Source organism: Saimiri boliviensis, chromosome 13, assembly GCF_048565385.1.
Source record: "Saimiri boliviensis isolate mSaiBol1 chromosome 13, mSaiBol1.pri, whole genome shotgun sequence".
Classification (NCBI taxonomy): domain Eukaryota; kingdom Metazoa; phylum Chordata; class Mammalia; order Primates; family Cebidae; genus Saimiri; species Saimiri boliviensis.
The window spans coordinates 27602522-27735327 of NC_133461.1; the positions used below are offsets into that span (position 1 = coordinate 27602522).

Below are 132806 nucleotides of genomic sequence, written 5' to 3' on the forward strand. Positions count from 1 at the left end.
CTCCTGTCATCATTTTGCTTAAAGTCTGGTTGAATGATTTAATATGTACAACCTTATAAATAGCTGAGATCTTCATTCGATGTCAGTTAGAATTATTGGTTACTAGAACAGAAGTTAATTTTGGCTAATTTAAGCAGACTGAAAGGAAACTGGGCAATCCACAGAATTCATAGAAAACATGAGCTAATGGAGGAAGCAGGAACCACAGTCGAGGTCTTGCCTCAGAGCCTTCCTAGGGCACTGCCATGGACACAACACTGGTAGATACTTGCCTCTGTTCTTGGTTGCCGTGAGGTAAGGAGCAGAAGGATCCCTCCCACACCAGCTTTGGCTTCCATAGCGGAGGGCAGCACAAAAATCATAGAGTTGGATGCCGAGTGTCACCCAAAACATGTCTAATGCACACCTGAAACTTAACTGACCCACACAGAACTTTTGTTTTCTTCATCTAAGCCTGCTTCTTCCTCAATTCATCCTACACTGTATGTGTGTGTGATGGTGGCACTTGGATTTCACTCAAATTAACTATTTGCATACCCTCCTTGACAGCATATTTCAACACTATCCTTCCAAATCTGTAGTGACTATTTTCTAAGTAAAAGTGGGACAGGTGATCTGTTATAATGGCTATAATTTGCTTTTATTTATTATTTTATTATTATTATTTTGAGACGGAGTTTTGCTCTTGCCACAGGCTGGAGTGCAATGACATGATCTCGGCTCACTGCAACCTCTGCCTCCCAGGTTCAAGCGATGCTCCTGCTTCAACCTCCCAGTGGTGCCTGCCACCACACCCAGCTATTTTTTGTATTTTTAGTAGAGATGGGGTTTCACCTTGTTGGCCAGGTTGGTCTTTAACTCCTGACCTCAGGTGATCTGCCTGCTTTGGCCCCTCCAAGTGCTGGGATTACAGGTGTGAGCCACTGTGCCAGGCCTATTTATTTATTTTTTGAGTCAGAATCTCACTCTGTCGCCCAGGCTGGAGTGCAGTGGTATAATTTCTGCTCATTGTAACCTTCGCCTCCTGGGTTCAAGCAATTCTCCTGCCTTAGCCTCCCAAGTAGCTGAGATTTCAGGTGCCTGCCACCACACCTGGCTAATTTTTGAATTTTTTGGTAGACATGAAGTTTTACCATATTGGCCAGGGTGGTCTTGAATTCCTGACCTCAAGTGAGCCTCCTGCTTTGGCCTCCCAAAGTGCTGGGATTTCAGGCATGAGCCACTGTGCCCCACCTGTAGTTTCCTTTTAAATATTTCAGTCTACTGATATAGTATTAAGTTTTTGTGAATTAATTTAAGCTTTAATTTTAGGAGTGATCAGCCAATATGTTGTTAAGAGTACTGAAGTGGTTGCCTGAAGTCAGGGAGAGCTGCACTGCAAAAGTAGATACCACGAGACTTTCTGCTATTATTTTGATACAAAACCAATGATTTGCAAATTAGCATACGGAATGTCAAAAATTTGATTTTATTGATTTGTTATTTAGCATGATGAATGTTAGAAATAAGCTCTCAATGGTAAAATGCAGGGTATTCAATGTAGGTAAGATTGACTAAAATAAATCAGATTCTCTCCACCCTTGGATTAATAAACCAAAGAATCTATTGAGATTATAACATATACCCTTGGAATGGCACCTGAGACTGGATTCCCTGTCTTTCTCAGGGAAAGCCTTTTCTGATTTCATGATGCCAAGGCGAGGGCATAAAAATCCTGCCTTTGGGATGTTGCTCTCCTTGAGTGAACCTTTCCTATAAGGTATAGTTAGAGGCCCTAAAAGGACAGAGAGCTAGAATGTCATCAAATGTATAGTTCATGCTATGTACTAAATTGTGTCTCTCCCCAAATTTCAAATGTTGAGTCCCTAAACCTCAATGTGACTGTATTTGGAGATGAGGCCTTTATGGAAGGAATGAAGAGTAAATCAAGTCATAAGGGTAGGGCCCTGACGGAGGATCTGTGTCCTGATAAGAAGAGGAAGAGAGACCAGAGCGTGCACTTTCTCTCTCCCCTGCCCTCTCCCTCCCTCCACATGCACACATTGAGAAAAGGCCCTGTGAGCTCACGGTGAGAAGGTGGCCATCTACAAGCCAGGAAGACAGCCCTCGCCAGAAGCTGACTGTGCTGGAGGTACAACCTCCAGAACTGTGAAGAAATAATTTTTGTTGTTTAAGCCACTCAGTTTCTGGTATTGTGTTGTGATAGCCTGAGTAGACTAAGAAGTAGGAATTGTTTTGTGTCTGCTTATTTTTAAAATTATATATTTATTATTATTCTTATTCCTTTTTGAGTCAGGGTCTCACTCTGCCACCCAGGCTGGAGTGCAGTGGCAGTCTTGGCTGGTTGCAGCCTTGACATCCCTGGTGCCAGCAATCCTCCCAACTCAGCCCCCCTAGTTGCCAAGTCCACAAGTGTGTACCAACGTGCCTGGCTAATTTAATTTTCGTAGAGACAAGGTTGCACTATGTTGCCCAGCCTGATCTCTAACTCCCAGGCTCAAGGGATCCCCGTTTCAGCCTCCCAAAGTGCTGGGATTGTAGGTGTGAGTCATCAAGCCTGGCCTGTGCCTGCTTATTAATAAATATGTGCTTAATGAATGCTTGCATACATGGCAGAATTTGGTCTGAGGCTTGTTTATATTAAAACAAGTAGTAGAGGGTAGTGAGGTTGTAGAGGGTAGTACCCACCTCAAACCTCTTTGGTATTGTTACCGACCTGAAAGTACCTGTTTTGGGAGCATGTGTCCAGATTGGTTTAGGTTAGCTCACAACATGGTTTGGAGTGGAGACAGTGTATCTGGAAGAAAAATCATATCAGAAAATCTAGAAAGTCTAATTACCTTACCAATAGCTCTAATAGTGTTAATGTTTCTAATCTACGAACCTATATTCTGAATCACCTGCTGTGTTAGTCTGGGTCATCCAAGCAGGAACATCTCATCCAAGATGAGAATAGACATGCAAGTAATTTTTTTCTTTTTTGAGATAGTGCAGTGGCACGATCACGACTCACTGCAACCTTGACCTGCTGGCCTCAAGCAATCTTTCCTCCTTAGCCTACCAAGTAGCTGGGACTACAGGGGCATACTACCCTGCCAGCTAAATTTTTTTGTATTTTTTGTAGACACAAGGTCTCACTGTGTTGCCCAGGCTGGCCTCAAACTGCTGAGCTTAAGAAATCCTCCCATGTCAGCTTCACAGGGTGCTAGGATTACAGGCATGAGCCACCTCACCTGGCTGATATGCAGGTAATTTATATGAGAAGAAATGCCTGTAAAGGTGGGGAGGGAGCCAGGAAGAGCCTACAAGAGCTTTCAGAGTATCATACAGATCTGATTCCAAGTGAAAGAGAGAGGAAAGGAAGAGAGGTTGGGTGAAGAAGTGACTTAGGTTGAAGTATAGTTCTGAGCTTGGCAAGGCCAAGGGGGAGGGCTTGAGCTAAAGCTACCCATCAGAGGAGTCTCCTGTCTTCCAGGAATAGGGCCGTCATACCATCCCTGCTGTGCGAAGTCTCTGGCTAAGAGCAGCCCACAGGCGGCATGGCTTCCACATGAAAGCCATGATGAATTTCGGAGTACAGCAATTGGGGATGGTAGGTAGTTACATTCCCAGCAGCTGGAGATCTGCAAGGTTGTAAGTGTAATTTTTAGACCAGCATGAGCAAGAAAATCATTTGTTTTTAAAGTTGCATTCTGTTCAATTTGGACATAGACCAGGTGGTATTTGAGGTCCACACTGTTGAGGATTCAAGAACACAGCAGTTACATTTGGGGAAGGATATATGTTGCCGACCCACTGCTCTTGCTGAGGTATCTGGGAATTATTTGCTATAAAGGCAACAACAAGCCTTTATTGGTCTGGCTACCTATTTCAGCCTCGATGAAAGTTGGGGCCTGTATTTCACCATGCCAGCCCTCCCAAAAAAGAAGCACGATGAACTTGTTAAAAAATGGTGTTGGCCAGCCGGGCACGATGGCTCACGCCTGTGATCCCAGCACTTTGGGAGGCTGAGGTGGGAGAATCGCCTGAACTCAGGAGGCAGGGGTTGCAATGAGCCAAGATAGCCCCACTGCACTGCAGCCTGTGTGACAGAATGAGAACCTGTATTTTAAAAAAAAAAAAAGGTGTTGGCTAGTTTTTCTCAAACTATCATGGGAAAAGAAAGGGCCCTTTGATGACGGTGATGGACTCTCTCCCTCCAAGAGACACAAGCATCGGATCATGTATTATTTCAGGGGCTTCATGGACTCTCAGAAGCTATTCATGAATCCTGAGGTAAGAAAAGAACTTTTATCTAAGTGTCTCAGTAGATATTCATTATTATATAATTCCCCCCTTCATCACAAAATCAACATACAGTCTCTTCTGATTTAGTATTTTAACATTAGGGTCTTGGTGTTTGTGTGTGAGAAAGTGGGGAGGAGAAAAGGTGTTAGATAATCCCTTTAGTATTGTAATTAAATGAAATAAGGAGAGGAATAGAGTAGGAAGCCGAGCAAAAGAATATGAAAAGATGAGGAGCAAAACTAGTACTCTACATGTGAATTTAAGCCCAACCATACATTCCCAAGGGATCAAGTACTCTGGAGAGAGAGGGGGAGAGAGAGAGAGAGAGAAAGAGAGAGAGAGAGAGAGAGGAGAGAGAGAGAGAGAGAGTGTGTGTGTGTGTGTGTAAGATTTATAACATTACCAAGTTTAAAAGTGTCCTACACACAGTGCCTTTAAAAAACAAGATGGTAAAGCATTCTTTATGCTTAAGAAAATTTTACTAAGAAAATATAAGAACACATATCTCATTACAACATATCACAAAAGAGAAAAAATAATTCACATAATTATAAACTTTTTAGACTGATTCTTGGAACCATTTGTAACAAGTCAATCTGGTATCATATGTTCTAAATAAGGCATTCCTCTTAAACTAGCATTCCCATAAGCAATTACTGCAAGACTACCCATTCCATTATCTTATCAACACAAAGACTTGAAAGGCTAAGCAATGGCTTGCAATATGTGGCTTCCTTGAAGTCAGTCATCAGTGCTTGGAATGTTATCAAAGGTGGCTCACACCTGTAATCCCAGCACTTTGGGAGGCTGAGGTGGGAGGATCACAAGGTCAGAAGGTCAAGACCAACCTGGCCAACATGGTGAAACCCTGTCTCTACTAAAAAAATACAAAAATTAGCTGGGCGTGGTGGCACATGCCTGTGGTCCCAGCTACTCAGGAGGCTGAGGCAGAAGAATCGCTTGAACCCAGGGGGCAGAGATTGCAGTGAGCCGAGATTGCACCACTGCACTCCAGCCTGGCGACAGAGTAAGACTCCGTCTCAAAAAAAAAAAAAAAAAAAAAAAAAAAAAAAAAAAAAAAAAATCAATTACAAAAGTACAATTTTAATTTCAATTAAATTTAAAGGTCATTAGGCAAAGTATAATAAAACACTGGGAAGAAATTTTATATTGTCATATTTAGCTAAACTAGGTCTTTTTAGAAAGTTCTTATTTTATACACATTTTTATTTTACCACTTTCTAATTCTCACCTTTTGATGGAATATAGGGATACAATACATAGATATCACTTAAAATATACCTTATAATTGAAATACAAATTGACAGGTGGATTCATGAAGTGAGTATTATAATATATAAACACAATTGAAACTAGAAGGGATAGCAGTCATGGATTCTGTGAAAATTACTAAATCAAAAGCTGTTAGTGAATAGACTTTTCGGTGTCATTTATTCAATTCAAAGCCAAATCTTTAATGTTTGTATCCAGTACTTAAAATGCTGAAGACTAAATGAATAAAAGGTTTATATTGTATTTGAATTATAAATGGGAACAAAGTAAACATCAGATAAACTGGTAAAATGTATTAAAAAGGGCCTAAGACTAATCTCATAAGAATAGGTAAGAATTCTCATCCGAAGTAACAATTCCTGAAGGTATTAGATAAAATCGCCACACAGATTTCTTCACTCTGAGAGGGGTCTGAGCTAAAAATCCAGGCTCTGCCACTCACCATAAGACCTATGACAAGTCATTTAATCTCTTTGTGCCTCTGTCCCTGTCTGTAAATCAGGCACAGAAACAGGGTAACAGTGAGGATGAAGTATGTCAGATCCTTAGAACAATGTCTGGTTTAGAGTAGGTATTATTCGTAACATTTACTTTGTCATTAGCCCACTGTCTGTATCAAATGTGTTGGTGATAATTCAATGGCTGTACAGGACTCAGTGATTTGCTAGAATATACACTTAAAATTAAGAAAGGAAAAATAACTTTTCTAGAACTTAAAATCCTGAAAACTGATGACTATATAGACACAAGTTTCCCCTAGTTAAAAAGTGTGCTGAGTGGAGGAATAACTTTCCCAACTGCAAAGTTTTTATTTGGAAAAAACAAGATTCTATAGCCAAATGAAAAGTTTGTTGACAAAATGCTGTTTACCAAAAGATACTAAGCATTCAACTCACTTGACTTAATGTGTCTATTTTATGCAACTGAACATATTTCCATATTTACTTTTCTCTTCGAGACGCACAATTTTCTTTATTCAAGAAAGGAAAGGAATGTTTTAAAATCTAATCACTAGTCTATCTAAGTAACTTTTGGCAAGGAGTAAGAGGATTTGTAATAATAGTCATGTTTTAATTAGGCCTACCTGAATTTCTGAAATTTGAAATAAAACATTGAATTTTTTCTCTGCTTACATTAAGAAAAAAATCTTATCCTGATTTCAGATGAGAAAGTTTGCCGTGGTCAAATTGCTATGGATATTTTAAATATGAAGTATGTTACTTCAGCTCACCTGTAGTTTCATTTTAATAATTAGATGCCGGGCGCGGTGGCTCAAGCCTGTAATCCCAGCACTTTGGGAGGCCGAGGTGGGTGGATCACTAGGTCAAAAGATCGAAACCATCCTGGTCAACATGGTGAAACCCTGTCTCTACTAAAAATACAAAAATTAGCTGGGCATGGTTGCGCGTGCCTGTAATCACAGCTACTCAAGAGGCTAAGGCAGGAGAATTGCCTGAACTCAGAAGGTGGAAGTTGCGGTGAGCCAAGATCGTGCCATTGCACTCCAGCCTGGGTAACAAGAGCGAAACTCCGTCTCAAAAATAATAATAATAATAATAATTAGATGCACAAAGTGCAAATCATGAATCAGTTGAGAGCTGTATGAATACATGGCTGCACCTGAACATGTGAGGTCTTGTCTTAGATGGAAACAAGATGTTGGTGCCATTTAGTTCTTTAGGACCTCCTTTTAAATGGAAGCCCAGAAAAGAGCTATGGCTTTATATTAATGTTCTTGAGTATTACATAGGCTCACCAGAGCTGACTCCATTTTGGTGAATTCAACAGAGCCCTGGAGCTTTGTAAGAGTGTGAAGAAGTTAAAAAAAAAAAAAAAAAAAAAGGCAGCATAACATGTTAAAGAAGAAGAGAGGAGAAAAGAATATTATAACCTCTGTCATAAAACTAGCAGAAGCAAACAAGCCAAAAAAAAGTATGAAAAAGTTATCCTTGAAGATACTGAATGGGCTTGAGAAAAAAGCTACCAGAGCATTTGGTGAAATACTTTTCCCAAGGCAAGGCTTTCTTCACTCCCCCACCCACCTTTTTGGTTTTCTGTTCTCTGACAGCCAATAAATAATGCTTCATACTCCTTAATAATGATGTTTTGGTCATTATTATATTCCCATTAATATATTGGGAACTCATTTGCAAAAATGTAAAATCCTATTTCTCCAAAGGTTGATAATTTACAGAAAAAGGACAAAGGATAAGGTAAGTCATAAGAAAACTAACAGAGGAGAAATAAATGTCCATTTGATAGCTAATCTTTGCAAATAAAAATTGGTTGCTAGCTTTACAAAGTATGCTACAAATCTACAATTTAGAATTCAGGAGTATTCTAGTTTTTATGTTTTCAGAAAAATATGTTAAAAAATTCTGTATTATTTTTTGTTCTTGTAAACAGCCTGTAAAAACATAATAAAACTAGATGAAAACGATTTTGTGTAAGAACACAATTTCAGTTGATCTTTTTCATGTAAATTGAAGTACAGGATACATAAACACTAAAGAACTGCCCACTACATGCAGTACCCTGGGGCAATGCTACTCAGCATGTTGTTCTCAGTACCAGCAGCAAAGGCATCACCTGGGAGCTTGTCAGAAACGGCATTCTCGGCCGGGTGTGGTGGCTCATGCCTGTAATCCTAGCATTTTGGGAGGCCAAGGCAAGTGGATGACTTGAGGTCAGGAGTTCGAGACAAGCCCAGGCAACGTGGGGAAACCCCATCTCTTCTAAAAATACAAAAATTAGCCAGGTGTGGTGACTTACACCTGTAGTCCCAGCTACTCGGGAGACTGAAGTGGGAGGATCACTTGAGCCTAGGAGGCACAGGTTGCAGTGAGCTGAGATCGTGCCACTGCACTCCAGCCTGGGTGACAGAGGGAGAGACCCTGTCTCAAAAAAAAAAAAAGAAAAGAGTCTCAGGCCCCACCACAGGCCCGCTCCATCAGCATCAGAATCCTGTTAGTTTGCCAAAAGATTCTGCTGCCTGCTCTAAGGCAGTGATTGTCAGGGCAGAATCAGTGTTAGGGGACCTCCTGAAAAGACACCAGCCAGGGCTCTGCCCCTGGGGGCCTGGAGGGAGGAGGAACAAAGGCACTTACATTTTAAAGCTTCACAGTGATCCGAGGCACCTTCTTGGTTAATAATTCATCCTTTAAAAGAACAGAAAACCAAACACGGCATGTTATCACTCATAGGCAGGTGTTGAACAATTAGAATACGTGGACCCAGGGAGGGGAGCATCAGACATGGTGGTCAGTTGCGGGGGTGGGGAGGGATAATGAGGGGAGAAATACCAGATAGCGGAGATGGGGGATGAAGGCAGCAAACCACCTTGCCATGTATGTACCTATGCAACAATCCTGCATGATTCGCACATGTACCCCAGAACCTAAATTTTAAAAAATATATTTTAACTAAAATCTTGGACTAAAATTTCTCATTATTGCCAATAAACCTTACTCTTGCTAGTAATCCAGTTTGTTCCACACAACAGGTGGTGGTGGGAGATTAGAAACACATGTATTCTCACCTTTTCCTATGACTCACTGACACAATAATCATCAGAATTTATTTTCAATTCAAAATAAGATTCTCTATTGCTGTTCTTCAAAATAACTACCTTCTTGCTACGTAAAGTTTCACCGAAGGGAACATTTTTTTTCCAGCTTGACGCCATTCTGGTCCCCCCCCCCCCATTTCCTCAATGCCAATAGTCCTTCCTGTAGTCTTAAATATTAAGCAATTTTACTTTAATTTACATCCAATAATTGATACTTGTTAAAATACTGATTGGTAAGTAACAAGGAAAATAGGGAGCTTTTTTAAAAAAAAATTGAATTGCTTCATTTAAGCAGGCTATATGCCATTTAGCCTATTTTTTCCTTAAAATACTTAATAACTTCCATGAAGACTGTACTAGATGTGCTTAATAAGCAAGCTTCTTAGTAAAATTACTTTAATTCAGCACACGTTCCTGCCTTCAGTAAGTACCAAGCAAGAAACACGTTTACACTTATTGTACTTCTTATGTTGAACTAAAGTAACAATTTCACGGAGTATTTTTAGGGGTGATTTTGTTTTGATAAAGGGAACACGAAAAACAGAAGCCTCTCAGCCAGGTGCAATGGTGCACACCTTTGGTCCAAGCCGCTCAGGTGGCTGAGGTGGGAGGAGAGCTTGAACCAGGAGTTCCAGGCTACAGTGCTCTATGACTGTGCCTGTGAATAGCCACTGCCCTCTAGCAAGGGCAACATAGCAAAATTCTGTATCTAAAACAAACCAAAACTCAAAAACCTTTCATCTTTAATTAGAAGAAAGAAACTGTGACCATATGTTATGAAAAAACTTCTGACTTTACTCATCTGTTCAATGTATTAGCCAACTGCATTTTCCCATACTCCCAAATGGCAATGCCCTTGCAATAAATTATATTCAAAATTATTATGAATTGGGCCAGGTGTGGTGGCTCACGCCTGTAATCCCAGCATTTTGGGAGCCCAAGGTTGGTGGATCATCTGAAGTCAGGAGCTTGCGACCAGCCTGGCCAACATGGTGAAATCCTCTCTCTACTAAAAATACAAAAATTAGCTACGTGTGGTGGTGGGTGCCTATAATCCCAGCTACTTGGGAGGCTGAGGTAGGAGAATGGCTTGAACCCAGGAGGCAGAGGTTGCAGTGAGTTGAGATTGTGCTATTGCACTCCAACCTGGGCGACAAGGTGAGACTCTGTCTCCAAAAAAAAAAAAAAAAAATTATTATTAATCAATTTCTATAGGCAGAAGATGAAAAAACTGAAGCCTTTTTCCTACAAAGCGATATAAAATACTGTGCATACTCATACTATCGATGACTATCTGTTGTTACTATCCTAGAATGAGCATTTAAAAGTTTTCTTCCCTCAAAGGAACCATGGTAGGCAGATACATTTTCCTTTAGAATTCTCCAATATGCAAGCCACATAAGAAAATTGTTCTCATTAGCCATTATTATTTTACTGGGATTGAAAAGGGCATTTCCTGGATGAATACCACCAACCTTATTCATCCCCACTTAGCTCTAAATTAATTTTGGTGGTTTAAAAAAATTAAATCTGCCTTCAATGGTGAGAGTTGTCACTACTAATGATATTCAAAGAAATAGTATCATAGTAACATTTGTAACATTCTAAAATTACCTCAAGTAATAAAGAACATCAGTGCTGGAATAAGGGCATAGTTTCTCCAGTTAAATATGACTCATTTTGATGTGAAGTATGACTTAGATTTTAAAAGTCATGTGATGTCTCCCATATGTGTTATGTATCCTATACTCCCTCCTAGAATCTTCTAGAAGTAATGAAAATATGTGTTTTTCATAATAAGCAAATCTAAATTTCTAGTTGGGCAGTAAGACAGCATAACTGAAGCAATTAAATTGAAGAAATTTATTAAATAAAAAGGTTACACTATGATTTTTATACACTGTTGAAACAATGACTTTTATTTATTTAAACCCAGCAGTAGTACCCATTACTCTCATAATGTTATAGTTAAGCCTTGATGTAGTTCCAGAAAATAAATAGGGTAAAATTTTAATATTTCCCTAGCTTAGTCTGCTATAAGGGAATTTCAGAGTATGAAGGTAAGATGAAGCAGATATAGAAGAACATTTTTAGATACTGACAATTTTTCCTTGGAATTTAGTTAAAATTTAGTTTCTTCTCGAAATTCTGTCCTTCTATCCATAGATTTCTATTTTAGTAGCTCTAAAAGAACTAGGTGAGAGAAGATTATTACCCATAATAGTAAATAGCAAATACTTTGGCAAGTCTGAATTAGAGTATAAATGAAGACATTCACAAACACCCTTTTTACATCTCCTGGATGTGGCATGAGCTGTATGTTAGAATTAGAAAGCATCACAATTATCTGATTGTAGGGTGCTGGAGGGCAATGCAATCCATCAACACGTCTACTCCAACAGATGTGAAGATGCATGGAAAAAATACATCAACCAAAGTGGTCAGGGAGAACAAAACACGGAAAACATCATAAAACTGAGGGCATTATCTCTTCTCATCTGAAAAAAGGGGTTCCCTGGCGCACAGAAAGTATTTATCAGGGGAGTGCTTCTATTCTGTTATCACAGGAGGGCTTGATGCAGATTCTGGCCATTCATACACATCTGGCAGCAGGGAATCATATTCACTCCGCCATATTCTTTCTTTAACATATTTGGCCTTGTCTTCAGGTTCTGGATATCGGAAAGCCATTTTATTAGCATACAGGTATTCTGTGACCTGAAAAATAAATAAGATTATTGCGTAGGCTCTGAGTATTAACCTATTAGAGAGACAACATACTATTATAACACAGGAAAATAAGTTTAGAAGAATGGTATTTTTCTTTTTTCAAAACAAAGAATAACATTACTTTGATTCATTTCAAAACATTTGGAAACTATGGAAAGTTGAAGAGATAAAATCAAACACTTTTAAGTTCTACTGTGTGTCACTCCAGTAAATACATATAAGTAACCTGCCAAGAGAGAGAGACCACGATGAAAATCTAACCCAAGCTCTGCCTCTTCTATTCACCCCTTTCTTCTTTGCTTCTAGAAAGAAAAGCCTATGCCACTGCAGCACACTCTCTACGCCTGCCTCCGGGGAAGCGCAGAGACGTGAACCTGGGCCCGTGCACCTGTACTAATCCCAAGCAGAGGTCTCCTTCTACGACCTTATGTGCTACCTCTCATTTGGACATACCAATTATCTCTCTTTTTCTTCCTTAGAGACAAGGTCTTGCTCTGTCACCCAGACTGGAACACACTGGTATGAACATAGCTCACTGCAGCCTTGGCCTCCTGGGCTTAAGCAATCCTCCCACCCCAGCCTCCTGAGTAGCTGGGACTACAGGCACATATCACTGTGCCTGGCTAATTTTTTTTTTTTTTTTTTTTTGGTAGAGGTGAGATCTTGCTTTGTTGTCTAGGACTGGTGTCAAACTTACAGCCTCAAGCCATCCTCCTGCCTTGGCTTTTGAAAGTGCTGTGATTACAGGAGTGAGTCACTGTGCCTGGCCCAGTAATCTCTTAACTGACCAATATCTTCCAAAATCTGCCCCACCTGAAATATTATTCTATAAATTCTAAAATTGAACTCTATCATCCTAGTTCTGGGCTCTAAAATCTTCAATTGTTTTACAGTAGAAGGTAATCACACTCTGTAGCCTGGCATTTGTAAATTGGTATAGCTGGCTTTAATATAACTTTCAAATTTTTTTAATGCCATTTTCCTACCTGTTCCTTAGACTCCAGGCTCAACTATTATTCTGAAAACATACCACTTCCCAATCTTTGCTTAGGTTATAGGCACCAAAATAATGCAATAATAAAATTAATAGTCAAGGCTGGGCATGGTGGCTCACCCCTAAAATCCCAGTATTTTGGGAGGCCAAGGCGGGCAGATCTCCTGAGCTCAAGAGTTTGAGATCAGTCTGGGCAACACTGCAAAACTCTGTCCCTACCACAAATGCAAAAAAAATTATCTGGACATGGTGGCACATGCCTATGGTCCCAGCTACTCGGGAGGCTGAGGTGGGAGGATTGCTTTAGCCTAGGAGGCAGAGGTAGCAGGGAGCTGAGGCCACACTGCTGCACTACAACGTGGGTGACAGTGTAAAATCCTGTCTCAAAAAAATAAAAATAAAAAAAAATTAATGGTCAAAATGATAAAATTTTATCATCATCTATATAGAAGTTGAAATTGTGGTTGATAAATTCCACAGTCAATCCTGATGTTTAAGAAAAATCTTAGTAATACAAATAGAAGCCTACTTCTTTTAAAAAGTAGAAAATACTTATTTCAATCAAAAGCTAGCATCATATTTAATATTACCATACAAAGATGTTAGTCAGGTGTGGTGGCATGTACTCTAGCTACTCAGGAGGTTGCGGTAGAAGGATCACTTGAGCCTAGGAGTTTGAAATCAGCTTGGCAATACAGACTGTCTATAAATTGAAAAAAAAAAATACAAGAATGCCTTTACCCATCTAATTGCTTAAAACTATTCTGCAGTTTCAGCTAATTTATAGTTACAGAAAAAAAGGACTATGCATATTAAAAAAGAAAAAATTACTTGCAGACAATTAAAAACTCAACAATCCCAAATGAAATGAAAAACTATTGACTGTTCAAAAAACTGGTTATCAAGTAAATTCATAAAAATGAATATGTTTTCAAATTAGAGTTATTATGCCTACCTTTTCCTACATATTAGAAATGATCAGTAAGAAAATACTTGGAAAGAAAAAAATGTCTATTAGAATAACAGAAATTTTAAAATATTTTTGAAAAAAAGTAAAAATGCCATATTCAAATGAAGAAAACAAAATTATATTGAAAGATTTTTTTGAAAAGACCTTAATAAGTAAAGAGAGATACTGACTGGAGAATACTCAATACTGAAAGACCCAATTTCACCAATCTAATTTATAAATGTAATAATTTCATACCAAAGTTGCAGAGTTTTTTAAATTAAAAAAACGGATACAAAAATTTATCTTAAAAAAAAAAAAATTGAGAACAGACAAGAAAATACTGAAAAAGCATAATGATGGGAAAGATAAAGAACCAAATGTTCCCACATTATACACATTATAAAAATTAAAACACAGGAGGCTGAGGCAGGACAGTCACTTGAACCAGGCAGTTGGAGGCTGCAGTAAGCTGAGAATGCACCACTGCACTCCAGCCTGGATGACAGAGCGAGATGCTGTCTCAAAAAAAAAAAAAAAAAAAAAAAAAAAAAATTAAAACAGTGTCAGATACTAAATAAAAATGGTCAGGAATAGAAATCCCAAGAACAGATTCAACTTCCAATTAACTGGAAACAACAGATGCGTTAATCAATAAATAATGCTGGGGCGACTGATTAACTACTCAGGAAAAAAACGTTTCCCTTTCTCATATCATGCATTAAAATAAAACCCAGAGAGATTAAAAAATTTTATTTTAGAAAATGCAAGTAAATATTTATGATTTGGACAGAAGGCATTAATATTCACAAAAGGTGAGGACAAAATCCAAAAAATAAACAAATAATTCCATAAAAAACTTTAAAAAGACACATCAAACAATTCTATAAAGTTAAAACAAATGACAAATGTAAAAACATCTGCACCACAGCAAACAGGAGGATCACTACACTTAATATATAAAAAGCCCTCAGAAATCAATACCAGAAAGTAGAAAGGCAAATATCTAATACAAGAAAGAGCAAAAGTCATGAAAAAGTAGTTCATTGAAGAAGCAGGCGGATCACGAGGTCAGAGGATCGAGACCATCCTGGCCAACATGGTGAAACCTGTCTCTACTAAAAATACACAAATTAGCTGGTGTGGTGATTTGTGCCTGTAATCCCAGCTACTCGGGAGGCTGAAGCAGGAGAATCGCTTGAACCAGGGAGTTGAAGTTGCAGTGAGCAGAGATTGATTGTGCCACTGCAACCTGGCGATCCAGCGAGACTCTGTCTCAAAGAAAATACGATTGTTGAATAAATAAAAAAATTCTTCAATCTCACTAATAAATGCCTTAAATAAAAACAAGAAACAAAACAATTTTCACCTATTAAATATGCAAGATTAAAAAAATAATTCTAACTATTGGCAAAAGTGTGGAAAAAGATACACACATATCTAATTGCTGCAATGTAAATCAGTACTTACTTTCTGAAGAGATTATTTGACAATAGGCATCAGAAGCCTTAAACACCTTAAAAACCTTGGTTTAAGCTTAGAACTTATCACAAAGAAAAACCATCACAAATGCACACATAGACTTATCTGTAAGGATGGCTGTTCACTACACTGTTATAATTATTATTATTATTATTATTATTATTATTTTTGAGAGAGAGCTTTGCTCTTGTTGCCAGGCTGAAGTACAGTGGTGCTATCTCAGTTCACTGCAACCTCCATCTCCCAGGTTCAAGCAATTATCCTGCCTCAGCCTCCTAAGTAGCTGGGATTATAGGCATGTGTCACCACCACCTGAGATCTGGAGTTCGAGACCAGCCTAACCAACACGGAGAAACCCCATCTCTACTAATAATTTTGTATTTTTAATAGAGATGGGGTTTCTCCGTGTTGGTTAGGCTGGTCTCAAACTCCCGGCCTCAGGTGATCCGCCTTCCTTGACTTCCCAAAGTGTTGGGATTATAGGTGTGAGCCACTGCGCCCAGCCTCTGCAGCCTTCTAAATATTTCAGATTTAGCTCTAATAAATTTGTATTTCTTGTATAAGAAAATGTCATTAAAATTAATATGAAGTTTAAGTTATTACTTACTTTAATAGCAATGTTAATAGAAACTTCCTGAATATTAGAAAGTGGTGGGTAAAGTCTCCCTTGGGCTAGCTCTTCATCTGTCAATTGGCTTGTTAGTGCCTGAAGAGAAAAACAACATTTGCTTTTTTTTTTTTTTTTTTAAATAACAGAATAAAGACCCTGTAAAATGGAAAAAGCACTGGGGAAACAGAGTAATACAGGTAATATAATTTCCCTTATTTCTTTTTTTTCTTTCTTTTTTTTTTTTTTTAAATAAATTTTACATTTTATTCTTTTTTAAGACGGGGTTTCACCATGTTGGTCAGGCTGGTCTTGACCTCCCGACCGCAGGTGATCCGCCTGCCTTGGCCTCCAGAGTGCTTGGATTACAGGCATGAGCCACCACGCCCAGCCCAATTTCCCTTACTTCTTGAAGGAATATACTTAAACCACTTCAGAAATTATAACCATTCACCACTAACCAATAAATAACCAGATTTAAAGACTTATTGATATATTTTACTTTACATTATACACATAGAGCTTGGCTTAATTGCAATGGCTACTTTGAAAACAGACATTAATTGTATTAATGTGAGTTATTCAGAAATAATTCAAAGTTTGGAGCTCCCATAGGCTAGCACTCCAAATAAGAACCAATACTTGTCCATTAAAAACATGCAAGGAATTATCTATGCTGTCACAGTATATCCAGATAAGTACAGTCTAAAAGTGTTATTAAGAGGATTCAGTTTACAAACATATGAAAAGTCATGATTAAAAACACAATTTTATGCATAAATAGGCAATTCATAAAATTTATGAGTAACTTCATTAATAAGGCAGATTTAACCCATTCTCTCCCTGCTTTTAATTTTCAGATCTGTTCATCTTTATAATTTTTATTTTCAGATCTGTTCATCCTTTAAAAAATAAACAACATTTAAAATATTTACCTTTGCAGCTTCTAGGAAAACACTGTCACTAATATGCCGAGTGTTACAGAGAATAACAGCTAAAGCCACACCTAGAATACATTTTAAAGTTTACTTAGTAAGATCACTTTTCAAATTATGAAAGAAGTCAATTCCTATGTTCAGGCAAATAGATGGTAACCCAACCACATCCCAAACAGCTCCCAAAAAAACAGAAATCTGAGTTAAAATCAAACAATCTTTCGTTTAATGATTCTTATTTGCTAAATAATTTTAGAAATATCAAATGGCTTTTCTCAGTTCAGTACATTTATGAAAATTACAAATACATACAATTAATCAACACTTGTTTTAATACCCAGTTCCCAGCACACCTCTAACCCTCTATTTCTTGCTTTACAGAGGCAATGACTTTCAATTTTTTTTTTTGCTGATTAATGTTTCTCTCACTCTTAAATAACTTATGTTTCTTGTGATTTTTTTTCTCTTTTTTTTTGCCCTCTCTTATTGTGCTGATCCTGTGATTTCTGAGTTTTGGAGATCACTGACTCCTTCCTGTGAAAGTTAAATATTTAGTGCTCTTATATTTTCAGCTTTCTCTCTTCTTCCCAGTATAGTTAGAGCAAATTTTGGTTCAATCACCACTATTCAATGTTCATATTATTATGACTTCATAAATGCTATTCACAGTTGAGCCATGCATTAATACTATATCATGATTACTTTTCCTTTTCTGCTTAACTGTGTCTTTCCTGAAGTTAATAATTGTCCTTTTTTACTTTGATTTTTTAGTACTTAACGTTGTTATTTCACCCTGAAATCTCACTCAATCGTCTAAATCCTTCTTCTATTTTAGCTACTTTAAATATTCTCTCATTTCTTTCTTTTTTGAGATGAATCTCGCCCTGTTGCCCAGGCTCGAGTGCAATGGCGCAATCTCAGCTGACTGCAACCTCCGCCAGATTCGAGCGATTCTCCTGCCTCAGCCTCCCAAGTAGCTGGGACTACAGGTGTACACCACCACGCCTGGCTAATTTTCTGTATCTTTAGTAGAAACGGGGTTTCACCATGTGGGCCAGGCTGGTCTCAATCTCCTGACCTCATGATCTGCCCGCCTCGGCCTCCCAAATGTGCTGGGATTACAGGTGTGAGTGAACCACTGCACCCGACCTATTTTCTCTAATTTCATGCTCTAGAATAAATCTCTGCTAAAGCTCCATTCCGGTCTGGCTATCCCCCATTCCAGCTATGGGGCTGTCAACTTAGAAAACCACTTTATCATCATGGGCCTCTTTGCTTCTAAGTTGACTCCATTTCCTAAATCCAACTTTTCCTGACTTTTTTGTTACTCCCTCTTTTGGTAGGGTACATTCTCCCATGGCTTTCTGAAGAATAGTGCAGGGGAGATACATATTTTTTGAAATCTTGCATTTCTGAAAATGTGTTTGTTTACTCCTTTCTACTTATACTTGATAGTTTGTCTAGGTTTAGAATTCTGGCTTGGAAATATTTTTCCTTCAGAACTGTGAGGTATTATTCCAATACCATCTAGCTTCTCTACTGCTGGTGAGAAGCATCAATTTATCCTTTTGAGGTGATTGTTTTTGTTTAATTTCTGGATGCATGTAGAATCCCTTTTTAATTTTTTTTTTTTGCAACAGGTCTCACTCTGTCACCCAGAGTGGAGTACAGTGGCACAATCATAGATCACTGCAGCTTCAAACTCCATGGGCTCAAGCGATCCTCCTACCTCAGCTTGCTGAGTAGCTGGGATTACAGGCATGTACCATTACATCTGGCTAATCTTTTTAAATTTTTTTGTAGAGACAGGGTCTTACTATGTTTCTTAGGCTGGTTTCAAACAATCCTCTTGCCTCAGCCTCCCAAAGTGCTGGGATTACAGGCATGAGCCATCAAGCCCAGCCAGATCCTTATTTTTAAACCTAATGGTCTGCAATTTCATAACACTGTGCCTTGATGTGCATTATCTTAACTCATCATGTTTAGCATTCAGTCAGTAGGTGCTTCCTATCTGAAAGCTTAAGTCTTTCACTTTTGGGAAATGTTTGTGAAGTCTTGCAGATTCATTTCCCTCCGTTTTTCTGTTCTTGCTCCCTGAAATCTGTATTTTCTGATATCATACCTCTTGGATTGGCTAATTTTCTGCTTTATTTTCCTTATTTTGTCCTTTGCTCTATTTTGAGGTAACTCAATCATCTTTCTTCTATCTTTCTGCTACAAACTTCACTTTTAGGAGCTTGTTTTGCTAATTTTTTAAAAAATAAAATTCTGTCTTCTTTATGGGATATAATATTTTGTCCCCCTGAGGATACTGATAATTTTTAAAACTTTCCTTTTCTTCCCATTATCCTTGTTTTTTCCTCCCAAGATGTCTTTTCCTGTCTGTCTGCTTTGGTCTCTTTTATGAAACTCTTTCATAAAGAGACTTTCCTCAGATGACTAGTAATCTTTGAGCATTTCTCATTTAAAGGTTAAGAACTAAAGAAAATGATTGGAAGCTATGAGGGTGGGATTTTTACTGCCTCTGAGCATACAGGCTTTTAAACTTCCTGTTTTCTAGCACCTCTGTCCTCAACTATGTCTGGTGTCTCCCAGTCTAGAAACAATGTTTACTCTATTCAAAGACTATCCCAGCCAGCTTTCAGAAAGGTTAGTTGTCAGATTACCCAGGGCTGAGAAGGTCACACAGTTAACAGCATTTTTAAGTAGAGAATTTGGCCTATCTACATTTAATGTAGTTTTTTTTTTTTTTTAAGTAGCTGGGGCAGATTTCACCCCACTTAGTCCCATCACTCTCATCTCATCTTGCCTTGCTTATTCTATGTTCCTTTTCCTCTTCATTCTTGCTTTTCAAATTTTTGTTAAGCTGGGCACGGTGGCTCAAGCCTGTAATCCCAGCACTTTGGGAGGCCGAGGCGGGTGGATCATGAGGTCAAGAGATCGAGACCATCCTGGTCAACATGGTGAAACCCCGTCTCTACTAAAAATACAAAAAGTTAGCTGGGCATGGTGGTGCGTGCCTGTAATCCCAGCTACTCAGGAGGCTGAGACAGGAGAATTGCTTGAACCCAGGAGGCGGAGGTTGCAGTGAGCCGAGATCGCGCCATTGCACTCCAGCCTGGGTAACAAGAGCAAAACTCTGTCTCAAAAAAAAAAAAAAAAAAAATTTTGTTGTCTCATTTCATCCCAACATTGCCTTACCATAAACAGGAAGTCTCTGTAGTATTCTAATGGTTATCCTAAATTTTTTTATCATGCAACTTAAACTACCAAAATTCCACATTAATTTTTTTCTTTTTTTTGAGACAGGCTCTTGCTCTATCACCCAGGCTAGAGTGCAGTGACACGACAAAAGCTTGCTGTAACCTCAAACTCCTGGGCTCAAGCAATCCTCCAGCCTCAGTGCCCTGAGTAGCTCAGACTACAGGCATATGTCACCACACCTGGCTAATTAAAAAAAAATTTTTTTTGGTAGAGACACAGTCTCCCTATGTTGCCAGGGCTCGTCTCTCAAACTCTTGGCCTCAAGTGATCCTCCCGCCTTGATATGCTAAAGTGCTGGGATTATGGGTATGAGCCAACATCTTCAGCTCCACATTAATTTTTAATTTACCTTCCTACCAATCAATGTAAGTCCCTCATAACAGTTTAACTCTATTTAACTGAGCTATTATTGTTGTGCATTTTAATTATCTCTCTGTATTTTTCAAAATGCCTATCATTTTTGTTTCACTCTATAAAAACAACATTAATTTTGTCATACCTACGCTCTTATAACTTCGTTGCTCTTCATTCCTTCCTACATCTCAGAGTTTCTATGTAGGATTATTTTCTTTTTCCCTAAGTAACAAAATTTCCTTTCCTTTAATATAAAAATGATCTGCCAGGTGGTGAATCCTCGGTTTTCTGTTTTTCTGAAAATGTCTTCATTTTGCCTAATTCTTGAAGAATATTTTCACTGTGTCATGAATTCTAGGTTGGCAAGTATTTCCCATAAGCAACTTTAATAGGTCATTCCACTGTCTCAGTATCTTATTGTCACTGGGCAATCTGCTGTCAGTCTAATGGTCATTTCTTTGAAGGAAATCTTTGTGTTCTGGCTGCTTTCATATTCTTCTCTTTGTGGTGACTATAAAGCCTCACAATAATGATTCTAGATGTAGATTTCTTTTCATGCATCTCACATGGGTTTCTATGAGCTTTTTGAATATTGATTGTCAATCATCAGTTCTAAAAAAAACCTCAGCCATGAGGCCTGCAAATGTTGCATCTGCTTCAATTCTCATTTCTTCTAGGACTTTAATTAAAGATATATCAATGAAATGTCTCTTACCTACTTTTCCAGGTTTTCCTTTTTTTTTTTTTTGGTCTATTTTCCGGTTGATTAATTCTCTATAGTCTAATCTGCCATAAGCCTCATTCACTCAGTTTTTTGTTTTTGTTTTGTTGTTTTTGTTTGTTTGTTTTTTTTGAGACAGCATCTTGCTCTGTCACCCAGGCTAGAGAACAGTGGCTCAATCACGACTCACTCCAGCCTTGACCTCCCAAGCTCAAGTGATGCTCCTATCTCAGCCTCCTGGGTAGGTAGGACTACAGACATATGCCACCAAGCCTAATATATATATTTTTAATTTTGTAAAGATGGGGATCTTACTATGTTTCCAGGGCTGGTCTCAAAATCCTGGGCTCCAGCGATTCTTCTGCCTTGACCTCCGAAAGTGCTAGAACTGTAGGCATGAACCATCACACCCGGCCCACTCAGTTCTTATAGATTACTACATTTTTCAATTCTAGAATTTAGTGGCACTTGTCTAAATTTTCAAGATTGGCTTTTATCTCTATAAACATAAGCGTATGTTTCATGGCGTTTGTCTTATATCTAGGGTTTTAGTATGTCTGTTCTTCGTGGTTTTGCTGGTTTTGGCTGTTGTCATGTCTCTTTACGTGCCTCATTATCTTTTTTTCTACTTAGGTTGTACTTGAAGATTTACTTATAAAAATAATTTGAGAACTAGGATAGTGAGGACTAGGATAGTGTTATCTCATTTCAGAGAAATTTTTGTTTGCTTCTGTTGGGCACTTGTGGGCATTGGCAGTCCTGAGAGAGGCTTGAGGTTTTCTAAATCACCCATTGCTGCTACAAACTATAACCCCATTCGAAGGTACAAGCACTTTAGGGTTTCAGTCCAGAGTGGGAGGTGTTGCCAGACTTGGACACGGTGCTGATCTTGTCCACCTTCCATGACAAACACAGCTGTACCTCTTAGCCACTTTCTTTCTGGTCTGTGCCTTCACTGTAAAACTGGCTTCAAAAGCTGGCTCACCTCTATGTGCATTAATTCCCTCCCTAACCTTGGTCCAGAATTCCCCAATATTTTATTAGAGTGAATATCTTATCCTTTTGAACCTTTTAAGGTTTTCAAAAAAATTTCACCCTGTTAAGAGTTGCTCACCTAGGTCACTCAAACATTATCAGAGCTTTTTTAAAGTTGCTTTATAAACAGACTTTCAGCCAATCCTCTTGTTTTTAGGCTCATTTCTACCTCAAATGCCAGGTCATTTTATTTTATTTTTTTTTGAGACAGTCTCACTTTGTTGCCCAGGCTGGAGTGCAGTGGTATGATGATGGCTCACTGCAGCCTGGACCTCCCGGGCTCAAGCAATCCTTCCACCTCAGCCTCCTGGCTAGCTGGGACTCCAGGCATGTACCACCACACCTGGCTAATATTTTTCACTTGTGGAAGAGACAAAGAAGTCTTACTAGGTTGCCCAGGCTGGTCTCAAACTCCTAGCCTGGGGCAATCCTCCTGCCTTGGCCTCCCAAAATGCTGGAATTACAGGCATGAGCCACCATGCCTGGCCAGGTTATTTTTAATTATATATTTATGTATTCATAACTGTTACTAAAGTTAGGACTTCAAAGTGTTACATAAAAATAATCAACTGCTAAATTCCTTAAATATGACATAAAAAATGGTTTTGCTGAACTCAGAACAACCATTCAACCCAGCAATTCTATTATTGGGTATATACTCAAAGGAATATAAATTGTTCTACCATAAAGACACATGCATGTGTATGTTCACAGCAGCACTATTCACAACAGCAAAGACATGGAATTAACCTAAATGCCCATCAATGGTAGACTGGATAAAGAAAATGTGGTACACATACACCATAAAATACAATACTATGCGGCCATAAAAATGAATGAGATCACGTCCTTTGCGGTAACATGGATGGAGCTAGAGGCTATTATCCTAAGCAAACTACCACAGGAACAGAAAACCAAATACTACATGTTCTTACTTGTAAGTGCAGCTAAGTGATAAGAACTCATGGACACAAAGAAGGGAACAACAGACACTGGGGACTATTAAAGCGTGGAAGGTGAGAGGAGGATAAGTATAAAAAAAAACTATCGGTTGCCATGCTTATTACCCAGGTGACAAAATATACATGAAACCCCCTGCGACACACAATTTATCTATATAACAAACCTTCCTATGTACCCCTGAAACTAAAAAAAGGCTCAAAAAAATAGCTTTGTTAAAATCGGCAGAAAAGTATTTCCTTCCCTGCTCTCATGCCTTTTAGGCCACAGAAATATGACTAAATAGAAAACATTGATTTTTGAACATTATCAAGTTCTAGAAAGAGATTACAGATGATGGGACAGTTTCTATTATACAAGTTAAGTCTCAAGAGACATACAGAAAAACATGGGGGGGGGAAGAGAAAAAAATTAATAATAGAAAAGCACCAGGATATTCATAGACTAAATACCTTCTTTACTTTCACAACAGTTATACATGCTCTCCTGATGCCAGCTTATGTAAACTGTAAGTCTACTTGTCATATCTTAATTAGAGCCTGCTGTCAGCTAGTCAGGGAAAGGACTATCAGAAGAAAAAGACACAAGTGCAAAAGAAAATCATAACAAATTACTCAACACACTCTCTGCTTAAAAGAAAGAGACATCTGAGGATCACCAGAAATTTATGGAAAATACAGCACAAAGGAAGAAATATTGAAAGGAATCCTAATAATTCTCCAGAAAAAGCTGAAAGAGGCTGAGCATGGTGGCTCATGCCTGTAATCCCAGCACACTGGGAGGCCGAGGCGGGCGGTTCACAAGGTCAGGAGTTCAAGACCAGCCTGACCAACATGGTGAAACCCCATCTCTACTAAAAATACAAAAATTAGCTGAGCATGGTAGCAGGCGCCTGTAACCCCAGCTACCCAGGAGGCTGAGGCAGGAGAATTCTTTAACCCAGGAGGCGGAGGTTGCAATGAGCTAAGATTGTGCAATTGTATGCCAGCCTGGGTGACAAGAACAAGACTACATCTCAAAAAACAAAAAAAAACAAAACACAAAACCTGAAAGAACAATGCAACCGTTTTTATTTTTAAAAGTAGCTATTTAGAAAGAGCAATTCTAGAATTAAAGAAAGGTATCAGAATAAAATGTAAGTTGTTGAACTGAGTTAATGATAAATGGTATTAAGCAATTATTGTTAACTTCCTTCAGTGTGATACCAGTATTGTGGTTGTATTTAAAAAGTAAGAACACTTGGCCAGGACCGATGACTCACGCCGGTAATCCCAGCACTTTGGGAGGCCGAGGCAGGCAGATCACATGAGATCAGGAGTTGAAGACTGATCTCATGGCAGCGTGGCCAACATGGTGAAACCCCATTTCTACTAAAAATACAAAAATTAGCCTGGCGTGGTGGTGTACACCTGTAGCCCAGCTACTCAGGAGGCTGAGGCAGGGGAACTGCTTGAACCTGGGAGGTGGAGGTTGCAGTGAGCTGAAATCGTGCCACTGCATTCCAGTCTGGATGACAGAGAAAGACTCCATCTGAAAAAAAAAAAAAAAAAAAAAGGAACACCTAATTTTTTAGAGAAATATACTGCAGTAGTTATGAATGAAATTACATGATCTCTCTGATTTGCTTTAAAAAAACTCATTGAAGGTGGGGTGGGTGGGAAGTAGTATAGACTAAATAAAACTGGCTGCATGCTGATAACTGCTGAAAGGTGGGAGACTGGAACATAAGACTTCAATTATTGCCTCTACCCTACATGTTGGAAATTTCCAGTATTTAAAAAAAAAAAAAAAAAAAAAAAAAGACTTGAAACATCTAAAACATTCCAGTGACCTTTTAGAAATCTAAAGAGAAAATTGGGCCGGGCGCGGTGGCTCAAGCCTGTAATCCCAGCACTTTGGGAGGCCGAGGCAGGTGGATCACGAGGTCAAGAGATCGAGACCATCCTGGTCAACATGGTGAAACCCCGTATCTACTAAAAATACGAAAAATTAGCTGGGCATGGTGGCACGTGCCTGTAATCTCAGCTACTCAGGAGGCTGAGGCAGGAGAATTGCCTGAACCCAGGAGACAGAGGTTGCAGTGAGAGATTGTGCCATTGCACTCCAGCCTGGGTAACAAGAGCGAAACTCCATCTCAAAAAAAAAGAAAAAAAAAAAAAAAGGAATCTGAAGAGAAAATTTTAAAGATTCTGAGAGAGGATAAAACTAGTGTGTGTAAAAGAATGAGAATCTCACTGGCCACTAAAAGGAAATGAAAGAATGTCTTCAAAGGTCTGAGGAAAATGACTGACTCCACAGATTTCTGCCTAGCCAAACTATTAAGTGAGAGGACAAAATAAAAACACATTTGATATGTCTAAAGACATAGCTAATATATACATATTTTCAGATGGGTAAAATCAAGTTTTATCCATACTTTAGAAAAAAACTTAGTCAAAGATGTATTCTAGAAACATGAGACAGAGCTAAGAATAGAACAGTAGCACACATGGGTAGTAAAGAGAACAACATGGGATACAATAAATAGTTTGCTGCCAAGTAAGAAGAAATGAAGAAAGCTGGTGAGAAATTACAGGAGGATTCATTACACTTGATACTTGATTTTGAGTGTCAAAAAGTTAGTGATATAGAACTGCATATTCTATTTATTAAATTACACTCCTGTTTAGATGGTGAAGAGTATTTATATAATCATGGTTTTGAACATTCAGAATTAGCCTGTAGACAAAGCACAATAGACAACAGAACGAAATGCAAATGTCCAAAAACCCTGTACAAAGGAGAAATATTAACAACCCAAACTGAGAGATGGAATAAGAAGAGAGAAGATGCAAAACATTAGATGTTTTTCATATTTCATTGTGGCAAGCTAATGAAAACTTTTAACTTGCTAAGAAAAGCTCTTTAAGTATGTTATATAAAGATTAAAGGTAACTACTTAGGAAAACTAATTAAATGTAGTAAGACAAATTAAGCAGTAGAGAGAGGAAGCAAGGTATTAGAAGGTATGTGTGCACTATTACTTAAATTTCATAGTGTGACATTCATACATACAGTTGAGTTGCAAGAATCAATGAAAGGATAAATCTATCAGTCATGATGAAAACCAGCAGAAAAACTCCCAGCACATTACTGACAGTGGTTCTGAGAAGTATAAGGAGGTACACCAAGGGGAGACAGAGAGGGTTACATAATTTCGTGCCATTTTGTTCCTTTGCATTTTTACAAACCATGCAATATATTATTTCTATAATAAAAACAAATTTAATTAGCAATATGAATAAATTTTCAGAGAAAATGAAGCATGTTGAATTTGATGAATTCCTTGAGTTTTCTTGTACATTTATAACAAAATTTTGTAAATACTGTTGCTCATTTCAATCTTTCATTCTAAAGAATTTCATTAAGTATTTTTACATAATTAACTATTGCGGCCGGGCTCAGTGGCTCAAGCCTATAATCCCAGCACTTTGGGAGGCTGAGGCGGGTGGATCACGAGGTCAAGAGATCGAGACCATCCTGGTCAACATGGTGAAACCCCGTCTCTACTAAAAATACAAAAAAATTAGCTGGGCATGGTGGCGTGTGCCTGTAATCCCAGCTACTCGGGAGGCTGAGGCAGGAGAATTGCCTGAACCCAGGAGGCGGAGGTTGCGGTGAGTCGAGACCGCGCCATTGCACTCCAGCCTGGGTAACAAGAGCGAAACTCCGTCTCAAAAAAAAAAAAAAAAAAAACTATTGCTCTATAACATTAATAATGGTAATTTACCTGGAAAAATGTATACATTGTTTCCTTGACCTGGTGTAAAGACTCGTCCATCTGTGAGTTTCACTGGCCCAAATGGACTGCCACTGGCAAACAAACACCTGCCCTGTTAATAAAATGAAATAACTTCAATTTTGCTGTTTTCTGTAGATGAGAAAACTGAGATGAATTCATACAAAATCAAGTCCTGGAGTAAAGCAGACCACTATATTACTTGGAAACAAGGCAAATGTACTATATAACAATCTTTTCATTACAATCCTTTTGTTAAGATGAGGTTTGTTTTATGTATGTATACATTCAATAAATAAAGTTAAAAATCATTTATTACTAAAAATTTTAAAAACAGACACTTATTTTTGAGAAATTTAAGGCCAGGCACAGTGGCTCATGTCAGCAGTCCTAGCAACTTGGGAGGGGAAGGTCAGCAGATCACTGGAGGCCAGGAGTTTGAGACCACCCTGACCAACAAGGTGAAATCTCATCTCTATTAAAAACACAAAAAATTAGCTGGGTGTGTTGGCCCATGCATATAATCTCACCTACTCAGGAGTCTGAGGCAAGAGAATCACTTGAACCTGGGAGGCAGAGGTTGCAGTGAGCCAATATCACGCCACTGCTCTCCAGCCTGGGCAACAGAGTGAGACTCCGTCTCAGAAAAAAAAGAAAGAAATTTAAAATGTAGATGGCCAATAAATATCACCCCAAATTATAAAGACCAATATAAACACCTGTGAATGAAGGGGAAGTACCAAAACAAATGGCTGTCATTTACTGTACATCTACTGAAACTAATTGCCAAGTACTTTATATATGTTAACTCAGTTAATTTTGCCCTCATGAAAACTTGATCATCATCTCCATTTCACTAATTAAAAAAAAGAATCAGAAAACTTTGGCTTTAATATTTTCAAATACTTTGTGAAAAGTCACACATCAAAACTGTAGCAGTTAAATCTTAATGTAGATTTTTTTGTAACCCAATAGTCACAGTTTTTCAGTGATGCTGTAATACCCAGCAGTAGGCAGTTTGTAACACAAACATGTGGTATGACCACAGTATCACTCCAGGAAAAAAAAATGGCCTAATGCCTTGTTAAAGAAGAATACTTCTCCAAATTTGTCATATCTATCCAATTTTAATACAATGCTCTATAATGGCATATAAAAGTGTTACTGGCATATTCAGGATTTCTAAGAGAATTAATTGCTCATGTAACTGAAAAGTACCAGAAAGTTATTATTTATAAAACAAAATCCTTTACATATCACTTTCCCCCACATATTTCCCCCTATTTACCACTCTCCCTCAAATGATAAAAAAGAAGAAAGCAACAGTATGCAGGATAACTTATTGTGGAATATTCAAGGAACAACTAAAATAAGTCACGTTTAAACAGCCACTTAGGTTAGGTTAAAAGATAATTTACAGAAAACGGAACTATCTCCACACAGTAGGATGGACAAACTGCCATGATATCTGAACATTTGACAGAGTTATTGTAAATGTTCAGACACTGCTTTGTCTTCTTTTCCTCAAATCGAATAGTGTATATCATACCAAGGGTGATTATTCTTTATAGTATTGTAGACCCTTGGCTTTAGTGGATTTAACATTCAAGAATTTGACTCCAGGAAATCTGAAGGTCAACAATGCAGAGTAACCATTACTTTTATAAGATATACTTTCCATTTCAAAAAAATACAAAGGTTTAAGAGTAGAAGCAAGTTAACTATGGTAATAGGGAACAGCTGATTATCTTAGACCTGCAATTCCATATTATATCATTTTCTACCTATTCTATGGATAGCTATTACAATTCTCTATCTGTTCTAAACATTACTTATGACTAAAAATTTTGTTTATTTGATGATTAAGGTTATTTCATGGTTAATGTCATACATGTTATCACAAGTACATTATTTTTCTGGCACCATTAATTTTAATAGTCTTATAAGGTAGATCATACAATATAGCACTTCATGGAAAAATGTGCTCATGATATCAGTAAGTTTGGAAATCTAGAAAGATCTTGGAAATCTCTTCAATACTGACAAAATTCTACAGCAGTTCACATTCTCCAGGTCATCGCCCCTGCTTCCCCTGCCTTTTTTACTCAATAATTAATCTATGGCTTAAACATGGCCAAGTTTTAATGATAATAGTATATATTCTTATTCTGAAGTCCAAGTTGGTCCATGTAAGCAGCTGGCAATTCAACTCTGAAGATTTTTTTAAAGTATTTTTCTCACTGAGCAGCAAAGGGTGTTGGAGTAGCATCTCCATGGTGAAACAAAAGGGGACTAAAAATTTACCAGGTGATGACTACTCAAAATTCTATGCCATTATTTTACGTAACACTAAGAATTTATGTAAAAGTAAACTATGACACAATGCTCTGTTTTTTTTTAAAGACAGGGTCTCACTCTGTTGCCCAAACTGGAGTGCAGTAGCATGATCACAGGTCACTGCAGCCTCAACCTCCTGGGCTCAAGCAATCCTCCTACCTCAGTCTCCCAAGTAGCTGAAACCATAGGTATGCACCACCATGCCCAGCTAATTTTTAAATTTTTTATAAAGACAGGGTTTCACTATGTTGCCCAGGCTGGTCTCAAACTCATGGGCTCACATGATCCTTGATCTTAAGAATTATGAAATACAGTATATTAAACTAGTCTCCTTGGGGAAATTTTAGTTATTCCAATAATGTATATTTATTACAATTAATATTTACTCAAAAAATAAAATTCTTAAATGAGCAGTTTTCTGGTGACATACTACTACTGCTTAAAATATTTAAATTTTTATATTTCAGAAATGCCAACAATCCATGATGCATCAAATGTATTTACCAAATATATTTAATAGTTACTGTAGAAGACTAAGATTTAATTTGGAGAGTAAACTTTTAAGTAGTAAAGCCTGGTGAAGACGACAGACAATCAAGCTAAAAGTAACAAAATAAAAATATAAGATGTTATACTAAAAAGACTAATTTTTAAATATATATATGTTGATATTGTGATGGATTTAGAAGAACAGATTTCAGTAATTATTTTATCAACTGGAAACCAACAATCATGAGAATTTATAATTTATTTTGACTAACAGAATGGCCACATGGAAGCAAAAGGAATTTTGAGAGAATGTATGTGTCAAAGTTTTTTTTGTTTTTTGTTTTTTTTCCAAGACTGTCTCACTCTGTCACCTAGGCTGGAATGCAGTGCCACGATCTCATCTCACATAGCCTCTGCTTCCCAGGTTCAAGCTATTCTCTTGCCTCAGCCTCCTGAGTAGCTGGGACTACAGGCATATGCCACCATGCCTGGCTAATTTTTTTGTATTTTTAGTACAGACAGGGTTTCATTATGTTAGCCAGGCTGATCTTGAACTCCAGGCCTCAAGTGATCAGCCTGCCTGAGCCTCCCAAAGTGCTGGGATTACAAGCATGAACCACTGTGCCTGGTCTACACAGTGTTTAACGATGGGGGGAGAAAAAAAGAATGCTAAATATATCAAGAATATGAAAATTAAGTTCAGCAAGTTCTGAGAGTTCTGCTTTGGCAGTGATTTTCTGGGTTGTTTCATACCAAATTTTCCTCTGGTTACAATTTTGAAAACCAGGTAAGGCCAGGCGCTGTGGCTCACGCCTGTAATCCTAGTACTTTGGGAGGCCAAGGTGGGTGGATCACCTGAGGTCAAGAGTTCAAGACCAGCCTGGCCATCATGGTGAAACCCCACCTTAAAAAAAAAAGAAAAGAAAACCAGATAAAATACATTTTAAATAATTTTTTTAAGGAAGTAGAGAGCTAACAAGATAGTGAGAGTCTGGTATTGGGGAAGAAAGGTTTCCAAGATCCAAAAGAAGAGGGAAGCAAGATACATGAGCCTAGTGTTTGAAGCTCTTCCCCTCAAGATGACTGCTGCTTTCCAAATTAAAAGCTGTGGCTGAGACCCTGAACAGCAAAGCTATCAAAAGTCTCATGATGACAGAGAGGAAACGGATGTTCAGGGACCATTAAGGATGAGAGGTGCTGATAAATACTTCAAGACTTCTGATTCATACCCAAAGGGGTGGATATCAGCAGAAAGGGCAAACTGGAAATACCCCAGGCCTCATGTGGACCACATCCTGACTGGATTATGGCGACCTACTCAAAAAAGTAAAGTCCCTTTTCCAAAGATGACTTTATCCACAGCCTTAAATTATTGCCATACATTTTTTTTTTTGAGACAGAGTTTTTGCTTTTGTCGCCCAGGCTGGAGCTGGAGTGCAGTGGCGTGATCTCGGTTCACGGCAACCTCCGCCTCTCAGGTTGAGGAGATTCTCTGGTCTCAGCCTCCCAAGTAGCTGGAACTACAGGCACGCACCACCACGCCCAGCTAATTTTTTTTGTATTTTTAGTAGAGATGGGTTTCACCATGTTGGCTAGGATGGTCTCGATCTCTTGACCTTGTGATCCACCCACCTCAGCTTCCCAAAGTGCTGGGATTACAGGCATGAGCCACTGCACCCAGCCTATTGCTATAATTCTTTATATCCATCACTCAATTAAAAAAAAAACAAAAATATAAAACAAAGTACAAATTAGGCTTACAAAAAAACCTGATTACCAAAAGATAGATAATAAAAATGAACTCATATAGAGTGAGATATTTATTACCATCAGAAAATTTTAATTGTAATTCATATATTTATGAAATTAGGTGGCGTACAGTGGCTCATGTCTGTAATCTCAGCATTTGGGAGGCTGAGGCAGGGGGATCAATTGAGGCCAGCAGTTTGAGACCAGCCTGGCCAACAAAGCAAGACCTTGTCTCTACAAAAATAAAAATTTAAAAATTAGCTGGGTGTGGTGGTGTCTGCCGGTAGTCCCAGCTACTCAGGAGGCTGAGGCAAGAGGATTACTTGAGTCAGGAGTTGGAATCTGCAGTGAGCTATGATTGTGCCACTACACTCCAGCCTAGGTGACCAAGGGAGACCCTATCTCAAAATAAAATAAAATAAAATGGTAAGATATAATTATTGTTAAAATTATGATGTATAATAGTAGTGTGGTTATATTTTTAAAAGAATACTTAGCTTTTTAGAGATATACAATAATATTTATTTTTCTATTACAAAAACTTTTTTTTGAAGGAGTGAAGATAAAAAATCTATCACAGATTTATTACTTATTCTCAAGGATGTAATCTAGCAATAATAGCTGCTAGACATCATAATAAAGAAGCCTTTAAAAATCACTTCCTAGAGCCACTTTGATTACTTAGGAGACGGTAGGGAAAAAAAAACAAATGTTGAGTGATATATAGGCAGATATTTATAATTGGGCTATAATCCTATGGTAATGTCACAGATCTAAAAGCACTGAATCTTAAACAGTTTGGATATAAATAAAAATTCGTTCTCCACAGCTGTCAGATAACTCAAAAAGACAGCCCTAGAAAAGACAAACACCAATGGTGAAGACACATTTGAAAACAGTAAAAAGAAATGTTTCATGAAATGTGAGTGCAAGAAAGCAGTATTTAGAAATTGATTGTTTCTATAGTACAAGATTTTAAGTCTGTTACTAAATTAATAAATTACACAAAGCAAACAAATTCTATAAATGAAAAATATTCAATAACTAAAATTAAGAACTGACAACACATTAGCACAGCTGAACAGAGAATCTACAAACTGGAAGATAGGGCCAAAGAAAATCATCAGATCAAAACAGAGAGCAAGAAGGATAGTATATACAGAAAATAGTGTAAAAGATATATGACGATATGCGGTGAAAAAGTCCGACCATATAGAGTCCCATAAGAGAGGAGAGAGAGAATGTGGCCAAAATAGAGATACTGGCTGATATTTTTTCAAAATAGAAAAGTCAAAAACCAAAAACAGACATCAAGCCACAGATTGAGGAGCAGTATAATAACCATGTGAAATAAATACAAAGAAAACCTTGTATAGGTCTGCCATAGTCAAACTGCTAAAAACCTAAGACAATGATATATCATCAAAAAGAAAACAAAAGTCAGAAAACAATAAAATGATACCTTTAAAATGCTTCAGTATTACTAACTTTTACTTCTATGTAGAGTGAAAATATCCTTCAACATGAAGGCAAAATAAATTATTGAGAGAATTCATTAGACCTACACTTAAAAAAAGAAATTCTTCTGGTAGAAAGAAAATGATCCTATGTAGTAGCATAGACATGCAGGAAGGAATAGTGATAAAAAAATTAAAATGTAGGTAAACCTGAAAATTTTTTGTGAAATATAATAATAATGTATTTTGGGTTTAAAATACGTAGAAAATTAAAATTCACAACAATAGTGCAAATATTGTGAGGGCATTACAATGGAGTTATAAAGTAATTGTTTCCCATAATTGATAGAAACAATAATTTATATCAGACTTTGATGACCCACAGATGCATGCTGTAATCTCTAGGGAAACCACTAGAACAACTGTGTAAGAATGTATAACTAATAAGCTACTGAAAGGAAAATAATACACATATTAATTCATGTGACTATTATTAATACCTCTGTAAGTGTATATGCTTCTTCAGCCGTGCACTCTGCCTGTGCTGTAGGATTACTTAATGCAAATATTACAGGCCTTTCATTGATAGAGGCCATAGCTCTGATTACATCAGGAGTAAAAAGACGGCCAGCTCCTGCAACTCCTGTAATAAGGGAGAAAAACAGCAACTTCATTATAGGTATAAAAGCAATGCTTATCAAGAGCATTTCTACAATAGGGCTATAATAACAAAAACACAAGTAATACCTCATTATAAAGATAGCACTATCTCAGCAATGCAAAATCTATGAGAACACAATCTCAAATCTGAAAAGAAAAAACAGTAAGATGCTGAAAGTTCTCACTTAAATATTTATTGTTTACTACACACACAATAAATTATGGGAAATTTTATTATTTTAACTTTTTGTTTTTTGAGAGTCTCACTCTGTTGCCTAGGCTGGAGTGTAGTGGCACAATCTTAGCTCACTGCAACTTCCCTGCTCCTGGGTTCAAGTGACTCTCGTGCCTCAGCTTCCCGAGTAGCTGGAATTAAAGGTGTGTGCTACCACACCTGGCTAATTTTTGTATTTTCAGTAGAGATGAGCTTTCGCCATGCTGGCTAGGCTACTCTCAAACTCCTGACCTCAGGTGATCTGACAGCTTTGGCCTCCCAAAGTGCTAGAATTACAGGCATGAGCCACCACGCCCAGCCAGTTTTTAAAAAGAGTGTAAGACTATCTTCATCATTCTAATTAGGAAGATAAAACTTGCTACCACATGGATGAACACTGACATTATGCCAAATAAAGTAAGCCAGTCACAAAGAGAAAAATACCATGTCATTCTACTTAGGTAGTTAAATTCATAGAGACAAAAAGTAGAATGGTGATTGTTAGGGGTCGGGAGGGTGGGGAAAATGGGGAGTTATTGTTTATTATTTATTTATTTTTTGAGACGGAGCCTCACTCTGTCACTGAAGCTAGATGCAGTGGTGTGATCTTTGCTCACTGCAACCTCTGCCTCCCAGGTTCAAGTAATTCTTCTGCCTCAGCCTTTCGAGTAACTGGGACTATAGGTGCATGCCACCGCATCTGGTTAATTTTTGTATTTTTAGTAGAGACACGGTTTCACCATGTTGGCCAGGTTGGTCTCAAACTCCTGACCTCAAATGATCCGCCACCCATCTCAGCCTCCTAAAGTGCTGGGATTAGGTGTACCCAGTTGGGAGTTATTAGTGGTTATAGAGTTTCAGTTTTTCAAGATGAAAGAGTTGTGAAGACTGGTTGCACAACAATGTGAATGTACTTAATGCTACTGAAGTACACACTTAAAAATGCTTAACATGACAAATTTTATGTTATATGATATGTCTTTTACCACAATTAAAAAATTTTTAAAAACCCTTGTGTGTCAAATGCTAAACTGTTAAACTCTGTGTAACTCATTATAAAAATAGAAATTTGGAAGGAATAAAAGGTCACCTTCACTAAAGCAATCCACTTTCCTGATACAGTTCAGTTTAACAAGCTTTTATTAAACCCCTACAATGTCCCAGACACTGTATTAAACCATTAGGATATAAAAATGAATATAATGCAGGCAGCTCATGGTTGAAAGAAAAACAACGAATAAAAAGATAATCAGAAAACCTGTAATAGGGCTGGGCGCAGTAGCTCACGCCTGTAATCCCAGCACTTTGGGAGGCCGAGGCAGGTGGATCACCTGAGGTCAGGAGTTTCAGACCAGCCTGGTCAACATGGTGAAACCCCGTTTCTACTAAAATTCCAAAAATTATTTGGGCATGGTGGCAGGCACCTGTAATCTCAGCTATTTGGGAGGCTGCGGCAGGAGAATCACTTGAACCTGGGAGGCAGAGGTTACAGTGAGTCAATATCGCGCCACTGCACTCCAGCCTAAGCAATAGAGACTCCGTCTCAAAAATAAAAAAATAAAAAAAATTAAAAAAAACCCCAGCTATATAGAAAATTAAATAGCTCCTCTTTTAAACACTTTTATATTTTCTGCTGAGAACATAATGCCATAATGGCATAGTCTGATGTCAGTTATGCAACCTGAATTAAAACACTGAAGTTTTCAGCTTTGTTGCCCACAAAAATTTTGAGTCTGCATAGAATTCTCCTGGTAAAACCTGCAAATGGCTTTGGTCTTTTTCATGTTTTGAGTCCAACAGTCATAACAACTCTAAAAGCAAAGTATCACTGACTGCATAGTGTTTAGGACTTAAGTATAAGCAACATCTGGTAACTGAATTTCATGCATGGTAACCAAACAGTTATCACAGAAAACACTGTATATGCTGAAATCTAGGTAAAACTGTCAATTCATTTTTAGTAATCGTACATGGTAATTATGACTAGCAACATACAGTTAAGGAGTAAAATTATTTATCAGAATAACTTTACCTACCGATTATAGTTGAAGGCTTCAGTATATTAACTGCATCTTCAAAAGTCTCAGGTATGTTCTCTGGGCTTGGGTGAGTAAATGGCTCCTGATAAGTATCTATTTTTGCTTTCCGTCCCTAAATTTTGAGATAAAATACAGTATTTTTTTAGTCAATGCATATTAAGGATAAAATAAAAAGAAATCATTATGAGTTACACATTGTTTCTACAATAGAAATGTATTCTCATTTTCATTTACTTTCTTCTTCAACCCTTATCTTCCAATTCTGTCTTCATCATGTCCATATACGCAAATATGAAGCAAAAATAAAATCTCCCATTATTCCCAGAAACTTTGCAGTCTCTCTCAAAAATGCATTTACTCTATGAGGTCTTCCTAAATCCAATACGGCACACAAAAGCCAACAATCCTTTATCTGGGCTAGATGAGTTTGGAATTAAGAATTTTTCATATTTAATTTAATTTGATTGATTGATTTTGAGATGGGGTATCACTCTGTCACCCAGACTTGAGTGCAGTGGTAGCCTCTACCTCCCCAGGCTCAGATGATCCTCTCACCTCAGCCTCCAGAATAGCTGGAACTATAGGCACATAACCACCAGGCCTGGCTAATTTTTTTTTTTTTTTTTTTTTGTAGAAATAGGGTTTTGCCATGTTTCCCAGGCTGGTCTCAAATTCCTAGGCTCAATCAATCTGTCCACCTTGGCTTCCCAAAGTGCTGCGATTACAGGCAGGAGCCACCACTCCTGGCTGAGAATTTTTCATGTTTTAGAAATACAATATGGCATTGGGCACAGTGGCTCACACCTGTAATCCCAGCACTTTGGGAGGCCGAGGTGGGTGGATGACAAGATCAGGAGTTTGAGAACAGTCCGGCCAACATAGTGAAACCCTGTCTCTACTAAAAATACAAAAAATTAGCTTGGCGTGGTGGCATGTGCCTATAATCCCAGCTACTCAGGAGGCTGAGGCAGGAGAATTACTTGAACCCAGGAAGCAGAAGGTGCGGTGAGTGAGATCACACCACTGCACTCCAGCTCGGGCAACAGTGCAAGACTTTGTCCTAAAAAAAAAAAAAAGAAAAAGAAATACAATATGGCATATATCAAATATTACATACTCTCCCTCCTAACAGATATACTCCACAACTGAACAAACATATGAATAGTCATACCAAGTACAAAAGATTAAGACTACAAAGAGCTTCTTACTAGTTTGAGTCAGGTTTTGCTACTAGATGAGTTCAGGGCAATCAGATTTGCCACCAAAATACATTTCGGAAAAAATTTTGGAATTTCAAAGCCTTTAGAATTTCAGGATTGCAGACAGACACCATGGACTTATACTATCAGGAGTTTAGAAACAAGAGGAACAGGGAATTCTGATTAAAAATGGCGGAATGAATAAATGTGCTTTCCTTTCCAAATCCCAGGTCAAAAACCATAAAAAGTTAAATTCTTAGTAGTGCCACAAAGTCAGAAGAGGTACAAACTGACAAACTAGAGCAATGAAGAATTTCTCCATGATTTAAGGCAGACAAAAACATACTGAATGCAAAAACCAACTGAGAAGATTATATTCTTATTTTGGTAAAAAAGATGACTTCTGAAAAAGTGATTTCCATCAGAACTCCAAGATAACTTCAGATAAGAATCGGTTGGGCACGGTGGCTCATGCCTGTAATCCCAGCACTTTGGGAGGCTGAGGCGGGTGGATCACGAGGTCGAGAGATCGAGACCATCCTGGTCAACTCGGTGAAACCTCGTCTCTACTAAAAATACAAAAAATTAGCTGGGCATGGTGGCGCGTGCCTGTAATCCCAGCTACTCAGGAGGCTGAGGCAGGAGAATTGCCTGAACCCAGGAGGCGGAGGTTGCGGTGAGCCAAGATCGCGCCATTGCACTCCAGCCTGGGTAACAAGAGCGAAACTCTGTCTCAAAAAAAAAAAAGAAAAGAAAAGAAAGAAAATGTAGTACATAGACACCATGGAATACTACACAGTCATAAAAGAGACTGAAATAATGTTCTTTGTAGCAACATGGATGCAGCTGGAGGCATTATCCTAGGTGAATTAACGCAGAAACAGAAAACCAAATACTGAATGTTCTCACTTGTAAGTGAGAGCCAAATGTTGGGTATACATGAACATAAAGATGGGAACAAGAGATACTGGGGACTCCTAAAGAGGGGAGGAAAGGAGGGGTAAAGGGATGAAAAACTACTTATTGGGTACTATGTTCACTACTTGGGCGAAAGGATCATCAGAAGCCCAAACCTCAGCATCACACAATATACCTATGTAACAAACCTGCACATGTATTTAAAAAAAGGCTGGTTGTGGTGGCTCATGCCTGTAATCCCAGCACTCTGGGAGGCTGAGGCGGGCAGATAACCTTAAGTCAGGAGTTCAAGACCAGCCTGGCCATCATGGCAAAACCCTATCTCTACTAAAAATACAAAAATTAGCCAGATGTGGTAGCAGGTGCCTGAGCTTCAGGAGGCTCAGGCAGGAGAATTGCTTGAACCTAGAAGGCAGAGGTTGCAATGAGGTGAGATTGCGCCACTGCACTCCAGCCTAGGTGACAGAGAGAGAGAGAGGCTTCAACACAAAAATAAAAAAATAAATAAATTAATAAAATTTTAAAAAAGAATTTCTGCTCAAATATCAAAAGTACTGCTAATACTGTAATTTAATCAGGGAGTTCTGCTGAAAAGAGAGTGGAAGGTCCCAATCGGTATAATGTGAATCAATGAGAAACAAGATTTTAAGGAATAACATTTTAAAAATTCAACTAAAAATATAACACACTCTTTTGCTTCTCCAAATTTTAAATACTTTACCTTAACTAATAAACCATACTTGTCAAACATCCAGATTTTCTTTTGTGCCTCTTCTTCTGACAGGCCATTTTCTACCATAGACATAACTATAAGATTTGCAATTCCAAGAGCAGCCTGTCCAACAAAACATAAATTTTAATATATACTAGAGTATGATGAAATGCTTAAGTCACTTTATATATGTATATTATATCCTGTATGATTTGGTTTATTTTTCCCTTACAAATCAAACAAAAATTCTTCGTGATACTCTCTCTAAACATATTTTAAATTACCTGTTTTACAGTAGAAGTCTTGATTTCATATCCTCTACCTCAACAAAACTACAAGCTCATTACGATCTTTTATATAAACATCAACATTCTGCCCATTTTCCAATTTTAGAAAAGAGGGTGGACTTTTAAGTTTTAAAAAGTCTACAAAACTTACCTCTCCTGCTCCAAGGAATAAGATTTTATGTTCGGAGATTGGTTTACTGATAACTTTTTGTGCTGCAAGAAGGCCTGCTAGAGCTACTGCAGCTGTCCCTATAAGAAAAACAAAGATCTTTACAAATAAAAAATGGGCACATTAAAAATGCTTAAAAAGTAAGAATCAAAACCCTAAAGTGTTTTTTTTGTTTGTTTGTTTGTTTTTTGTTTTTGCTTTACCTTGAATATCATCATTGAAAGTACAATACTTTTCTCGGTATTTTCTCAAGAACCTGAATGCATTATGATTTCCAAAGTCTTCAAACTGAATGAGTGTGTTCCGGCCGTATCTAAAAACAGCAAAACCCATAATAGTTGTGTTGAAAATAACACTATTAAACAGCTTTCCATCTAATATTCCCTACAGGAGCGTTCAAAAATAACGTATGTTAGTTCAATTAAAGCCATCTGAAAATTTTGAGAGCCAGTGAAAAACTAGATTCAAAATGTAGAAATTATTCAATTAAAAAAATGTATGAGGTTTTTAAAAATAACATGCCACAATAATGGACCCATGGGATACGAATCTGTGTAAACTATTTTCAAGTGTCTAGGAGGACACCTTCTCTGACTCTGAACCTCAAGAAATATATATTTGATACGAAATTCTCATTACATTAACAGTTAAACAGCAACACAAGAAAGTATATATTAAATAAGTAATTGAAAAATAATTCCTATTTGAGTTCACTGACATTCAGAAAAAGAAAACGTAAATGATCTAGGTGAGTTACAGTAAGGGAAGGCTTCAAAAGGAGGTGGGCCCTGAAAGAACAAAAAGTACAGCGGTAGGAAGAAAAGCAGGCTGTATTTGGGTGACCCTGACTTTTCAATAATCTGGCTATATATTTCATGGTTTACATTAAGAGATAAGGGAGAAGTTGGTTAATGCAAGTTGGGACCAAATAAGGGAGAATCTCAAATGCTAAATTAGAGAACAGGGACTTCCTTCCGCATCCCACGTAGAACCACTGAAGGCTGCAGAGAAGGAAAAAATTCACACGACGCCCTTTAGGAAGGATAAACACGCCAGTGATACGTAGCACATATTGGTGTGGGGAGAGACGCAAATGGCAGAAGCAACTAGGCGGCTACTGTAAAATGAGGACGAGATCTGAAGCAGAAGACTCAGGAAGCAAAAGGAGTAACTGAGCTATAAGAAAGAATGACTAGAAATTGGAGGATCAACTGGAAAATGAGGAAGAAGCTATTAGAATGTCAAGGTACCTGGAATAACTAAGAAGACACTATTTGGTTGTCCAAGGTAGGAAAGTGAGAGGAAGAAGAAGAGATGGCAATTTCTGAGAAGATGTAAAGTTCCGCTTTAGATTTGTTGACTTTGACTCTGAAAAGGAATTAATTTTCAAATATCTTCTACATGCCAGCAATTTTAAAGGTAGGCCAAGATTAGATCATTAAGATAAAGGGTTTGATTTTATCCTATGGCAATAGGAAACCAATGAGAGATTTCAAGCCAAAGAATGACATAATCACAACAATTAATCTGGTGTTAAGGTGGAGATAAACTGGAGAGGAGACGACAGGAGGAAGAATTAGAAAACTCTAGGAGAGATAAGGAGAGAGCAAGATTGTGGCTTTCTCCTTACCTCTGGAAAACAAGAGACATTTAAATGGTAGTACCCACCAAATTTAAGAAATATCTGACTGCATGGGAGACTGATGGAGAAGGCAGAAGGGTCAAAGATAACACCAAAATCAAAGTTTTGGCAATAGGGTGAATGTTACTGCCAGTAATAGAAGCTTCAAATACAGAAGATAGGTTGTTTGGAAAGGAAAGGATTTCAGTGTGGGATGTGAATATGCACTCACAACAGAATATCCACATGGAAGATTCTGGTTATTAGAAACGCAGGCCTCAGAACAGCAGTGGGACTACAGATGGGTTTTTACGGGTTTAGGGGTAACATACATAAAGGTCACAGTTCATGGGTCAAAGAGAAGAGGACTATGTAGTTATCCACATTTAATAAGACACAGCAAGAACCAGTAAAGATGACAAAGAGAGAGAAAGAGAGAAAGAGAGAAAGAGAGAGAGCGAGAGAGTGAGAGAGCGAGAGAGAGAGAGAGAGAGAGAGAGAGAGAAAGGTGGGAGAAAGACCAAGTTAGGAGGAAGATACTTAGTAGTCAAGAGAAGACAGTTTCAAGGACGTAGGAGTGGGAAAACCTGAGTCCATGCTGCAAAGAGGTAGAAAGGTGGGAGGACCAAATGGTCAGAGAGCTTAAAATACAAAAGCTGCACAAGAGCTTCAGTGGAATGTGGGTGTGGGCCTGAAGGTCAAGCCTGAAAAAGGTACCACGCAGTAAGAGTTTGATAGAAGCAGCGAGGGCAGACTTCCCTCAAAATGTCAGGTAACTCAAGAAAGCAAGGCAGACCATGGGAACCATCTCATATCAGCACATCTAATCAGGCAGAAATAAGCTGGACAAAGTTCTCAAAAATGTAATGGCTTCCCGCTGATCTTCACAAGAGGTAAAGGAAAACAAAACAAAACTTTTGGTTCTTACCCTGCCACTCTTCCCTTCATTAAAGGTACTTTCATATACTCAAACTTTTAAAAAATACCTGTCAGTAATAGCTTTCATAAACTCATCAATCAGGTCATCATACTGTTGTGTGCGATCTCTTTTCTGGTACAAGCCCATGTAAAATGGGTCTTTTAAGAGTGCCTATAAAATAAACCAAATGTAAAAATAAAATAATTTTTATTACATAATCATTTTAAATAAAAACTGCAAAATAAAAAATTACTAATACAACTTTTTAAACTTATTGCCTATTTTTTTTCTTTTGAGATAGAGTCTTGCTATTGTCACCCAGGCTGGAGTGCAATGATGTGATCTCGGCTCACTGTGACCTCCGTCTTCTGGGTTCTGGCAATTCTCTTGCCTCAGCCTCCCAAGTAGCTGGGATTACAGGTACGCACCACTACACCCGGCTAACTTTTTTGTATTTTTAGTAGAGATGGGGTTTCACTGCGTTGGCCAGGCTGATCTCGAACTCCTGACCTCAGGTGATCCACCCACCTCAGCCTCCCAAAGGGCTGGGATTACAGGCATGAGCCACCACGCCCAGCCCAAGAAACTTTTAATAGACTTAATTTACTATTATTTATATAAATATTAAAAATGGAATTTAAGAAAAAGACTAACATCTAATCATAAAAATTTCCCTTCTTAAATTATGATTTTCAAAAGAGGAATAGAATACAAACTTTTAAAAATACAGGAGGAAGATAAAGGGGGAAAATGATATTACTCACGATATTATCCGTTCCCACATCAATACACACTGGCAGGCATCTATCAGGCCGTATTCCTGCACAAGCTGTATACAAGCAAAGTTTTCCTACTGGAATTCCCATTCCATAGACACCCAGATCTCCAAGACCCAGAATTCTCTCTCCATCAGTCACTACAACAGCCTTAATCACACAAAAAAGATGCAAATTAAAAGTTGTCAAAAATGGGGCACTAAAGAAAAGCATTCTTTAAAAGATTGAATCATTTCATATGTTTTCACTCTTGCTTTTAAAAATAAAATTGTTTCTTGGGCTAATTTCCAATGTAAACTAACCAAGCATACTTAAAATTCTAGGATTTTTGACTATTATGGGACATTAACTAGATTGGATTTCCTCTGACTTCGGTTTAGAAACAGAATTCTTCTGACTAGAGGACCAACTTAAATATCATCAGAAAGATTAAATATGGCAGAGATGAACAAGATTCTGACTGAGAGATTACCATAAGAGAAAATTAAGAGTTTAGAAATAAATAGCATGATACTCCAACCCAATAACCGAGGCCAAACAAGAAAAACCTTAGCAACTGTGAAAAAGAAAAAGATCTAGAACAAAAAAATACCTGAAGTCTTAAGATGATACCGTGAGTTTAATTATCTGCCCAAATTTTTGCTAGATTATTCAAACCAATGATCACTCAGCAATATTTTGGTAAAGAGTATAAAGACAGGTAAGATTATTGCCTATAATAAAATTTACAGAAGCTACCCAAAGATCTTTAAATAAGTTATTACGTTTTATTTTAGGAAAGATAACCAAATAAGCCTTACATTTGCTATATTTGACATTTTTATATTTGCTAAGGTTCTAAATCTTATATTTAAAAGAAAAAAAGGATAACCAAACTTCTCTCTGACACCATCCATAAACAAAAGTTTTTAAGGCATTTTAATGTATTTTCTTTTCTTAGAATAATACTAGTGAAAAGAAAAGGAGACTGAGAAGGCAGGAGGCACCCGTGGTACTGATACCCAGAGGGCTCACCTTGTATTCTAGCTCCAATTTCTTCCTCAAACTCTATACCAGTAGCCCATTTTATAAGTCCTACTATTATCATCTCCGTAGCTACAGAGCACTAAATCTGCAGGTATTTAAGTGCAAAATAAATCAAAGCAACAATTAAAAACTGTTCTTGGAGATTTAGAGGTAATTTACAAGAAAAGAGAAAACATTGTGAAAAGAAGGCTTGTACTATTAGTACCTTAACATGATTTTCTGGCCAGTTATCCACAATTGATCTAACATGACCTCTGTCTGAGATCGAAATAAATAATCCCCTGCAACAGAACAAAAACACCTTTGCATTTCACAACAGCTTTGTTTCTAAGTTTTTTTATAATTGAAATATTTTGATATTTTAATAAAATATGAATCAAGACATGGTATAATTTCCAAGCAGATTTAGCTAAGGCACACTAGTTTATTTTCAAACATTTTCAAGTACTTCAAACTGTAATTACACCGGTCATAGCAACTGCAACAAAGATTATTGTTAAATTATACAATCACTTTACCCCAAAAGAAATGTATACACACCTCATGTTCAAATAAACTCAATACACAACCAGGGGAAAAAAAAAAAAACCTAATGCAAGCCACCAATGCAGGAGAGCATAACAAGGCCAACTAAACTATGATTAAAACTTTCTGAAACTGAAAATTTGAAATTTGAAGGAGCAGGAAGGGAGAGAAGAAAATTACAGTAAATTCACACAAAAGGTGAAACACCTAAGTATCATGAAAAGTTACTTTTACCTATTTAACATTATTTTTTTAATTGACAAAAATTGGATATACAGTTGGCCCTTGAACAACGTGGGTGTTAGAAAATCAAAAGTCAAAAATTTACAAATGATCTTCCAAAAACTTAACTACTAATGGCGTACTACTGACTAGAAGCCTTACCAGTAACATACAGGTTGACTAACATTTTTTTTTTCAGATGGGGTTTCACTCTTTCACCCAGGCTGGAGTGAAGTGGCACAATCTTGGCTCACTGCAACCTCCACCCCGCTACAGTTCAAGAGATTCTCCTGCCTTACTCCAAGTAGCCAGGATTTTAGGTGCCTATGACCACGTCCAACTAGTTTTTGTATTTTCAGTAGAGACAGGTTTCTCCATGTTGGCCAGGCTGGTCTCAAACTCCTGACCCCAGGTGATGCACCCACCTCAGCCTCCCAAAGTGCTAGTATTACAAGCATGATCCACCGCACCCAGCTAACTAACACTACTTTGCATGTTGTATGACATACAAATTATATATTGTATTCTTAAAGTAATCTATAGAAAACAAAATGTTATTAAGAAAATCATGAAGGGGAGCAGTAGGAGGGGTTGGTCTTGCTGCCTCAGGGGTGACAGAAGCACAAGAAAATCCCAGTATAAATAGACCTTCGCACCTGTCTTGTTCAAGGGTCAACTGTATTTATCGTGTACATGTTTTGACATATGCGTAAATTGTGGAATGACTAACGAAAAGTCACTTTAAACACAGTATGTTGTTGCCTAATTCAGATAATCCACATTTCAAAAGAGAAAGAGAAGAAAGGAAGGAAAAAAAAGAAAAAAGAAACACAGGTTGTAGAACACAGGTCAGGCAGACATGAGGGCCAATGGATCCTCATTGCTGTCAAACTGATCTTACGTTTAACTTTTTCATTGGTATCTAAAATTTGACCCTACTATTACAGTTCAAATCAGCTTAGTTCAGCCATTTCTCAAACATGGCTATATAATGGAATTGTCTGATAAACTTTAAAATGCCAGGGTCCCACCTCCAAACATTCTGATTTAATTGGCTTAAAGTTTATATCAACCAACCAACCAAGATTTAATAACTATCTACAAAAACAAAATGAACAAAAAAGCCCACCGCACAATACATTGCATAAATAATATACAGTATTTTCCCTCACACAAAAAGCTATGCTCTTCTTGTTTTCTGTTGGTTCTCAACTCTGGGTATACATTAGAATCATACCAGGCTCTTTTGTGAAACTCCTAAGCCTAGACCAACTGAATCTGAATCTCTGAGGGTGGGGCTCAGGCATCAGTATTTCTAAGTTTCTCTCTATCTTTCAATCAACCTAATAAGAAAGTATTAAATAGCTGAACAAAATGTTTATGTCATAGAAACATTTTAGATACAGTAATTGTTGGCAGCATACAGGTTAGAACAGTCTCTTTCTCAGTCTTCTAGGGAATACGGGCAACACATTCACTGAGGGTGCTCACTAAAATCCAGACCTTCATATCTTTTTTCTTTTTCATAAGAAATCTTGGGGATGGGGAGGAGAGGTAAGTTGGCCGAAATTAACATTTTGATTAAGTCCCACAGGTATTTCTTACACACATTAAAGTTTGAAATCCACTAGACTAGATGACAGGAGATTGAATATAAATGCTGTCTTACATTGTTTGAATTTCTACATGTGGAACAATATGTTAATTGGGCATGGGGAAATATTATAAGGATTGAGAAAAGTAATAATAGATTAGAGGAACAACACAAGAAAACTCAGATTAAGTAAAAACAGCATCTATATATATAATATTTATAATTTTCTGAAGAACTGTCACATTGGTTTCTCCAATAGCTCTTTGATAGGTCCTGCTTTTCCCATTTTACGTGAGGAAACACATTTATGGGGATCATGTGACTCATTCAAGGACTTGAGTCAGTCCTTGCCATTCCAGTCTCTTCCCATTTATAATGTTTGTAGGTGCTACAACTATTTGAAATTAAAATTCATGAAAGTTCATTAAAAAAAAAAAAAAAAGAAGAACAGGCTGAATGAAGTGGCCTGTAAATCCTGGCAACTTGGGAGGCTGAGGCAGGCCAATCACTTGAGGTCAGAAGTCCAAGAGCAGCCCAGCCTACATGACAAAATCCCATCTCTACTAAAAATACAAAAATTAGAAGGCATGGTGGCATGCAACCTAATTCCAGCTACTAGAGAGGCTAAGGGATGAGAATTACTCGAACCTGGGAGGCAGAGGTTGCAGTGAGCTGACATCACACCTCTGCACTCCACTCCAGCCTCGGTGACAGAGTAAGACTCTGTCTCAAAAACAAAAAACAAACAAACAGAAATTAAAACTGATTAAAAAATGAGAAAGAACCAATCTGTTAATTTGGCTTTATTGACAAAAATTTTAATGATATTTTAATCTCCCACCAGAATTAAAACATTTTTTGGTGGTGGTAGTGGGGAGTTCCAAAAGTATGTAATTCTTCTAACAACCACAATAATTTAAAGAAGGTTAAAAATGAATGATACTATTTCTACAAAGATAAAAGTTATCAGCTAAAGAAAAAACTTATCAATATTTGGGGTTTTGTTAATCTCTTTTAATCGAAATTAAGTTTTTGTGAAGTGGGAAATGTGATTCGGCTAAGACATATAAAACAAAAATGTAATAGGTGTTATGGAATATTTTCCTTATTCAATCATCATTTACAAGTATTTTTTTAAAATAAGCCTTACTTAGGTCTTCTAAAGATGTGTCCATACTGGGAGCAAGCAAGACCAACTGTTGGTGTATATACAATTGGCATTAAACTCTCAATGTCATCTTGCAGTATTCTATAAAACAATTTCTCATTTCTTTCTTGTATTCCCATTATGTAGATATATCTGAAATTAAGCACAGTAAATAATGTCCAAGTCAGCCTACATTTACGTTAAAAGTCTTGGCTTATGAAAGTTAAACCTAAATGTCTAAAACTGAAATCCCACATCCACATTCTAAAAAAAACCAAAACCTTAGATTATCGCTATTAAAAACCCAGGACTAAAAATTAACAAAAATATGAAGGTACTTAAATGGTAGATGATGATGATGATGAAGACGACGATGAAATAACAATAGAAACAATGTTTACTGAACTCTTACTGTGAGTCAGGTACTATAGAAGGCACTAGAAATGCAAAGATCACTAGGAGATCCTTATCCTTAAGGAATTAAGGAGACTGACATATAAATAGGGAAGCAAAATAAACTGGCATTCATTCAAACATTTGCTTAACACTATATGCCTGGCACTATTCTCCAAGGATATAAGAAGTCACCCCTGTTTTCAAGGAATTTATAACCCAAGAGGGTTAGAAACATTACAAGGTCTATATAGAACGCAGAAGTGGCACAAAAAAAGGCAACTGTCAATTGATGTCAATAAATATATTAATAATTTATTTTTAAATTAGAGAACAGGGAACTGGCTTGAAAGCTAGTAATTATCTTGAATTAAATATGTCTAAAGCAGACATATCTTTCCCCTGACCTTGTTTCTTCAGCTATCATGTGACCAAATGGGAAACCCAGATTCCATTCTTGTTTTCTTCCTCTCCTACCCTCCCAACACCAATCCTATAAATCACGAAGTCCTACAGAGTCTACCTGCTAAACAGCTTTCAAATATATCCATTTGCTCCCTCCATCCTCACACAGTACAAGCTACCATCATTTCTCAGCTGGGCTACCTCAAAAGCCTTCTTACTAGTCTTTATAAATAAAATTTTCCTCCTATGCTCCAGTTCATTCTTCTCTTAAAAACCTGTGTTCATTTCTGTTCTCCTTAAATTGCTTCCAAACAAATCATCATAAAATAAGGCTCAAGCTCCTAAAATAGTTAACAAGACCTCTGCCTACTTTACAGCCTCATGCCCTTCAAGTTGACTTCAGCTCCTCCAATGCAACACAACTCAAACCGGAGTTGCTACATTTAGTGCCCCCTTTGCCTGCACTCTCCATCCAGGCATAGTCCTATATACATGCACTCCAAATGCAGCTCAGGTGGTGTGCTTTCTGGGTGCCCTTTTGTATCCACTCTCCTCCCCTATCATACATACATACATGCTTTAGACTTTCTTGTTTTCAGGTCCCATGATACCCTACTCCCCTCTGTAACTCTCACTCTACTTTCTGACTTTCTGGCTTCCTCCAGCCTAGACAATGCCATAAATTAGAAACAATCACCTCATGCACTTCTAAAGTTCCAGGAACTATTAATAGCAATATGTGGCATATAACTGGTGTGCAAATACTTGGTGAGTAAATGAGAACTCATTTACATATAATCCCTTCAATTACATAAATATAATCCCTTCAATTATATTTTCCATATAGCTAAAAGCAGAAGAAATGGTATCAATACACAGAAGTTAAAGGGAGGATGATTTCTCCTAGGTATAGGGAAGTAAACAAACTGGGATGCTAAAATGGAATCCATGGCTTTGTGAGATGTCAAGGAAAGAACAGATAACCTATGAGGCATGTGACAGAGGGAAACTGCGAGTCATGGATCTCCTCGGTTACCACTTTCAATCTTTATTCCACTTCAGTCACACTTTTGTGTGTCTCAAAGTGTTGTGCAGCACTCACCTATGATCGTTATAGCTCAGCAATGGTGAATGCCCTTATCCACTCTGGGATCACAATCCTCTACCATTTTGGATAGCCATGTAATGCCCTCACTTCGTCATCCTTCAGAGGGATATCTAACTCTCTGCTTCATTTTCTCCCAATTCCATGGGCTCCCTTTGGGAGCCTCTTTGTTTCCCACTCTGGATCCCAGGATCAAATCTCTCAATCTGAGCAAATCTCTCCCTTTCATTACTGTTAGGAATCCTCACATACATTTATCACTGTACTACCCTTCCACAGTGTCTGCCTTTCCACCAGAGATAGTGAACTCCCTGAAGGGAAGGGCCGAGTGTTTTCATTTTTGGAGTTCGAAAGCTTAGAACAATGCCAGACACATAGCAGTCATGAATGACTAGTAACTGAATGAATTTTTATAACTCCTGCCTTTGCCAGCCCAGCAAACTCCAAGCCTGAATCAATGTTACATTTCATCTTTTCTGTGGAAAAAATAACATTGCTATGCAGCATGGCATCAATACAAACAATATCCTGCCAGTATGTCATCAGGGTCTGCTTCTCATCCCTTTAACCCGCTCTTGTTCAGCCTTTTTTTTTGAGACAGGATCTCACTCTGTCACTCAGGCTGGAGGGCAGTGGTGCAATCATGGCTCACTGCGGTCCTGACCTCCTGGGCTTAAGTTATCCTCCTGTCTCAGTCTTCTGAGGTGCTGGAACTATAGGCATGTGACACCAGGCATGTCTAATTTTTTTTTTTCTTTTTTTTTTTAGTTTTGTAGAGACAGGGTCCCACTGTGTTGCCCAGAGTGGTCTAGAACTCCTTGGCTCAAGTGATCCTCCCACCTTGGCCTCGAAAAGTGCTGGGATTACAGGGATGAGCCACCAAGGCTAGCTTTTGTTCAGCTTTATCTTAGGGCCACATGGCTCTTCCAAACATTTATCACTCTCCTTATCAACTCTCCTTAACCTTGGTCCTTCTAAATCTGAACGATGACTTTCATATTCTATGTCATACAGGAAATCAAGGTCATCAGTTAAGATGAGATCTCATTTCTGCTCAATCACCTCCATATTTACCCTTCCGAATACCTATATTTATCTTTACTCCATTTTCAGATAATGAGCTGTTCTTTACTCTTGCTCAAGGCCAGCCTCTCTATCTGCATTTGACCCTATGCCTTCTTCCTTTCTCTGAGAACTTACTCTATCAATTATGCTTTCTCCTGGGCTCATTCCTCATAATTATGATGAAACATTAAACTTTCTCCCAGCTTAAAACATACTTAATCCCAAGTCCTGCTTTATTTATTGTTTAATGTCTTCCTTCCCTCCTTACCTGAACTTCTTGAGAGGGTAGTTTACATTTCCTCCCCTCCCATTTATTTTTCAATCGATCACATATCTCTTTTGCCCCATCACATCAAAGAAACCACTCTTACCAGTCACCAATAATCTCCTATATTTAACAAACTCAAATTGATATGCTCAGTTCTATATGCAGACCAATCCTTCTACACAGAATACTTTGCCTGCTACCTGTAACATACTGTTTGCAATTCAGGTTGGCCATCACTCCCTCCAGGAAGCTTTTATCTGATTCCCCAAGTTAAGCTAGATGCCCTCTGCATGCTCCCAGAATATATATGCATGTACCTTTTTCTCACTGTACTGTACATTGTGGTCTAGAGGCCAATAACAACCACAGCATAATTATCTGCTGATGACCACTTAGAAGACAGGGCTATGAGTTACCGGGTTGGTCAAAAATTCAAGTTTGCTGTTGGGTGCAGTGGCTCAAGCCTGTAATCCCAGAATTTGGGAGGCCAAGGTGGGCAGATTGCTTGAGTCCAGGAGTTCGAGACCAGCCTTGGCAACATGGTGAAACCCTCTCTCTACTAAAACCTACAAAAATTAGCCGGGTGTAGTGGTACATGCCTATAGTCCCAGCTACTTGGGAGGCTGAGGTGGGAGAATCACTTGAGCCTGGGAGGCAGAGGTTGCAGTGAGCTGAGACTGTGTCACTGCACTCAAGCCTGGGCAACAGCATGAGACCCCATCTCAAAAAAAAAAAAAAAAAAAACCCCCAGGCGAGGTGGCTCAAATCACAGCACTTTGGGAGGCTGAGGTGGGAGGATTCCCTGAGGCCAGGAGTTTGAAACCAGCCTGGCCAACATGGTGAAACTCCGTCTCTACTAAAAATACAAAAATTAGCTGGGCAGGCCGGGCCTGGTGGCTCAAACCTGTAATCCCAGCACTTTGGGAGGCCGAGGCGGGTGGATCACGAGGTCAAGAGATCGAGACCATCCTGGTCAACATGGTGAAACCCCGTCTCTACTAAAAAATACGAAAAACTAGCTGGGCATGGTGGCGCCTGTAATCCCAGCTACTCAGGAGGCTGAGGCAGGAGAATCGCCTGAACCCAGGAGGCGGAGGTTGCGGTGAGCCGAGATCGCGCCATTGCACTCCAGCCTGGGTAACGAGAGTGAAACTCCGTCTCAAAAAAAAAAAATTAGCTGGGCATGGTGGTAGGCGCCTGTTATCCCAACTTCTTGGGAGGCTGAGGCAGGAGAATCACTTGAACCCGGGAGGTGAAGATTGCAGTAAGCTGAGATCACGTCACTGCACTCCAGCCTGGCCAACAGAGTGAGATTCCATCTCAAAAAAAATAAAATAAAATAAAAAAGTTTTGACAGGGATAGCTTTTGCTACATCTCTTTTTTATTCTCCAAAGTATCCTGGATTAGGTGATATAATGTATGGTCATCCTATCTATCACCCACTTTAAAGCCTCAGTGGCTAGTACAGTGCCAAACACAGTAGGTGATCAATAAAAGTTGTTGAGTAAGATGAGTACAAATTAGATGGTATCCTTTGCTTCTAACATTCCATTCAAGCCTGATGCTCTGACTGTAAACATAAAAACTAACTTGTTAAGTTTTACAATAGTGAATACTAGTGAAGTATTCACTGAAGTGAAAGAAACACAATCATTATAAAAGTAGTTAAGGGACAAAAACACAAACTTATATGAGATTATGTATTTTTCATGCCATAATAACCATAATGCTCACAAGTTTTCTAATCAGAATACCAATTAAAAAAATGAAACATCTAATAATCTCTTACTTTTCCAAAGGGCTAGTCATTTTTTTCAAGTTTCTGTGGAATCGTAAGGCTTGAATATCTTGTGTCTCTATTTTGGGAGGTAGAAGTCCTTGAAGACCAAGCATTTGTCGTTCTTGTAAAGTAAATGCCATTCCCTAAATAGGAGAAATGAAAGGATTAAAAATTACTTACAAGGGTAGCAATGACATTGTTCTTCAAAATGTAATTTAAATCCAAATTTGAAAAATCAATGACATATTGATTTTTGCCCAGGCTTTCAAAATTTTGTAAGACTGATGTTCAGTATGGGTCAGGGTGTGGAAAAAAATTATTCTCACAAAGCACTGCTGGGAATATAAACTAGTTTGGGCCTCTGGAAGACAGTTTTAAAGTATTCTTAAAAAAAATCTTTTTTTTTTTGAGATGGAGTCTTGCTCTATTGCCCAAATTGGAGTGCAGTGGTGTGATCTTGACTCACTGCAACCTTTGCCTCCCAGGTTCAAGCAATTCTCCTGTCTCCACCTCCCAAGTTGCTGGAATTACAGGCATGTGCCACCATACTCAGTTAATTTTTGTATTTTTAGTAGAGACGGGGTTTCACAATGTTGGCCAGCTTGGTCTCGAACTCCTGACTTCAGGTGATCCACCCATCTAGGCCTCCCAAAGTGTTGGGATTACAGGTGTTAGCAACCACACCCAGCCCACATTCTTAAAATTTTTAATGTACATATTATTTATCAAGCAATCTGACTTCCAGATAGCCATTCTAGAGAAACATTCTTAATAGAATACAGAGTCATATACAAAAAAATTTAGTTGTAGCATTGTTTCTAGTTCTCTTGGCTATTACAAACTAACAAACACCCATCAACTATGAAAGAGTTAAGCATCCTATGGTATATCTATACCATGAAATACCATAGAAAGGAGACAGAAGGAATGATGCTTAAGAAAAAATTAATCTATGTTGTAAGAAAAATCTTTAATTTCTGGAATCTGGCTGTGGGTTAAATTCTTCGTATCAAAGCAATGTCAGTGAAAATGCTGGGGTAAGGCCTTCGAAAAATCTTTTCCTCCATAAACACAAGAAACATCGGATAAATGATCAGAAGCAACTTCAACATTCTGGAAATTAACCAAAGTCACGTAGCAATCAGGGAGCAGTTACTCAGGAAAAATGGCTGGATTTCAGTACACAGCAAGCTTCATGACATTTTTAAACTGAAAACTAACACCTCACAATTACTGTGAAAATCATCAGCCTGGAAGCCATGGGAGGAAGTAGAAAGGGCTGTAGGTTCTTTTAAGCCCCATTCCAGAAAAATGTCATTATTTGGCTTGTCCGGTGTTTCCCTGGAAGACCCCACTAGCAAGGCTGTCTTCATTTGACCTAACTTGGAGCTCACCCAGTGTGAAAAGCCATTTCCTCAGAAGTGCTTGTTAGAAACAATCAGAGGCAATTATGCAATTATTTAGCATTGCAGCTGGCCAAGGCAGTGGGTAACAACTGAGGAAAACAATAGGGGAACCAAAAAGCTGAAAAGGAAAAGCTAAAGAAAGAGATGTCCACGGGGTTGGAGCTTTGAAAAGCTGTAAGGTATTACTGGGACTCTAGAAGGTCACATATATGAGCTGTTGACACATTCAGGGAAGATCTGAAAAGACCCTAAGCTCACACTGCTGGCTAACCTTGAGGCTCTGTGCAAGCAGCAAGTGAAGGCTTCTGGGTAGTTGTAAACTGCCTGGCTCAGTACTGGAGGTATGCCACAACATGCACACAGAGCTCCTTGACAAAGAATGGGAAATTTACTAGTTCCAAGCTTTTAAGTCTTTGTCTAATCATCAGCTGACTACTAAACTAAACAATCAGAGACTTTAGTGGGCATGTATAAGAATACAGACTTTATAAAAAATTAGTTTGGATGCCAGGCACGGTGACCCATGCCTGTAATCCCAGCACTTTAGGAGGCCAAGGTGGGCAGATTACCTGAGGTCAGGAGTTCGAGACCAGCCTGGCCAACATGGTGAAACCCCATCTCTACTAAAAATACAAAAATTAGCTGGGCGTGGTGGCACATGCCTGTGGTCCCAGCTACTCAGGGGGCTGAGGAAAGAGAATCACTTGAACCTGGGAGGTAGAGGTTGCAGTGAGCCAAGATTGTGCCATTGCACTCTAGCCTGGGCAAAAGGCTAGGGTGCAAAAAAAAAAAAAAGAAAATTTAAAAAAAGAAAGAAAATAATTAATTGGGAAATATTACTAAATAAACAAATATAGCAGAAATACAACAAGCCCTGGGAGGAGCATTTGATTTCCAGATCTGCCACATTATTTAAAATGTCTAGTTTTCAACAAGAAACTCCTTCAGAAAGCCTAAACATTGTACTTTATTAGATAAAGACTTTAAATTCACATCTTTGATTTCATTCAAGGAACTAAAAGACACCATGTCTAAAGAACTAAAGCAAAGTATGAGAATAATGTCTCACCAAATTGAGACTATCAACAAAGAAACTAAATAGAAATTCTGGAGGTGAAAGTACTATAAACCAAAAATAGAATTCTAAGGTCCCTCACCCACCTGAATGGACGTCCTCCTCGGCCAGGGCACTCTAACATTTAACCTGAAAGGACTGGTTTGGTTATGACGGGAATTGGGGGTCAGACATGCCTCACTGTACTCCTCCAGCATTAACATCAACAGACCTTAAGTCTGATAAGAAACATTTACAATCTATTCTCTCTGAAACCTGCTACCTGGAGGCTTCGTCTGCATGAAGAAACTTTGGTCTCCAATACCTCCTATCATAACCCAGACATTTATTTCTACTGATAATAACTCTTTCACCCAACTGCCAATAAGAAAAATTTTAAATCTATCTATAACCTGGAAGCCCCTGCTTCAAGTTGTCTTGCCTTTTTGGACTGAACCAATATATATCTTAAGCATACTGGATGTGTCATGTCTCCCTAAAATGTACAAAACCAAGCTGTGCCCCCACAACCCTGGGCACATATTCTCACACAGGCCACAGTCACTCATATTTAGCTCAGAATAAATCTCTTGAAATATTTTACAGAGTCTGAATCTTTTCATCAACAGCACAATAAATGAAATTTTAAAAATCTTTTCATCAAGTATAATAAATGAAATTTTAAAATTTTTCATTTTTTATTTAAACAGCAGATTTGAGCAACTGGAACAAAGAATCACCAAACTTAAAAATAGGTCACTCGCCAGGCGTGGTGGCTCAAGCCTGTAATCCCAGCACTTTGGGAGGCCGAGGCGGGTGGATCACGAGGTCAAGAGATCGAGACCATACTGGTCAACATGGTGAAACCCCGTCTCTATTAAAAATACAAAAAAATCAGCTGGGCATGGTGGCGCGTGCCTGTAATCCCAGCTACCTGGGAGGCTAAGGCAGGAGAATTGCTTGAACCCAGGAGGCGGAGGTTGTGGTGAGCTGAGACCGCGCCATTGCACTCCAGCCTGGGTAACAAGAGCAAAACTCTGTCACAAAAAAAAAAAAAAATATATATATATATATATATATGTCACTAAAGATTATCCAGTCCAAGACAGAAAGAAAAAAAGAATAAAGAAACATAACTGCCAGGCGCAGTGGGTCATGCCTGTAATGCCAGCAACTTTGGGAGGCTGAGGCGGGCGGATCACAAGGTCAAGAGATTGACACTATTCTGGCCAATATGGTAAAACCCCATCTCTACTAAAAATACAAAAATTAGCTGGGCATGGTGGCACGTGCCTGTAGTCCCAGGTACTCAGGAGGCTGAGGCAGGAGAATTGCCTGGACCCCGGAGGCAAAGGTTGGAGTGAGCCGAGGTCGCACCACGCATTACAGACTTCCTTGGCTCATCTTTTAATCAAACAATTGTACACTTTTACAGTTGTTATCATAATAAACCTCACCTGAATCCTTCCCAAATTTCCTGTTTGAGAACTCTACCCTGTGGAAGCATTATTAAAGTGTAAAAGAAAGTATCACTTATATCTACCTCTAAAAGCTTTAAATTCACACTAAAAAGGAATAGCCAATTCATTTATTATGCATTTTCTCATCTCTATGATTCGACCAAATATTTATTTACTGGTACTCATTTCATACTTTAAAGCACATGTTATCTATATCTTTAAGCCTTGTACAAATCTAAACAAGACATATCTTGAGAGTAATAGAAATAATCTGAGACTAAAACAACTTTTCTGACTCTTTAATACTGATTTGGGTTTATGATGAGAAATGGAAGACAGAAGGCAAATGATTCAGGAGACAGAATCCATTTATATGAAAGAGATAAAATGCATTCCTTTAACCTCAGTGTGGATAGGCACTATGTAGCCAGTGCCTCACTAGCATTCAAATGCTTGTTTAGATTTCTGAAAATGTGTTAACTGAGATGAACTTGCACTAAAAAGGGAAAATTATAACTAAGTGGAAAGCTCTGTTCATCACAAATTCACAACTATTCACATCACGTGTTCTATGGCTTATGTTGTTTTGGTTTAGGAATTAGGTCTTAATAAATACATTTGAAATAAAATATACTTATTGAATTAGTCCTTTCTCATACTGCTATGAAGAAATACCAAGACTGGGTAATTTATAAGAAAAGAGGTTTAATTGACTTACAGTTCCACATGGCTGGGGAGACCTCAGGAAATTTACAATCAGGGTGAAAGGCCCCTCTTCCCAGCGTGGCAGAAGAGAGAATGAGTGATGAGGGAAGGGGGAAGTCTCTTATAAAACCATCAGATCTTGTGAGAACTCACTCACTATCATGAGAAGGGCATGGGAGAAACCGCCCCCACGATTTACTTATCTCCACCTGGTCCTACCCTTGACACGTGGGAATTACTAAAATTCAACATGAGATTTGGGTGGGGACACAGAGCCAAACCATATCACTCAACTGAAAACTTTGTAATGTAATTTAAAATTATTCTTACTTTTTTTCCCTTCTTATTCTTTTTTTAAAAAGCTGCATAACTTAATTTTTAAGACTTTGTAAATGAAATGAGCTTAAGAAAAACACACAAAAATGAAAAAGAAACACATAAATCAGTACACTGGGAAAAGAGGTGTGAATACAGCTGTTTCCTAACTTGTTTTACAAGAGTAGATAACAAAACTCCTACCTAATCCAAACTTCTTTTCTGGAAACAAAACCCATGTTTAATGATCTGTGAAATCCTGCAGCACCAATCATGTCAGATTTTGTTTTCCTATGTGCTCATTTGTTCATGCATTCATTCATTTATCCAGCATGTACTGAGGCTCTGTGTGTGCTAAGTACTTTGGGGTAAGATACTGAGGATACAGACTAAGATATGGTCCTTGTCCTCAAGACAGGAATGAGATAATTCCAACTGAGTATGATAAATGATAATGACAGAGGTGAGCACAAGAATGCTCTAAGAACAGCCAGGGGAGTAACTCAGCCAGTGTGGTGAGGAAGTAGGAAAAACGGTCAGTAAAAACTTCCTAGAGCAGTGGTCCCCAGCCTCTTTGGCACCAAGTAACCAGTTTCATGGAAAACAATTTTTTTAAAGACAGGCTCTCACTCTGTCACCCAGGCTGCAGTGCAGTGGCACGCTCTCACTGCAACCTCTACTTCCTGGGCTCAAGTGATCCTCCAGAGCAACTGAAACTACAGGCACACACCACAATGCTTGGCTAATTTTTTGTATTTTTGGTAAAGACACCTGTAATCCTGGCACTTTGGGAGGCCAAGGTGGGCAGATCACAAGGTCAAGAGATCGAGACCAACCTGGCCAACATGGTGAAACCCCGTCTCTACTAAAAATAAAAAAATAAAAAAAATTAGCTGAGTGTGGTGGCATGCACCTGTAATCCCAGCTACTCGGGAGGCTGAGGCAGGAGAATCACTAGAACCTGGGAGGTGGAGGTTGCAGTGAACCGAGATTGCACCACTGCACTCCAGCCTGGTATCAGAGAGACTCCATCACATTAAAAACAAAACAAAACAAAACAACTCTTCCCAGAATTGTTTACTTATTATTTAATATTGCCACTAAAAAACAGATAGGCACTTGTCCACTGAACCAAACACAGATAAAGGAGGAAGTAATGACTGGATCTCAATATTGTGTATCACTTTTGTCCCAAGAGTGTAATAAAGAGTCAGAGGTCTCTCTCCTTCGAAGCAGGCATCTAACCACTGTAATTAATGGATAAAATTTTCTGTGTGCAATCGTTTGTGTCCAAAAAGATAGGTGGAGGTGGGGTGATGTGCACTTTACATAAAGGTTCATGTCACAATTTTGACCCTACCTTCCAAGAGCCTGATTGGCTCAGGGTGAGTACCTGATGTGAGCTGGGGAAATGTAAATATCTCACAAGTGGCCCCAAGTCCCAACCAAAACACTATTCTGGGATTTTTTATTTTTAAAGCTATAACTAGAAAGCAAAGTCAATCCTTTTCTGGTGGTAAAAGTTAGGAGGCTGAAATTGAGGAAGTATAAAGCAACCATGATTTTGCCATGTGGAGAAGTGTGAAAAGTTCATGTAAACAAGTATCTGAACAGCATTAGTATAAAGCTACAAAAATATGTCACCTCTTATCACTCTAAACTATATCAAACCTTTACCAGAAAGAGAGAAAGTGTACACTGGTATTAATGTTACTACGTTACTAACCTTGTTTGTTCTTGGATTCAGCATAAGCGGCTTGCCTTTTTCTTTTATGTGCAAATGTCGACATGCCACAGTACAAGTGGTGGAAACTGCTCTTAACCGGGACAACATCTTTTCTTTCACCTGAGACAAACGAAGCAAATAAACCACTGATAAGAATCATATTAAAGACCTGCACGTCCATCAGGTATCGGTTTTCAAAACACGTTTATGTTTCCACAGGCTCCAACAGCTTTAAAAAGGTAACAGTAAGGTGAAGGTGAAAACTTAACGTTTTCTGATAACACTTAAGTTCTCGGGAAATAATCACTGCTACTCTTTATGTACCATCTACTATGCATCAGACACTGCAAAAACATTGAACCTCTTTCTAGCCACACAAGTGTGGCAAGGTATGCATCTCCCACTTGTGAGAGAAACAAATTAAGAGGTTAAGAAACAAGGTAACATAGTAAATGGCAAAGTGAGTTCAATTTTAATAAGTGAGAGTTTAGCTTAAAGGTGGAAAAGTAAATAGGAAGGTAGAGACACACACACAGTCAAAGGAAGAAAAACTATCTTGATTCTTAATCTAGACCTAGAATTTTTTTTTTTTTTTTTTTTTTTGAGACGGAGTTTCGCTCTTGTTACCCAGGCTGGAGTGCAATGACGTGATCTCGGCTCACCGCAACCTCCGCCTCCCGGGTTCAGGCAATTCTCCTGCCTCAGCCTCCTGAGTAGCTGGGATTATAGGCACGCGCCACCATGTCCAGCTAATTTTTTGTATTTTTGGTAGAGACGGGGTTTCACCATGTTGACCAGGATGGTCTCGATCTCTTGACCTCGTGATCCACCTGCCTCGGCCTCTCAAAGTGCTGGGATTACAGGCTTGAGCCACCGCGCCCGGCCTAGACCTAGAATTTTAATGCATGATGTTTGATGTCTGATGTTTAAATTTAATGTATTAGAATTTCTGTCTTAGAAAACCAGTTATTTAATATAAACAAATCATATAGTTGGCTAGAAAACATATAAAGTAATTGTCCCTTTGCATCCATCATAAACATCAGAATTTTTAAAGGGAAAACTATATATTAAATCTAACTATTTAGTGATAATAGATTCTTCTGCTTACCATTTATCTCACCAAAAATCAGAATTTGAAATACCCATTTATTTCTTTAAACATTACAAGTCATTGCAATGATTATGCTGATAAGATTTTTCAAATGGAGTTTCTAATTGTGGAGAAATCCATGATCTGTGTATGAGGGGGCAGCAAAACCATTTACGTAAGGCTTTTTTTTTAAAATTTGAAACTCATATAACATAAAATTAACCATTTTAAACTGAACAATTCAGAGGCGTTTAGAAAATTCTTTTAGTTGTACAACCACCACCTCTATCTAGTTCCAAAATATCTTCATCACCCTAGAAGGAAACACCATACCCATTAAGCAGTTATTCCCCACTCCTCCTTTTGGTTCTTTAAAAGTTTTATTGTAAAGAAACTATCATGCCTATGTTGTGTATACACACACACACATACGGTGGGGGGGGGGAGGGCGTTGTTCAGTGGCAGTGTAATTTCTGGATTACTTTTACAGATATTTAATCAAGCGGTCAGTAAGAACTTCATAAAAGGGTTTTTTTTTTTTTTTTGAGACCGACTCTCACTTTGTAGCCTGGAGCGCAGTGGCACTATCTCAGCTCACTGCAACCTCCACCTCCTGGGTTCAAGTGATTTTCCTGCCTCAGTCTCCTGAGAAACTGGGACAACAGGTATGCACTGCTGCGCCCAGCTAATTTTTTATATTTTTAGTAGAGACGGGGTTTCAGCATATTGGCCAGGCTGGTCTTGAACTCATGATCTGCCCTCCTTGGGCCACTGTGCCTGACCAAAAAAGGGATTTTTTTTTTTTTTTTTTAGATGAAGTCTCATGCTGTTGCCCAGGCTAGAGTGCAGTGGCACAATTTTGGCTCACTGCAACCTTCACCATCTTCCCAAATTCAAGAGATTCTTCTGCCTCAACCTTCCAAGTAACTTGGATTACAGGCACCTGCCATCATGCCTGGCTAAGTTTTTTTTTGTATTTTCACCATGTTGGCCAGGTTGCAGGCTGGTCTCGAACTCCTGACCTCAGGTGGTCTGCCCACCTCAGCCTCCGAAAGTGCTGGGATTACAGGTGTGAGCCACTGCACCCGGCCAAAAAGAGATGTTTTAAACGTGTTGCTGATAACTTATTCCTGGACACTGAAACACTCCAGTTTGCAAGTAACTGTGCTGAAGTTGTTTTCTGCCTCCCATACCATTTTCATCCACCAACCTCTGAAATGAAGTGTGATTTGCTATTTCAAGTCCACTTACAGGAGGCTTAGAGTTTCATCAACACATCCATGTATAGATGGTAAACCTGATATTAAACATGACACAGTCAGGTTTGGAAGTTCTTCAACATTGCCAAGAATGTTTCGCTCACATTAAATAGTCATGGCTGCAATTAAACTGTAAATTAAAGCATGGAGGCCAGGACATAATGAAAAGCATGTGTGAAAGATTAAAAGGTTTCCTGTTCTCTGTCAAAAAAGTGAAAAAAAACACGGTATAGGCAGCCAGGCCAAGATAGTAGGGATGATTCTGTTCACAGCTATAGGGAAGAAATTTAAGAATTAATTGTGGGCCTTAAGAAAACACTGACAGGCCGGGCGCGGTGGCTCACACCTGTAACCCCAGCACTTTGGGAGGCCGAGGCGGGCGGATCACGAGGTTAGGAGATCAAAACCATCCTGGTTAACATGGTAAAACCCCATCTCTACTAAAAGTACAAAAAATTAGCCGGACGTGGTGGCACACGCCTGTAATCTCAGCTACTGGGGAGGCTGAGGCAGGAGAATCGCTTGAACCTGGGAGGCGGAGGCTGCAGTGAGCCAAGATTGCACCACAGCACTACAGCCTGGGTGACAGAGTAAGACTCCATCTCAAAAAAAAAAAAAAAAAAAAAAATAGTAAACACTGACAAAGAATGTAGAAAATGGAAGGAGCAGAAAGAGCAAGAGGAAAAGCCACCAGGAGAAAGTCTTCAATGTATTGTTCAAAAAATGCCTTAATTTTCTGACTATGTTGTCAGTAGAATAAAACCAGAAAATCACACATAGGAGATTTGAGACCCTTTTAAGAAATATTTTGAGCTGTTCAAAAGAGAGTAAGACAGAAAATTAACCAGTACCAGAGCCTACACAAACCTTCTGAGTCAAACACAAGCAAATTACTTCCTCAGTCACCAAGGCTGACTATTGGGGAGGCATCAAACTCTAACAACTTCCTGATAGTGTTTTCAGGGGAAAGGTAATACAAATTACTGAAATTATGTATTTTACTCATCTGAATGGTCTTATTATTCATTAAGTAGGTGCTACATCATTATCCTCATCCTTTTTCATTGCTGCATTTCTATTATCATAGTCATGAGAGAATAGCAAAAATAACCATGATGAAAGATAAGTGTTCAGGTTATCCTTCTAGAAATTAATTTATGCTACCATCTTGATGTTTTAAGTTCAAAATGCTATAAATAGTCCATATATATATTCTTTATTACTATTATTCTGTATATAGTCTATTACTATTATTCTGTATATTCATGTTTATTATTATTTTTGAGATGGAGTCTCACTCTGTCACCAGGCTGGAGCGCAGTGGCACAGTTCAAGGGGAACCCAGGAGGGAGGCTGCCTCAGGCTCCGGAGTAGCTGGGACTACAGGTGTGCATCACCATGCCCAGCTAATTTTTGTTATTTTTAGTACAGACAGGGTTTCACCATGTTGGCCAGGATGATCTCAATCTCCTGACCTCGTGATCTGCCTGCTTTGGCCTCACAAAGTCCTGGGATTACAGGCATGAGTTTTAATCCTTCACTTGTCTATGGCAACAAGAGTCTTCTGCTATTTTAGCCTATTTATGGGTGTGAATTCCTTTGGGGATCATGCAGGACTAGATCTGTGCCATTTAAAAAGACGACACTCAGGTCTATGGTACTTTGAACCTGTAAAGTTACCTCTGGGACTTTCCACGAAAAAGGCCTATTGGCTTAGGTGTTTAGGGAATAAATTAATTGGCTTATTATTTTATAAGAAGTATTGAGTTCAAGTATTCAAGCAAATTTAAAGGGTAATTTTTACTATACTTTTCACTTCATTACTCCACTGAATTGTTCTTAGAATAAAAAAGTAGCATTATTTTTGGTCCATTTATAGCACAGGTCTAAAGCTGCAGATGATACAACCATCATCTAGAAAATCTGAGACAATCAACTGAAAAAAAACACTAGAACGAATAAGAAGACTTCAGCAAAGTAGCTGAGTATATCAGCAATAATAAATTAAGATATATAATAGAATTAAAAATTCTACTTATGGACGGGCGCGGTGGCTCAAGCCTGTAATCCCAGCACTTTGGGAGGCCGAGACAGGTGGATCATGAGGTCAAGAGATCGAGACCATCCTGGTCAACATGGTGAGACCCTGTCTCTACTAAAAATACAAAAAAAATTAGCTGGGCATGGTGGTGCGTGCCTGTAATCCCAGCTGCTCAGGAGGCTGAGGCAGGAGAATTGCCTAAACCCAGGAGGCGCGTTGTGGTGAGCCGAGATCGCGCCATTGCACTCCAGCCTGGGTAACAAGAGCGAAACTCTGTCTCAAAAAAAAAAAAAAAAATTCTACTTAAAATACTAACACAAATTATCAAATACCTAGGAATACACCAACAGAGAAACTAATAGACATTAAGGAATCCTAAATATATGATCAGAAATACCCATTTCTGGATGGGAATAGTCAACAGTAAAAATATTAGTTCCCCTCAAACAATCCACAAAATACAATCCTAAGGCAATTCCAATAAAAATTCTAAGAATATTTACAGAGCTTTTTTTTTTTTTCTTTTAGAGACAAGGTCTCAATCTGAGCCCAGGCTGGAGTGCAGTGGCACAATCATAGCTCACTGCAGCCTTGAAATTTATGGAGCTTTAGACTCAGCTTAATTATATAGCTGAAAGAGCAAATGTCAGAAAACCCAAGAAATTTTTGAAAAAGAAGAGGTTGAAGGATTTGCCATTAGAGTTAGCAAAACATAAATTCCAAACAGATTAAAAATATTAACATGTTTTTTAAAAAGTAAAACTATAAAGAATCATGAGTACAGGCCGGGTGCAGTGGCTCATGCCTGTAATCCCAGCACTTTGGGCGGCCACGGCAGGCAGACTCTTTGAGCTCAGCAGTTCGAGACCAGCATGGTCAATATGGTAAAACCCTGTCTCTAACAAAAATATTTAAAATAATAATAATAAATAAAAATTAGTTGGGTGTGGTGGTGTACACCTGTGGTTCCAGCTAAGGTGGGAAAATCACGAGTCTGGGAGGCAGAGGTTGCAGTGAGCTAAATTGTGCCATTGCACTCCAGCCTGAATGATACAGTGAGACCCCATCTCGAAAAAGAAAGAAAACGAAAAGAAAAGAAAGAATTACAAGTCCAATTCCAGGTGGGCCTCCTGGTGTAATTGTAATGCAGTAATGGGTCTGTGACTAGTGACCCCCACGGATTTCTGTAATACTAGAGGCACCATACACAAACACCAGCCTTCACTGTCTATGGCAACAAGAGTCTTCTGTTATCTTAGCATATTTGTGGGAGTGAATTCTTTTGGGGATCATGCGGGACCACATCCATGCCATTTAAAAAATGCCACTCATGTCTATGATACTCTAAATCTGGAAAGCTACCTCTGGGACTTTCCATCAAAAAGGTTTATTGGCTTAAGTGCTTAGGGAATAAATAAATTGGCCGTATTTATGAGAAGATTTTTCAGAAACCTCTCATCTTTTCAGAGACCTATAAAAAGACACAAAAGAAACATAGCAAGCAGAATTCAGATGTAAAACAAAGTAAAACTCCTTTGTATGCTCAAACTGCCTGCTTTGGATCCCGTGTGGGATTTATAAAGAAGTTCAGTCCACCTTGCAGTCCGGTAGTTCAGATTAACCTTCCTTGGGGTCTCCTCTGACTATCCAAACTCCTTCTTGAAAAAGCTTAAATTCTCTTTGATATAAAGCTAGTTTAAAAACTGATGGTAAAATAAAATACGAATATCTCCCAAATTGTCAGTATTAAATATAATTCAGACATTTTTGCCTTGAGTCTACTGGTCAAATTTATAACGTTTCTTCATGTTTTAAGGTCATCAAACTATTGCTCCTGCGATATTTTTAATATTTGTTTGATTTGTCTGAGCTTATGTTTTTGGTTTTGAGCCTTTAAATTCTGTAGTCTACACAAGTGACCATGGTGAGGTACATATGTTTATCTTCAGTACCTGGGCCACCAGCTGCAGGCAAAGCCAAGCCCAAGTGCCTCCTGGCCATACTGGAAGTGGTTGGGTCCCCCAGACATAGCCTTACTAGCTCTGTCCAGGGCTCTTTACGTGCTACATAACAATTAAAATTGCTTCATACTAAGTTTTATACTGGAAATTAATAAGAGTCAAAATTGTAACATATATATATAATTAAAACAACTAGATGTAAAGAAAAATAATTCTTACACAAGAAAGGCAGGATGCTTTTTGGTGAGGAGGGTTTTAAGAAAGAGAAAAGATGTGTTATTTGTTTAAAAAAGTAATTCTGTCTAGTTTAGAGGTTAAAGGTTTCATAATCAAGGGAAAAAATGAAATAGATAAAACTAAATGGATAAAACAAATTAGGGAAGACAAAACCTGAAATAATTTTGCAAGTGGTTGTAAAAAATTTACAGAAATCTTATCTCGCATGGTCGAAGCTGACTCAGAATGAATTTTTTTATAAGGTTTTATTAAAATTCACTTTAATAATAACATTGAGGCTGGGCACAGTGGTGCATGCCTGGAATCCCAGCATTTTGGGAGGCCGAGACAGGTGGATCACTTGAGCTCAGGAGTTCGAGACCAGCATGGGCAACATAATGTGACCTCGTCTCTACAAAGGGTACAAAAAAAGAAAATAATAATATACTGAATTTGGTTTTCTCTTCTGAACAAGTTTTTGTGTAGTATTAATAAAAAATAACAAGACTGTAGTTTACCTTTTGAGTAAGCTGCAAAACAGGAGAAGAAAGAAATATTCTGTTTGCATCATGCTGTCTTTATTATGCCTTTGGAATTTTTCTGGGAAAATGGGGTTGCTTTTCCAAGAGTGAGAACTCTTGGTTTTTGAAATCTTTTAATTATCACTATGACTAAACGAATCTTATTTCATTTATCACAGTGACCTTTGATATTATTTTTGATCAAACATTTTAAGCCTTTGACATAATTAACAGGCTTCCCCAAATCAAATTTCAAATTTAAGTTATATCTTTTTGACCTTAAACTAACTCTTGGACATTCCAGAAGCACCCATAGAAGTCCAAGCATAACATACTAGGCTTATTGGGCATGTTAAATTATGAGAAGCATTGCCTAATAAGAAACAATGTTTATCATTTCCCGGAGTCCCATTAACATGAACACGTTAATATGTGTTCCAAAACTGCATGAAATCCCTGAAATCTGATGTGCTGTCAATCATAATTCTAATGTTAAATTGTTGTATGTCACAGAAATAACCAAATTTCCTTGTCAATTGTATCATTATTACTATGAACTCTTATCAAGTCTTTAACCATGGCCATTTTAAATCTTATTGTCCACAGTAAATTGCTTTATTCTAACATATCTTCAAAAAGATCCCCCTTTATTATAAAGGGTACAGATAAAGAGCCAGATAAAGAGATGTAGAGGGTAAGGTACTGGGAACAAGCGGATACAGGGCTTCTACGCCCTCTCTGGACAAGCCACTGTCCCAGCACCATGCATTCAGCAACCGAAAAGCTCATCGAATCTTGCTGTTCAAGAGTTTTATAAAGCTTAATATCCAGCACCCCGTTCCCCAAAGCTCATGGATACGGCTAAAGTTTTAACCCTCTACATTCCCTTGGTCTTTCTGGTGACCAGCTCTATCCTGAGGTTACCTAGGGTCCCTAACCTAAGTCACCTCAGGTGACTAGCATACACTCAGGTGTGATCAAAAGGGGATCATTATGACAAAAAACACTCCTATCATGGGGGGAGGGGATTAATGGATACAAATAATGCAGCTTGATAGAAGAAATAAGACCTAATGTTAGATAGATCAGTAAGGTGACTATAGCTTATAATCTATAGTACATTCTAAAATAGCCAAAAGAGAAGAACTGGAATGTTTCTAGCATAAATACAGATATTTAAAGTGATGGCTATCCAAAATGTACTGACTTGATCTTTAGAAATTGTATGACTATTAAATTATCACATGTACCCTGAAACTATGTACATCTATTATGCATCAGTTTTTAAAAAATTTTTAAGACACTCCTATCATCAGGAAATTCAAGTGTTTCAGAAGCTCTGTGACACAATCAGGAAAATCAATATATTTAGTACAATACTATATTATTTAATACATCATCATGACCCTGATACCCTTTATAGAGCTTCCTTCCTAAAGCATTAGAGTTACATATTACCAAGTATATAAACCTTAAACTAAATAGTGCTTTAGTCTAATTAGTGTATTTACATACTTAGATTTTCCTCGAATCACAATTATAGTTATCAAGAGTCTTAGACATCACCTAGTTTAAATATCTCAAATTAAATGAAAAAAAAAAAAAAACAAAAACCCTAAAGCTCACAGTTAGAAAGAGACATATCCAATATCACTCACTTTATTAGCGGTAGTGCAGGAAGGGTTCTTATTTGTTTTACCCTTCCTGTTCCAAGCTTTTCAGCCTCTGAGCCTTTGAGTATGTTGTTCCTGTTACATTAATGTATTCCCTCCCATTCCTTTGTAAAGCCTATTTTTCAAGACAAAATTTCACTTCATTTCTTTGAGACAGAGTCTTGGTTCTGTTGCCCAGGCTAGAGTGCAGTGGCATGATCACAGTTCACTGCAGCCTCGACCTCACTGGCTCAAGCAATTCTCCCACCTCAGCCTCATTTTTGTAGTTTTGTAGAGAAAGTGTTTCACCATGTTGCCCAGGCTTGTCTGCAACTCCTGGGTGCAAATGATCTTCCAGACTCAACCTCCCAAACTGTTGTGATTACAGGCATGAGCCACTACACCCTGCCTCATTTCTTAATAAAGAAATTTATCCAACTAACTTACAGAGCTTTTTCGTTATCTACTTCTGATATTCAATTTTTTCACTTCAATATTTTATGTCTATATTTCTACTTGGTTCTGTTTTACAGTTATCAGTTCATGATTCATAACTTCAAATTCTGGCTCCATTTAAATATTTATCTTAAAGACCTTTTCTATTTTTTTTATTTTTATTTTTATTTTTTTTGAGACAGAGTTTCGCTCTTGTTACCCAGGCTGGAGTGCAATGGCGGGATCTCAGCTCACCGCAACCTCCGCCTCCTGGGCTCAGGCAATTCTCCTGCCTCAGCCTCCTAAGTAGCTGGGATTACAGGCATGCGTCACCATGCCCAGCTAGTTTTTTTTTTTTTTGTATTTTTTAGTAGAGACGGGGTTTCACCATGTTGACCAGGATGGTCTCCATCTTTCGACCTCGTGATCCACCCGCCTCGGCCTCCCAAAGTGCTGGGATTACAGGCTTGAGCCACCGCGCCCGGCCTAAAGACCTTTTCTAATGTCTTTAGTGCCTGGATATAAGTTTTTAGTCTCTTTCATAGCATAATTTTTGTCTATAAGCTCACTTTTAAAAAAATAAGAGCAATCTTTGATGGTGGACACATACATGTTGTGTGTTGTGGAAATCAACCTTTGGAGGCAGTTTTAAGTTTGCCTCTATATGAGCTCTAGAGGGTTTACAGGCTAAAACCAGTTTCTGCATTAGTTTATGTGTTAGATGGTTATATACCTTGGGTAGAATTCCAAAGCCAAATTCAAACAAGTTAAAGGCTTAGGATTCTATTTATGGTGTGGGATGGATGGTTTAACTCTCATCTCAACCCCAGTGAGGATACAGATCTCCCAGTCTTCATTTATGGAGAGAAAAGTGTTTCCCCAGTTCTCAGCTTCCCAAAATATGTCTAATTTTGGTTCTGAATGTTGAACAGGGCTTAGGAACTCAGTTTCCATCTCTTGGCAAGCAATACACCCTGGAGACCCTAAGAAGTATTTATATACTGTATTTGTTCCCCATCTACCCATGGAACATTTGTCTTCAATCCAGCTCGATGCCCTAAGTTTTTTTTCATTCCTGCATGTGATTTCTCTCTTGCTTTCAAACTTGGCTCTGTGTTCTTTCAATTTTACTTACCATCTCTATGTTTTTAGAGAAGGAAAGGGAGATTCCAATATGTGACTAATCAATCATCTTAAACTGGAAGCTTATTCAGTTTAAACCTATGTTATAATTATTTAGTCAACTATTGAGCATCTACCACACGCCAGGGCCGGAATGAGGTCTATGGTTAGTACTGCTCTCATGTTCCTACTTAACTCTACAGGAATCTGTGTCTTTTTAGCGGCTATGAAACTTACACCATCAGATTTGGTTTTGTTTCGTTTTCTTTTTTTTTATTGAGAGTCTCACTGTCACTCAGGCTGGAGCCTCTTTCTTCTGGATTAAAGTGATTCTCCTGCCTCAGCTTCCTGAGTAGCTGGGACTATAGGCACACACCACCATGCCTGGCTAATTTTTCGTATTTTTGGTAGAGACAGGGTCTATGTTGCCCAGGCTGGTCTCGTACTCCTGGCCTGAAGTGATCCGTCAGCCTTGGTCTCCCAAAGTGCTCGGATTATAGGCATGAGCTGCTGCATCCAACCAGATTTGGTTTCCTTTAAACATCTAAAGCCTTCAACAGAATCTATTAAATCATCGCCATGCAATATTCTTTTAATGTTCTATTACCAGTAAGTTATAAAGTCCTAAACAAAGCTCTCTTTTGTGCTTCTTAAAAGAACTATAACCATGAACAAAACCAAAAAAAAGATCTTGACCGGTCAGGTGCAGTGGCTCTCAACTGTAATCCCACTACTTTGGGAGGCTGAGGCAAGCGGATCCCTTGAGGTCAGAAGTTCCATACCAGCCTGGCCAACATGGTGAAATCCCACTTGTACTAAAAATTTAAAAATTAGCTGGGTAGGGCAGTGCGTGCCTGTAATCTCAGCTACTCAGGAGGCTGAAGCATAAGAATCACTTGAACCTGGGAGGTGGAGGTTACAGTGAGCCAAGATTGTCTCACTGCACTCCAGCCTGGACAACAGAGCAAGACTCCACCTCAGAAAAAAAAAAACCTAACTTACCCTTTCTCAATTTAAAAGCAAAAAATAGACACGTATTTGTATAGGCTGCCTAAGTTTTTTTTTTTTTTTTTTTTTAATTTTAAATTTGTCTGGGTATATAGTGTGTGTATATATATATATATATATATATATATATATAAATTTGTCTGGGTGTATTTTGTATATATATATAAAATCAGCATTGTGTACTTATGAATTATTTTCATTATCTGCATCTAATAAAGGATATCTATTCAATATGTACAATCTAGAAGAACAAACAGTGGTAGAGCCTGCTTTGAGCAAACTCCATTGATTTTATTTTTAAGAGAGATAATTTACTTTATAATTCCTCACTGGATTTCTTTAAATAGCAAGATTTTTCAGGCTATTTTAAAATTTCAGGTTACTCAGATTTAACTTTGACACATCTTTCCAGGATTATGTTGCATAAAAGGTCCTTGTCACTTTATTTCCATTTATTAGTGTACTGCAGAAAGTACCAGCAGTTGGCTCTACAAGTACAAATTCTATATACATCAAGTTTCTACACTTTCAAAAATTATTAATCAGTATATTATTAATAATGTTAATTATAGCAGCACAGTGTTAATAATATATATTCTGTCCGGGCACGGTGGCTCATGCCTGTAATCCCAGCACTTTGGGGGGCTGAGGTGGGTGGATCACCTGAGGATGGGAGTTCGAGACCAGCCTGACCAACACTGAGAAACACCATCTCTACCAAAAATACAAAATTAGCCAGGTGTGGTGGCACATGCCTATAATCCCAGCTACTGGGAAAGCTGAGGCAGGAGAATCACTTAAACCCAGGAGGTGGAGGTTGCGGTGAGCCAAGATCGCGCCACTGCACTCCAGCCTGGGCAAAAAGAGCAAAACTCCGTCCGTCTCTGTATGTATGTATATGTACGTATATATGTATATACGTACGTATGTGTATATATATATGTATATACATATATATGTATATATGTATGTATACAGATACATATATATACACATATATACATACATATATATATATATATGTATATATATATATACACACACACATACAAACACACAGACACATACCCCCCAGTAGCTTTCTCCCCAGAATCCCCAACATGGTGACAAAAGTACTATTAACAAAATTGGGATGGTTGACACTCTGCTAAGCGGCAAAAAAAAATAAATTTTAAAAATTGCCATTTAAAAAAAGTTTTATTATTATTATTTTTTTAGAGACAGTATCTCACTCTGTCACTCAGGCTGGAGTGCAGTTGTATAATCATAACTCCAGCCTCTGTGACAGATGATAGAAGGAGAACTATAAGGGTGAGTGAAATAAAAACAGGAACTAAAAGAACGTGGGGATTCTAATTTTGAAGAACTATGTTAAAAGACTGGAGTGTAATGATGCAATCTTGGCTAACTGCAACCTTCACCTCCCAGGTTCAAGCAATTCTCCTGCCTCAGCCTCCTGAATAGCTAAGACTACAGGTGCCCACCACCATGCCTGGCTACCTTTTTATATTTTCAGTAGAGACAGGGTTTCACCATGTTGGCCAGGCTGCTCTTGAACTCCTGACCTCAAATGATCCATCCACCTCTGCCTCCCAAAGTGCTGGGGTTACAGGCATGAACCACTGCACCCGACCAGATGGCTGTAGTTTTTTAAGACAGTTCTTAACCTTGACACATTAAAAATTGGAGATCTTATGTCTGGTCCCAATTGTCCCCAATACATACAGTTTTTTACTTGTCCTTGAAGTCCAAAAGTCTGGAAACCATTGACTTAGATGTCTCATTTTTCTCACCAATGAAGTGGGGAAGGGGAAATTTGCAGAATTCTGTGTAGTAATGTTGATATATACATATTATAAATAGTATCGAGCCTTTAGAGTTTTATAATAGCATCACCATAAAAAGCTTGACTAATTGACTTGAAAGTTTGCTTAATAAAACCGATATCAAATAGTATAGCAGAATGGTCAAAGGGTGAGTTCTGGAGTCAAACTTCCTGGATTTAAATCCTGTGGCTAAGACCTGTAATCCCCAGCACTTTGGGAGGCCGAGGAGGGAGGGCAAGCTGCTTGAGCTCAAGAGTTCCAGATCAACCTGGGCAACATGGCAAAATCACAACTCAACAAAAAATTTTAAAATTAGCGTGGGGTAGTGGCACGCGCCTGCAGTCCTGGCTACTTCAGAGGCTGAGGCAGAAGGATGGCTTGAGCATGGGATGTTGAGGTTGCAGTGAGCCATGATAGTACCACTGCACTTCAGCCTAGGTAAGACTGAGACCCTGTCACAAAAACAAAAATGAAAACAAAACAAAACAAAATAAATCCTGGCTTTGCCATTTGCTAGCTCTGTGATGCTGAGTAAGTCACAACCTTCCCGATTTGCAGTCTTCTCATCAGTCAAATGCAAATGTTAAACCACAAGACCTATTTAATAGGCTTAAGATTTAAATTAGATAATCAATTTTAAGATGCTTATCACAGTGCCCTCTAGGTGCTCTAGAAGTGCTAGTTATCATAAGCATTACTATTAGTAATTATAAACTAAAATGGTCACAAGGTGCCTTCTAAATGCCTGCTAGTTTCTGCATCAACATATTTTAATGATGAAATTAACATAAGAGGCTATAAGGATAATGATGATTAATATTTATTTAAAATATTACAAATCTGCCAGGCCCGGTGGCTCATGCCTGTAGCCCAGCACTTTGGGAGGCAAAGGTGGGCAGATTTGAGGTTGGGAGTTCGAGACCAACCTGACCCACATGGAGAAACACCGTCGTCGCTACTAAAAACACAAAATTAGCTGGGCATGGTGGCACATGCCTATGATCCTAGCTACTCAGAAAGCTGAGGCAGGAAAACTGCTTGAACCCAGGAGGTGGAGGTTACCGTGAGCCAGGATCAGCACCACTGCACTCCAGCCTGGGCAACAAAAGCTAAACTGTCTCAAAAAAAAAAATTTTTTTTTAATCAAATTGCTAGATCAAGAATGAGCATTTGGATGGCATAAAGATACAGGTAACATCAAATGTCATCTTCAACAAGTATATACAGAATCAACATATTTTTCATCACTTTTGAAATTTGTACATATTGATCAAAGGAGGTATCATATGCAGCCATAAAGTCAAAATGGTAACTTTCGAATAAAATAGTTAACTTCTAATAAAAGTTATCTTTTTATAAAGTCAATGTAACTCATTTGGTGTGAATTTTGTCCTCTATCACTAATCCTTAGTAAATACAGGTTTTTAACGTTATTTGTGTTTTAAAATATAGCTAGTTTGGGGGACACAGTGGTTCACTGAGCCTGTAATCCCAACATTTTGGGAGGCCAAAGCAGGTGAATCACCTAAGGTCAGGAGTTCGAGACCAGCCTGACAAACAGGCTAAAACCCCATCTCTACTAAAAATAAAAAAAATTAGGAAGGCGTGGTGGTGGGCCCTGTAGTCCCTGCTACTCAGGAGGCTGAAACAGGAGAATAGTTTGAACGTGGGAGGCAGAGGTTGCAGTGAGCCGAGATCGCCGTTGCACTCCAGCCTGGGCAACAACAGCAAAACTCCATCTTAAAGAAAATAAAATATGTCTAGTTTGTCAGAAATTCACCAAAATAAATCAGAATTTTAAACTTAATATACAAAGCATACATATATAGCTGGAAGTTTTTAATTTTACAAAATAAGTTTCCAAATAGTAAATGTGTTTTCTTCTTTATGAATATTTTGTGTTTTCACAAATATATTAAAAGACAAAAACATAAACACCCTCTAAGGGTGTCACATAAGCAGCTCTTCTCAGGAATAGCTATTAAGCAGCAATACATTATTCTCAAGAGAATATATTTCTACAGAAGCCTAGCCCAACATTTCCTATTAATGCATGATAAAGTCTTATTAGGAGCCGGGTGCTGTCGCTCACGCCTATAATCCCAGCACTCTGGAAGGTCAAGGTGGGTAGATCACTTGAGGTCAGGAGTTCGAGACCTGCGTGGCCAACATGGTGAAACCCTGTCCCTATTAAAAATATAAAAATTAGCTGACCTCAGGTGATCCACCCGCATTGGCCTTCCAAAGTGCTGGGATTACAGATCACAGCCACTGAGTCCAGCTTATAGGTATGTTTTTAAAAAAACAACTGTTTCTTTCATCTAACTGAGTACCTGTAAATTGAAAATCAAAATTACAGATACATCACAATTAGCTTAACAACATGCGGGAGTGGGGTTGCAGGATGCACCTATTAAGTTAGACCACTTGAGTTTGAATCTAGGCTTTGTCACTTTAAAACTGTGATCTTGGGCAAGTTACTTAACTGTCCTAAACCTTAGATTCCTAGTTTGTAAACTGGAGACAGCAACAGTATCCAAACTTAAAAGGTTATTTTGAGATAATCCGTGTAGAAACTAGCGCTCTGCCTGTCACTAGCAATTAATATGTGCTTCTATTGTTATCGTTATCAATTGCAACACTAACAGAAATAGCAATGGTATTAACCGCTTTGCTTAGAGGTGATGGCCACAAGCATTAGGAAGATAAATCCACAGAAAGGAGATGATAAAACGTCTTTGTAAGGAAGCACTTCTGTTGAGGGCTGTAATTTGATCACTCTTATCACCACAAGCAACATGTATTTTCTAGAATTATCTCCGGAACCAAAAAAGAAAGTCGAAACCTAGGACCACCTTAGGTAATACCACCTGCAGAAAGTTATCGCCAGCGTTTAAGAAACACCTGCCAATCCCGGTCCACAGACGGCATTTCATTTGAATGGACGGAACCGGTCCAATCTTAGATCTCTCCAGCCCGGAGCAAGTCTTTTTTTAAAGGGAGGAGCCACACACACAGCCTAACTCCTGCCGCTAACCCAGCCCGGGTGAATACAGGAGACAGACGTACCAGGGGGTTCTGGCCACGAAAGTCCTACTGTGCGGGGGGGCAGAAGCAGCGAGAAAGATGTCGGCGTTTGGGAAGCCCAGGGCCTCGCTCCCGGGCGGAAGGGGGGCGCTCCGGCACCGGCGGGCGGAGGAACCGGGAAATCGCGCCGCGGCCGCTGGAACCCCGAGTCGCCGCGACGCAGCCGGTCCCTCGCCCTCAGCGCGGACTCCGCGGGCCTCCTTCCCTCCCCGAGCCCCCACTGCCAGGCCAGGACCGGCGCGGGCCGCACGCGCGGAGGCAGGAAGCCGGGCCGGGGAAGGCCGGCGCCAGCTCCCCTCCCGGACCCGCGCCCGGGCCCCGCCGCTCCGGGCCTTACCAGAGGTCTCGCGCCGCGACAGGTGGTGCTGCTGGCGGAGAGGCCGCGCCCTACAGCCCGCCCTGGCGATGCTCAGCTCCCGCGCCGCCCGGCCCTCCCCTTCTGCGAGCCTTCCGGAGCCGGCGCCAGCTCAGGCTCGCACGGGCCGCCCCACAAGCGGAGGCAGCCTGGAGGGCGGCCGGGTGAGGGTAGGGCGCGAGGAGCCGGGATGGACTGGGGCCGGGCGGGCGCGGCCCACGGCGGAGACGGACCGGCGCGGGGGCCAATGGGAGGCAGGAACAGGCCGGAGGGGCGGGCTCCGCCTGGAGGCTTAGCGGCTGGCGTCGGGATTCCTCCCTTTCGCGCCTCCCTCAGCCCGGCTCCTGGAGGCTACCGCGCTGAGACGGGATGGGCGCCCTCGTGGACGCGATGCTGAGGGTGTGAAAACTGCGGTGCAGAGGAGGAGGAGCTCCGCCGCGGCCTGAAGGAAGCCGGGACTGGCCGACCGCGCCCCCCCGCACTCCCGGCCCAGGGGTCCCAGTCTCCGAACCCGCGGAGGCCAGGAAAGCTGGGAACTGGGGTCCGTCCTGTCTGAGCCACAGAGGAACGGGGAGGACGGAGGGCAGGGGGCCGCAAAGGAAGGAGGAAGAGGACTCAGGAAATCCGAGGCTTCCGCACTTCAGCGACGCTTTCAGTTTCCGAGCTGTTTTGTGTGCGCAGGACTTAGTCTTCTGCAGAATTCTTCGCCAGTCCTCGTGGCTGCTGGCACGGTTATTGGCCTGCGGGGACTTTACCAATCACCTGCACCGTCACAGTCCCCATAAATAGATGTTCAATGTTCTGTCTCGGAGAAGCACCGGAACGCTTAATTGCCTTGTCCTTGAAAGCAGCAGGGACCGTGCCTTCCTAAATCCCTACCCCGCACCCCCCACCCCCACGGTTGTGACATGGGCGGATATTTACTCTCCCTTATTTCAGAAAATGTTATCACCAAAAATTATTTACTGTAATGAGTTTGTGTACTCTTAAGGCATGGTCATGGCAATATCAAAATAAGATATAAAAGATAAAAAAGACGGGCAGAATAAAATGAAAAGTGATGGAAATGTAGACTTGAGAGGATGGAGTGGAAGTAGCGAAGGGTGAATTGCTCCCTCCTAAACTCTTGACAATTACGTAAAATCTGGGGCAACCGCCCCTCTCTGAACGTTAAAGGGTGTGGCAGGTGATAACCCGTAGGTGCGGTTGCTATAATAACCACCGCAGGAAAAGAGAGGTTATAAATATGCATGGCCTAAAGTAACCCTGCTTGCCGGAAATTTACAAGAGGCAGCAAGTTGGATGAAGGAAGCGAAACATTACAAGTGTCTTTCTATATAAGCACTTCATTAGTAGAGGTGAAATCCTTTCGTCTTTGAAAGACAGTTGTGGGGTTGTAGGGGGTGGAAAGGGAATGGGGAGATGTTAGTCAAAGGGCAAAAAGTTTCAGTTAGGAGTAAGTTTTAGAAATACCACACAGCATGGTGACTATAGTTCATAATGTATATTCACAATGGCTAAAAGAGTAGACTCAAAGTATTCTCATCAAAAAGAAGTATGTGAGATGATGGATATGTTGGCCTAATTTGATCATTCCACAATATATTGAAACATTGCATTGTATCCCATTGCATATAGGATACACATTTTTTTTTCTTTTGAGATGGAGTCTGGCTCTGTTGCCCAGGCTGAAGTGCAGTGGCATGATCTTGACTTACTGCAACCTGCGCCTTGTGGGTTCCGGTAATTCTCCTGACTCAGCCTCCGGAGTAGCTGGGATTACAGGTGCCTGCCACCATGCCCGGCTAGTTTTTGTATTTTTAGTAGAGATGGGGTTTCTCGCCATGTTGCCCAAGCTGGTCTCGAACTTCTGGCCTCCTCTGCCCGCTTCGGACTCCCAAAGTGCTGGGATTACAGGCATGAGTCACCCGTGCCCAACCGTAAGTATATAGAGTTATTGTTTGTCAGTTTAAAAAATTTAAAGACAGTTTGCCCTACATTTGAATAATCCCAGGTTGAAGGTTGTAGAGAGCTGTCATGGAGGGAACTTATTTTGCTTAAATTGAAGTCAATTCATTCCTTATTAAATACCTGCTACTGTCAAGGAAGTAGACACTGCTGTTTTCTGGTCTGCTCTGACAACAGATTCTTTGGCTCACGCCTGCAATCCCAGCACTTTGGGAGGCCAAGATGGGCCGATCACCTGAGGTTAGGAGTTCAAGACCAGGCTGACCAACATGAAGAAACCCCGTCTCTCCTTAAAAAAAAAAAAAAAAAAAAAAAAATTACCCAGGGATGGTGGCACATACCTATAATCCCAGCTACTTGGGAAGCTGAGGCAGGAGAATCACTTGAACTGGGGAGGTGGAGGTTGCGTGAACAAAGATCGCACCATTGCACTCACTCCAGCCTGGGCAACAAGAGTAAAACTCCATCAAAACAAAACAAAACAAATTCGTTAGCCTTAGCCACTTCCAGTGATTGGTCAAAGACTTTCTTTCTTTTTTTTTTTGAGACAGAGTCTTACTCTGGTTGGACTGCAGGTTGGAGTGCAGTGGCACCATCTCAACTCACTGCAACCTCTACCTCCTGAATTCAAGGGATTCTCCTGCCTCTGCCTCCTGAGTAGCTGGGATTACAGACGTGCATCACCACGCCCACCTAATTTTTGTATTTTTTAGTAGAGACAGGGTTTCGCTATGTTGGTCAGGTTGATCTAGAACTCTTAACCTTGTGATCCACCCACCTCAGCCCCTCTAAGTGCTGGGATTACAGGTGTGAGCCACCGTGCCCAGCTGGTCAAAGACTTTCTAGTGAAAACAGAACTAGCTTTTTCTGCTGCTGTGCACACAGTCACCACAGAATACAATACTTCGCCTCTAGTCACCAAAATGTGTGCCGGTTGCTCATCACCAACAACCAATTCTTCAGCTGTGACCTGCTGGGGGTCCTATAATTTAACTCAATTCTGATCCTATCTACCAGGAGATAGCGTCACATCGCACAGGTTGAAGGCTCAGTCTCACAAGACTGCCCTCCACTTCAGATGCCAGTCACAAGCCCCAGGTTGCCATTAGCCCATCACTGAGTTGTATTAATTTGCTAGGATGGCTCACAAAACTCAAGGAAACACTTTACGTACACTATAAAGGATGTCATAAAGGACTAAACAGCCAGATGGAAGAGATGCATAGGGAATAGTGGCAAGGGACGTGGAACTTCCACACCCTCTCTTGACTTATCACCCTCCAAATGCCTTCACGTGTTCAGCAATCAGGAACCCTGTCCTTCTGGAGTTTTATGGAGGCTTCCTTACATAGGCATGATTGATTACATCATTGGCCATTGGAGAGCAACTCAACCCCTCTTCCTTCCCCGAAGGTCAGGGGGCAGGGGATGGAGCTAAAAATTCCAGTCCTCTAATCACATGGTTGGTTCCCTTGGCAACCAACCCCCATCCTGAAGCTATCTAGGAGCCCACCAAGAGTTGCCTCATTAGAACAGAAGATGTTCCTGTCACTCAGGAAATTCCAAGGGATTTAGAAGCTGTTTCTCAGGAACCAGGACAGAGCCCAAATACACATTCCTATTCTATCACAATGTCACAGGGTTCTTTTCCTATACAATATAGTGACATATGGCTATTGAGTATTTGCAATGGGGCTATTTTAAGTTGAGATATACATTGGATTTACAGACAGTGCAAAAAAATGTAAAGAATGGAAATATCTTGATTTTTAAAATATTGATCACATGTTGAAATAATATTCTGGATATTTTGGGTTCATGCAATATATTATTAAAGTTACCTTTTAAATATCTTCTTACTTTTTATGTGTGGCTACAGAAAATTTAAAATTATACAATGTAGTTCCAATTTGTGGCTTGCATTATATTTCAGTTGGACCATGCTGTTCTAAGGTGACCCTGTTAGAAACACATACAAGGAAGCTGATGGCTAGGGCATATTCTAAGGGTGTCAGAAGAATAGAAGAGCCTGGGTTCTTCTCCAGCACATACACATGCATACTGGAAAAGTTAATATAGCAACCTAACATGTTCCTTTCATGTAATATCTACTGAGTGACATTACATTTTTGGGGCTCTGAGCAGTGAAAGTGCAGGAAAAAGACACATGTAATTGGAAAACATGAGTAATCATTAATGGAAACATAATGTCTAAAAACTTCTGAAGTTTCCCTCTGCTGGTTTCTACGGGCAAGAATTAGACTGGCAGATATAACGCCTTGGTTAAATAAAGTGGTCATTACTCTGCAACTAGTTGTGAATTTTCTATGATTGACAACAGATGGGTGGAAAGTCATTCACATACTTTGAACATAATACGCATCTTAAACTTTGAAAACTACTGTGCTTTCTTGAATTTACCTTTTGTCCCCTACCTGTCTAGCATTCTTGCTTAAATTGAGCTATTTCATCTTTAAATTATGCTATTTTGGGCTGGGCAAGGTGGCTCACTCCTGTAATCTCAGCACTTTAGGAAGTGGGCAGATTGCTTGAGCGCAGGAGTTCGGGATCAGCCTGGGCGATATGGTGAAATCTAATCTCTACACAAAAAAAAAAAAAAAAAAAAAAAAAAAAAAAAAAAAAAATTAGGCCTGATGGTGCATGCCTGTAGTCCTAGCTACTTGAGAGGCTGAGGTGGGAGATTACTTGAGCCCAGGAGGTGGTGGTTGCACTGAGCTGAGATTGCATCACTGCACTCCAGCCTGGGTGACAACATGAGACCCTGTGTCAAAAACAAAACAAAACAAAACAAAAATACTGGACATGGTGGCTCACGCCTATAATCCTAGTACTTTGGGAGGCTGAGGCGAGTGGATTGCCTAAGCTCAGGAATTCAAGATCAGCTTGGACAACATGGTGAAACCCCATCTCTACTAAAACACACACACACACAAAAAAATTAGCCGAGCGTGGTGGTGTGTGCCTGTAATCCCAGCTACTTGGGAGGCTGAAGTGAGAGAATTGCTTGAACCTGGGAGGTGGAGGCTGCAGTGAGAAAAGATTGCACCACTGTACTCCAGCCTGACAGAGTGAGACTGTTTCAAAAAAAAAAAAAAAAAAGTGTTACTTTGATCCAGTAATAGTTATAGTGAGACACTAAGATGTTTCACTAGTTAATGCTTAAAAGCACAAGGGGAATTATATACATCCCTAGGTCTCCAGAAATAATGTAAGTGTGTAGTTATTTTTCAAGTATAGAATTTTTAAAAAATGAATATGAAGGTCTAATATCTCATACAGTAGGTCGGGGCACACAGAACCAAAACAGTATTATGATTATCCTTACTACTATTGCTACTATTCTACTACTAGTAGTTTGTACTTGACATCCTCGGCCGGGCGCAGTGGCTCAAGCCTGTAATCCCAGCACTTTGGGAGGCCGAGGCGGGTGGATCACGAGGTCGAGAGATCGAGACCATCCTGGTCAACAAGGTGAAACCCCGTCTCTACTAAAAATACAAAAAGTTAGCTGGGCATGGTGGTGCGTGCCTGTAATCCCAGCTACTTAGGAGGCTGAGGCAGGAGAATTGCCTGAGCCCAGGAGGCGGAGGTTGCGGTGAGCCGAGATCGCGCCATTGCACTCCAGCCTGGGTAACAAGAGCGAAACTCCGTCTCAAAAAAAAAAAAAAAAAAGACATCCTCAATTTGACCTAATAAGAGATAATGAGCTATTCTCAAGAAGGAAGTGTAGATGAAGATCTTATGACAGGAACAAGATTTTTGTGCATTTTAACGGTAACCGTTAGAAATTATTTTTAGCTGCAAGCAACAGAAAACCCAATTAGAGTTGATTTATACAAATAGGGGCTTATTTCACAAAAATACAAGAGCAGGATTTAAGGCTAAACATGGCTCAATCATTTTCTGGATATTCTTTGAGAGAAGGAAAGAATCTCTTCTAAACGCAGAGTCTCTCCAGTAAATTAAGGTAAAACCTAACAATTTTCAACTAGAAATATGGCTGAACAAGAAATATAACTCCAAGCAGAGTATAAGTTATCTATAAATTAAGACATCCCAATTATGGATAATCAGGGAATGATGGAAGGTTATTAGAATTCCTATTGGGTGGAGGTATGGGGCGGGGTGTGAAAATGCCTCAGTTCTTCAAAACTTTTTGCTTTGTTTTATTTTGTTCATTTACTTATTTACATCGAAGGAAAAAGCACACTTTGGGAGTATGGAATACTTGAAATCTAGGGCTAGATCTCACACTGTTTTAATAGAAGGCTGGATGTCTTTTTCTCCTGGTACATGGACACAGTTAAACTTTCCCTACCTATCTCAAGGGCATTGAAGAGAGGAATGAGACAAAAAATATGCAAGAATTTTTGCAAAGTTTAAAAGGATACAGATGCAAACAAAGTATTCTCATGCAGGCTACCTGCCTAGCATGTAGATGATATTCAATAAATAATAATTACCATTCGTTGAGCACTTACTGTTTGCTAAAGTTGCTTTAAGGCAGCTAATGTATTTTATCTGTTTTTACCTTTTTTTTTTTTTTTTTTCGAGACAGGATCTCACTCTGTTGCCCAGGCTGGAGTGAAATGGTATGATCTTGGCTCACTGCAACCTCCATCTCCCAGGTTCAAGCAATTCTTCTGCCTCAGCCTCCTGAGTAGCTGAAATTATAGGCATGTACCACCACACCCGGATAACTACTGTAATTTTATTAGAGATGGGGTTTTACCATGTTGACCAGGCTGGTCTTGAACTCCTGACTTCAGGTGGCCTTTCCTCCCAAAGTGCTAGGATTACAGGCATAAGCCACTGCACCTGGCCCACCTCAGGTATATATTGAAATTATTTAATTGTCCTAACAACACTAGCAAGTAAATATAATTATTTCTGTTTCTTTTTTTATTTCATTTTATATTAGAGATAGGGAATGCTGCCATGTTGCCCAGGCTGATCTTGAACTCCTGACCTCAAGGAATCCTCCCATCTTGGCCTCACAAAGCATTGGGATTACAAGCATGAGCCGCTGTTTCACCCGTTTTTGTTGTTGTTGAGATAGCGTTTTTTGCTCTGTCACCCAGGCTGGAATGCTGGATGACTTTCTCTAGGTCATTGTAGCTCATTGCAGCCTTGATCTCCCAGATTAAGCAATCCTCCCACCTCAACATCCCAAGTAGCTGGGACTACTGGCTTGCACCACTACAACCAGCTAATGATTTTTATTTTTAGTAGAGACAAGGTCTCACTATGTTGCTCAGGCTGCTTCTGTACTCTTGATCTTAAGCTATTCTCCCACCTGACCTCCCAGAGTGCTGAGTTTACAGGCATGAGCCACCATACCCACCTGGTAGGTATAATTACTATCTCCAGTTTACATGTGGGAAAACTGAGTACTTAGAGGTTGATTCATCCAAGGGTACCACTAATAAGTGGAAAGAGGATACAAACTACACTGCACAGAATGAGTATTTTAAAATATTTTTATATACAGTTCAGTATCTTGGAAAAACCTGAAAGTAAGCTTGGAGCATTATGTCACCCAACTCCCCAAACTGGGAAAGTCTTCCCCACTGTAAGCTGTCAACCAAACACTGCTTCATAACTCAAGGACAAATTCTAATCTCACCTCTTCAGTGGACACTGGTGTAATAGTATGTAAATGCACACTGGAGTCTCCAGGGAGCTTTAAACAAATTGATGCCTACCTTATGCCGATAAAATAAGAATGTTCTAATGTGGGTCTCCAACACTCATGTTTCTTTTTTCTTTTAATTGCATTTTAGGTTTTGGGGTACATGTGAAGAACATGCAAGATTGTTGCATAGGTACACACGTGGCAGTGTGATTTGCTGCCCCTTCCTCTGCATCACGTATATCTGGCATTTCTCCTTACACTCTCTCTCCCTAACTCCCCAACCCCCGCTCTCCCTCTCCTATTTCCCCCCAACAGACCGCAGTGTGTGATGCTCTCCTCCCTGTGTCCATGTGTTCTCATTGTTCAACACCTGCCTATAAGTGAGAACATGTGGTGTTTGATTTTCTGTTCTTGTGTCAGTTTGCTGAGAATGATGGTTTCCAGGTTCATCCATGTCCCTACAAAGGACATGAACTCATCATTTTTGATGGCTGCATAATATTCCATGGTGTATATGTGCCACATTTTCCCTGTTCAGTCTATCATCGATGCGCATTTGGGTTGGTTCCAGGTCTTTGCTATTGTAAACAGTGCTTCAATGAACATACATGTGCATGAGTCTTTATAATAAAATGATTTATAATCCTTTGGATATAAATGGTATATTCCATATATATATATAAATGGATTATATATAAAAGGTATATAATCCTTTGGTATATGGTATATTCCATATACCCAGTAATGGGATTGCTGGGTCAAATGGAATTTCTATTTCTAGGACCTTGAGGAATTGCCACACTGTCTTCCACAAAGGTTGAACTAATTTACACTTCCACCAACAGTGTAAAAGTGTTCTTATTTCTCTACATCCTCTCCAGCATGTTGTCTCCACACTTTTTAATGATCACTATTCTAACTGGCGTGAGATGGTATCTCAATGTAGTTTTGATTTGCATTTCTCTAATGACCAGTGATGATGAGCATTTTTTCATATGTTTGTTGGCCTCATGTATGTCTTCTTTTGTAGTGTCTGTTCATATCCTTCACCCACTTTTGAATGGGCTTGTTTGTTTTTTTCTTGTAAATCTGTTTTAGTTCTTTGCAGATTCTGGATATCAGCCCTTTGTCTGATGAGAAGATTGCAAACATTTTTTTCCATTCTGTTGGTTGCTGAGTTTCTTAATAGTTCTAATGTATTTCTGTTTTACGTACTTTTTATACAGCATATATTAGAAACTCCATGAGAGTAGAGATTTATAAAAAGGATTTCTTCCTATATTCCTAAGTCCTCACATATGCTTGATTAAAGGATAAAACTGTTTCACTGTGCAAGTCACTCAGCGTTGACATCTAATGCAGGAGTTCTCACAGTGTGGTTGGAGGCCATCATCATCATCATCATCACCGGGAACTTGTTAGAAATGTAAATTCTCAGGCCCTACCCCTCAGCCGCTAAATCAGAGACTCCAGGGTTGAGACCCAAGGGTCTTTCTTTTAACAAGCTCCAAGTGATCTGGACACACACTAAAACTAAGAACTACTGTTTTGCTGGGCACAGTGGCTCACACCTATAATCCCAACACTTTGGGAGGTCAAGGCAGGTGGATTGCCTGAGCTCAGGAGTTTTCGACCAGCCTGGGCTACATGGTAAAACCCAGTATCTATTAAAATAAAAAAAATTAGCCAGACATGGCAGCATGCACCTGTAGTCCCAGTTACTCAGGAGGCTGAGGGAGGAGAATTGCTTGAACCTGAAAGGTGAAGGTTGCAAGTGAGCTGAGATGGTGCCACTTCACTCCAGCCTGGGAGACAGAGCGAGACTCTGTCCCCCCCCCAAAAAAAAAAACAGAGAGAGAACCACTGTTTGATGTTGTGCATTGATCAAGCATTCCTCAGGACATCATTTATTTTTTTGTATTAAATTCCTGCTGAGAAAAGGTAGTTGGGATATAGGAACAAAAAAGACACAGCATTTACCATCAAGGAGTCTACATTATGATATGTAAACAAAGTACTTACCCATATAAATATTTAAACAGGCAGTGTGTTATTAAATATTTACAGGTAAAGTGATACAATCACGATGTTTGTAATGAGATTGTTGAAGTTGGATGAGGTTTTGTTGTTGTTTGCTTTTTTTTTTTTTTTTTTTTGAGACAGTTTCAGTCTTGTCACCAAGGCCAGAGTGCAGTGGCACAGTCTTGGCTCACTGCAACCTCTGCTTCCCAGGTTCAAGCAATTCTCTTGCCTCAGCCTCTTGAGTAGCTGGGATTACAGGTGGGTGCCACCACATCCGGCTAATTTTTGTATTTTTAGTAGAGACTGTGTTTCACCATGTTGTCCAGGCTGGTCTTGAATTCCTGATCTCAGGTGATCTGCCTGCCTTGGCCTCCCAAAGTTCTGGGATTACAAGTGTGAGCCACTGTGCCCAGCCCCAGTTGAGGTCTTTTTGGAGTTCATTATACTACATTTTCTACTTTTGGGTTTAATCAAGCATTTCATTATAAAAAATGTTCTTTTTTTTTGGCACTATGTGAAAAATAAGCTCAAAGCGTAGTAGCAGTTCAGCAGAAGCAGTCACTTCTTAAATTTGGATTACCTCAGAAAGCTTTGTGGACATCAGAGCCTTGGCTCAAGCAGAAAAGTTCCTTAAATAATATTTTATCAGCTGGGTCAGGTGGCTCACGCCTGGAATCCCAGCACTTTGGCAGGCCAAGGCGGGTGGATCACTTGAGGTCAGGAGTTCAAGACCAGCCTGGCCAATATGGTGAAACCTGTTCTCTACTGAAAATATAAAAATTAGCCAGGCATGGTGGTGCATGCCTGTAATCCCAGTTACTCAGGAGGCTGAGGCAGGAGAATCACTTGAACCTGGGAAGTGGAAGTTGCCGTGAGCTCAGATTGTGCCACTGCACTCCAGCCTGGGCAACAGAGCAAGACACCATCTCAAAATAAAATAAATAAATAAATAAATAAATAAAATATTATAAATAAATAAACTATTGTCTACTACAGGTCACAAACTATTATCTATAATTCCAAAATCCAAAAAGGTCATTTTGGTAGTGCCAGAATTTATTTGGTGACAAATAAGAATTTGTCACAAGGCTATCTATAGTCTTTCTTTCCCCAACATAGTGTAACTATTCATTTATTTCTCTTCAGAAACGTTAATGTGCTAATGAGGCACTGCTCCGCGTTGCATTGTGGGTACTATGTAACATACAGTAAATGTTCCAAAAGTGTCTACTTCTGAAGCGCCCCACTAGCTCCAAGGGCATCATTCATTTGTATGATCAAAAAGTGAAGCTCTTCTTGTGGTACTCGAAATTAGGGAAAGGCTTTGTGTAGTTCTCAATTTCAGTTTTCCAATTTCTTTTTAATTAAATACTGCTTATTATAATGACTAAAACCTAAATTTATTGTTAAGGAGAAACAATTATGGCATTTTATTTGTTGTGGACACAGAAATGACTCATTTGAGTTTTCAGAACTTAACCTTTGCTGGGCAAGGTGACTCACACCTGTAATCCCAGCACTTTGCAGGACAAGGTGGGTGGACTACTTGAGCCCAGGAATTCAAGACCAGCTGGGCAACATGGCAAAACCCTGTCTCTACTAAAAGTGGGGAAATTAGCCAGGCGTGGTGGCACACACTTGTAGCCCCAGCTACTCGGGAAGCTAAGGTGACAAAATCGCTGGAGCCTGGGGTGCAGTGAGCTGAAATCAGCATGCCACTGCACTCTAGCCTGGGCCACAGAGCGAGACCCTGTCTCGAAAAGCAAAACAAAACAAAAAAACAGTCTTTAAGGAAATATTTGTGTTGACAGAAGTCACGAAAGTGGTTACCATTAAGATGGGTTGGCTGCAAAGAGAAATGAAAATTTCTGGAGGCTGAAAACATTCTATCATTCAGTCTGGGCAATGGCTACACAGGTGCATACATATGTACAAATTCATCATGTTTGAAATGTATGTACTTTACGTAGCTCATGCGTGAATTTTATATCCACTCCAATAAATATATAAAATAAGCCATTTGCATTGTGCATTGCTGTTTCTTTGCTAGAAAATGTTCACTGCCACGCTGTTGTGAATCCAATGGGCTTCCTCCTTGGTGTCTGATACTGAACTCTCTGAGAAAAAGGAGAGAGCCATCCTTGGCCTATTCTTGGTTGCCCAGAATAAAGCTCACCAAGCCTTGTCAGCGTGGCCAAATGGCCTTGCAGACAATACAAACAAAGCTGGGCCTGGAAAGAAGACACAAGTTCTTGGAAGAATGATGGATTACGAGGCAGAGGATCAAGTAAAACAAGGTGCCAAGGCCCAAATGAACATGAAACCAGAGGAGGAAATAGGTGTTAGCTTTGGCCCAAATGAACATGAAACCAGAGGAAGGCAGGAGTGTGGATTAGTTGTGTGAATTCTGTACTGTTGAAAATTGAGGCTGCTATTTTGGGCTTTGTTTTCAGTTCAGCCTATTCACCTGTGAATGCGGAGGCTTCTTAAAGTGGCAGTCTCCTGGCACACACCTGGCCGTGTGACTTCCCTGTAAAACTTCCGTTGGCAAAGTGTAAAGCAATATATGTGCCAGTTATCTCAAGATGGGCATATATTCGTCAGCTTTTCTCAAAATTAAAGGAAGCTGCCTGGAAAAACTTTTGTATCAGGTATCAGTTGCCATAAAAATAGATCAGCTGTTTCCATTTTTTTTTTTTTTTTTTTTTTTTAAAGATGGGGTTTCACCATGATGGCCAGGCTGGTCTTGAACTCCTGACTTCAGGTGATCCACCCACCTTGGCCTCCTAAAGTGCTAGAATTATAGGTGTGAGCCACCTCACCCGACTTTTTTTTTTTTTTTTTTTTTTTTTTTTTTTTTTTTGAGACGGAGTTTCACTCTTGTTACCCAGGCTGGAGTGCAATGGCGTGATCTTGGCTCGCTGCAACTCCCACCTCCTGGGTTCAGGCAATTCTCCTGCCTCAGCCTCCTGAGTAGCTGGGATTACAGGCACACGCCACCATGCCCAGCTAATTTTTTGTATTTTTAGTAGAGACGAGGTTTCACCATGTTGACCACGTTGGTCTCGATCTCTTGACCTCGTGATTCACCCGCCTCGGCCTCCCAAAGTGCTGGGATTACAGGCTTGAGCCACCACCGCGCCCGGCCTCCGACTTTTTTTTTTTTAAGGTATGATCTTGTTCTGTCACCCAGGATGGAGTGTAGTGGCCTAATCATGGCTTACTGGAGCCTCGACCTCATGGGCTGAAGCGATCCTCCCACCTCAGCTTCCTGAGTAGCCAGCACTACAGACGCACACCACCACGCCCAACTAATTTTTGTATTTTTTGTAGAAATGGGGTTTTGCCATGTGGCCTAGGCTGGTCTCAAACTTCTGAGCTCAAGGAATCTGCCCTCCTTGGCCTTCCAAAGTACTGGGATTATAGGCATAAGTCACCCTGCCTGACCAAAATCCGTATTACTGAGATTTCAGAGAGTTACAGAAGGTTATTCTCTTTGTAATGAGAGAAGTATATATGAGAAAGATCGTCGGTTTTAGGTTGACACATTATCTACTGCAAAAGCAGATAGATTGTGCTACTCACATCTTTAGATTTGTATAACTCAATCTGCTTCAGAATAGAAGATATTAATCTGACTGCACCACTGAGAATTATTCTCTAATAAATTAGGATCATTAAAAATCCAAACCCTAAAAATACAAGAGTAAGTAAACAGTGTATCTAAAGGCATTTTTTTTTTTTTTTTTTTTTTTTTTTTTTTTTTTTTTTTTGCTAGACACACTGCAAAAACAAACCTCTTGTCAGCCTGGTGAAAGTAAGACATAAAAGCATTTGGTGTAGGTAAGTACAATCATTGAGAAAAAAATCATGTTTTCCTGAAATACAGTGAAGTGCTAATGGTGGTGGTTAATTCCCTCCAAAAAAGTACTAACAATTCTTTTTTTTTTTTTTTTCCAAAATGAAAGCAGATTCATTAAGAAAAGAATAAAAGCACAGCTACTCTATAGAGCAGCCCAATTTTTATATAATTAAAATAAATACGAGTTTCAAGCTGCCTAAAGAGTAAACTAGTGCAATAATAAGCAGTGTCTTTATTATCAAAATATTTTAAGAAAAGTTCTAGAAATTTTATTTTTTTAGGGAGGGGTTTCACCATGTTGGTCAGGCTAGTCTCGAACTCCTAACCTTATGATCCTCCCGCCTCAGCCTCCCAAAGTGCTGGGATTACAGGCGTGAGCCACTGCACCCTGCCTAAGTTATAGAAATTTTTGTGAAGAATAAAGAAGTTAACACAACAAGTTTGTTAACAAAAGAACTTTTATTCCTTAAGGAAAAATAGCATGTTGATATTTATGGATAATACTGTACTACATTTGATTTTTCTCTTTGGGCTTTAGGTCACATGGAGGGAGTAAAGCAAAAATTGACTAGCATCATCACATTGTGGAAATACCCTCTTCTTTTATGAAAAGTAATTCAGTCTTCTCGAGGTCCCACCCCTAAAATCTTCCTGAGTTGTAGGCTGCTTATTGTTACTTATTCCAAATCCTAGTCCTACCTCCATCACTATCTAAAACTCTTACCTGAGGACTCCAGAAACAGCAATTCTGGCATCACTAGGCAGCTTGCTAGAAAAAGCCACTCTCAGGCTGGCGCAGTGGCTCACACCTGTAATCACAGCACTTTGGACCACGCAGGCAGATCACGAGGTCAGGAGTTCAAGACCAGCCTGGCCAACATTGTGAAATCCCATCTCTACTAAAAATACAAAACTTAGCTGGGCATGGTGGTGCGTGCCTGTAATCCCACCTACTGGGGAGGCTGAGGCAGGAGAATTGCTTGAACCAGGACCCGGGAGGTGAAGGTTGCAGTGAGCCAAGATCACGCCACTCCAGCCTGGGTGACAGAGCAAGACTCTGTCTCAAAGAAAAAAGAGCTCACTGCATCAGGATTTGCACTGCAACAACATGCCCAGGGCACAGTAACGTTTGAAAAACATGGGGGACCTCTGAAGTTCCACTCACACTGCTGTAAGTAGATTTTTGTTTCTAGATATGGGATAATGAGAAGCCCGTGGTATTCTCTTTACCTTCAAAAAGTTTCTGTGCCAAGGCAAATGCACAGTTGCTCTTTGTCTTACTGAGAATATGCTATGCTTAAACCAGGAGCATTACAATTTTATTATTCATTCCCTAGATGTGTAATAATGAACTAAGCACCATATAGGATAGAAACAGTTTTTGGCTGATGTCTGGGAGGAAAAAATCCCAAGCATATTTACCTTGATTGTCCAAATAGTATTCATGATATCTTGAAGTTAACTCTCCATAAGTGTCTTTAATAGACCCTGCAGGCTTCAAAGTTCTTAGACTATGTGAGTTTGAAAAGCTAGCTCTGAGATTCTATCTCTTGGGGGAAGTAGAGGGACATTTTTCTATAAAGTGTTCATGATTTCTCTGGCCAAGAGAGCAATTACAACAGGTACAGTAATTTAAGGACACCAAAATGGATAAATTGTATTTGATTATCCAATATCTTTTCACACTAAGCAACAAATGGTAAGTTCTTTTGCATATGGGATATCTGAACCCCAAAACAGCTTTGACATTGTATGAACCACAAAAGAAACCTCCTAGGTGTGCCTTTCCTTCCCATAGTTTTTTTGAGACAAGGTTTTCACTCTGTCACCCAAGCTGGAGTGCAGTGGCACAATATTGGCTCACTGCAACCTCTGCCTCCTGGGTTCAAGAGATTCTTCTGCCTCAGCCTCCATAGTAGCTGGGATGACAGGTGTGCATCACCACACACAGCTAATTTTTTAAATATTTTTAGTAGAGATGGTGGTTTCACCATGTTGTCCAGGCTGGTCTCGAACTCCTGGGCTCAAGTGATCTACCCATCTACTCAGCCTCCCAATGTGTTGGGATTACAGGCATGAGTCACTACGCCCGGCCCCAGTAGTGTTTGATTTTAAACTTGCTAGCCTTCTGAAGTGCTTTCTGAATTGAATTACCTCCCACACCAGGCTACACTCCTGCACTGAAGATTCTTTCAAATGTTCTTCTCATGGCCATTAGTTACCTTAGGAAAGTCTGTGGGACTGCAAGACCTCTCTAGAGGTTTGACTCAATTCCAGTGTTTCACTTTGAGACTTGACCATTTTGGGGTCTGCACCAGTCCCAGCAATTAACTTGGAGCATTCCTGATACAGGCATCCAAAGGAAAGTGGTATGTCTTTCCTTCCTTGCACTTGAACCACATGTTCTGCTTAAACCATGAGCAGTACATTCGCATTGTACTATTCACTAGGTGTGTGGTAATGAACAAGGCATGAGGTAGAAAGTTTCACTAAATAGGATAGAGGCAAAGTCTCTGGCTGATATCTGGAAAAAAAAATCCCAGAATGGGAATTGTACTTAGATTCTAAAACCAAAATTGAACCAAAAATATAATTTAGATTGTACAGAAGGACGTAGACTAAATGATTCTTCCTAAATACTACTACTTTGTGTGGGGCGCAGTGGCCCCTGCCTGTAGTCCCAGCTACTCCGGAGGCTGAGGTGGGAGGATCGCTTGAGCCCTGGAGTTCTGGGCTGTAGTGCGCTATGCCAATCGGGTGTCCGCACTAAGTTCAGCATCAATATGGTGACCTCCCGGGAGCGGGGGACCACCAGGTTGCCTAAGGAGGGGTGAACCGGCCCAGGTCAGAAATGGAGCAGGTCAAAACTCCCGTGCTGATCAGTAGTGGGATCGTGCCTGTGAACAGCCACTGCACTCCAGCCTGGGCAACATAGCGAGACCCCGTCTCTTAAATTTAAAAAAAAATTAAAAAAAAACACTACTTTGCAAAAAGGATAATCTAGATTCCAGCTTATTAAGACCACCAATGGTGCAAATAGAATTTTTTGTTCATATCTTTGTGCCTACAACTAAAAAATGATGGCCTAAAAATGTTTTTCATAAATTATCTGATCAAGGGTTTCCTAACCTTTTTGGTGTGCTGGACACCATTGGCAGTCTGATGAAGCCTACAGACTCCTCAGGATGTTTTATTAAATGCACAAAACAAAATACATAGCAAAAAACTACCCGGGTGTGGTGACATGCGCCTGTAATCCCAGTTATTCGGGAGGCTGAGACAGAAGAATTGCTTGAACCCAGGAGGTGGAAGTTACAGTGAACCGAGATTGCACCATTACACTCCAGCTTTGGCAACAAGAGCAAAACTCTGTTTAAAAAAAAATACGTAGGATAACCACAGAATCCAATTATAATTAAATAAAGTTACCAGAATAATTTTTTAAGCCCCAAATTCCTGGTATAATAAATATATATGCTACTTTTTAATGCATTAAATAAAAGTCTAATAGAGACACTGATAACTAGTAATAATGATATTTCAAAGTATTAGGTTGGTGCAAATGTAATTGTAGTTTCTGCTATTACTTTCAATGGCAAAAAACCACGATAACATTTGCATCAACCTAATATCTGCAACAACTGTAAAGTGACATAAAAAATTTTGCAATTTCTGGACCAGATGTAGTAGCTCATGCCTGTAATCCCAGCATTTAGGAGGCCCATGTGGTTGGATCACCTGAGGTCAGGAGTTCGAGACCAGCCTGACCAACATAGGGAAACCCTGTCTCTACTAAAAATACAAAAATTAGCTGAGCATGGTGGTGCATGACTGTAATCCCAATGACTCGGGAAGCTGAGGCAGGAGAATTGCTTTAACTCGGGAGGCAGAGGTGGCAGTGAGCTGAAATCATGCCATTGCACTCCAGCCTGGGCAACAAGATCAAAACTCTATCTCAAAAAATAAAAAATAAAAAGTAAAAAAATAGCAATTTCTGTTAATCCTAGCAGTTTGTTCCCTACATTCATAATTGAAGAAAATGTTAAATTCCAGTTAGAAATTAGTGTAAGTAAATACAGATGCTCCTCAACCTTTGATGGGGCTACACCCTGAAAAACCCATCCTAGGTATGTTGACAATACATTTAGTTCACCTAATCTACCGAACATTATAGCTTAGCTTCACCTACCTTCAGTGTGCTCAGAACACTCACATTAGCCTACATTTGGACAAAATCATCTAGCACAAAGTCTATTTTGTTTTATTTTATTTTATTTTATTTTTCAGATGAAGTCTGGCTCTGTCACCCAGACTGGAGTGCAATGACGTGATCTCAGTTCACTGCAACCTCCGCCTCCCTGGTTCAAGTGATCCTCCTGCCTCAGCCTCCAGAGTAGCTGGGATTGCAGGTGTGTGCCACCACACCCAGCTATTTTTTTGTATTTTTAGTAGAGACAGTGTTTCACTAGGTTGGCTAGGCTGGTCTCAAACTCCTGACCTCAAGTGATCCACCTGCCTTGGCCTCCCAAAGTGCTGGGATTATAGGCATGAGCCAACGCGCCTGGCCACAAAGCCTATTTTATAATAACGTGTTGACTTTCTCATGTAATTTGTTGAATACTGTACTGAAAGTGAAAAACAGAATGGTTGTATGGCTACTTGAAGAATGTTTTCTGCTGAATATATATCACAATCCCACCATAATATGCTTAAAAAATCTAAAGTCTGAGACTGAGTATTTTTCCCAGTCCAAGTTCACACACCACCTATGGTTAAGAACTCTTAAAAAAAAAAAAAAAAAAAGGAAAAAAGAAAAAAAAGAAAAAGTAAAAAAAAAGGCAAATGTTCTCAGGACCTCCTGAGGGCTGTGTCACAGAAAAAAAAAAAAAGTAAGGACTCTTGTACCAGGCTCTCAGTTTTTATCTAAGTTCAACTAGGAACCTGTTTTACCTGTTAGCAATTTATGAGTTCAACTTGTGATCATGGAAAACAATTTCGCATAGCAATTTCTTTTGTCAGACCTCCAATTTCAAGGTGATGTGGGGACATTCTCCATCAACAGGTGTTTATGACTTTCAGTAAACTCCACTCTTTCAACTTATTCAGCTTTGCCAGAGACAACGTTACATTGCCTGGGCTTTCCAGTTACCGGGTGAATCCACACTATGACACAAATGCCGGTTTAACTGATTAACATTGCAGAGATTGCTTTCAAGTTGAAACTGGCCAAATTTCCCAGACTCCAATGTTTATAATTTAGGAAACTTGTCTTTGTTATTTTCTGTTCCATGTGAAGAGGACTTTGTTCATGTCTCTCCTTGTGCCAGGGGTATATACTATTAGGCAGGTCAAGAAAGTAATTTATTACTGACATACTGACTTTCGGAATAATTGCTGTAGGCCAGGCAAGGTGGCTCAAACCTGTTATCCCAGCACTCTGGGAGGCTGAGGTGGGTGGATCGCCTGAGGTTGGGAGTTCAAGACCAGCCTGACCAACATGGAGCAAGCCCATCTCTATTAAAAATACAAAAATCAGCCGGGCATGGTGGTGCATGTCTGTAATCCCAGCGACTTGGGAGGCTGAGGCAGGAAAATCACTTGAACCGGGGAGGGGGAGGTTGCAATGAGCCAAGATCATACCATTGTACTCCAGCCTGGGCAACAAGAGTGAAACTCTGTCTCCAAATGAATAAATAAAAAAGAATAATTGCTGTAGAATATGTTTTTGGAAGCCTCTCAAAAAGGATTTTTTAAAAAGCAGCTTACAACTTTATTCTTGGTATAAAAATATATTTTAGCTTCTTTTGTGAAGAAAAATCACACACACACACACACACACACACACACACATGCACACACACACATATATCTGTCACCCAGGCTGGAGTGCAATGGCGTGATCTTGATTCACTGCAACCTCCACTTCCCAGGTTCAAGCAGTTCTCCTGCCTCAGCTTCTCGAGTAGCTGGGACTACAGGCATGTACCACTATTCTCAGCTAATTTTTGTATTTTTAGTAGAGACAGGGTTTCACCATGTTGGCCAGGGTAGTCTTGAACTCCTGACCTAGGTGATCCACCGTCTCAGCCTCCCAAAGTGTTGAGATTACAGGTATAAGCCGCTGTGCCCAGCCCTTGTTTGTATTTTTTATATTTTATTTACGTTCTCTGAATAGGCATTAGTGGGCAATTGTCATCTTTGTGTAAGTTTGGGAAAGGAATAAGATTTCATTGAGATGGAATCTCACTCTGTCGTCCAGGATGAAGTGCAGTGGTGAGATCTTGGCTCAGTGCAACCTCTGCCTCCCAGGTTCAAGCAATTCTCATGCCTTTCACCTCCTGAGTAGCTGGGATTACAGACATGAACCACTACGCTGACTATTTCTTTTTTTTTTTTTTTTTTTTGCATTTTTAGTAGAGATGGGGTTTCACCATTTGGCCAGACTGGTCTCGAACTCCTGCCCTCAGGTGCTCCACCAGCCTCAGCCTCCCAAAGTGCTGGGATTACAGGCATGAGCCACCACACATGGCCTCAGCTGTGAAAATATTCAAAAAGCATAATGCCAACAGTGAGGAATGGGAAATGGACGGGTTCTCTGGTCACAAATCCTGTGACTCTCAACCCATTCTGTACTTACTGGGGCAGAAAGGAGAAGTGAGAAGAAAATATGAGAAATAACATTCTGGGGCTCACTGTACTCTATCTGAATGGAAGAGCTTAACTCACCTCCTTATTGCCAAGCCATTTCCACAAGCAGCATACAGAGCTAGTGGAAGTCAAGATCAAACTGTTAGCAGGTTGAGAGGCAGCAGACTGCTACCAGCAGAACCGAGGAGTGCAGGTAATTTGAAGACCATCAGGGTGGACATTCCTAGCAGGCAACTGGTGAAGAGATGAGTCTGAAGTTTAGAAGAAAAGTCTGCATTGGACAAATGGATTTGGATGTCATGGGCTTATAGGTAGTGGTTGGAAGCAGGAGAGTTTACTCCTGGAAAGCTGAGACTCCTCCTAGAAAGTGAATTTAGTGAGAATGGTGAACTCAGGACAGAGGCTCATCATCTGTGTATTGTCTCTTGGCTCCAAATCTGTCCTTCTAGACTCTGTTCTTTGAGGCTATGGCTGAGATTTGCAAACGTTTTCTCCAGTCTCCCACTATTTCTGGATGTGTCTGTGAGGGTGTTTCAGGAAGACATTAGCATTTAAATCAGTAGGCTCAGTAAACATTTGCTCTCAGGAGTGTGAAAAGGCATCATCCAATCTGTCGAGGGCCCGAATAGAACATGAAGACAGAGGAAGGGAGACTTTGCTCTCTGCTTGAGCTGGGACATCCAGCTTCTCCTGTATTTGGATGTCCGTCTTCTGCTCTTGATGTCAGAGATCCTGAATCTTGGGCCTTTGGACTCTGTGACTTACACCAACCCTGGCACTCCCCGTCACCCTTTCCCAGCCTCCCGTTCAAAGGCCTTTGGCCTCAGATGGAATTATACTGAAGCAGGAGCAACGTCTCTAACACCTAACTGAGAAGGAAGAAGTGTTTATTATTATTATTATTATTACTGCCAGGAGCCAGGTGACAATTTGTCTAAATGACCAAGCTCGCCTAACAAAGAGAAGCTCTGCTTTTATATAGGCTTACACTTTAGATATTACACATGAAAGAATCTTAGGTTTACAGCCTTAGAAATTATAAGTGAAAGCATCTTGGGTTTACAGTTTTAGAAATCACATATGAAAGGGTCTTGGTCGATGGAGGAGTTGGGTAGGGGTTTGATCTTGTTTAAGTAAAAACAATGTCTTCTGGAGAGATTCCCCCCACACTGTGCCTGCTGTTTACAGGAAGGTCATTTAGGAGGAGCCAGTTAGCCAGCCTTTTCTTCTATTGAAATGCATCGTGGAAGTCAAGGGGGAGGTGATCCTAGATGCCTGGGTCTCCTTCCTCAATACCAGGGGGTTTCCTTGCTCTTCAGCTTGCAGATGGCACATTGTGGGACTTCTCTGCCTCCACGATTGTGTGAGACAACAAATTCCCTGTCTATCTATATACTTATTTATTTGAGATAATGTCTTGCTCTTATTGCCCAGGCTTGAGTGCAATGGCACTATCTCGGCTCACTGCAACCTCTGCCTCCCGGGTTCAAACGATTCTCCTGCCTCAGCCTCCTGAGTAGCTGGGATTACAGGTGCCTGCCCCCATGTCCGGCTAATTTTTGTATTTTTAGTAGAGACGGGTTTCACCATGTTGGCCAGGGTGGTCTCGAACTCCTGACCTCAGGCGATCCACCCACCTTGGTCTCCCAAAATTCTGGGATTACAGGCGTAAGCCACCATGTAAAGCCTTTGACCAGAATTTAAAATAAAAAATTTTAGGCTGGGCGCAGTGGCTCAAGCCTGTAATCCCAGCACTTTGGGAGGCCGAGGCGAGTGGATCATGAGGTCAAGAAATCGAGACCATCCTGGTCAACTTGGTGAAACCCCGTCTCTACTAAAAATACAAAAAATTAGCTGGGCATGGTGGTGCGTGCCTGTAATCCTAGCTACTCAGGAGGCTAAGGCAGGAGAATTGCCTGAACCCAGGAGGCGGAGGTTGCGGTGAGCCGAGATCGCGCCATTGCACTCCAGCCTGGGTAACAAGAGCGAAACTCCGTCTCAAAAAAAAAAAAAAAAGAAAGAAAAAGAAAAAGAAAAAAAAAAAAAGAAAGAAAAATAAAATAAAATAAAATAAAAAATTTTTTAAAAGGAGCAGAGGGGCCCAGGAAGATAAAAATAAGATGTGTCAATTAGGAGGGCATTTAAGATCTTAGCCATATAGTTTCAAGAGCCAGTGGAAGTGAAAGTCAGACTGCAGCAGCTTGAGAAGCAGGTGTGAGGTGAGGAAGTCAAGGCACTCTCGATTTTGAGAAGTTTGGAAAAGCAGGGATGGAGCAGTTGGGGGGTGGAGGAGGAGAGGTTGGAGCACATTAGAAGCTGACAGAAAGGAGGCAGCAGAGGAAGAGAGATGACACCCAGTGGTGGGAAGGAGCAGAGTCCTGGGAGGCCCAGGAGGGCAGGTTTACCATGTAGGCCTTGGGCAGGAGGGACAGTGGCTTCTCTATTGAAGGGAGGGAAAGCAGTGGCAAGGCTGTGGATGTAGCTACATTTATAGGTAGGAGGGTGATGGAGAGAGACGGTGTGATGCTCTCAGGGTTTTTCTATGAAATAGGAGGCAACGAGGGAGAGATCCTGGCAGGGGAAGAATTGAGGGGTGCTCAGGGTCCAGCTGAGATTGGAGATTGTGAGTATTCTCTGCAAGACTAAGAAAGTTTCCTCTGGCAACTAAGCAAGGTGAAGACAGTTGTAACATCCAGCCAGGTTTGGGGTATCATCTGAGATGCTACAGAGTGACATCTATACTGCCCCAATGGGGTACAGGAGAGTCAAAGGCACAAGTAGGCTTTGGATGATGAGCTAAGGCATCTAGGGTTATTTGGGGAGACAGAGATGTCTGGAGGAACTAATAAAAAAGCCTGGGAGACCAGTACTTTGGGAGGCTGAGGCAGGAGGCTTGTTTGAGCCCAGGAGTCCAAGACCAGCCTGGGCAACATAGTGAGCCCCTATCTTTAAAAAAAAAATGAAAATAAAAGTAAAATTAGCCATGAGTGGTGTTGTGCATCTGTAGTCCTAGCTACTCAGGAGACTGAGGCAGGAGGATTGCTTGAGCCCAGGAATATCTAGTTATACACTCAGTGCTCCAACCTGGGTGACAGAGTGAGACCTTGTCTAAAAAAAAAAAAAGAAAGAAAGAAAGAGAAAAAGACTGGGAGAAAATAAAAATATAAAGGGATTGATGTTTCTAAAAATTCAAAGGCAAGCTGGGCATGGTGGCTCATGCCTATAATCTGAGCACTTTGGGAAGCTGAGGTGGGCGAATCAACTGAGGTTGGGAGTTCGAGACCAGCCTGGCCAACATGGTGAAACCCTGTCTTTACTAATAATATACAAATGAGCCAGGCATGGTGGTGCACATCTGCAATCCACTACTCAGGAGGCTGAGGCAGGAGAATTGCTTGAATCTAGGAGGTGGAGTTTCAGTGAGCCGAGATTGCACCACTGCACTTTAGCCTGGGAAACAGAGTGAGACTCCGTCTCAAAAAAAAAAAAAAAGAAAGAAAAAGAAAAAATAAATAGAATAAGTGTTCAACAGATGTCAGTGGAATCTGAAAAAGATTTTTCCTTCCTCCCCTATAATGCATTTGTCACAAAGACCTGCTTCCTGTCTTTGCATTGCGTTCTCCAGCTTTTATTCATTGTCATACCTCCTAACTGGCCACCTGTCTCCCTCCTCTTCCAATGCTTGTCTACCTTACAAATAGTTGCTTCACTTACCTTTCCGTTTTGTTGTTGTTGTTGTTGAGACGGAGTCTCCCTCTGTCACCCAGGCTGGAGTGCAGTGGTGTGATCTCGGCTCACTGCAACCTCCACCGCCCGGGGTTCAAGCGATTCAATTCTCCTACCTCAGCCTCCTGAGTAGCTGAGATTACAGGTGTGTGCCAACATGGTGTACTAATTTTCGTTTTTGTTTTTTTTTTTAGTTGAGACAGGGTTTACCATGTAGGCCAGCCTGGTCTTGAACTACTGACCTCAGGTGATCCGCCCACCTCGCCTCCCAGGATGGGATTACAGGCGCTGTGAGCCACCACAACCAGCTAATTTACCCTTCAAAAACAGCACTTTGACCATACTCAGGTCAAGGTAGTACAAAGAAGCACCACACCTTAAATCAGAAGTCTGGGTAAACATTTCATTTCTCCCATTTCAGGTTCTTCATCTTTCTTGAGTGTGGGGAGGTGCCGTAAAAAGCCAGTACTGGTGTAAAGCAAGCTCAACTTCCTGGAGCTGGATAGCCCAGATGAAGACCTGGAATTAATGCCCCATCAAGGTATTCACTGGAGGCATTATGGTTGGAGGACCTGAAATAATTTGATTCACCTGTAGATCGAACCTGATGGCTGCCCCTGTTATCTTGCACAATTCTTAGCATACTGTGAGGCTCAGATGACTGGACGAATGCTTTGTTCAAAGTTTAAAGTCCATTGTTTCCCCTCTTTACCCTCCAGCCTCCCCCTCTTCTCCCTCTTCTACCTCAAGGTCAGATTTCACAGCCTGTCTCTCCAGACTCTCAAGGAGTGGGTCCTTTTTGAACCCCAACATGTTTGATTCCCACCCTGTTCTATTCCCCACTGAGCTGCGAATTTCTTTTCAGGTGTTAGTTTTGCCCAGGCCATTGCCTTTAGGCTCTTTTGTACTTTCCTGGCATATAAAAAGGCACTTGCTCAGAATCTTCACTACTTTGAATTCCTCTGCCACTGCTTGAAAACTAGAAATGGCCTATTGGTGCCAGGCACGATGGCTCATGCCTGTAATCCCTGCACTTTGGGAGGCTGAGGTGGGTGGAATTCGAGACCAACCTGACCACGGAATTCCCCACCTAAGGTAGGGAATTCGAGACCAACCTGACCAACACGGAAAAAACCCGTCTCTACCAAAAATATAAAATTAGCCGGCCGTGGTGGCACATGCCTGTAATTCCAGCTACTTGGGAGGCTGAGGCAGGAGAATCGCTTGAACCCGGGAAGCGGAGGTTGCAGTGAGCCAAGATCACGCCATTGTACTCCAGCCTGGGCAACAAGAGCAAAACTCTGTTTAAAAAAAAAAAAAAATTACCTAAGTAAGTTTAACATTTTTCCTTCTTGGAAGGTGAAGTGAGGCTTGGACAGGTGAGTGAATGAGTCCCTTTAAGACTCACTGCAGGCGAGGGCCACACTACCAGGCAGAACTCACTCGCGTTACCCACCACACTGGCAAGGCAGTCATCAGTCTACAAAATGCCTTTCTTCAGCATCCTGTCTGAGACACCGCTCAGATCTCATAGTTTATTAGTCAGCACCTTCGCAGTTGACTCATCAACTGCTCTGAGATCTAGCACTCTGGGAATTTCAACATAACCCTTCCCTCAGCCTTGCAAACCTCTAAATCTAATCTCTGACCTCCTTTGCTGGGGAGCTTGAATATGTTGCTTTATCCTTCTGGTTTCCTCTCCTCCTCTGACTCACAGGGAGCACAAAAGACTTGATTCTTATGAAAAGTGCCAAGTAGGCACTACTACACAGTTATCTGAAATATAACTCACTTGGATGCATAATGAAAGCTCTTTTCTACATAGATTAACCTCTGGACTGAGGTTATGATTGTATGATAAATGATTAACATCATTTCTGGGCTGGGCGTGTTAGCCCATGCCTGTAATCCAAGCACTTTGGAGGCCAAGGCGGGTGGATCACCTGAGGTCGGGAGTTCAAGACCAGCCTGACCAACATGATGAAACCCCGTCTTTCAAAAAAAAAAAAAAAAAAAAAAGAACATCATTTCTGGACAAAACGTGCAAATTTAAAACGTTTGAAGTTTAAGTTACTTAACTATACCATTCTGGCCAACATGGAGAAAACCCATCTCCACTAAAAAGACAAAAATTAGCTTGGCATGGTGGTGAATGCCTGTAATCACAGCTGTTTGAGAGGCTGAGACAGGAGAATCTCTTGAAACAGGAAGCTGGTGGTTGCAGTGAGCCAAGATGGTGCCACTGTACTCCAGCCTGGTGACAGAGCAAGACTCCGTCTCAAAAAAAAAAAAAAAAAAAGTTACCTCCCCCTCTCCCTCCTCCTACTCCTCCCCCTCCCCCCCTTCCTCATTCTTTGTCCTCCTTCTTCTTTTTTTAATTGAGGCAAGGTCTTGCTGTGTCACCCCAGGCTGGAGTGCAGTGGCCGATCTTAGCTCACTGAAGTCTTGACCTTCTGGGCTCAAACGATCCTCCCACCTCAGCCTCCAGAGGAAGTGGGATAACAGGTGTGTACCACCATGCTTGACTAATTTTTTTTTGTTTGTTTAATGCCCAAACCAGTCTCAAACTCCTGAGCTCAAGCCATCTGCCCACCCCGGCCTCCCAAAGTGCTGGATTGCTGGATTACAGGTGTGAGCCACCATGCCTGACCAAGCTCTGGCTTCTTTAAGGGTATCAAGTAAACTCATTCAGCAAGAGGACTTGCAAATCAACAGGTGAGAGAAGAAGTGAAAACACAGGCTGTGGGGCCAAGTATCACCCACCTCGGTAACAGGCTCTGGGCCATCCTCTCACTCCTCTCTGCTCCTTGCTAGGTTTGACACAATCTCTTCCCTTAAGCAGTTGGCTTTTAACCCAACTCACTTTTGCTTTTTTCCTTCCTTCCTCCCTTCCTCCCTCCCTCCCCCTCCCTCTCTCCCTCCCTCCCTCCTTTCTTCCCTCCCTTCCTTCCTTCCTTCCTTCTTTCCTTCCTTCCTCCCTCTCTCCCTTTTGACGAAGTCTTGCTCTTGTTGCCCAGGCTAGAGCGCAATGGCGCAATCTCTGTTCACTGCAACCTCTGCCTCCTGGGTTCAAGTGATTCTCCTGCCTCAGCCTCCCAAGTAGCTGGGATTACAGGTGCCCGCCACCATGCCTGGCTAATTTTTGTATATTTAGTAGATACAGGGTTTCACCATGTTGGTGAAGCTGGTCTTGAACTCCTAACCTCATGTGATCCACCTGTGTTGGCCTCCCCATTGAGAAACTGAGATTATTTAGACATTTCAGAGACCGAGCATGTTAACCATATTACATCAGATGTACACACTTAGCCATGTCCATGTTTCTCAGTCTCATGTCAGAGTGCATAAATCACTGATAGGGATTTGTAAAAGAGAGGTTGGTAAAATGTACACGTTAAAATATAGCCAGCTATTATTGTTCCATCCTCTACCTTCAAAACCAGACTGCTCTGCAGCTATCAGCTGTCAGTGTGATAACTGTCTGGTGGGATATAGCGGAAAGAATGTAAACATCTTGCTGATGGATTTATATTTAATAAATCTACCAATGCTGATATTTTAGATTTTATAATATTTGTGGACGATAAAGTGGTGAATTTCCTCATATTTCTATGTAGCAAAGGGGAAGCTAGATTTAATCCTAGGTCACACAAAGAAAAAAGTGTTAAATCAGGAGGCCAACAGAATCAGCCTGTGACAAAGATTTCACTAGTCTATGGTAAAATGAGAAAAATAAGGAGGCTTCGATGAGTTTTTCCATAAACTTAAAATGTATTAAACACAAGAATTATCTTTTATCCAGAGATTAAATTTCTGGTCTTAACATGACTTGTTAAAATGATATGATGGTGATGGTTTGTAGGATGGTGGTACTAGAAATAAAAAATTCCTTTTGTCAAAATAAAAGACTTCTGGCCGGGTGCAGTGGCTCATGCCTGTAATCGTAGCACTTTGGGAGGCCAAGGTGGACGAATCACCTAAGGTTGGGAGTTCAAGACTAGCCTGGCCAACATGGTAAAACCTCATTTCTACTAAAAATACAAAAATCAGCTGGGCATGGTGGCAGGTTCAGGTAATCCCAGCTACTTGGGAGGCTGAGGCTAGAGAATCACTTGAACCTGGAAGGCGGAGGTCGTGGTGAACCAAGATAGTGCCATTGCTCTCCAGCCTGGGCAACAGGAGCGAAACTCTGTCTCAAAAAAATAAAAATAACAAGAACAACAAAAAATACTTTTAACCCTCTGAAAAACCCGTAGAAAAAAACTGGGGGCGAGGGAATTTTACTGGCCTAGGAAATCTTAAAACTGAATGTTCAGACTAATAAACTTGTTGATTTAAGGAGTAGAGGGGTAGATTTTTGCACTTGGAGTCACATGATGTCAGAACTGAAAAGGAAACACAGAGATAATTGGGTTTGTGCCGCCTCCTCCTTTTAAGATGAGGAATTTGCAGGTCGTGGTGGCATGTGCCTGTAGTCCCGGCTACTTGGAGGGCTGAGGCTGGAGGATTGCCTGAGCCTAGGAGTTTGAAGCTGCAGTGAGCCATGCACTTCACAACGCTGCACTTCAGCCTGGGTTATAAAGAGAGATCCTGTCTCTAAAAAAAAGAAAAAAAGGCATCTCAGAAATGTTAAGTGGCTTGCCCAAAGTCATTTGTCCTTTATTTTTGTTTTCAAGTGGCCCTATTTATAGTGATTGTGATTTGTGTGTAAGCATAACTGACAAAGGTCTCTGAGCTCGTATCAGGATATTTATCATAAAATCAAATTACATAAAATAAACTTTAAAAATGTTTCGCATCACTTTTTCTAAGTCTGTGCTATTATTGATAAGCACTCACAAAATAGTTGTGTTTTCTTGTTCTGCATCTAAGAAGGATCTCAAGAACTTACGAGATCATGCAAAGTGCTGACCTGTCAAAATGCCCTTTCTGCGCTTTCTCACCTGTATGAAAGCAAACATCCATACCACTCATTAACTACTCTACACCAGTAATTATAATGTAATTGGAGATATGACCTACTCCATGGGCTTTAAGGTTTCTCGATGCATTTGGTTATAATTTACTACCTATTCCATGTGACATACTGTGCAGGCTTACAACAGAGGATCAGCAAGACCAGTTTTGCTATCCAGAAGGAGAAAGCTCGATTATGAAGAACCTTGAAAAGCTGATAGTGAACCATAGACTGACACTGTAGAGGTCCCAGGGAGCTACCATTCTAGGTGTTTGAGCTAAGGAATGACTCAGTGGGGATGAGGTTCCAGGAATATTTGGCAAGGATGTGATGGGCAGATGGAATGGAGAGGAGCCCACAGTAAGCGGTGGTATAATCAGTGTGCAGTTACTTAAGGACTTCACTGGCTGAGAACAGAAGAAGAGAAAACATTACACTTTTCAAAGAAATGATGCCCATAAGTTGATGACTAATGGTATAAGACAGATAAAAAAAAAGAAGAGGGAGTCAAAAATGACTCCAAGTTTTAGAATTTTAATCTTGGCTGACTGAGAAATTGGTGATGGCATTACACCAAGACAGGGGACTTGGGAAGGAAGCCCCAACTCTAAATTGAGCTGAAGAAACCGGGTCCTTGTTGATACAAATCTTTCCTGTATTTTAGGATTCTACATTTTAATGAGTTCATCTGCAAACCAGTTTATACTGTTCTTGGTAGTATGATGGCTAGTTGTGTGTGTTAACTTCACAGGGCCATGGGATGTCTAGATAGTTGACTAAACATTGTTTATGAGTGTGTCTGTGAAGGTGTTTCTGGAAGAAATTAGTATTTGAGTTGGTGAACCGATTAAAGCAGTTGTTCCTCCCCAGTGTGGGTGGACATCAGTCTCCTTTGAGGGCCTGACTAGAAGGAAAAGGCAGAGGATTGATTGACAGTCTCTTGGCTAATAGAAATCAAAAAAAAAAAAATGCAGAGGAAGGCTGAATTCACTCTCTGCCTGATCATTTGAGCTAGGACATTGATCTTCTCCTGCCTTCAGTGCTCCTGGTTCTTAGGCCTTCAGATGCAGACTGGAATCTAAACCATTGACTCTCTGAGGTTGTCAAACTGCACCACTGGTTTTCCTGGGTCCCTAGCTTGCAAATTGCATATTGTGGGATTTATCAGCCTTTATAATTACATGAACCAACACCTTGTAAGACAGAAAGAGAAAGAGAGACAGAAGAAGAATGGATGGAAAAAAGAAAGAAAGGAGAAAAAGAAAAAGGGAAGGAAGGACAGAGGGAAGGAAGAAAGAAAGGAAGGAGGGAAGAAAGGAAGGAAGGAAGGAAGGAAGCATTGGGTGCAATGGCTCATACCTGTAGTCCCAGCCCTTTGGGAGGCCAAGGTGGGCAGATCACTTGAGGTCAGGAGTTTGAAACCAGCCTGGCCAACATGGTGAAACCCTGTCTATACTAAAAATACAAAATTGGCCCAGTGTGATGGCACACACCTGTAATCCCAGCTACTCAGGTGGCTGAGGCACAAGAATTGCTTGAACCTGGGAGGTAAAGGTTGCAGTGAAGGTTGCACTCCAGGCTGGGTGACAGAGCGAGACTTTGTCTCAAGAACAACGACAACAAAAAATGAAGGAAGGGAAAGAGTCTGTCTATCTATCTACCTACCTATCTATCTATCTACCTACCTATCTATCTATCTATCTATCTATCTACCTATCTATCTATCTATCTATCTATCTATCTATCTATCTACCTATCTATCTATCTATCTATCTATCTATCTATCCATCTATCTATCTATCTATCTATCTATCTATCTATCTATCCATCTATCTATCTATCTATCTATCTATCTATCTATCTAACTGTTCTACCAACAGAAGGGTTGGTTCTGTTTCTCTGGAGAACTCTAATACGGGTAGCTTTTAAATTTTATTATTAATAGATAATTACACTGCAGATAAGCAAAAAACAACCTGTAATTGGCTTAGGTTATTCTTTGTAGCTGCCTATGTGAGGAAGTGACAAGGTTTGTGTTTCTCTTCTGGAGATGGGTGTAGCCAGTAGGCAGATGCATATACCTGTGTGGCATCCACATTTTTGTCTAGAATGACAGTGGTTCACATCTCTGGTTCTATTCTTTTTTTTTTTTGAGATGGAGGCTTGCTCTGTCGCCCAGGCTGGAGTGCTGCGGCATGATCTTGGCTCACTGCAACCTTTGCCTCCTGGGTTCAAGCAATTCTCATGCCTTGGCCTCCTGAATAGCTGGGATTATAGGCCCATGCCACCACACCTGGCTAATTTTTGTAGTTTTAGTAGAGACAGGGTTTCACCATGTTGCCCAGGCTGGTCTTGAACTCTTGACCTCAAGTGATCCACCTACCTCGACCTCCCAAACTGCTGGGATTACAGGCATGAACCACCATGCCCGAACATCTGGTTTTATTCTCAGACCTGAAGAGCTGGAAATTTGGGTGTGGACTGGCTTGTCAAGCTGGAAGGGGAATGAATTGGAATGTAACTATAGTAACAACTTTGAGAACCTTACGACTTTGCTCCAAGAAGTAGTGGCCTGTTCCTAGATTTTAGGCCTGGAATATCCTCACACCACAAAGCCCTAAACGGATATCACTGGTAGATATTTGACCCAGGTAATTGGGCTCTCTATTTAGCTTCCAAACCACAGGCTATTCTGGGTTTGCTATGTAATTCTGCAACCCTTTGATGTTAGGATTGTTCTGATATAATTACAGAGAGGACAAACAATACATAGTTGTGTTTATAACAATGCAAAATATATTGTTGCTAACTTTTGAGGCACTTAAATCCAGTAAACTAGGTTCCACCAAAAATATATTCGTCTGGCCTGCTTTCTCTTTTACTGGCACCTACCCTGTCATACAAAATTGTGAATAGTGTTTTCAATCCCTTGTAATCTTTGTGTCTTACAATGCTTGCTTTATTTGGGAAACCCCACCCAAGAACAACTTTATTTATTTGTTTTATTAAAATGGTAGTATACCGGGTGAGTATCTTCAAAACACACAGTGATATTGCTTGAAAATGCAGGGGCTGCAGTTTGCAAGCGACTGCTGTATACTATGCTTGAAGTCACTTTAGTAAATAAGTAATGAAAAACCGGAGTAACTGTAAGGATGCACGTAAGTAGGAAGAAACTTCTCCCTTCCTGTTTTGTGGTTTTTTTTAATTCAAAAATTATATAACCCATTGCATAATTTATCTTGACATTTTGCATTGTCCTTTTTAAATAATGTAAATAAAACTCACTGGTTTATCTCTTCCAAGTGAGGATAATGTTGGAGCATTTCCAAACAATTAATATTATGGTTCTTTCCTGATATTCATGTTAGGAGCTAACTTTACCTGTATGGGTAAAAAGCTAATGCTTTTGATTTGGATAGCTCTCCTCTAGCTGAGGAGGGTGATTTGTACAACCATGGAGTAATAAATAGGACACTGAAGGATATGACTGTAAAATGCTGATGAATCAGAGAGAAGAAGCAAATATCTAGCAGCACAAATTATACAGTTGGTATATCTATGGGATATGCCATGCAAAAATGATGCAAGTGTAATTTACATTACACAGCTGGAAAAATTCTTGGGGATATTAATTCTTATCTTGATGCCTAAAAAAATAGTACAAGCCAAACATAGTGGCTCATGCCTGTAATCCTAGCACTCTGAGAGGCTGAGGTGGGCAGATCACTTTAGCTCACGAGTTCAAGACCAGCCTAGCTAACATGACAGAATCCCATCTCTACTAAAAATACAAAAAGTTAGCTAGGTATAGGGGTACATGCCTGTAGTCCCAGCTACTGAGGAAGCTGAGGTGGGAGAATCACCTGAGTTTGAGAAGTCGACACTGCAGTGAGCTGAGATCACGCCACTGAAATCACCTGCAGCCTGGGCGACAGGAGTGAGACCCTGCACCGCCCCAACCAAAAAGAAGGTACAACTGAGCAAGTGGCTCTCTCAAATTCCTCCCTGAAGGAAGCCATGTAGTTTTCCTCTGCTGCACTCCAGCTGTGTAGCCTTGGACTAATCTCCAGGCCTCAGTTTCCTCAATTATAAGTAGAGCTGTGATTTTTCTTTTTCAGTGTTAAAAGCATTGAATTGTATACTTTAAATGAAAGAATTGTACAGTAAGTGTTATGGGCTGACATGGGTTCCCCAAATTCATATGCCGAAGTCCTAACACCCAGTACTTCAAAATGTGACCATACTTGGAGATAGAGTCTTTAAAGAGGTAATTAAGTTGAAATGAGGTCATTAGGCCCTAATCTAATGTGATGGGTGTCTTTACAAAAAGAGAAGATTAGGAAACAGAGGAAAAACCATTTCAAGACTCAGGGAAAAGACTCAAGCCAAAGAGAGAGGCTTCAGAAGAAACCAACCCTACGAACACCTTGATCTCAGGTTATCTAGCCTCCAGAATTGTGGAAAATAAAGCCCTGTTTTTTAAACCACCCAGTCTGCATACTTTGTTATAGCAGCCTGTGATGATCAATTTTATCTGTCCACTTAGCTGGGTCACAGCATTTAGATAGTTTGTCAAACTTTATTCTGTATGTTTCTGTGAAGGTGTTTGTTCTATGAGATTAACATTTAATCAATGGACTTTGAGTAAACCAGATGACCCTCCATAATGTGGTTGAACCTCATCCAATCTGTTGAAGTCTTTAAGAAAATAAGAACTCACTTCCCCTGAGTAAGAAGAAATTCTGCAGACTGCGTGGGAACGAAACCAACACCTGGCTTGGAGCAGCAGCTGCTGAGGTGTCCCTGGCCAGTGTCCTTCCACCTGTCCACAAGCATGGGGAACATCTAAGCCAACCTCTTCAAGGGCCTTTTTGGCAAAAAGGAAATGCGCATCCTCATGGTAGGCCTGGATGCTGTGGGGAAGACCACGATCCTGTACAAGCTAAAGCTGGGTGAGATCGTGACCACCATTCCCACCATAGGCTTCAACGTGGAAACCATGGAGTACAAGACTATCAGCTTCACTGTGTGGGACGTGGGTGGCCAGGACAAGATCAGCCTCTGTGGCACCACTACTTCCAGAGCACACAAGGCCTGATCTTCGTGGTGGACAGCAATGACAGAGAGCGCGTCAACGAGGCCCGTGAGGAGCTCATGAGGATGCTGGCTGAGGATGAGCTCCGGGATGCTGTCCTCCTGGTGTTCGCCAACAAGCAGGACCTCCCCAACGCCATGAATGCGGCCGAGATCACAGACAAGCTGGGGCTGCACTCCCTACGCCACAGGAACTGGTACATCAGGCCACCTGCTGCCACCAGCGGAGACAGGCTCTATGAGGGACTGGACTGGCTGTCCAATCAGCTCCGGAACCAGAGGTGAATGCGACCCTCCTCCCTCTCACTCCTCTCACCCTCTGCTTTACTGCCATGTGGCAAATGTGCAGCTCGTGGTGTGAGTGCCAGAAGCTGCCTCCGTGGTTTAGTCTCGGTGTGCATTGCACCGTGCTGTAAATGTGCCAGATGCAGCTGGCAGTCAGGCTTTTTTATTTAATATAAATAGTTTTTGTTGCCAATGAGGCAGTTTCTGGTACTTCTATGCAATATTACTCAGCTTTTTTTTATTGTAAAATGAAAAACCAACTCACTATTAGTGCTGCGAGGGGATGTAGGCCTGTGGGCACCCGGCCTTCAGGAGTCACTGTGTTGGGAAAGCCGGACATGCTCTTGGCTTTAGAGCTGTGTTGAAATCCATTCTGGTGGTTGGTTTTTAACCCAAACTCAGTGCATTTTTTTTAAATAGTTAAAAGTCCAAGTTGAGAACACTTGAACACACAGAAGGGAGACCCTGCCTAGCATAGATTTGCAGTTACGGCCTGGATGCTGGTCGCCAGCCCGGCTGTTCCCCTTGGGAATGTGAGGCAGCGACGCGGCAGACCGCGATCAATTCTGCATGGTCACAATAGAGATCCCCACAACTTGCTTGTCCTTGGGTCACCCTGCATTCCATAGCCATGTGCTTGTCCCTGTGCCCCCATGGTTCCCAGGGGCCAGGCTGGGAGCCCACAGCCACCCCATTCTCCCTCAGGCCGCCCCACCCACCTTCAGGCAGCCTGTGGGAGACAGGGCCCCACCTGTCCCTCGGTCAGCATGTGGCCAGAGTGAGTCTGTCATCCCCAGTACTCGTGCTCGCTCAGACACTTTGGCAGGATGTCTGGGGCCTCACCAGCAGGAGCGCGTGCAAGCCGGGCAGGCAGTCCACCTAGACCCACAGGCCCTCGGGAGCACCCTACCTCCGTGTGTGATGTAGCTTTCTTTCCCTCAGCCTGCAAGGGTCCGATTTTCCATCGAAAAAGACAACCTCTACTTTTTTCTTTTGTATTTTGATAAACACTGAAGAAGCTGGAGCTGTTAAATTTATCTTGGGGAAACCTCAGAACTGGTCTATTTGGTGTGGAACCTCTTACTGCTTTCAATACACGATTAGTAATCCAAAAAAAAAAAAGAAAAAAAGAAAAATTCTGCAGATTGTCTTTTGGCCAACTAATACAGTATGTGAATTCTATCTCTAGTCTGTGTTAAAAAAAAAAAAAACTTAGAAGGCTACATCCAAAATGTTAACAGTAATTATTTGATGTTAGAATTTGTTTTAGGTTTATTACTGTTTAGTTTATCTGTATTTGTGGCTTTTTGTGACCATGTGTTATTTGTGTAATGATAATGTAAGAAAAGATTTCCACTTAGAGGAAACTTTAAAAGCAAGATTAGCTAATACAGAGCTCAGAGGACATGGGGGTATGGTGAGATGAATTGCAACACCAAGATTTGAATGGCACCTAAATCAAATCACATCTACAGAAAAAAAAAAAAAGTGGAACACAGCTGTAAAATAGCTGCTAACACTGTTCCCTAGAATATGTAATAAAGGAACTTTATTTTTCCTACCAAATCCATTTTTTTTCTGCCATTTTCAGTTGTTTTTTTCATTCAATAAGCTAGCAAGCTTTTACTGAACATATGCTATGTCCAAGGGCTGCACTAAATGCCCGAGATTGAAAACAAACAGGCTCACTTTAATCAGGAAGTGTATACTTGGCCAGGCTACGGAGACCAGCTCAGCTATAGAGCCCCCCATGCAGGCGGCGCTGAAGGCATCAAGAAGCAGACACCCAGATAGAACAGCAAAATGGGACTATCCGGGAGCCTATAGGCTTCAGAGCTAGGAGCCTCAGGGGCTGACAGCATTCCGGGCTGAGGGCCTCGAGCAGACTCTGACCCACGTAGTTATTCTCTCTGAACAGGTGATTATCATTAACAAACAGGTGTTCGGTGTTTTCTTATAGAATAAAAATAAACTAGGTAGGCAGCTGGTGCCTGCTTACCACTGATCACAGACAAACTAAAAAGCGTTCTCCACGTGGGAGCCACGGGGGCAGGGTCACGTATCTCGTGCTTAAAGAATTGTTTTAACTGGCGTGCGATATACCTATACTGTCTTGCTACTTTAGAAAGCCCCAAGTAGTTTTCTACTTGGGTGGGGGGCGGGGTGCGGCTAGGTTTTTCTTGCCATTGTTCTTCTTAGCAAGCAATATATTTTATCACACACTCAGCATTTCTCAATACCAGGTGAGGTGGCTCACGGCTGTAATCCCAGCATTATGGGAGGCTGAGGTAGGAGGATCACTTGAGGTCAGGAGTTCAAGACCAGCTGGGCCAACATGGTGAAACCCCATCTCTACTGAAAATACCAAAATTAGCCTGACGTGGTGGTGCATGCCGGTATAGGAGAATCGTTTGAACCAGGGAGACGGATGTTGCAGTGAGCTGAGATTGTGTCACTGCTCCAGCCTGTGTGACAGAACAACATTTAGTCTCAAAACAAAGAAGAGGAGACAATATGGTCCAATGCAATAAGGTCTCCCAAGGAGAAAGCCAAGAGAGCTGTTTGTGCACATGGGAGAGGCTGCCAGTCTGCAGGGGATGGAGATGGGAAGAGAGGCTTTTTTAATCCTTAGGACAATGCTGCAAGCTAGAATTGTTATTCCCATTTTATAGATGAGTAAACTAAGTTTCAGTCAGCTTAAAAAATTTGCCCAAATCTCTCAAGAAGTAGAAGGGCTTTAAGCACAATTCTGACACTGGAGTCCGTATTCTTTCCACTATACTATGATCTGTGTCTCTAATGCATTGTCAAGTGGACAAGCAAACAAGTAGAATACACTGAAGTAGAATCAATTTCATTTTTACTTTGAAGGACGTAGCTTTGTAAATGCTATATGGTTTTTCTTAGTCTTAATTAGCTTATTCTGCTCTTTTCACTAATTCTCATAATTGCCAATAATAATAGTAACAATAGTTAACATTTACTGTTTCCTGTGTGCCAGATACTATACTTGGAGCTTAACAAAGGTTTTCTTAATCAATCCTCATAATTACCTGATAAGGTAGGCTACGGTGTTGTCTTTATTTTATAGACAGGGAAACTGAGGCTTCAAGGGTTAAGTTATCTGGTAAGAGGCAAAGCTGGGATTTGATCCCAGATCTCATTCCACAAGAAAGTTTTAAACGATTTTGCTGCAGTATCCCAAACCAGACAACTGACAACCTAAAAACACATTGCTGCTTGCTGGATTTCTTTAATTAGAAGAAAATCTTGGAAAGTAACTGATATTCCAGATCACAAGAAATGACCAAGAATGTATCTTCTGTCTTTGGATCTCCTTAAGAGAGTGTCAATGATTGGGTTCTGGAGCTCTAGGTTGTTCTGACAGACACTGGTTGGTGGGATGTTTAGATCTGGGACCAAAGGTACCAAAATGGAGCCCTTTGCAGATTCTGGGTAGCAGGCTCTTGCGTCCCATCCCACCAAAGCTACTCACGTTCTCTGCTCTCTAACTCTCCCCACAGAAACCTGGTGGCCCCTTGAAGGGCAGGACTTGGTAAACTAACCAAGCAGCATCCATAATGATAAACCACTGGGGAGGGTTTGGAAGAGGTGGAAGAAAAAACCAATTGTGCTTCCTTAGCCAGTTCAACCCTTGCTGTCCACTGACTGTGATGCTCTTTTCCTGACTCTGGGATAGGAATGAGCTCACACAAGTGGCAGACAACAGAGACAGCCTGTCCTGTAGCCCTGATCCCTGGGGCTCCTGAGTCCTGGGGAATTTTATGCAGACAGAAGGAAGGAGAACAAGCCCACGGAGAAGGCTTTGCTTGAGAGCAAGACGGAGAAACACCCACAGATCCACTAAGCTTCAGTGTAAGGTAGATCCAGTCCAGGACAGAGGAAAAGATGACTTTCAGGATGTCGTTTGCTTCCTGTGGAAGTAAGTGCTCACTCTTTGTCTAACAGACCTAGGCTGGACTTCCACAAGGGGGGCCCAGAGGCTACAGAACTTAGATTACAGGACAATGTCTGACCTTCGGGAGGCGGGGACAGGGACGTGATAACCCCTGCTTCACAAAACACTTAGATGCTGTGGCAGAGGTGATGAATAGTGCAGAGCCCCAGTTCCCTGTTGATGGGGATGGGTGTATCCTCTCTTCTGGTGCAGGGAGAGTGAGTGGAGAAGTATCTTGCGCCACCTCTGACGTTTCTGTGGAGCATCACGGCACCAGGCTGAGAGCAGGGCAGGGCCAAATGTTAGGCGTTGGTGCATTCTTCACCCAATGCTCTTGCCCCAACGTGGTCCCTCTGCCCAAGGTAGGTAGAGAACTCTGGAATCTATAGGAGGCTCTACTTCAGGCAGACAAAAGAGATGAATGAGCAGATGGTACCATATCTGTGGGCTTGGCTTGGGTCTGGCAAGTGGTAGTCTTCTGGGCATGGTCTGAGACCCTCGGGCACATCTTGGGCATGAGAACTGTGATGATGTTGGGCATTGAGGAGCTGGGCCTACCAAGGGGCAGTGAGAATGTGGTCTCCAGGGAGGGCAAAGCCTCCAGCGGCAGCCCTGCTGGCTTGGGAGGGGGCTCTTGGTAGTCAGAACAGGTAGGTGCTCAGCACCCGAAGCCTGAAAAAGGAGCACTGGAGGCCAGGACCTGTGACATCATCTATGCTGGGACACAGGACACTGTGCCAGCCTGCCCTGATTATGAGAGAGAGCTTTGAACTAGGACATGACTTGTGTTCCTGAGACTAATAAGGATCAGAAGGCTTTGTTTGCTGATAATCCATTGCATCTGATGGTTTTATAGGTTGTTTTTTTTTTTTGGATACCTGTTTAGCTATTTCAAGATCTATTTTATACTGCAGGTGGGGATTAAGCTGGATTAAAAATTATGAAACAGTCCTGGTAAATGGGATGATTTGTTCCTAGGAAAGAACATTTACTGAGTCTGATAGCTTGCTGGTGTCCTACATTTTCACAAAATTTAAATGAGAGGTTGTAATGGTCAATGTTGTGTACACAGTCTTAGTAAGTGTTGAGTAAATACATAAGTACACATACAAATCAGTTTAATTCAACAAATATTTGCTAGGTGGCTGATAAGTGCCTTCTTCAGAATTAGTGTCTGATTTTGTGGCTTAATTTTTTGACAGGGACACACTAAGAAATATCTTTTATGTTGTGACTCAATACACACACACGCACACCTGCAACAAAAATTTCATGAGCTAATTTTTACCTTACTAGGTGAAATACATTCTGATATTTTCCCATTCTATACTTTTTTCTATTTTTTTTTTTTGAAAACTGATTAAGACCCACCGATTGGATTTTATGACCCATCAGTGAGTCACAGTCTGCAGTTTGGAAGACACTAGTGATACATGAAGTTACTGAATTTCTAATCTCATCTTTACTTGGCTAAAAGTTGAAGGAATGAATACAGAAGCTGCTGATCACTGTAGATGCTCACTGACTTCCCAGTGTCATGTATAAATGTGTCTGTCAGTGGAGCCTAGTGACCAAGAAGCAAAAAAAGTGAGTGACTTCTCAATGAGCCCAAAGGAAAGTATGGAATCAGTATTTTTTCTTTTGGCTATCTTCCCGCAAACTTGAAGTCATCACGGTAGGCAATGATGAATGTCTGTGTCATCACTGAAAACAAAGAAATGCTACCCCCTGATTTACAATCCTTAATTAAAGAGTTTAGAACACATGTGATTATTAACCAAGAGAAAACACATCTGAACAAACCCCCTGAAAATACTATTTCAGCTCCTAACTAAACATCTCATTTGCAATATTACGCAATACCAGATCTTTTCTATCGTTAGCGCTGACATTGCTGGAGCAATCCAGAAGATGCTAGTTCTGGAGAAAGTCTCTGATGTTATATCAGATTTTTAGAATTCTGACTCCACCCCACCAAGGGCTGAGCACTCTTGCCTTATTTTCCCCTTCACTTTTATATGTTTTAAAAATCATTACACCTATGACATCCTACTTCTTATACATTACTAGCTTACATATTTTTCTCCATCCCAGATTATAAACTTGAAGATAAGAAATTGTTTTTTCTGAGCCAGGCGCGGTGGCTCAAGCCTGTAATCCCAGCACTTTGGGAGGCTGAGGCGGGTGGATCACGAGGTCAAGAGATCGAGACCATCCTGGTCAACATAGTGAAACCCCGTCTCTACTAAAAATACAAAAAAATTAGCTGGGCATGGTGGCACATGCCTGTAATCCCAGCTACTCAGGAGGCTGAGGCAGGAGAATTGCCTGAACCCAGGAGACGGAGGTTGTGGTGAGCCGAGATCGCGCCATTGCACTCCAGCCTGGGTAACAAGAGCAAAACTCCGTCTCAAAAAAAAAAAAAAGAAATTGTTTCTTCTTCAGCTTTGTATTCCCAGTGCTAGGCACAAAGTACATGCTTTGTGAATGTTTGCAGAATAATGGAGTGATAATTGGTTCACACTGGTGTATTAATAACGGCAGGTAGAGATTAGTTTACTTATGAAGGAAGAACAAGCTGCAGAAGGAGAAAGAGTGAACCTTCTGAAATAGAACTTGGGATTCTACCACATCATAACTTAAGTAAGGTCCAGATAAAGGCATAGTAATTGTGTTTTTACTTGTATAAGACATACACACAGGACCCTGCAATCTCCGACTCGCAGGTTCAAGCGATTCTCCTGCCTCAGCCTCCCAACCCTCACCATTCTTATGCTGAATTTTGCATCACAGGTCTCGGACCTGTGAGAAATCTCAATAAATCATCTAATCCAGCTTCCTGCTTTTACAGAGAAGTTTTGTTGTTGTTGTTGTTGTTGTTGATAAAGCAAACATACCAAAAAATTGGAGATTTATATAAATTTAATCTCAATTGTGGAAGTGTATCTGAGATATCTACACCTGATGAAAGCTGAGGGTAGCAGACCAAGGACCAAGAGTGCTTTGAAGACGACAGACTCATTGAGCAGAAGGTTCATACATCAGACTCTGTTACCAATACCATATCCACTCCACTCCTTTCTGGCAAAAACATTCTTCATTTTGTTCCAGGTGGTAATATGCAGCTTGGGTTAGTTGATGACTCATTCATTATTAGTCTATGAAAGTTATGGCTATCCAGCTTCCTTTTGCCAAATAGCTGATTTCCTTGCCTTTCTTTGCAGTTGGAAGGAAGTGCCCATGTGGCTAGTTCTGGCCAAAAATATGTAAGAGGAGGTGTGCTGAAGGAATTCTCATAAACACTTGGCTTTTCTGATTAAAAAACGTGGCTGATGTTGCCCTTTGCCACTTATCTAACCTTGAATGTAGAATGATACCTGCAGACATGGTAACTAACACAGACAAGCAGAAGGATGAAGCCCCGGCATAATGATAACAGCAGAGTAAGTGAAAAGATGGAAGGAATGGAGATCCTTGATGTCACTCCTGAGCAGCTGACCAATGTTAATGACCCCCATGCCTGGGTTTCTGTGTGGTGTTAAAAAACCAAAAATATATAAAAACAAAAACAAAATTCTTCTATGAGTCAGATATCTCGATAAGTGATTGTAGTTAAAATCTTCCTAATTGATATGGTCAGGAGGAATACATCAATGACCAGATCTCAGACCTATCAAAAGAACTTACTAGGGGCTGGGCGAAGTGGTTCACACCTCTAATCCCAGCACTTTGGGAGGCTGAGGTGGGTGGATCACTAGAGGCCAGGAGTTCGAGACCGGCTTGGCCAACATGGTGAAACCTCATCTCTACTAAAAATACAAAATTAGCTGCGCATAGTGGCAGCCTCCTGTAATCCCAGGTACTTGGGAGGCTGAGGCAGGAGAATTCCTTGAACCTCGGATAATTACATAGCTCGGATGGGGGTGGAAAGAAGTAGGAAATAATTGCTGTCTCAGTTTAATGCCTCTCTGGGCCTGATAATTTAAAAGGGCTCTCATTCCTCAAATAAGAAGTATTGACATATATTTTTCTTTCTCAGTGTCTTCTTCACTTGCTCTAAATTGAAAGCAACCTGACGAAAAAGTTAAATTATTTAATATGTAGAGGAATAGCATTTTGAGTACTTTGAAGTATTGATGGTATCTCAATTAAGTTAAAATCTAAACAATCTTTGTAGATTACTTATGTGAATCTTACTTTCATAAAGAGATAAGCTTTGTTCCCATGATGCACATGGATCTTACTTTAGTAAATAGATAAGCTTTGTTTCTATTGGTACACCCGTTTTTTTTTTTTTCTTAAAGGATTTTCCTCAAATACTCGAAGGTGCTAAAAATTTAGATCTTTTAAGATATTTAAACCTTCCCCACATCAAGTTTGTTTGTATACCAATTACTGCTATTTGTCAGTTGCAAAAGTCAAATTAACCCTTGTCTGAATTGCCTTAAGTCTCAAAATTATGAGACTCAATTAAGTTTTACTACATATAAAAGATTACTATTTGGATGAAGATGAGCACAGCTCAAGTAAAGAGATGGAAGCTAATTGGCTCAGACCATGGCAGGAGATCTTCGAAATTATCTTTCATTTTCCAAAACACTTGCTTACATAAAGCCATCTTGACCCGTACTGTTGTGCTGATGGTTTATGAACAATAAGAGGGAGGCTGAGCTAAGCGGCTGTTATTGGAGAGACAGGGAGACCTTCCCCCGGGGTGGCCCTGGGGAACAGAACATGTGCAGATAACACAGCCAGGGGAGATAAGGCTAGAAAAATAAAGTGGGGGAGAGCCTGGGCGGCCTTGAGGATCTGTATGAGGAGCCTGGACTTAAAAAGTTCTTGAGGATTCTAGGAAGATTTGCTAGAATCTTGTGAAATGATATGATCACGTCGTATCATGTGAAATGATATGACGTGCACAGAGAATAAAATCAGGGCAATTTGTTTTGATTTCTTAATGAATCTATAAACTTCTTAAGGGTAAGGTTTTATCTTTTCATCTGTTTGGTCTCCTTGGCCACATTATGCCCAAGATGTGCATTCAAAAAATATTCTGAAGGTCAGGTGCGGTGGCTCCTGCCTGTAATCCCAGCTCTTTGTGGGGCCAAGCGGGGTGGATCATTTGAGCTCGGGAGTTTGAGACCAGCCTGGCCAACATGCTGAAACCCCGTCTCTTCTAAAAATACAAAAATTGGCCAGGTGTGTTGGCACATGCCTGTAATCCCAGCTACTCTGGAGGCTGAAGCAGGAGAATTGCTTGAACCCAAGATGGGGAGCTTGCAGTGAGCTGAGATCTCACCACTGCACTCCAGCCTGGGTGACAGAGTGAGACTCCATCTCTCTCTCTCTCTCTCTCTCTCTCTCTCTCTCTCCATATATATATATATTTTTGTAGTTTGTATATATATATGTAATTGCTTATTGAACCCAAACCAATTAAGTGACAGGATTACCAAGAAACATATGCTCGAGGTTGAAGCCATGAGACTCTGGAATTTTCACAAATCTTCTTTCTGTTTTTTTTTTTTTTTTTTTTTTTTTTTTTTTTTAAGATAAGGTCTCTGTCACCCAGGCTGGAGTGCAATGGTACAATTTCAGCTCACTGCAACCCCCGCCTCCTGGGCTCAAGCAATCCTCTTCCCTCAGCCTTCTGAGTAGCTGGGACTTCAGGCACACACCACCACACCTGGCTTATTTTAAAATTTTGTATAGAGATGGGGGTATTGCCATGTTGCCCAGGCTAGTCTTGAACTCCTGGACTGAAGTGATCTGCCTGTGTTTGCTTCCCAAAGCACTGGGATTACAGGTGTGATCCACTGAGACTGACTGCAAATCTTCTTGCTAATTGGTATTCAAGATGACATGGAAGACGGAGGGCAGGTGGTTCTTCCTTCCCCCATTACCAGTTCAAATGAATAATGTGGCCCCAGAGCACCTGATGCTGAATAACATCCAGATAGGTTCCCCTTCATCACTTTCTCTTCTGTTCAGATCTGCAGGTTCCATACTCGAGCCTCAAAAAACTGCTGGCTACTTTTAGAAAGCCTGAAATTCAAAACTTGAAAGCAGAATAAATAGAAAATGATTTTTCATTTGTATTTCCTGTAAAACAGCCAACTCTCAATTACCTAACTTTAAAATTTCATTGATTTTACAGACTTTCCATCTTTATGTCACCTTTTTGGAAGTTTATTGATTGAACAGTGTGTGTGGTCTTTATTTACCCCCTGCCCACAACTTAGCTTCACTCCATGGCCCATCTCCTGGTTGCGCCCTGGAGCTTCCAGCGTTGGAAGCTTTCTGGTTGATGATGCCTATTTTGACTGCAGCAGTAAAGTCACCAAGGGCTAGAAATCCCCTGCGCCCCACTTTAGCAACTGATGCTCATTTTGTTTGTAATCACTCGACATTTTAGGTGGAAGAGGAATAATGGCAGGATGTGGGGAGAGGAGGGAGTAAAAATATCACAAAGGGCTGTAGCTAGGATCTTTCCAGAAAGACAAGAGCTTTCCATTCAGTATTTGGAGTTTACTTTTCTAAAATATTTTAGCAAAATCGCTATAGCTCTAAGCTGCATTGTCAAGTCACGCCATGAAGACAAACATCTCATATAGCAAGTCCTTGCAAGGAAACAGCTAAAGGGCAGGGGGAATGGTTACTTCCTACAGCCAATCACTGGGCAGAGTCTAGCTTTGGCTATTAAATTAATTCCCCATCAACATCACACATATCCAGGGTGGGGGGGCGCTACTGAAATAATTATGGTAGATCAGTCCCTTTCATGACCATTAGTGAAATTCTGCTAAGGATGTCAGGCCACTATCTCTTTGAGCACACCATCTTAAGAAGTATCCTAACTATACTCTTAGAAAACCATTTGGGGTACATGTTTGGGGGTGTGGTTGTAAATAATTTCCTATGTTGATGATGTGGTGTGCCTTAGTAATGGGTACAGCCACATTCTCATCATCAGTAACAATATCATGCCATCGAGAGGAGCTGCCTGACTGGAAGATTGTCGCCACTGTAATTCTTTATTAATTATAACCCATTGGCTATTGGTGTTACCACCAAGAAGCTGCCGTGGAGACCTTCACCCAAGGAGTGACCATCTTTGCACAACAGAGAAGGCCTATTGTCATACACGAGTTAACACCCTACCACACACAGATTATAGTAGTACCAAACAAAATGTCTATTTACTTAAGCTAGTTTTACATTTAATTAGTTGCTGGGAAATAAGAAAATGCATTTTCTAACAAGCTAACTCATTGTAATTCCTGTCTTGCTTCTGTAGAATCAAATTCAAGTGTTATAAATGCCTCAAACAAATGTTTGTTTCTGTAAAAGTGATAAGAAACACTAAAAATGTGATAAGGATTGCAAAGATTCAGATAAATGAGGGAATCATTTGCTAAAAGCCCACCATGTGCCAAGCACTGTGCTGGGGGCCGCGGGTTTGGAGTCAGCTTCCCTAAAAGCTGAAACACAGGCTTTGCTTTCCGGAGGCTCACAGCCCAGGGGCGGGAGATTCCCATGTGGTGATGTGAATACAAATTGGTTAGTGGTAAAGACCTTCTCAGAATTGCTGAGGGCATGGGGAGAGAATGTTCAGACTGGAAGATCTAGCAAGGACTTTCCTTGTGGGGTTTGAACAAGGCCTAGAAGAAATGTTTAATTGGATTGGGGTGGAGGGAGCAATAGGGAGGGTTGCATAGTCCCAGATATGAAAATAGACACGAAATGTAGACATTTTCGAGGAAGTGAAAGGAGCTGACTGTGATGAAAGTGTGAGCCTGTGATGTCTCTGAGCTGGGAGGACAGCAGAGGGGAAGAGGAGACGATGTGGGGCAGCCATGTGGCTGGGTGAGGATACTGGCAGGCCTGCGCAACGCTGAGAGTGAACACCTCCTAAAACTCTCCTAGGTCATGTGTCTTTGTGGTCTCACCTTAGTCCTGCCCCTGACTGTATAGAACAAACATCATGATAAACATCGGACAGAAGAGCCCAGCTTGCAACTTCTCAAGGGTATCATTTTTCTTTTCTTTTTCTTTTTCTTTTTTTTTTTTTTTTGAGACAGAGTCTCCCTTTCTCACCCAGGATGAGGTGCAGTGGCAGGATCTCAGCTCACTGCAACCTGCACCTTTCGGTTCAAGTGATTCTCCTGCCTCAATCTCATGAGTAGCTGGGATTACGAGCACATGCCACCACGCCCACCTAATCTTTGTATTTTTAGTAGAGATGGGGTTTCACCATGTTGGCTGGGCTGGTCTTGAACTCCCAACCTCAGGTGATCCACCTGCCTCAGCCTCCCAAAGTGCTGGAATTGCAAGCGTGAGCCACCGTGCCTGGCATTTTTCAATTTTATTTTATTTTATTTATTTATTTATTTATTTATTTATTTTTGAGACGGAGTTTCTCTCTTGTTACCCAGGCTGGAGTGCAATGGCGTGATCTCAGCTCACCGCAATCTCCGCCTCCTGGGTTCAGGAAATTCTCCTGCCTCAGCCTCCTGAGTAGCTGGGATTACAGGCACGTGCCACCATGCCCAGCTAATTTTTTGTATTTTTAGTAGAGACAGGGTTTCACCATGTTGACCAAGATGGTTTCGATTTCTTGACCTCATGATCCACCCGCCTCGGCCTCCCAAAGTGCTGGGATTACAGGCTTGAGCCACCGCGCCCGGCTTCAATTTTATATTTACCTGTCTATTCCATGTGTTCTAGTGCTGGCAAGAGACACTGGGACCTAGAACATTCTCAATAAATGTGTATTGAATGATTAAATATTTGTTTAATGACACAGTCAGGGTAACCAAGGCAAATGTAAGCAAATGAATAGTGGAGTTCTAAATAATCAGTCTCCAAATGGAAATTCAGCAATAAAAGAGTATTTGTTGTATTAATGTGTAGAGAGAAGACCTTGCCCTGGAATGAGTTCAGTGTTTAAAACCCATTTTCCAATGAGTAGAAGAATGGAATGTGTATAACTTGGGATCAAAATGTGTTTAAGTTGTAATTAACGCAAGGTCTGATGCCTTTACATTGGGACAAATACATGATTCAAAATGCAAAACTCCAAAGTAGAAAAATGTTCTGCAAAATTTATAAAAGTTGAAGTGCTCTCCTCTGACATCCTTTACTGAAGGGAATTTTTTTAAAGTCATTTAATACAAGCACTTCTTAAAAATAAACATATAAATGTCATTCTTTTCTTAGGTTTGAGGTTGCTATGTTACTTAATTACATTAAATGTAATTTCTGTTATTGAAAAGAAAATCTTTTTCTTTTGCCCTCTTTTTGTGGAATAATAATATATGTGTAGTCCAAATAAATATTCATTTGAGGCCAGGTGCAATGGCTTACACCTGTAATTGTAGCACTTCAGGAAGCTGAGGCAGGAAGATTGAAGTCCTTGGAGTTCAAGATCAGCCTGGGCAACATGGCAAGACCCTGTCTTTACAAAAAAATAAGAAAATAACTGGGAATGGTGGTGCATGTCTGTAGTCCTAGTTACTAGGGAGGCTGAGGTAGGAGAATCGCTTGAGCCTCGAAGGTCAAGGCTCCAGTGAGCCATGATTGCACCACTGCACTCCAGCCTGAGAGAGTGAGACCTGGTCTCAAGAAAAAGAAATTCATTTGAGAGAATGTATTCTTAGCATAAAATTTATAATAATGAATTCAGCTTTACTTTATTGTAATGGTGGCTCGCATTTCAGAAACAAGCAGAAAGCTAGAATTCTCCTTTATCTGGGGACTGAAATCAAAGTGAGAAAAGCAGCCAGTCTGATTCCTCTACACCTACTTAGCATGGTAGAATCGAGGAAGTACACAATTAGTAGGTTTCTAACAGCCCCTGGGTTTTTAAGTGATGGGCAGTTCTGCCTGCACTGTATTTATATTCCATTAGGGCCGAATTAATAAAAGAAAGTGAGCTTAATGATACTCTTTTTCTATGATTAAATATATTAACTGTCCAATAGATACATGAATGTAGTATCTGTTTGTTTTCAGAAGCAAGAATTGTGAGGTAGAAATGCCCCTAGAGAACAGAGGTGCAGAGAGGGTCTGTCTCCTGCGTCAGCACCCAACCCTTACCACCTGCCTCCTGCCTCCCTCCCTTCCTTGGACCCATTGCTATATTAAAAAAACACTTGCAGTCTATTTTTTAATGCATTCTGTTGGGGGTATGTGTACAAAAATTTAAAAACACGTCTTAGACTTTTTTTTTTTTAATGCCAAAAGCTATAAAGGAAAAAAATGAAAAGTCTTTTTTTTCCAATAATCCCTGTTGTTTTTTAAAATTGAAAGTAGGCCAGGCGTGATGGCTCACACCTGTAATCCCAGCACTTTGGGAGGCTGAGGAGGGTGGATCACCTGAGGTCAGGAGTTCGAGATCAGCCTGGCTGACATGATGGAACCCTGTCTCTAGTAATAATTCAAATATTAACTGGGTGTGGTGGTGCATGCTTGTAATTCCAGCTACTCGGGAGGCTGAGGCAGGAGAATTGCATGAACCCAGCAGGCAGAGGTTGCAGTGAGCCGAGATTGTGCCATTGCACTTCAATCGGGGGAACAAGAGTGAAACTCTGTCTTAAAAAAAAAAAAAGGGAAGTAATAAATACTTTCAGTGAGAAAATTCAAACACTATAGAAAGGTAAACATTTGAACTGAAAGCTTCCTTCTTCACCCAATTACTCTCTTCCTAGGAAGCTCCTATTAATAATTTCCTAAGTGTCTTTTCAGAAAAAAAGGGCTATGTACCAATCTGTTTCTTTTTGAAATGCACATAAATTGAATTATAATATATTTATTTTCTTTTATGCCTTTGTCTTTTCACTTAATACACTGAACATGTTTTCGTTATCAGAAGATACAACGTGGATCTTCCCATATTCTTTTTATAATGCTCCTAGTATTCCACTGTGGAAAGGTATTCTATTTATGTACACTATTCCCTGCTGGTGGCCATTTGTGACAATTTATTTTGCTGTTACAGTAAATACCCTTTTACATATAACTCAGTATCATCTTTCATATGTATTCATAAGGTCACTGGGCCTTCGTACACTGCATAAAGTGCCTTTTCTATGAGGGCGTCGTTCAGTTTGTAGACGTCATAAATTTAAATCCCTATTATGATTATTTTCTGTCAGATAGACATAAAATCTCTTCATGAGGGGATACTTTATTCTAACTTGAACAAAATCACCATGGCCCTGGGTAAATCAATGTTAAGAGAACAACTGAGTCAAAGGGCATGTGCAGTGGAAGCTCATGCCGGCACTTTGGGAGGCCAAGGCTGGTGGATGATCTGAGGTCAGGAGTTCAAGATGAAACTCAAACTCAGGAGTTTGGTGAAACCCCATCTCTACTAAAAATGTAAATATAAGCCAGGCTTGGTGGCGTGTGCCTGTACCCCCAACTGCTCAAGAGGCTGAGGCATGAGAATCGCTTGAACCCGGGAGGCAGAGGTTGCAGTGAGCTGAGATCTCATCACTGCACTCCAGCCTGAGTGACAGAGGGAGACCCTGCCTCAAAAAAAAAAAAAAAAAAAAAAAAAAAAAGAAAAAGAAAGACATACATGGACTTTTGATAAATACTGTCAAGTTTCCCTCCAAAATGGTTGTGCTAAGAAAAATTGATTTTGACAGATATTAGGACTTGGTTTCTAAGATTTAAAACATATTGTGTTGCTTTAAGTCATGGTCAACTTTTATTTACCTGAGGTTGTAAGAAAGAATGGGAACAGGAATAGCCAAAAGCTACCTACTTCCCCAAAAATTCCCAATGAGATAAATCAGGTAATTTGCATGTTACCTGTTTTCCTTCCCTTTCTAGGGATGATCTAATACATAGTCCCTTGAAGGATTGGATGCCAGCAGGAGAGAAAATAAGCCGCTCTAGTCATAGGGCACCTGCAGCCTGCATAGTTGGTTCCTGAACATATATGCGTTGATAAAAATGTTTTCTTTTGTTCTTTTTTTTTTTTTTTTTTTTTTTCTGAGACGGAGACTTGCTTTGTTGCCCAGGCTGGAGTGCAGTGGCGCGATTTCAGCTCACTGCATGCTCTACCTACCAGGTGCAAGTGATTTTCCTGCCTCAGTTTTCCCAAGTAGCTGGGACTACAGGCACATGCCACCACACCTGGCTAATTTTTGTATTTGTAGTAGAAACAAGGATTTGCCATGTTGACCAGGCTGGTCTCAAACTCCTGACCTCAGGTGATCTTCCCACCTTGGCCTCCCGAAGTGCTGGGATTACAGGCATGAGCCACCACTGTGCACGGCCTTTCCTTCATTCTTTACTGGAGGAATTAAATGAACAATAATGGGAAAGGTGCGGTAATGCCATGATTGAGTTGTGGCGGGAAGCTGGTATTATGGGATCAAAGACAGGACTGTCGTAATGCACCTCTTGTGGGGTCTATAAAAAAAGGTTCCACTCTTAGAGTCTTCTCCAATCTCTCAAGGAAGAGCCAACAGCTCCAATAATAGACTGAATACTTTATGACAGCAGCGCGCATGGTAAAGCACTTTTGGGCATGGGTTTTATAGTTTTATTGGTCACATTGTGCCTGACATCACTCTCATTGTCATAAAATGCCCGCATGCTTGTCACTCCGTGGGATTTGACTGGATTCTACTATAAGTGTAAAGTTGAAGAATGAGCATGTGGAATGTTAAGCCTATGGTTAGTTTAAGAGGAAGTAATATGTATGTTAAGCAATCCTCAAAACAAACTTAAAATAGAAACAAGGCAGGTGGGGATGGTGGAGGGGGCAGAGAATAAAACAAGTTGAGAAAAGGTAAAAAAAAAAGTGGGAGAAAGGAAGGCCAGGGGAATAAGAACTCTGCCCTTAGAGGTAAAGACAGAACTGGGACGGGGCAGGGAAGATGTAAAGACAGAATCCATATAATGACTCCAGCTGGCTGGGCGCGGTGGCTTACGCCTGTAATCCCAGCACTTTGGGAGGCCAAGGCGGGTGGATTGCCTGGGGTCGGGAGTTCGAGACCAGCTTGATCAATATGGAGAACCCATCTCTACTAAAAATACAAAAAATTAGCTGGTGTGGTGGCTCATGCCTGTAATCCCAGCTACTTGGGAGTCTGAGGAAGGAGAATAGCTTGAACCCAGGAGGTGGAGGTTGCAGTGAGCTGAGATTGTGCCATTGTACTCCAGTCTGGGCAACAAGAGCAAAACTCCGTCTCAAAAAAAAAAAAAAAAAGAAAGAAAGAAAGAAAGCTGGGCATGGTGGCTCACACCTGTAATCCTAGCACTTTGAGAGGCCGAGGTGGGTGGATCACCAGATCACCTGAGGTCAGGAGTTCAAAACCAGCCTGGCCATCATGATGAAACCTCATCTTTAGGGAAAAAAAAAAAAAAAAAAAAAAAAAAAAAAAGAATGACTCTGCCAGGACAAAGCCCAAGAGGAAGCCAGACATTTAGATCCCAATCCCATCAACTAGCTTTGGGACGTTGGCAAGTTCCCCACTCACTCTTACCCCCAGTTTCCCTATGTGTCAAAGCAGCGCAAGAATGACCCCCTTTCCAAGGTTGAGAGGAGAAAATGACAAATAGAATAAGAACACTTTGAGATGTTAAGAGCAGAGATCATAGGCAGTGCTGTCTGCAGGACCGGTTTGACGTTTCATGGTGCTGTTTACTGATCCTGTTCTCTTTCACGATAAAGCATCTGTAGCTTTCTCACTGGGCCCTTGCACAAATAGGAAATGTAACGTGAGGATCTTAAAAGTCTGCAAAACTGCATGATTCAGAATGTAACACTAGCAATTGTCAGGGGCAGATAGCCTAAAAAGGCCTTATTGTGTATTTCTCTCTTGTGATAAAACTCTCATCTGTCCTGTGTTTCATCCTCAAGGATAAAATGTGGCTTATTGTTGGCTGCAACCTTGTTTAAAGGACAGAGTTGTTTCTAGGCTTATTCGTATTCACCCTTCATCAGGATGAGCACAGAGGGAGAAGCTAGTCACGCTGCGTTCCTCATTGCCTAGCTCAGGTAAGACAGCACAGAACAGTTTCAGGATTCAGCTGATTCTGTTAGACATTGTAGTTCAACACAGTTGATTGATTGCTGTAGACTTAACCAGTGCAGCTGAAAAATGTTTACAGAAGTTCGTGATTACTTTTTGGAAGTAGGGGTGTTGGTGATGGTGTGGGAGTAATTAATATCTCGGGTAGGAAAGGCATTTAAACTTGAACTTATTTTTTTTAACTTATTATTATTTTTTTGAGACAGAGTCTCACTCTTGTTGCCTAGGCTGGAGTGCAGTAGCATGATCTTGGCTCACTGTGATCTCTGCCTCCCAGTTTCAGGTGATTCTCCTGCCTCAGCCTCCGGGGTAGCTGGGATCACAGGCATATACTACCATGCCTGGCTAATTTTTGTATTTTTAGTAGAGATGAAGTTTCACCATGTTGGCCAGGCTGGTCTCAAACTCCTGACTGCACGGGATCTGTCCGTCTTGACCTCCCAATGTGTGGGGATTACAGGTGTGAGCCACTGCACCTGGCCTTTTTTATTAAAAAAATTTTTTTAAAAAGACGGTGTCTTCCTCTGTCATCCAGGCTGGAGTGCCTTGGCACGATCATGGCTCACTTTAGCCTTGACCTCCTGAGCTCAGCCAATCCTCCTGCCTTAGCCTCCTGAGTAGCTGGGACCACAGGTACATGCCAACTTGCCTGGCTAATTTGTTTTTAATTATAGAGATGGGGGTCTCCCTATGTTGCGAGGGTGGTCTCAAACGCCTAGACTCAAGTGATCTTCCCGCCTCAGCCTCTCAAAGTGTTGGGATTATGAGCGTGAGCCACCGTACCTGGCTAAACTATTATTTGCATTTATTTTATACTGAATGTATTCCTAGGCCATATGTTGTTTCTTCAGTTTCTCCTGGGATACCTTTATCTTGTATGCAAATAACTCTTCTGGTTTAGAAACAATTTGTTCCTTTTCAGTGAGGATCATCTCCATGTGGCAGGGGAGCTTCTCATATGGGTTAATCTGACCATGAGCTCTGTAAATATGGCACACATCTTGGCTTTGTTCAACTGAATGTGCTCAACGATCCAAGAATCGACATCTAAACTTTAGTTCAGCACTTCTTTCTGCGTTTTTAAGCACATGCAGCAAAAATTGAACATTCTTTTTGGGCCACCAACCCTGTGACCAGCCCCAGCGTTTGGCTTGGGCACACCTGCCAGCTCCACCTTCGCCATGACAGAAAGGCACACACAGCCTCTGAAAAGGGACATCTTTCAGGTACTTGGTGGTTTTTTGGATATGCATACCTTGATAGCCTGCACAGTTACGTGGGTGTTCTTAAAGGGAACATGAAGATTTGGACCCCTTGGTTTGCGTGATTTTGAGGAGTTTCCTGGGTCAAGCGATAGGCAAACCATTTTCAGAGATCACCCCAAGCCAAGAGGCTACAGAAAGAGCTTGAATTTTTTCTTGCATTCTGCTATCAATAGTAACTGTCAAATAATAAAATAGAGAAAATAGAAGGCATAACGGCCAGATGATAGGTTGGATGAGGAAACAGCTGAGACAGCTTTCTGTTTGTAGAGTTTGCAGAACTGCATCTGGGCGTGAGGAGACCTGGGCCACAGGGCGCCCCTGCTTCCCTGTGCTGGAGGGTATTTGAAGCTGAGGGATAAACCCAATGCTTCTTCCTGCAGCATCTATTTCATTCAAAGATTAGCAGCAAAAAAGTCTTTGTTTTTAGATTAAAACACATAGGTGGACTGCTGGCAGCCTGTAATCCCAGCACTTTGGGAGGCCGAGGCAGGTGGATCATGAGGTCAAGAGATCGAAACCATCCTGGCCAACACGTTGAAACCCTGTCTTTACTAAAAATACAAAAAAATTAAAGGGGTACGGTGGCGCATGCCTGCAGTCCGGCTACTCAGGAGGCTGAGGCAGGAGGATCACTTGAGGCGGAGATTGCAGTGAGCCGAGATCACGCCACTGCACTCCAGCCTGGCGGTAGAACGAGGAGACTCTGACTCAAAAACCATAAAAACAAAACACATAGGTAGAGGAGTGGGAAGCAAATATGGCATGAACTTTGGGAAGAGCCTTCCAAGGCTGTCTGCTGTGGAGGCAAGTGAATTGTGGAGGAGTCAGCACCAGGTTAGGTGGCTCATCGGGGTGGCTAGCTGGCTGTGCCTTCATGGCCTCTGTGTTCTTGCTAGGCCTGCCTCCTGGGATGCATTTCTTATCTGTCTCTCTGTCTACCCGGCTTTGCTAAGCCCAGGAGTGGATATCCATCCTCTACGAAGGGTTTTCCCCAGGTGTCTGCCCTTTGACTCATTATCACCGCTTCTCCTTAGCTCTTATCAATTCCTGCCTTGCGCTGTGGTCACATAAGCCCCAGTTCCAAGTCCTCTACCGGTCGGTTCCTGAGAGCGCAGTCTGAGTGTTGGTCCCACCTGCCAAGCACTCTGCCTCTGTGGACTCAGGATCTCAGTAAACATTAGAAGAAAGAAGGAATGAATGAGAAGCTGGTCATCCCAACCTGGGGCTAAGGAGGTGGCTGATTTTACTTCTTTTTAGACGTGAAAATCAAGAGAGGGTTTAGCTTACCCTGGGAGCGGGGTGGGGGGAGGTATTTCCTGAAAGAAGATGACAGGCAGGAAACTCAAATCCCTCTCTTTAAGATACATTTCCTGGCGAGGCATGGTGGCTGACAACTGTAATCCCAGCACTCTGGGATGCCGAGGCGGGCAGATCACCCGAGGTCAGGAGTTGGAGACCAGCTTGGCCAACATGGTGAAACTCTGTCTCTATCGAAAATACCAGAATTAGCTGGGCGTGGCTGCGTGCGCCTGTAGTCCCAGCTACTCGGTAGGCTGAGGCACGAAAATTACTTGAACTTTGGAGGCGGAGGTTGCAGTGAGCCAAGATGCCTTCACTGTACTCCAGCCTGGGTGACAGAGTGAGACTCTGTCTCAAAAAAGAAAAGAAAAGAAAAAAGATAAATTTCCTGATTACACAATGTGCATGCACACACACACGGAAGTGCGTCTGGACTTCCTGAAACCGAGGACAAACCGTTTTGATTGGCGACTGTCTTTGGTCCTCATCTCCCGTCTATAGGAGGGTGAACTGTGGATTGCTCTCGCTTTGCCTGTTGCCCTTTACATCAGTAATGCAGGCTAAATAATTACCCTGTCTGCTTTTTCCAGTTGTGTGAGCCATGTACTTCTGGCAATAAGGAAATGTTAATTGAGAATGAAAATAGAGTCATTAAACCCTTACATTAAATAATTATGGTGTGTTCTTTTAAAGACATCGTGTTATCAGTATACAAATATGTTGCAATCAAGTTATCAAACTTGCCCTCTAATTTCCGAAGAAATGTACTGTGACCCAAGGTCACATAAGGAGAATCTTAGACTCTTGTGGGCATCATGCCTTGATTTTGATCCTTCTCAAGTTTGTGCTGTATCTGGGATTCTCTCGGGGCAGTTAGCTGTGTCCACGCCCTTTATGTTTAGCAGAGCTCAAGTCAGCCCAGTGCAAGCATCAGAAAGGCTCCTAAATATCAATTCCAGTTCTGGCCCTGATTTTCTTTGTAGTTTTAAGCCAAACAGGAAAATTTCTCTGCACATTAGTTCTCCTATTTAGCAATAGAGATGATACTATTTCTCTGTGAAATGACTTACAACTTGAATACAAGGAAACTTTAAGACATAAGAGGTCGCACCAGGCGTGGTGGCTCAAGCCTGTAATCCCAGCACTTTGGGAGGCCGAGGCGGGTGGATCACGAGGTCAAGAGATCGAGACCATCCTGGTCAACATAGTGAAACCCCGTCTCTACTAAAAATACAAAACATTAGCTGGGCATGATGGTGCGTGCCTGTAATCCCAGCTACTCAGGAGGCTGAGGCAGGAGAATTGCCTGAACCCAGGAGGCGGAGGTTGCGGTGAGCCGAGATCGCGCCATGGCACTCCAGCCTGGGTAACAAGAGCAAAACTCTGTCTCAAAAAAAAAAAAAAAAAAAAAAAAAAGACATAAGGGGTCATTAATAGTGTACCTGTTATATTTCTGTTCGCGGGGAGAAGGAGGTGTAAATTTCAGTTCTGATTCACAAAGGATATTTTGCAGAGAATCTTTACAATCATACTTCGGACTTCTCCAGTCTCTTTTGTTCTTTAGATAATCTTACCACTTTTTTGGTCATTCTAAGCACTACATGGATTAGTTTAGTATATAGATTATGGCCGTATAAACCTCATTCTCTCTCTTAGCAGATAACCTAACTCTGGTTTTACTGAAAAGATTAAAGCTGACTTGGAAGAACTGAACTCACTCATTTCTCTCAGTTTTGTGTTGATGTATCTTCATCTCTGCAGCTGTCCCCCAGTTGCAGACAGAGGCAGCTACCTTTCTTCCTCCTCCAGAGCTAACCCTTTATCTTGCGCCCTTGACGCCCCCCTCTACCTCTTCCTATTACACCACCACTACTTAGCATCACCCACATCTCCCTTGCAACCACTTTCAAACAAGGCCAGGCTTTATTCCATTTAAAAAAACACACAAGAAAACCAAAATGCTTTTGCTTGACCTTGCGTCTCTTCTAGTCTATTTATTGCTTTCCTTTTGCAACAAGACATCTCAATGTCCTCTTTCCTCATAACCCCTTAGTTCTGCAGTCTAGCTTCCTATCTCTGTCACTCTATTGAAATTGTGTCCTCAAATGTCACAGCGGTGCCCTTGTAACTTAATCTGGAGAGGGTGGTGTTTTAGCCCCATTCTTCTTATTTTCTCAGCAGCATTGATTTTCTTTCTTTCTACCTTTTTTCTTTCATCTTCCACGCTGACATAGTTCTCTGGTTTATATTTTTCTGCTTATCTCCTAACTGGGTTTTCTAGACCAGTCCGCTGCCTCATGGCTGAGTCCAAGTTCTCCCATTAGCCTGCCTGGGCCTGAATTTTAACTCTGCCACGAATTAACCTTTGTTGAGGTAATCTCCCTGTGCCTCAGTTTCTCCAGCCTTAAAGTGGAAGCTATAGCAGGAGTATTAACCTTTGGTTTGATGTAAAAATTGAACATGATAGTCTTTGTAATATTTATCCCAACATTTGGCACGTACAAGTTTTCATTGAATGTTATCTATTAGTATAGCAATACGCTCCTTGATCTTTGAAAATATAATTGTTCTTTTCTGGTTTTAGGACCTATTTTCTGCATGACCCAGTGTAGATCCAGACGATAACTAATTATTGATAAATAGACTTATGCACATAGTTAGAGAGTCCGGGGAAGGAAGGATGATGAGGGAGGGAGGCTCCTGAATTCTGCAGGTGCTGTGATTAAAACCAGG

General features: G+C 40.5%; 1 protein-coding gene and 1 pseudogene across 3 annotated transcripts; one reads left to right on the forward strand and one right to left on the reverse strand.

Moving 5' to 3' along the window:
* Positions 1-10996: 10996 nt before the first annotated feature.
* ME2 (malic enzyme 2) lies at positions 10997-75486 on the reverse strand. Of its 3 annotated transcripts, none has more exons than XM_003926065.4 (16): positions 75259-75485; positions 58701-58820; positions 52044-52177; positions 47021-47170; positions 43735-43810; positions 42492-42653; positions 41795-41898; positions 39391-39500; positions 39170-39267; positions 38741-38854; positions 35900-36014; positions 33490-33632; positions 26949-27051; positions 16846-16916; positions 15911-16009; positions 10997-11866 (listed from the first exon to the last, which is right to left on the reverse strand). In XM_003926065.4, exons 2-16 carry the CDS (start codon positions 58806-58808, stop codon positions 11699-11701), a joined length of 1755 nt encoding a protein of 584 aa, XP_003926114.1. In that variant the 5' UTR covers positions 58809-58820; positions 75259-75485; the 3' UTR covers positions 10997-11698. The 3 variants fall into 3 exon arrangements, with proteins under 3 accessions (XP_003926114.1, XP_010335106.1, XP_074239530.1); XM_010336804.3 differs by lacking the exon at positions 75259-75485 and adding an exon at positions 74904-75228; XM_074383429.1 differs by lacking the exon at positions 47021-47170 and having other exon boundaries at positions 75259-75486.
* A 33391-nt stretch (positions 75487-108877) lies between these two features.
* On the forward strand, positions 108878-109526 carry LOC101033984 (ADP-ribosylation factor 1 pseudogene; annotated as a pseudogene).
* The last annotated feature ends 23280 nt before the right edge of the window (positions 109527-132806 follow it).

What these genes read in the sequence shown, in the direction of transcription:
- ME2 (XM_003926065.4), bottom strand. Translation starts at nt 58,808, where the DNA reads ATGTTGTCCCGGTTAAGAGCAGTTTCCACCACTTGTACTGTGGCATGT. An exon ending in TGAATCCAAGAACAAACAAG is followed by an intron (nt 52,178 to 58,700) that starts GTTAGTAACGTA and finishes TCTCCTATTTAG; the next exon opens with GGAATGGCATTTACTTTACA. An exon ending in GAAGCCTTCAACTATAATCG is followed by an intron (nt 33,633 to 35,899) that starts GTAGGTAAAGTT and finishes CCCTTATTACAG; the next exon opens with GAGTTGCAGGAGCTGGCCGT.